The sequence below is a fragment of the Tripterygium wilfordii genome, chromosome 19 (genome assembly GCF_013401445.1).
Source record: "Tripterygium wilfordii isolate XIE 37 chromosome 19, ASM1340144v1, whole genome shotgun sequence".
Lineage (NCBI taxonomy): Eukaryota > Viridiplantae > Streptophyta > Magnoliopsida > Celastrales > Celastraceae > Tripterygium > Tripterygium wilfordii.
In genome coordinates, this window is record NC_052250.1 from 480430 (window position 1) to 616885 (window position 136456).

Below are 136456 nucleotides of genomic sequence, written 5' to 3' on the forward strand. Positions count from 1 at the left end.
GCCGTTTGGTCTCACAAACGCGCCCGCAACCTTTCAAAGCTTAATGAATGATCTTTTTCGGCCCTACCTCCGGCAATTTATCTTGGTTTTTTTTGATGACATTTTGGTATATTCCAAGTCATGGGAGGATCATCTTACCCACTTGCAACATGTTCTACAAATTCTTTCAACTAACAGTTTATTTGCCAAGGAATCGAAGTGTCGATTTGGTGTCTCACAGGTGGAATACTTGGGCCACATCATCACGGAGCATGGAGTATCGGTTGACCCATCAAAAATACAAGCTATACTCGGGTGGCCTACGCCAACAACGGTGAAGGCAGTTCGGGGTTTCCTTGGGCTAGCAGGATATTACCGCAAGTTCATACGTCACTTTGGTATTATGGCGGCTCCTTTAACCAGGTTACTATCCAAAGAGGGGTTTCGCTGGGATGCTGAGGCAGAGAAGGCATTCACTCAACTGAAAGCGGCTCTGACTTCTCCACCAGTCTTACGCCTACCTGATTTTTCTCAAAGGTTTGTAATTGAGTGTGATGCTAGTGGGATTGGAATTGGAGCCATCCTCATTCAGCAAAATCAACCGGTTGCATATTTTAGTGAGGCTCTTAAGGGATCAGCCCTGTCCTTATCCACCTACGAAAAGGAGATGCTGGCAATAGTCAAGGCGATCAAGAAGTGGCGTCCTTATTTACTTGGGAAGCCCTTTACCGTTCGAACGGATCAAAGAAGCTTGAAGTATTTATTGGAGCAGAGGATTACAACCCCAGCACAGACTCGTTGGTTGCCAAAGATAATTGGATATGACTACAAAATTGAATATAAAAAAGGCTTGGAGAACCAAGGTGCTGATTCCTTATCTCGTGTGGTAGAATTCCAATTTTTATCAATTTCTTTGCCACATGCAGATTGGTGGTCACGGTTACAACAAGAGGTCCAGCAGGACTCTTTTTATGAGGAATTTAAGCATAAGAATCCAACTCAATCAGGTTATCAGATGCTTAAACGTGATGGTGTGTGGTTTAAGGGCGAAAGAGTTTACTTGAGTCCCACCTCTGCTTTGATTTCCAAGATTCTGATGGATTGCCACTCCACCCCAACCGGAGGTCACTTTGGATATCATAAAACTCTCGGCCGTGTCAAGCAAAGTTTCTGGTGGCCCAACATGCGCCAGACCGTGAAGGAGTTCTTGCACCAGTGTGATGTTTGCCAACGGAATAAGACTGACTGTATGCGGCCAGCCGGTTTGCTTCAGCCGTTACCGGTACCTCACCAAATATGGACCGAGATTTCCATGGATTTTATTGAAGGCTTACCATCCTCAAACGGGCACACTGTTATCATGGTCGTAGTTGATCGTCTGACCAAATATGCACACTTCATCGCCCTAAAACATCCATTTACCGCTATCACTGTGGCTAAGGCATTTGTTGCCCAGGTGATTCGTTTACATGGAATTCCAACATCTATTGTCAGTGATCGGGATCGAGTATTCATCAGCAATTTTTGGCGAACATTATTCCAGTTGCAGGGCACTCAATTACGTATGAGTTCCAGTTATCATCCCCAGTCGGACGGTCAAACCGAGGTTGTCAACCGCACCTTGGAACAATATCTTCGCTGCTTTGCTGGAGACCAGCCACGAAAATGGATTGAGTGGCTTCCTTGGGCCGAATTCAGCTACAACACTTCCACACATTCTTCAACTAAAATGACCCCTTTCGAAGCTGTGTATGGCATTCCTCCTCCAACCTTATTGTCTTATGTACCAGGTACTTCCCGTGTCCAGGCAGTGGATGAGTACTTGATCGACCGTGATGCCATCTTGCGAGAGCTGCGTCATAATCTGTTGGTAGCACAGGACCGGATGAAAAGCCAAGCAGACCAACATCGCAGAGAGGTTTCATTTTCTGTAGGGGATTATGTTTATTTAAAACTTCAACCTTACCGCCAAACTTCAGTGGCTTTTCGAGGATCCATGAAACTTTGTCCCCGATTCTTCGGACCCTACAAAATCCTGGAAAAGATGGGTTCAGTTGCATATAAATTGGAGCTTCCACCGGGTTCCCAAATTCATAATGTTTTCCATGTCAGCTTGTTGCGGAAACATTTGGGGCCGGTTACTACTAGTACTCCTCACTTGCCCCCTGTCTCGGATACCTCCACCATCCTTCCACAACCAGAAGCAATCTTGGATCGCCGTGTCATTCGCAAGGGTCAATATCGTCCGAAGTCCGAAGTCTTGGTTAAATGGGTTGGGGCCCAAAAGGAGGACGCAACTTGGGAGAATGAGTGGCGTTTCACCAAGTCCTATCCTGATTTCATCCTTGCGGACAAGGATCCTTAAGTGTGGGGGAATGATATGTGCCACGTCCATGCAGAGTATGATATGGGCCACGTCCATGCAAGAGTGCCACGTCCATGCAGAGTATGATATGGGCCACGTCCATGCAAGAGTCAAAGTAATGGAAGCAAGTTATGAAGCGGTTTCATGCAGTTATAGTTCAGTTATTATGCAGTTTATTATTTGGTTATTAATGTAGATAATGTACAGAGTTGGCAGTTCATTTAGTTATTTCTCTTGGTTGTATATATGCAGTAAAACAACTCAATGAAAGGCATGTTGATATTGCCACAAACTTCCTTTTTTTTCTTCTTCTTTTCTTCTCGGATTGCTAATCTTCTATAACCCAAAATTCTTCATAACAAGCTACCTCTAATGGTTTTGTAAAAATTTATTCGAGACACTCGCTTTGAGTTCATTTTAATTTTGTTATGGAACATTACTTATAACCCCTTTTTGTTGTTTTATTTACACACATAAATGTCACATGTAAAAATGATTTATTCCTAAACCCTCCAACATTTCTAAATTATTGATTCAAACATGTACATAACGGCCAATGATCAGATTGACTCGATTATTTAGTTTGAAAATGCTATACATCCATAAATTGTTTGTCCACAACTATCTATAAATGAGGTGGACTATCACATAGGAATGACACGTGGATTATTAAAGAAAAAATAAAAAATGAAAATTTGTTTCCCGCTTCTCTCTCCTCCACATATTTTTCATACATTTTTTATTCTCTCTCCATCATCTCTCTTTTCTCATCCAAGCTCACCACTACTCACATGGTATATTTGTCATTCGCCCACTGTTTGTGACACGGTTGATCCCAAAAGAATCACCAAGAGATGAGGAATAAAACCCAAGAAACCTCGACGAGTTTCGTCCACCATAGTTACCATAATCATACTCGGAAGTCCGCGGTCACCGCAAGAAAAATGGTCCGATCTGGACGATCCGATCACATTTGGAGGAAAATGACACCACCAATAGACTCATCTCGACGAAGAGTATCTAGCCCACCCTTTGGTTGATCGAAATTCTCGTCGGAATCCGACGACCAGTGTAGGACCTGAATGTGTATATTTACTAGACACTATGTCCGAGCAAAATGTTAACTATAACAATTATTACACTGTTTAAAACTCTTATTAAATTGTTTTTTAATCAATAGACCTTTAATTACATTATTTATGAATCTTATTACATCATTCTTTATTAACACATACCTCATTATATCATTTCAAATTCTTATTTAACTGTTGCATTCTTTATTACATCGCTTCATCCTCTTATTACATTGTTTGAGATTCTTATTACATTGTGTTCTCATTGAACCCAAACTAAAATCCACACAAAGATCTTAAAAACCCAAACTGAAATCTCAAATATCCATGCAAATGCATACCAAAATCTCAAGTACCTATGAAAACTCAAACCGAAATCTCTAAACACCCATGAAAACCTAAATCGAAATCTCTAAATACTCATGAAAACCCAAACCGGAATCTCAAAATACCCATAAAAACTCAAATTCATACATATCTCTCCAAATCTAGATCTCAAAATTAAACTTAGGTCGCGCGTTGGTGGTGTAGGTTGGGTTGCCAAGATTTCTTGCTTCATTGTTATCGCCTTCGCCAATCCAACGCTACCAAGATGATAGAGTGAGGAGAGAGAGAGAAGGTAGAGTGGTGGAAAGGGTAGAGAATGAGGGGATAGGTGGAATGGGTGGAGAGAGAATGAAGAGATAATAAAGAGATAGCAAAAGTAATTTTTTTTTTTGAGTACAAGTACAAACACAATATACGACACACCACCAGATCAAGCCTATGAAAGTACAAGTGTCAACAGGCCTCACGCAGGAGGCACAAATCAAGCCCACGCAGGGGCAGACTATCAAGCTCGCGTAGGGGCAGACGAAGCCCACACACCTCCTTGTAAATATTCGGAAGAGGTGAGACTAGAACCCATGACCTCAGTCAGGGACATGCAAAGTCATTGCTACTCAACCAATGACTCATTTGCAAAAGTAATTTTTGAATTTCAAATCTTTATGAAATTGTCATGTCACTTTGTTTATGTGGACTGACACATAGATTATGAAGGTTTATGAGTGTTTTTTTTATGAATGTCTAACGCTATCGTATTTAATTTATGAGCACGACGGGTTTTTTGCGCACCAAAAAATAAAGAAGGTGACTGTGAGTCCCTATTGTATAAAAAAGAAAAACACATGTACATAACGGGCTTAAGTAATTTTCTTTGCTTAAATGATTAATTAAAACCAAAATAAATAAGTAAGTGAAAAGCGAGAGATACGCATGCCGGCGCAACTTAGCAAGATGGCTCAGGGTAATGTCTTGATTGATCACGTATGGTCGACTTCCCACACGGCCACACAAACGCACACGAGCAGAAAGGAAATTCCCAGAAACTCCACAACTTTCCCGGAAATCGGAATTTAGGGTTTCTACCGCTCCTCTCTTGCGCAACATTTCACAAATTTCTGGTAAGATTTGTCGAGAAAATCTTTCATCCTTTATTGTTAGGTCCTTTTCGTTGCTCTCGAAGAACATGATTTTGATTTCAACCCCATCTTCTCTGTAGAGGAAGCGCTTCAGAATCACAAAAACCCTTGAAGAAGGGAGGCTAGTAAGTGAAAGATATAAGAAATGGATGAGACGGAGGGAGGCGATTTTCATCGAAACGAGGCGATCTCGGCGGTGGCCGACGACGGGTTCCTTGGAGAGGAGGACGACGACTATGAGGACCTCTACAACGACGTGAATGTTGGCGAGGGCTTCTTGCAATCCTTATCTCGCAAGAACCAGGCCCCTGACGTGGCCTACCAAGATGATGCCGCTGCTGCCAGTACCAATAACGGGAACAACAATGGCGGCAGCAGAAACGACGTGGAAGAGAGCAAGGATGCTTATCCCCAGGTTGAACCGATTCCAGGTACTTCTCAAGTATCTTTATCAGGTGTTGCTGGTGAAAGTAGTGTTTCTAGGGTTGCTGGTTATGAAAGTCAGGGGTATAAGGGGCCATCTTATTTGGGCCCAGCTGGATCGGGAGGGATTAGGGTTGAATTGGGGCAAGGTTCTAGTAAAGTAAGCGAGGTTGAGAATCAAAGTGCTAATATTAATAATATTATTATTAACACCATTAGCGTTAACAACAGTAGTGTGGCTATGCATCAACAGCAAGAGCCACAACAGGTGCCACCGCATCCTGCTCCTGTGGGGAATATAGGGACTCTAGTCAATGATAATGTGAATAGAAACATGAATGTTGCTGTTGGTGGTGCTGGAAATTCTGCTCATAATGTTGGTGGTGTGGGTGGGGGTGGAGGTGGTGGCACAATCTTATTTGTCGGGGATTTGCATTGGTGGACGACAGATGCGGAGCTTGAGGCAGAGTTGGTGAAGTATGGGTCTGTGAAGGAAGTGAAATTTTTTGATGAGAAGGCAAGTGGGAAATCAAAAGGTTATTGCCAGGTGGAGTTTTATGATCCGGCTGCAGCCACGGCTTGCAAGGAGGGTATGAATGGGCAACTTTTTAATGGGCGGCCCTGTGTGGTGGCTTTTGCTTCACCTTATACTGTTAAGAGGATGGGAGAGGCCCAGGTCAACAGGAATCAGCAGGGGGTTGCGCCTGCTAGAAGGGGGCCTAATGATGCTGGGGGAAAGGGTGGTCCAGGTGCTGGTCCTAGTGCTGGTGGGAATAATATGGCAGGTGGTGGGCCTGGTGGCAATTATCAAGGTGGTGATGGTAATAGAGGGTATGGTAGAGGAAATTGGGGGAGGGGTAATGCACAGGGAATGGGAAGTAGGGGACCTGGTCCAATGAGGAATAGGCCTGGTGGGATGGGTGGTAGAGGTTTAATGGGCAACGGTGGAAATGGGTTTGGCCAAGGCATTGGTGCAGCTTCTCCAATGTTGCACCCTCAGTCAATGATGGGACAGGGTTTTGATCCTGCATTTGGTGGGCCAATGGGGAGAATGGGAAGTTATGGAGGCTTTCCTGGAGCTCCTACACCTCCATTTTCTGGTGTTTTATCTTCATTTCCGCCTGTGGGAGGTATGGGTTTTCCTGGTGTGGCTCCTCATGTGAATCCAGCCTTTTTTGGCAGAGGGATGCCTATGAATGGAATGGGGATGATGCCGTCTGGTGGTGTTGATGGGCCTAATATGGGAATGTGGGCAGATCCTAGTATGGGTGGATGGGGTGGTGAAGAGCATGGTGGTGGAAGAGCAGGTGAGTCTAGTTATGGAGAGGAAGCTGTGTCCGACCATCAATACGGTGAGGTGAGTCATGACAGAGGAGGCTGGCAAAATCCTGGGAAGGACAAAGATAGGGCTTCGGAGAGGGACTGGTCTGGTTCTTCCGATAGAAGGTATCGTGATGATAGAGATACTGGATATGAAAGAGATTTGCCTAGAGAAAAGGATACGGGTGGTCAAGACCACGAATGGTCAGAAAGAAGGCATCGTGATGACAGAGATGTTGTTAAAGAACGAGACAGAGATCGTGAAAGGGATCGAGAACATTCTCGTGATCGTGATCGAGAGCGTGACAGGGATCGTGATCGTGAAAGGGAACGTGATCGATACAAGGATGACAGAGATAGATATGTCGATCATCATAGATACAGAGACCGGGAAGTGGAGCATGATGATGAATGGGACAGGGGAAGGTCATCGAGAACTCACAGCAAGTCACGGTTGTCGCATGATGAGGAACATAGGTCAAGATCTAGGGATGCTGATTATGGGAAGAGGCGAAGGCTTACCTCAGACTGACCATAGCATGTTTCTTATTTTGGAACTCTAATGTGATCAAAGAAGTTGGGAAGTTTTCAAACTTCATTTTCTCATGATCACTTGGGGGCTATCTTCTGAGTGGTGTTCTTTTGGTCGCTGATTCTTGGACAGCTATCTTGAGTTCATGCCCTTCCATTGCATCTTTCATGGGAGCTTGTTTCATCCTCACATGAAAGAAGTGAGTTCTTGAACTTTTATGTTTTGGTGTGACTTTTATTTACCCGTTCTTTTCTATTGGTCAGCATTGTACTTGGAATCCTTTATGAGTATGCCATGCTGCTATGCTTGTTAGTGGTTGTTAGCCAAGTAAGAACCAGCATGCAATGAACTCTATTTGGCATAAAAATACGTCGAATTTGGAATCTATAATGAGTATGCTATACTGTTAAACATGTAGTTAGTGGCTGACTGGCTGTTAAACCAGTTAGGAACTAGCGGACTATGAATGTGTATGTCTCAGTTTCTATATTATCATTTGGAGCTTGTTTGTATTGAGGCGTACCATGCTGTAGTAAAAATATCTGAGGTTCTCTCTCTTTTTTTTTTGCCTCTCTTTGGACCCCAGTTATTGACTGGCACCTAATCACCTACTTCCAATTGTTATGCATGATCCTTGTGAAGTTAAGTGTAAAGAATCTTGGATGTAGAAATATGATTATTTTTTTTCCGTGTTTTGATTAAAAAAAAAGTTATTCTTGCGTTGGTTCACTTTTCCAGAATTTGCCACTGTTCTTTGTGCCCCAAACATTATACTTTTAGCAATTCTTGGAGTCAAATCCTGTATCCTTTTCTGTAATCATTCCTTTAACTTATACTATTCCCTTTCAAATAAATTGTCAAAGGCTTGTAGAGAAAATCTATACCAATAACACTTGAAAAAAAGTATGTAGTGTTTTCTTCCTGGAGCTGTGGCCTGTGGGGCATGCTATAGATGTAGCATCATGATCTTGGGAAGTTAGTTGATAATACTTATGAATTATATTATGATAAGCTTCCTTTCTTCCTTTCCTTTGGGATCTTCTGGTCTGCCCCAGTTGGTTAGTTGAGTGGTCGCATGGGTTGACCAGAATTGCCTAGTGTGTTAAAAGTTTTTATTATCAGTGAATGACTGGTAGATACTGTTGAATATTTTCCTTGAGATATTTTCACCTTGAATTCGTTGTGATGATTTCTTTGTCTTTTCGCTTATGGTTTTTGATTTTTGGGAGAAAATGTTTTTGTAGTTATTGTCAACCTTGCTGAAAATAAACGTTTCAATACTTATTTTTGGAATTGTAGCTTAAAGGACATTTGATCTTTGAGAATGGAAGCTGTTCATCAGAGCTAGAGTTTCCCCTGGGTATGGAAGAGGATGCCAAGCTTCTTTGTTGAAGACACATCGCCAGCATTGATGTAGAAGTTTTACTTTTGGTTTTCAGTTTCTAGCTTTCCTTTCCATTTGATGTTTTATTTAGTTGGAACTTGATTAAATCAATGTTGTGGATGATGCTATGGCTTGGAATTGCTGACGTTGAGCTGTACTAGATTGTTTTAGAACTTACTGTTTGAATGATGTAGTTGGATTTAGCCTAGATGATGTTATAACGTGTCTGTTCTCTTTCTGCCTTTCTGGCTAGTTGTATCATTTCTATTCCTTTTGTTGTTGTTTTTTTGTTTTGAAGTACATCCCCATTTTGACCATGCAGTATCCTGTGAAGAGTATGTAGCTTATTTTTTCGTTGCAATTGTTTTGGCCCTGAGAATTGTACAGATGAGAGTTGTACATATTTTGTATAGAATGATTTACATTTGATTAGATTTTGTGAATGTACAGTTTATTTAATGCCTTATACTACACCTTTTGTAATCAACCTTTTTCTTGGACTGAAGTTTCTGATTTCTGTACGAAGTATTTTGTTAGCTTAGTTTTGCTCATGGACTGCATCCACCTTGGTTTGAGTTGGTAAACTGCTACCATCAATGCGGGATCATCTGCAGACTAAATTTTCTATTATTTGTGACTTGATTTAATTAGAGTTTTGCACAACATTGAAGTTTATTTTTTTAAAGTTGATTTTCATACAGATCAGAGAGAATTCCTTCAATATGTTGGACGTTATTTTGCCTACCTTTCTCGGATTTTTTTTTTCATATGCAAATGCTCTTTGATACTTGTACTTGGTGTGGAACTTTTCTTTGATTTGTAGTGGAAGTGTCTTCTACCAAATGTTTCTGTATACTGACTGGTTCCCGGAACCATTAGTGGAGATGATTCTGGAAAACATTCCTTTTGTGTTTTCATTCGGCTTTCTTGATCCTTTCTCATTGCTTTTACCATATCTTCTTTGTTGGATGCTCTTACAATTTGATCATATATGTGAATGTTGATTTGATTGGCCTAGCTTGTTTGAAGCATTTTACCTTCAAATCGTGTAATATGGATGTGAAAGCAGTCCTCTGATGATACTGGTTTTGGCAGGCTTAACTGAGAAACTAATGACTTGAGCTCTCGCTCTCACTGTGCCATTAGCTGTGCTTATTAGCAACTTTGTGGTGCTTCTGCTTTTATTGTTACCACTTACCAAATACCAATTCTGCTTTTCATCCTTGTAATGGTTTGTGCCTTTGAGTGTATATTTTGTTTGTGGGAGCAATACTCTTATGGTCAGTCACATGCTGAGCTTTGTATTAACTTACCTTGTCATCAGGCATGAAATTTATGTGCACGTAGGCCTAACAGTTTGAGTTTAGGCTAAAGAACAAACTTGTATAGTGTCAGTCGATAAAAAGAGAGTATATTTGTTTTCAATTTGACAATAATCACAGAAGAAAGTTGACATTAACAATCAAATGAATGTACACTAAAACTTGAACCATATAGAACCTAAGACTTCGAAAATGTTTACATGCACACTATACACATTCACATTCCTATCCAATGGCTAAAAAGGGCTATGTCGATTTGGTTCAAGATCACAGTCTAAAGGCCCAGCACAAAGACAGGACTACAGATCCCTGATCCAGCCCATAGTGATGATTTATCTGGGCCGAACCATATTAGCTACAGGCCCAATATGACCAGGCCCGCCCATTTGATGAAACCCGCCAGAACCAGAACCATAAAGATACCCCACCATCCCAACACCACTGCCATTCACATCAACACTCCCCACCCCACCACCGCCGCCGCCGATCTCTTCCTGCGTGTCCCTCTCGCGCACCCCCGCAGCGGTTCTCTCTCCTTCCATTTCCCTAAACCTCTGCAAGTAAACCTTGAGAGGCTCCACGTATTCCTCGAATCCGAGTGTTGTCATGGCCCACAGTAAATCATCTCCGTTGATCGTCTTCCTCTTCTCTCTCTGGCACTTGTCGGAGGCTTCTCCGGTGACGAAGCTTATGAATTCCGACACACACTCCTGTACTGTCTCTTTAGCGTCCTTTGATATCTTCGCGTTCGCTGGGAGTGCCTTCTTCATGATCCTGCTCACGTTTGCGATTGGAAGTAGCCGGTCTTGCTCTCGTGGTGACGATAGATCGCCAGAATTCGCCGTCGGGTTACCTCCTCCGGAGTCGTTGCCGGAGTCTTCCATTGAATTTGGTGCGCGAGAGAGAATTTGGGAGCGAATGAGTTGAGTCCGTAGGATTGATGTGTTTATAACGACTACAGACGGGACACGTGGATGGTTTTGGACCGTTGTTAGTCGATAAGTGTTTGTATTTGAGGGCTTTTTCTAGCCATCCAATTTTTGAAGGCAAGGATGATCTCGGCCGTTGAAAAAAATAATATTTTTGAGTGTTATTTTCTAAATTTTTTTATCAAAATTCATGTAATGCATCTCAAAATATTGAGATTAAGATTTGTTATTGCAATTTTGTGGTTTGATTAAATATTAAGGTACATAAAGATGTATTTATGTATGCAATATTGTGGTTTGATTCTTAGTTAGTTATTTAAAAATGGGTAATGTTAATGAGTGTCCTTAGGCCAATCAGATAAATAAGAAAAAAGGTTATTAAAACCTGGAAAAGATGTATATTTTAAGTTTAAAACTATCTTCTTTTTTTTCGTTATCTAAAAAATATAAAGATAATTTGGTGGATCTTATTGTGTCTTCCCCTTGATTTTTTAAAATTTTTGTTAATCGAGAATGACATAACTTAAGTTTGTCATTTGAACATTCGACATGAGCCGTTAGATCCATGTGCTGGGCGCATGGTCACGAAAGTATCGCTCACAGTGGGAATCGAACTCATGACCTCCTAAATCTATATGGTTTGGTTCTAGAGGGACTCAACACATGGCCACAAAGGTATTATTTACAGTGAGAACTCATGACCTCTTAAGTTCATATAGTTTTGTACCAGAGAGATTCATAAATTAGATTGTCACGCAAGTGGTTAAATTTTTTTTAACCTTTTGAATGCAAATTTGATGAATGTAATTTTGTCCTCTCATGAATGCAACTAATAAGGAAGCTTTCTAGTGTAGGGTCTAGTGGGATAGGTCACTCTTAACTTGCCATGTGCACATTAAATAGCACAAAAAAGAGAATACTTTGACATTGCTATCAAGTTTTAAATCCTATTTTTAACTAAATTGATGTTGTAGATAGTATTTTAAGGTAAAAATTTATGGTCTTTTCTTAGAAAAAAAATTTATGGTCTTTCTTCATTATTATTATTTTGGAGATATTTTTGGAATTTAAAATTGGGTTTGGTCTTAAACTCTTGATAATTGTTAATTTACTAAGTTTGCTTATGTGCCTTCCACTTAATTACATTCGTTTACGTATACCAATAAGACTTTCGGTTGACTATATTTCATGAGTGCTCCACTACTTCAGTGGAGCAAAATTGGCTTTAGACCTTCAAGGAATTTGAGTTGTTAGGAGTTGCAAGAACATACATGGGTCATCATGGGCTGCATAGTTGTCTAATGTAGTTGATTGGGCAATGATAAAAAACAAAAAAAAAAAACCCCTTTGATGGTGGGGTTTTGTTTTCATTATCATTCGCTTGAGGTGGTAAGTTTTTTAGTCAAAACATATCCTGTAAGAACACGCTCCTCTATACTAGTAACAATTTATTTGTTTTGAATCCATTTATATTGAACAACTCGATTTTGTCTTACGCTACTCTACACTAGTAAAACTTTATTCGTTTTGAATCAGTTTATATTGAACCACACGATTTTGTCTTCCTAAACTCAAGACCAACCCATATATTAGTTTAAGCCCAGGAAAAAAAATGCTTGTTACTAGTTTGAAAATGTCTTATTACATAAACTTCACCATCTTCTCATGGGTGATGTGGGACAAAAGAATTAGCCCTATCATCACTTAATAGTTTGCCCTACACCACCAAATTTTACACTACAAGAGACTTGTGATCCTGCCCACCCGAGTTGTGCCTGTTCTAATTGACAATCATGCCTGGTACCACTACTCATGCAACAAATTAAACAAAAAAGAAATTTTTTTTTATAGTTTTTGAAAATCAGCACAAATAAGCAAGTTGAACATGACTAAAAGTCTAAGACAAGAAGATGAACAGGCACTAAGAAACCCAAAAAAATGGTCCAACAGAACTGACCATTGATAAGAAGCTCAAGCTGTTCTTTAGTCTCAGTATACATCACCCTCTGCATTTCTTGAGGCCAGTCTACCCAAAATCATCATTCATTAATCAATCAATGGACCATAACCACATGGGTTATTTGCCAATGATTGAACAGTTGCATATCAAATCATCAGCTAATCCTCACACACTCTCATGCTCAGAAAAGAAACATGAAAAGGAAAACCCAAGTTTCCAGTATGCCATACAAAAGGTCAGTTACATTATACAGAGTAGTATTTCCTACAATACACGTTCATGTGTACAGAAGTAATAAGTTAAAAACATCTAAGACTGCAGTACAGTGGCCTTGCTCGAGTAGCTTCACTTCCTCTTCGAGGGTCTTTAACAAATCCTAATTTTCTTATAGGCAAAATAAACACTACCATTAACTAGACTAGTTATTTTGTGTGTCTAAACAATGCATAGACAACAGCTGAAGTGAGCGAAGATGAGGGCATAGTTAACTAATAATTACTGGACTTTCACCTCGATGGGTGAGGCTTCATTCTCTTGGTCAGCTGCTGCTGCTGCTTCTTCTTCATCCTCATCGTCCACCTCATCAGCTAGTTTCGTAAGTTCTTCCTGGATCATGAGCTTAATGGATGACTTTCTTGGGGTGAGATCGGTATTGAATTGCCCAGCTGAAATATAGCCCAATAACTTTGGATTTAGAGAGAGAAATTTCAATGACAGTTTGAGAGTTCATTTTAATGTTACAAAAACTTTGATTGCAGGGAATACCATTTCTCATAATCTATCCGAGTCGAAGAATGTCATCCAAAAAAAATACTATAATGCAGTAAGATGAATGAATACAAAACATATGGATAAAATTCTTGCTGCACCCAAATGAACGGAACAGATCTTAATAGGTGGGATTGTTGGTTTAGAATACCATATATAACTCAAATTTTCACAAATTCGGAAAGGATCTTAAGAATTTGAATGCATACCAAGTTGCTTCAGAATGTCAGTGAATGTAGCCTGCAAGACAAAATGATACAAATTTTTCAGAAAACTCGTTATGAGCAATAAACTAGGAAGGAACTTTATAGCAGCTCATGAGGAGATTGCAATCAGCTTTGAGGCAGGCTTAAGACCTCAGAAACATACCAAGGGTACTTCATCATTTATCTCTTCTAAGAATAGTCAGAACTCAGAAGCGCTAGACACAAAATCACCATTGAGTCTTACCGTATTGAAGTCCACTACTTTGAGAATACCACATATAGCATCTCTAAGCTGATCATCACTAGGAGGCTTTTTCACTTTTGCTTTCTCCTTCCCTTTTGTAACATTTTTACCTTCAGAAAGCAAGAACAATATTCATTATGTTGCCAATCGAGGATGAAGAACAACACCTTCAGATGACCATTCAGTTCATAACAAGTTCATTGGCAAAAACCAGTAAGAACACTAATTTGAATGAAAGGCAAATTCAGGAAAATTTTGAAGGAATTGTATAATGACAAGCTAAGAAACAATGATCCTGGAAGAAAAAAAACCACAGTTACTCTAATTTTTGGGATAAGAAGATTTGGTCATGAGACGATCACACCAGAAGTGAGGGTGTTGAGATATTGCCACTTTACCAGTTTTCTTCTCCTTTGATGCAGATTTCCTTGGAGTTGATTTCTCCTCTTTCACTACTTTTTCAACCTTCTTCCTTGAGGAAACCTTTGGACTTGCATCACTGTCATCATCAGCCGGAAAGCGTTTTGATGATGACATTTTAGGTGTTCTTTTAGGAGTACTGGTTTTATTTGACACACTGATATTCTTTGTTCTGGACTTTCCAGCAGGTTTCTTCTTTTTGAAGGGAGATTTAGAACTGCTTTTGCTTTTCCCTGTGTCCTCTTCAGATTCATCTTTCTCGTCACTTGCAGAATGCTCAAGCATCTCATCATCCGATTTTTCAGTAACACCATTCCTGTTTTCCTCTTCTCCATGTTCTTCATCATCTTTTTCTTCTACTTCCTCTTCTGAATCATCTTCTTCTGTATCAACAGTACTCTTTTTCTCTGACTTTGATGTATCCTCAGCTTTTCTTGAAGACTGCAAATTCGGAAACAAAATCATCTAAGTAAACACACTGGCACAGGATGATAAAAGTTGATAACACATCCCACAGCACACATATGCACAAATATAAAGGCTTTCTACAGCTAGCATGCTACTAGTGCTGCCCGCCCTCTCTACAAAGGACAAGGAAAACGTTAAACGCAGGACCATCAACCATACCATTGTCATTTCAGAAACCAGTACCCAGACATGTACAAGAGAATGGTAAATAAAATCCTACTGGAAGCGAGTTCCTTAATTCCTTTCCACATACAGATAGGATATACAATTTCTCTTTTGTTTTTTGAATGGACACTAGACAAGAACCATAACCACAGAAACCTCCTAAGAAGAAGCCTTCTTACAAAGAATCCTTTTTGAATTTAACTAGTCAAAACATGATGAGCAAGCATCCAGCCCCAACCCTGAGATACCACATGGTCAACATTCATGATTCCAGCCCACATCAATTCATGTGAGACCCTTCCATGACAATGCAAACCCCAGAAGAAACTCTTTCAACTACATGGATTCAAAACACAAATCATATCATGTACATCTCAAGGGAGGATATAATACCTTTGCTGAACCTTTTGAAGATACACTTCGAGATTTTGGTGAAGTTTTGGTCACCACCCTCTTTCGCTTTTTGCCCTTATTTGACTAAATATTGAAAAAGCACAAACATTGTCAAAAGAATGCCGGAGCAAGAAGCAATTGTCTACACACAAAAACAGGACTATTGGAAAATGCTAGCAAATAAAATAAACAAACCTTCTCCTTTTCCGCAAGAAGCACATCTGTTGTAGCATGAGGGGCCACCAAAAAGTCGATCAACTTTGTAATAATATCTTCCTACATGCCCATATTTAAAATCATTAATGTCATATCCCCTGATATGTTCAGCAAGGTCAATGTGTGCAATTTCATTTCAAGGGGAAAGTTGCACCAATAGGACCTCCTGGGTCCAGAATGAATGTACCAGACACCAAAATTCAACTGATACAGTAATAAATGATTCAATTAAAACTGGATCGGTAAGCTCGTTCCCAGTTCTTGGTGCCAATTAGTAAGTTTGTGTGCTTCAATACAAGTTCAAAGTGGTCAAATCTCTAAACAGTCTATTGGCATAGCATATAGAAGACAACAAACCATCCAAAACAAAAAAAGGTTCTTCCCAATTAGTAGTTGCTAATTTCATGTATAGACAAAATTACAGGACTTGATAAGAAAATATAACCGCATTGGACATAACAAACAAGTGAATAAGTGAGGCTTACAGCAGTATTTAAGCAACCTACCTTCTTTGTAGTAGCCTTGGCAACAGATATATCCAGTATATCACAGAACTCCAACAAGTTCTCTTTATTACATTTGTCGAGCTTTTCCTTCACTCTTGTCTTTTGCTTTTCCTGGAAGAATGGCAGAAGCACCAAGTGGTCAATCAGCTCTTACAATCTACTGCATCATATTCAATTCAACAACTAAAGACTAAGTAATAATCCATTAAATACCAAAACATAGAGACATATATCTTGCAAATACCTTAACATCCAATCTAGATGAAATTCTATTTCTTACATAAGAGATCTTCTGTTACCTCGTTTTCATGCCACACAAAACCAGAAAAACGGGATACATTACTCTTGATCTGGACAGCCTGCAAAAGTAAAGAGTGACAGAAAGAATTTAAAAGCAGCACACTGCAAAAATCTAAACAAAGAGTTTTCATAGTATAAAATTTATAGTCTGATGCAATACAAGTTCAAGTCGTGTGGATAAAATATAAGAGATAAGAACTCAAACTCGGTGCACAAGGCTTGGTGGTGGTGTAAGGGTCCGGAAGGGCAAATTCATGATAGCCAATAAAAAGGAGGAATGACGTGAACTGTAATATATAACCACGGTAGAAAATGCCAACGTCAACAGGATTTAAGATTACCTTCCCTCTCCTTGCAAAGAGAATTGAATGAAGCAATTTGAATGTGTCATCAAGCTTTCTTCTTGACAATTTAAATGCCACTGCACCATAAAAAGTAGTCGGAGTTTATGATTAAGATTTAAGACATTCCATTTGATAAAATCCAAGAAGATTATTGGACCCGTTTGGTAGCTGCCCAAAACAATTTTCGGACCATGAATGTACAAATGTTAACAAATTTTGCGAGATCTTAGAAGCAGAAGCCAGGTCCTATAGGTTCTGTTGCTTTGAAGGTTTTACCTGAAACTCTTAAGAACTGCAATCAATGATAGTTAGACATATCGTACAGAGTGGAGAAATTTCAAATCTAAACAAATAAAGTAAATTGGAATTTGAAAGGCACTTTAGCATGATATCAACATGATGACAGATGCATAGTCATTTGGAAGCACTGTTAACAAGCACTTCAGACTATATGCTAGACCATAGAGGCATCGGTCTTTATCCAAGCTTGGCAGCTTATGTAGGAAACTTTCAGACACATTTTACTGTTATCGGTTCTTACCATCAAGGGGCACATTAAACTGAGATTACCTGTTATCTTGTCAAGATTCTAAATTCTGTTGTTAGTATGGGGAAAAAAATCATTTCCTTATGCTTTCCTGCAACTTCAAACATCATAAATAGATGGAAAACAATTTTCAATTTTGTATCCTCTCTTTTTCATCTTCTCCATTAATCATCATATTAAAGTCTACAATATAAATCATAACTATGTTTCTCCCACTTAACATGAAGGCTGATTGAAAGGTATTAATATCAAACACCAAGTGCCTAAAAACCTAATAAGTGTATCAAAGGTCATAAAAATACAAAGTAATCCAAAAGAACGACATGGATAGGCACTACTCATTGTTAATTACATATTAATATTGACATCAATCCAAGAACTGCACAATTATCAAAATTTCACAATTCAAAACAATATCATGAGGGAGAGTAGACAAAACACAACAGAACAAAACACATCGACGAGTGGAAAATTATTCAGCTTAGGTGCCCATGGCAACACTGGTTATAGAGACAAATTCAAAACATAAAAGCAACAGAAGAAGCACGAAGAAAGGAATAAGAACCAAACCATTAGGTATATCTTTCAGGGGCGTGCCACGACCCTGTAAATTTCAAAATAGACTATGAATAAGAGAAATATCCATGAAACAGAGAGCAAAAATCAAAAGAGCATAAATGATCACCTTTTCAATTTGGAAGTCCTTGACAGCATCTCTCTCTATAGATGCCACCAGCCTTTCGACAGATTTCCGCTCTCGTACAGGCCGATCAGTAGCAGGTGTTCTTTGCTCTGGCTCCTGCTTCTCCTTCACAGCCTTCCTTTTATCTTTCACTTTCTCGACAGCACCCTTCTTTTGACTACTACCCCTTTCTTTTCTACGTTTCTTTGGCCCTTTCTCTTCCTCATTGTTTTCTCTCTTCTCTCCTTGTTCAGCATATGACACATCAACCTCTTCTTTTTCTTCAGCACAGGACCCATCAACCTCTTCTTCTTCAGCACGGGACCCATCAACCTTCTCTTCTGCCTCTTCTTTATCTTCCTTCTTTTCTTCGGTATCCTGGTTTTCTATTGGGCCAGTATCTTGTTCCATTGATTCAGCCTTTGGTTCCTCCTTCTCTTCGATATCCTGATCTTCTTTAGGACCACTATCTTCTTCCATAGATTCTGCCTTTGGTTCCTCCTTCTCTTCTTCTACTTTTTCCACCATGCCATTGCTTTCTTTGCCTTCATTTGCATGTTGGTCTTCATCCATTTTCTCAGTCACCCGTTTCTTATCTTCTTCCATTTCTTTCACACCATCACTTTCCTGTTCTTTCTTAGTCACATCTTCATCCGCCTTATCTGGTAGACAATTTCCATTTGTTGCTAACTCTGGAAGTTCAGTCTTTGAATCTTCCTCACCCATACCTAGACCAAATTCAAGTTAATTCCTTCAGCAAAAGAACTTTGATTGCCGCTAACAAAAGTAACCTGCTGATATTTTAAAAAAAAAACTCCTCAGAAAAAGGGAAGGCGGAAACAAAAAATGGGACGTTAGCTCCGACCATATGGATGGAGCAAATAATTTATTTGCTATGGAGAACGTTAAAGGGAAAAATCCTCTGCGAGCCATGATTGCACTTTTAACAACACAGATTTCTCTGGCCATGTGTCTAAAACTTCACTATACAGATTTCTTTAAATATATGTCTAAAACCCTGTTCCTTCCCAAGATTGAACCCTAGCAGAGTTGATTACTCAGTTCTCGAAACTGTTCTCTTACGGCAAGAGCATTGCATAACCATATATACAATACAAAATTACATTTTGGGGGAAGGCTAAAATAGTTTAACACAAACAATGGACCATTTAACATTTGGTATTCCAGTCAAACTCTATCATGCAAAGACAAGGAAAAACAATTGCCCCATATAAATACTCCTCTCACATATATAAAACTTTATCGCAACACAAAACCAATTCCAGGATGCTCAAACACAACACTCCTGCATCACATGCAACTTAAGAAAAAACTCCTCTGACAATGAAAACCCATTGGAATAACCCATCATGCAAATTAACCGAAAAGACAATGTATAGAATTGGAAAAAACAGTGAACAAATAAAAATTATCACATAAAGGTTCCCAATTTTCCCAATAAAATACAATGCATAAATTTTAGCTCAGCAACAAAACAGGAGATGTACAGGAACTTGAAATAGACTACTAAACCGAGAAAAATTAACTTCAGCGTCATGAATTTGACATTCATATATGATATAACTTGCAAATCATCTATCGAATTTGAAAAGATAAAGTGAAATTGAATTTGAAAACACATTATTACAAGAAGCCTACTTCCCATCAATTTTTTAGCTCTAAAGAAAGTAAGACCACATCCCAAAAAATAAGGTGCAAAATTACAAAGAAGTACTTAAGCACTTAATTCAGTATTCAGTGTTTTCAAGCATTTCCACATAAACCAAAACTGATAACTTATTTTCACAAACAAATCCGCAAAAAGGTTCACTGATATCTCAAACACTAGAAAAAAAATATTAAAATAAAAGCCCAAAAAATGCGCAAAAACTTCCCTTTAAACTTAATTGCAGTATCCAAAACGAAAATTTCTAACAATTATATATTTCTCAAAACAAAATCTCAAAATTTTCCTCGAAGTCCTAACTTTTCTCAGCAGCCAAATAGAGCTAACAAAAGCTGAAATCAACAAGCAGAATACCAAAAGCAGCTAAAAGAGCCCAAATTTAGAGAAAATCTTTAATTCAAAATGCCCTACAAACAGCCAGAAAACAAAAACTACCGAGCACATAATTCCGCATCAATAGCTAATCACCAGCAAACATGCACGAACAATAACAATATTACACAGATTCAAACGTATTTCCAAATGAAACTTACAGAGATTTACAGGATCTTCAACGTCTTCAACTTCGACACTCATCACACACACACTCTCTCTCTCTCCAGGTGGTTTATGAGAAATTGAGAATCATTGATGGCTGAGATCAGTTTAAGGAGGGGATCTGTTAGATCGACGGCTCTGATTCGATATTCTTATCAAGTGGGCCCCATCTATGGAATGAAGTGGGCCCAATTAGGAATTTAAGGATGAACGTGGGTTTATGCGTGTTAAATCACTGCAAATCCATGACACTGTTCCATATGGGCTTGGGCTTTGCCCTTTTGTTGGATCATGGATTATTATGCTTGCGACTTGCGAGAGCACACTTTGGGCTACACGTTGAGCCCAATATGCTGGACTGAGCCGAGATACTGAGATACAGAGATAGATTGGCATTTGGCCCTATTAGGATGGGGCAAATTGGATATAAGCCCAAAATTAATTCTGTCAGGCCCCATATCCATCAAGGAAAAACTTGTCACAGGGATCAAGATTATGCATTGTAAAAAATAGAGATCGTCACATGAAGGTTTTACGTTGAAGAACAGAAGATCAATTGACATTTTTGCATAGAATGTGAAGTGATCTCTCCATAGGAAATATAATATCACTTACTACATTCTAGAACTACATAGCTATTTTCAAATAGTGTTCGTTTGTGACTTGGCTCAATTAACCTGTCGCGTAAATTTATACGTGCGTAGTCCAATCCGAGTTTAGACTTAATGGGCTCAAAAAAAAAAATACAGCATGTGGAATTGTTTTCGGTTTGGGAAAAAACACTACATTCTAGTCTAGTGCATGCTTAGAATAAAATATAAGAAACAGAACAACCCACAGACTTCAGTTGAATCTCATGCTTCAACTTCAAACATTGGACACTTGATTGAGCCCATGGAGAGGTCAATTTCAATAAGGTTTTCTTCTTCAGTGGCCTCATTAAGCTCTCCCAAAAGCTCCATTAGGCCTTGTTGTTGGAACATGGATTCTGGCAAGAAATCTGGCAAGTCTTGCTTGTACTCTTCATCCAAATCATTTCCTGGAATGTTGATTTCAATAAGACCATCTTCTTCTTCTTCTTCTTCTTCTTCTGAAATTTCAAGAAATTGACTCCCATTGTTTGAACCAACCCAGTTGAGCTCAATACATTCACTTGTTAACAACTCATCAGAACTTTCACTATCTGATGGAAAATCTAATGACTCAACTTGGTATTCAATCATGTTGCCATCTCCATCACTTTCCTCGGAAACTTGATTTTCCTCTTCAATTTTCTCTTCAGGAGATGAAGTGGGTCTGCAAATGACATGCTCATTTTGAGCGGGATTTTCAATCAAACGCAATTTTTTCTTTGTGGGTTTGAATAGAAAAACTATTGTTGGAATAATCAAAATAGGGATTGTAAGAAGCAGAGAAGAGAATCCATAATTTGTGGAACAAGTGAGGAGTAATAATAGACAAGGAACAAAGACTGCAACACAGACCGGTGTGAGTTTCACCATTGAGACCATAAAATGTAGCAGATAATTTTCTCGAGAAAAATAATCAACAAAAGAGGACGAGAAAAAGAGATTTAGGGGAATACCCAGTTAAGAGAAGAACAAAAAGTCATAAACTTTTCTCTCTGCACTGATTTTCTTGCAGACTCATCAAAAGAAAATGAATTTACACAAGATAGAAGAAAGTCTCCAAGCTTATCGTGTGAGATTTTCCACCATAATCCCTCACTTTCCCTCTAAACAAACAGCTGGGTCTTCTGTTTTCTCTGATTCTCTTGGAAAACTACAAAAAATTGGAGCTCACAACAACTTTGGTAGTGCTGAATCCATGTGCAGAAACTCTGTGCACACCACATGGCACTGGGAAACCTATGTGGACATAAATGTTCTTTCCATTTTTATAGTTTTCAAGTTCCCCTTTTTCCACAACCAAACAAAAACCATTTACAGTAGCAGCTGTGTAGTCAAAAGGGTCACTTCCATAAAAAATAAAATTTCATTTAAGGCCCTTAAATCAGTTTTTTTTTCTGGGAAAGTTAAATTTCAATTTTTGGACACAATAATTAAAATGAATAGAAGTCAGTAGTAATGATGACCCATTAGTTATTGTCTGCAATTACACTACCAAAGAGTAATAATACTGTTCCATTTTTGCTATGCACGCATCTTCTTCCATGTCTCAATGGAGCCCCATGACTTTAGAGAAATTTTCCTGTCAGATTACCATAAATTTCCCTGTCTTTCTTCACAAACAAACAAAGCAAGAAAACTCAAAAAAGTTGACAGATTTCTTTCAATGTAGGCTTCGGAACCCTTGTCGGTGGGATTTGAATGTGCTATGTTTATTGGACTAATCCTTTACTACTTATTTAATATACTATTTCTGGTAAGGTGGCATGGGATTGGAGCACGTGTTGAGCGCACCGTTACTCTCGAGTTTCACGTGAAAGGGTGTCTCGAGGTGAGAATCACTCCGCTTATACTTTAGTGATGAATTTCGCGATAATCAAATTTTATGGATTTGGATGATTCAAAACTCGATTCTGATTGACAATAATATTATTGTGGTCAGTGGTAACGTGCGAAGGCATGAGACTTTGACCTAACTTATTTTATCGTCTTGTTAAAAATTTAAGCTGTTGTATGTGCAAATATGATAGATCGACAACAAATATCCATATCGGATTTGCGAAGTGCAATTGTCGGTTATTAAAAAAATTCCTATTGATTGCAGAGCCCGGTATCGAGCCAATAATAAAATTGGGCCGAATTGGGCCTGGCTGGTCATGTCCGTCCAAATACACAAGTCCATGAAGTTCTTGGCAGGTTTGGGCCTCATTTTGAAGTGTTGGAGTTGGGCCCAGTTTGATGCCGCCCAAGTCGGTTCATCACCGACTCTTCTCTGTTTTATTATTACCAGAAACATTCAGAGCATATTTAGGTCTTTTTGGTTGAAGATTCGCGTTTATCAATCTGAACAAACAAGGTTGTCTCCGGTTTTTGGTTCCGGTGTATCTGCTGCCACCTGATCCGGGCTGTATTGCCCTGTGGACGGTCTAATCCATGATCATAAGCGTCCTATGGACCCCTCGCCAGTAGACAACACTCCCCCAGCCGTTGAAGAAGATGAATGGGGTATTGTTCTCCATTGTTTTTTCTTTGATAGGAATTCCTGTTTGGTATCCGAGAAATTAATGGGAAAAAATTGAATGGTAAGAATAAAAGTTCATTGTTTGTGTAGTTGTGTCCAATTTGATGTTTTGAAACATGGGCTTTGTTGGTTTTTGTATGATGGGGTTGTTTGGTACATGTTTTTCAATAGGATGCTAGAATGTTAACTTATTAATAGACAGTAATCTTCAAAACAACGAACTGACTACAAAGATTCAAACGTTGTTTTGCTTTGTTTCTATTTTATATATATATTTTTTTAATTTTGGTTTGCAATTCTTATACTATTGACATTTGAGGCGAAATGTGTCACAGAAATATTATTCAATTTGTACAATTCTGTCATTGTAGAGGATTAGGTAATTTCTGGAATTTATACAATACTGTTATTGTTAGTTTTGATTTGTAATAGATTCTGATTTATGAATGTGGTGGTTTTGATTCTTTTGAATCTTGTTATTACATGTTGATTTGAGTTTTGATAGATATTCTTGCTGGGATTTGGGTTTTTTATTTACTCTATCATTCGGTTCAATTTGAGAATTCAGTGTGCTTACTAAAACAATTTGAGGTAAGGGTTTAGGCTCGAGGATGTTAGTTCTTGATTTGTAGTAATATAACAAAAACAAAACACTTTTCCAAGTGAAAAAGGGTTAAAGACTTAAAGCTGTAGCTTTGGTTGAATTTTCCTCTCGAGGAGTTAAACTTTGTTAAAACATTGGTCATGTAGGGATCCTTCTCGACTTCAGAAGGATGTTAGAGTTGCATGCCAGTTGTTGGCTTCTAATTAATATTAGTTTCCATATTGATAAAACTATAACTTTTTATGGGTGAAAGAAATCTCGATATTGGAGTTCCATTAGGTTACTTAAAGGGGAGTATTAGTTTAACGTGGGCGCCTAATAAATGATTTGGACTATGTATGCTATTCTATGCTGTCGCGTTCAGATTTACAATCACATGATAAAATATGTCAACCTGCGGCTGGTTTTGCCAGGGAGGCCTTTTCTTGAAAAATGAGTGGTGTGTCACGAGCAGATGAAATACTTTTGTAGTTGGTTGGGGTTTATAAATGGTATTTCTTTTCTGTAGCACGTCTAGCACCTATTACATGATGATCTTTATCAGCAATCTTGCTCATATGCAATAACCCTCTAAAACTCGAGGACTTATCTCATTATTAGGGCTTCATTTTCTTTTCTGACATTTGCACCCCTGGGCATATTTCATTGTTCTCATCTATATTGCTATAGTTGCATTCTCTGTCTGTTTAGCATACACTTTGTTGTTTTGTCAAATTTGCCCGACTGTTTCTGTTGAATACTATTTTTCAGTGAATAGGCTTCTTTAATGGGCAAAATTTGCTCTTACAATGCACAAAGTCGATATGCTGTATCCTCTAGTATTTCATGCTGCTCACAGCTCACTTCATCTCCTTTGTCTTTTGAAGCAATGAAAAGAATGATTGATGCAAGTATGTAAAGAGGGAATCTTAGAGTATCTTTGTCATTTTTAGGCCTTTTGCTATTCTTTGAGATAATCATTCATTTTTTTGTGCATCAAGTCCTGAAATATGTTTTTGGCTAATTTCCAGCCCGTCCTTATAGTTCATTAAAGTGTTTTTTTTTTTTTTAATATTTTATGTATGTCTTATTATACTTGTGAATAAGGAAGTACTGTTGGTAAAATATCAGTACTTTGTTTTTCTGGCAAATCTTGAAGAAGTGGATTAATGAGGTAGTGAGGTACTGTTATACACTTATACTTGGTTTGAATATCCTGGTTAGCCTGGCTGACTCCAAAATAGTTCCAGCCAGTACTTTAGTCTTGTAAGTTGTAACATTTAGATTACCTTTTCCTTTATAGTATCAGCCCTCCGTATCTCCCCTCTGAGAGCATTTGGTTTATAATGTATGTTTCATGTAATGCCATATGCGACATCCTTGGCAATCCTTTTTGTTAGTTATTTAAGTGTAATTCCAAGTATACTGACTGAATCCTTGGGTGTTGTCAGACACTGATGGATTCGTGATTCCGAGCCTGGGAATTGAAGATCAAGAAAAAGGTAAAACAGATGCTCCAGAAGTAGAAACCTTCAAACCTCCTCCTAAGGTGAGCTGCAAGTGTGTTGTTTTTCTCTGCCGGCATTGAAAGTCTTTCAAAAATCCATTCATGTGACTGACCTCTTCTCTTGAGCAGGATAAGAAAGAAGAGAACATTTACCTGGGTCCACACGGAGCCCCTCCTTCTCAAGCAAAACAGCAAGAGTTGAACACCTTCAGCCGCAAGCAGCGGTTCAAGCAGAAACTGAAGGAAGCAGACAGGAGGGTCGGTGGAACGGGGCGGGAGAATAAGCTAGAGAACCTGAGAGAGCTAGTTGGTGAAGATAAAGTGGGTGTTGGGAAAGTGAGTGCAAATATGTCAAGGGATTCTCCTAGGAATTGGCTTGATCCACACTGCCATGAGTCACAGTTTGAGAAGTGGCACTCACAGTGAGTAGAGTTTATCTGTTAGTTTAAGAATCTATTTGGTGAATTTAGCTCCCATAATTATATACTTTGATTGCTGTGAGACCAACAAAATAAGGTAATGTATTGTTACAATAATTGGTCAGCTAAAGTGAAATTCTTGTGTTTGAATCGAGTATTTATGCCAATATTTTGTCATTTTTCCCTTTTCCTTTGTGGGCGCATTATTCAATCTATATTTGAGAGTTGAGAAGTATGGTCCATTTTTGGGAAATTTCTGTGAGCAAGTTTATGTCCATATGGCTATATGGAAGACCAAATGGTATACTTATATGCTGTCATTTTCGGTTAAAAACAAGTATGGTCTGCTTTTAGATTCAAAAGAGAGACATGTTCAATCAACTCTCAGTGACCAGAATGAAGAGGAACTCCATACTTGGCCAAAAGTTCAAAAAGGTCAACAAAACTTCAAAACAAAGTCAAAGACTTAAAAAGGGACCCTTCTTTCTCCTACTTTGTGCTAACACAATCTTAAATGATTTTTTTTATGTTAAAACCTCATTATTATAAGTTAATGTCATCATAATGCTATAACATAAACCCTAAACTTCTTCAAAATTGATTTATTGCTAATTATGATGGAGATAAAGAGAATAAATTCAGAAGTTATGGTCCTTAATACAGAATCAACAATTACTATTTGAAGATATCCCATAAAAAAACATTTTTTTAAAAAAAGTGTTAAAAATCATATGGGTAATTTAGTAAATAACCCCCCATTTAATTCACAAAAAAAAAAGTTATTTGAAAAAATTACAGTCACAAAACCCACAATTAACTTGAGAATAAATCAGTAAACAACACTAGAAGCCAGAAAACCAAAAGCCAAAAAAAGCCACTGCCTACCATACTTCAGAGAATCTCTGCACACACACACCCCACTCCCATCAACTCTCCACAAAAACCCATCTCTCTCTCTCCACCTCTCTCCGTAAGACCCACCATGGAAATCCAAGAAAAGCTTCTGAAATTCAAGTTTCATTTTCTTTTTGCACTAATTTTGACCATATCTGTCTCTGCTCTGTTCTATTTAGCACCAAACTTTGCTACTATTTTGGCCTACTTTTGTCCTCTGTTTCTCTCCACAACTCTGTTTCTTGGTGCTGTCATCTTCTTGGGGAAGACCAGCTCGCTACCGGCTACCGATGACAAGGCTGGTGAGGGAATCTTGGACTATGTTGCTGCGCAACCTGAACATGCTGTAGACAGTTACAAGTCTGAATAGTTGGTGTTTTTTTTTTTTTTTATCCCCTTTCTTTTGTGGTTTGTAGTCTGAACTTTGAAGCAAATTTGAAATGTGTATTATTGTAATTTTTGTTTTTTTTTATGATGTTATTATAGTTGTTATTATGCATATGATCATGGTCTTAGTTGTGAAATTGATCTTTCTATCCCCCATATTTACATTGTTTAAGAAAAAATATTTTAAAATACAATTTATGCTTGAAACACAGTTTGGTCATTGGTGATCTCCTTTTTAGATCTCTTTATAGTGAATTATTAATAATTAGAAACTACTTGGAATAGTGGCTTGGTTTCATGGAGATAAAAAATTCAAATTGGTGAAATTAATTTTACCTTAGTGTTTGGGTATTTAATAAAAATAATTATTTGAGATCCAATTGATTAAGTAAAATATGTAGTTTACATAAATTAGATGAAAAAATCAATACTCAAACTTGAAAAATTAATTAAAAACATTGCCAATTTAGGGAATATGTTTTTATTTTTGTTTTGGGAATGAAAAAGGTTTTTTAAATTATTTTTTTGCATTGATTGGGTATAAACCAGCACCGACTACTTTTTTTAAAAAAAATTGTTAAAAAATACCCAAAAAAATTATCTTTAGATTATAAGAATTTTAAAATGTTTTGATAGTTGTACACTCGTACTGTGCATCTTGGGTCACACGTTGGCTCAAAGAGGTGCTCACGTGCTTGTGACTATACCGTATGTTCTTGATTGTTTAATCTGGTACGTGCACCGTAAGTGCGGCGGGACCCATTGCTAATATGATGTGATGATGATTAACGACATTGATTGTTCCATCATCTCTTTTGTGGGCCATTTCTTACAGTTGTGTGGCTTGATGACTATTCAGTGCGTGTGGGGGCCACAAAAATCAATCATATTATTCATATGGTTGTAAATTGAAATGTATTAGTTGGATTCATTCACCACTATGGCACTATTGATGGTTTATGGGCCTGTGGGCCAAGATAGGGTTATGCTTCTGGGCCTACAAGGCCTTCTTCACTAGAGTTGCAGCTCAAGCCTCTTGTCTTGTTTAGCAGAAACAAGTGTAGAAGAAGTACGTAAGGTCTACCAAATGATCATGCTTAGAAGTTCATAATCAAGCTTGTTTTTGCATTCTTTATTGATAAACGAATCCATTCACAAACTTGAGGAACTCGATTTTTTTTATAACTGAGAACGACACCATACAAGCTTGTTATTGAACATCCGATATGTGTAAAATGAGTAAGAAATTTCACTCTGCTCGTTCATCAAATCAACTTAAAATTCATGATCAAACTTATACATTTATCTTAACCATCGAACATAAACATATTCTCGTCATCAGAACACATAACAAGCTGTTCATAATCAAAGTATCAAACCTAATGCAAATTATGTGTAGAATATTACGCTTGTTGGAACGAAATTACCTGTTCATAATCAACACATAATACAAATCATATTTTGATTATAGTGCTTGTTGGATCGAAATTAGCATGACAAATGATCGCTTATAACAATACTAGCTGATCCAACACAGTCATCAGGAGCCAACATCTACTATACATATAGGCTTGTGCACCAGGGAAAAGAAATGGCAAAAACATTTAATATTGTGGACATATGTATATATATACATATATAGCGCAGAAAAGGTTACATGGGTGCACTGGCTGCAGTTAAAATAAGTAACATACAAAGTAGGCTCTCAGATTAATCTACATTGTTTTCTCATAAGTTATATCCAATATAGTAAAATGGAAGTTACCGTTCCGTTTGGGGCATTTGAGCGAGAATAATGTCCGAGACTGACAAGGTTCCTGATTGATCAACATCAAGATCCTCAAACTCCTCTAGTAAAACTGAAATATCTGCTTGACTAATCTTCCCCATCTCTTTCAGCTTGTATATAATGAACTCGGCAGCCCTGAAAACGCAAGAACAATTTTTTGTTTAGGTTCGGAACAACTCAACTTTCAATAAGCTTCCAATAGTAAAAGAATATGAAAGAACTACAAAAACGGAGCAATGCTATCACCGACAAGTGCATATGAAAATCGAAGCTTTGACATATATGACACAAATTTGACGCCTAATACTTACCCAACAATGCCATCATCATCAATGTCAGCTGCTTCAAGATCTGTGTTTGTTGTCTTTCGAGTGAGAACCCAATTAACGAGTGCTCTTTGTCTGTTTTCTGTTGCAAGCTCGGCAACGTAAAGATAAAACAGAGCTACGCAGATAGTACTGCCCAATATCCAAAACACTGCAAATACACGGCCACCTTTGGTTGAGAAGCTCTGATCTCCATAACCAAGGGTTGTGACGGTAGAACATACGCAATAGAAGGCATCGACAAAGCTCAGACCTTCAACAAAAACCAAGAAGATGGTCCCAACAATAATGAAGACCAACATAAGTATCGAAGTAAATATCGTCTTGTATTTCACTTTACTGAACTCAATATCCTCCAGCATTTCACTTTGATCTACTTTTTCATGCTTGTACATGGCTTTAAATAGCAATATTTCCTGCTTCTCGACCAAATTATCTGCGGCCTTGCTCAAAAGCATTCCAACTATAGCCATACCAGAGAAGACAAAACCACAGGCTAGTAACTTTGAGAGGACACTGTCTGGGACTAGATCACCATAACCAACGGTGGTCATGGTCACTATGGTGAAATAAACAGCATCAAGAAGTGCATCTGTTTTCATTCCAGTGATTTCGTCCCTCACAAAGTAAAAGCATATAGTGCCAATAACCAAGTACACGGCAGAGCAAAGGGCTGTCAGCTTAAAATTTGGGTGGAATTTACCGAAAATATATTCAGAGCGTGGAATTGGGCCTTTCCCATTATTATCTTGGGGAAGTAAATCTGCTACAGGTGCACTTCTACAACGACGAAATCGTCTTCTTTTGGGCACAACTTTGTTTCCTTTTCTAGGTGTCAAGTCTACTAATGTGGAGAGCAAGGGCTGATTTGCTTCGTTGCTGGCCATTAAGATAAATAAGCAAAAGTGAAGCAATAGTAGGACACCTGCAGATCATATCCCATTAATTTTTCAAATGACATGCATATAAGAGCCATTAACAATTACATAGTAAGCACAAACACCAGTATTAGCATCAATGTTATAGTATACGCTCATATAGAATCATGTGTAGATTATTTGCGAAAGACTTTCTCTTGAGTGAGTCCTCGCAGCAATGAGCTTGAATCGCAGCAATAAACATCAAGCTTATCATAAACAAGACTATCATTGCATACCCTGGTCGTATGGCATCATACAAATAACAGACCTATTTATCAGAGCTACACAAATGTAGATGCAGAAGAAACTCAAAGGGAAAATGAACTGAAAGAGAACATGACCTTTCTAATATTCATATTGAAAAATCAAATTCTCTCAATCCAAATAGCCTGTTTATAATCGAAAAAATAAGTCCAGTTTGATCAAGTTATCCGACATCATTGCTTCCAGCTAGCATCTGAATGTAGTTTTCTGTAAGTCAACAGTCGAAGATGCCAATTCTATTCATGATAGTAACTCATGATTCAACTGGGCCTGAATCCAAACAACCCAAATGACTGGGTTTCCGATAATTTTATGCACAAATCAGATCAGTTACAGTGCAGAGACTTCCTTTCCAAATAACCCCATAAACATGAGCCCATTCACACCATTTATGCAAAAACACACTCAAATTTCCATGAATAAAAAGCAACACAAGTGACTGGAAAAATGAAGGAATAAAATCTCAAGATCTAGTAACACAAAAGAATGAGAATGAAAAAATGCAACAAGATTCAAGCACAGAAGTCTCACAAGCGAAACCCAAACACAAATCCATCAAGATCTGACAATGAAACTTCTTTACAGAGAGTGAGTAAGTGTACACTTACCAGTCACTAGTGGGCTTCTCTGGAAATTTATAAACTGGGTTTTCGTTTTTTTCTTTGAAACTTCACGGAAAATTCGTCAAATCAATCTCTCTTGAAACACCCAATTGAAGTTATCTTCTCCTTCAATCTCTTGGCTTTGAATCTATTGAACCCGGACCGAGAAATTTCACAAACAGCGCCAAAATGGTGAAGATAGTTGGTTTTCTGGTTCTTTTTCCACTTTTGGCAAATACAAACTCTTTTATTTACAAATAATTCCCCTATTAGATCTTGATCTGAAGTATGAACAAGCAGATGAGATTATTATTTTGCGGCGCCTTAATCGCTGTCAATAATGTCACTCCATTGGAGGCTAATAGAGCTCCTTCGTCTACTAAAGCCCAAGCAAAATCTATCTACGAAAGCGTGAAAAAGCTCAGGTGTTGAGGCCAATTGGATATTAGTTACAGGCTTACAGCAATCTAAGGCCCAATTTCTTTTATAGTCATGGGCCATAAATTGCTGAGCCCAACGTGATATATGATACGGCATAGTGGCATACGGGCATAGATATAAAACTGATTGGAATTTCTTTTTCTCGGAAAAGCAAAATTATGGAGGGAAATAGTTCGGGCGCTGAACGCAGTGACTTGCTTCAGAAGATCAAAGGTCGAAATTCAAAACACTTCAGCTTACAAAACACAGTTTCGATTCAAATATGCTCAATGCATTCTCCTTCTCCATTGACCATTCCGTTAGGTGTATGTATGTATAAGGAAGACTGTAAGTGTACATTACTACATTCTATGTGATTTGCAGAGTTTACTCGGTCGATCGTGATGGATCTGAGCCACGGACGATCACCGTCGATCGTCATCGATAGATTCAGAAACTACTGCAGCAATCCCGATGTGAACTGGTTTGATTTTCATTTCCTAAATGGTCCTGAATTATCTGTTGCCTTTTGTTTTATCGAGTATCGCGTTTGTTCATTTAGTAGCTGAAATTCGAGTTTCAAATGATGTTTTTGTTATGGATGCCAAAAAAAATAGAAAAATGGAATACACACATTGAAGTGGTAGTAGAGTGTAGGGCTTTCTGAAATTCATTGAAAAATAATAGTTGATCTATGGTTGCAAATCTATACCAAGTTAATCAAAGATAGAAAGGATCCAGGAAGGGGAATTTTGGTATTATAGGAGCTTATAAACTATATTCTAAGTGTTTCTTTCAAAATTTGAAGTTGAAAAACTGCATTGATAACTTATCTAAGAAACACACTTGGTTGGTAATTGGTGTATGCAGCTTCTGCAATTCTGATTTGCCAAAAGGACAGGAGATTCTGGTGTTGCAAAGAGAGTGCCATGCTCGTAGAATAGGTGAGTTACATATCCTGAGTCAATCAAAGTACTAGAGTTTCATAACTTGACTTGTACAGCAATTTTAATGATCATTGAATATTGATGCTTCCATTTTTTGCATTCTGAATTTGTTGCGATTTTCCATTCTTCCTTCTTTTTCAGATTTCTTGCTACGAGTTCTATTAATTGTCCAGAAACTACTACAAGAAAACAGACATGGTTCAAAGAGAGATATATATTACATGCATCCATCTGTATTTAAAGGTGAATATGGGATCGATTGAGATTTTAATACTTGAATTGTGTTTCTTGTTTTATGATAGGTTGAAGCTTTCGGATTGTTGAGCAAATATCAAATCAAAAGTATACAGAAGCATTATATAGAATAAAAGTTGTCTTGCTAGTACTTTCGAGGGGATGGCTCATGAGTGGTTACTCTTGTCAATCTTTTTGTTCTGTTATCATTGGAGAGTGTGACGTGGCTCTCCTATGTCTATTCTTTTGCATGCCTGAGGGAGAGAGAGCTGCATGTTTTTTTGTTACAATTTACAAGTCTCATATATGATACCCAAAAGAAAATCTGCCAGCATTTTCACTTTTTACATTGAACTCTGCTTTGTTTTTCGTTATGCAGAACAATCTGCTGTTGATCGAGCTGTCAATGATATATGCATTCTTATGCAATGCAGTCGTCATAACCTTAATGTGGTTGGTAAATTCACTATATTTGTTTCCTTATATTTAAGGTCTACTGAAATCCCAATGAAACTTGGAATAACTGGCATGTTCACAGTGGGATAGTGTGGCCATCCTTTTAATGTAAAAATGGCGCATAATAAAAAAATTCAACTAGATCCAAGCACTTGCTTCTATTGTTTTCTTCCCTTTGTAAAACAAGTTAGAGTTTATCGTGGTTTAGATTAATTCCTATGATAACTACACAAAAAAGGTAAATTTTTTCTTTCCCTGGCAATTTCCCCTGACTAAGCTTATTAACATGTCACATGAAAACCCACACATAAATGCAAAGGTAATATGTATAGGGAGTCCCTACATTGACAACTAATAAATGGGAAAATTTGAAAGTTTTACAAATGGAAATTTTCATATCTGTAGTAGTTCTATACAGCTGCTCTGTAATTTGAGTTGAAATTGGTGTAATTTAGATATTTTGCCTCATTTAAGCTTCCTTTTGGCAGGTGTCTGTTGGAAAAGGGTGAGTACTTCTGATTTCCTTCAACCTTTTGAATATGAGAAGATTATTGAATTTATTAGTTTCTAATGTATGCATTTTTCAAGATAGAAGATAAATGTTCTTATATTTGGTGAACAAAATTCATTTTCTCTAATGTCGGTGACAGTCTGTCTAACCAATTATATATAGCTTGTAGTGCATGGTGGTTAACTTTTGCAGTTTTAGATCATGGAGTTGGAAACTAATTTTTTTTCTCTATATAAACACATCTAAGGATTTGTAGTAGATATATTTGATTTATATAGTAACCTTTAATGTCATCTCTAATGCCCTAGTTAATCCACAGCGTAATCTTCTAGGTTTTAGAGATGACACATTAGTGAGGAGAAGTCCTGCCTTTTTCTGGGTCTTGAGTTTAGAAAGATATTTTCCTTGCTTTTGTTATCATATTCATAGAATTATGCACAAAGTTTCTGTTGGAAATGGCAATCAATTAATGGTTAATATTTTGTTGAGTTGAGCTTGGTTTTAGTAGTCTATATTATGTATGCTCAACCACCCCTTTCCTACTATTTTTCTTTTAAATGAGAGTGCATTTGATTTTTCATTTTCTTATTGATCCATTTATATGTCATTTAGGTTGGTGATGGGCTGGTTAAGATTCTTCGAAGATGGAAGGAAATACAATTGCATAAATTGTCCTAGCACAGTAAGATTGGACGACTTTGATAATGAAAATTATGGCATCAGTATCTACAATATGACAATTTATCTGCTTTGGTTGCAGGCCCATCCTGTCCCTGTCTATGTGAAGGAAGTCACGGGTATCCTGCAATAGATCAACTGTAATGAAGTAACATGAGTTATTGATAATCATTGATCCAAAAAATCCTGTTAGGGCATTTCACAAGTTTTATGGATGATGTTGACATTTTATTTTCACAATCATACTATCATAGCATTTGGGATTCATGTAGTTAGTTCCTCGTGTGCATGAGATAAAATGTGTTACTTACCCCTTGACTTTTGCATATAGACATTGTAAGTACTGCCCAGTACATACTGGTTGTAGAGAAGGAATCAGGTAAAGCTTTTCATTTTGCAATACTGATGTTCCATGGTGGGAATGAGTAATTTATATCTTTAAGAAATGCATTCATTCATTTAGCATTATGTTACTGGCTATGCAGTTTTCCAGCGTCTAGCAAATGACCGATTTTGTCACATGAACCGCTGCATTGTTGTCACAGTAATTAGCAAATTTACTCCAGTCTCCATTTCCAAGTCTTCTTTTATTGGTCTTTTTTTTTTCCTTTTTCAACTGTGTCTTTTCCAATTTGCAGGGAAGAGGCTATCCGGACATTCCCACTAGAAGGTAGAAATCCCTCTTTTGATGATAATAGATGCAATGATATGGTCTGAGATAAGATGTTTATGCCAGCCTTATGATTTTGAGTCTTATTTGGCTGTCTTGGTGTGTAAACACAAGCACATCCATCAGGTTTTTGCGAGTGCTCACTGATACGTTGCGTCTACCTATATATTGCTTGGTAGATTGTGATCCATATGGCTTTGACATCCTAACTACTTATCGGTTTGGATCTATGGTAAGAAACTTGATTGAAGATCATTTAATTCTTATAGTTCTTCATGCTACTTAAGCCAGTTAATTGACAGCAGACTAGCTACTATGACAGTAAGACTGCAATTCTATTTTTATCCACCATTTTGACTTCATCCTTTTTCCACTTTGATCTTTGAAAGCAATTGGCCTATGATGCTGAATCTCTACGCATTCCAGAAGTACGCTGGCTTGGACCTTTCCCTTCTGATTCTGAGAAGTATTGTATCCCCCAACACTGTCTTCTTCCTTTGACCATAGAAGGTCGGTCAGATGGTAACGTTGGTGGTTATAAAATTCAAGTGTCTCTCTTATTATATATAACTGGTTTGTGTAAGGCTCTTCCAAAAATTTTGGCAGATAAGAGGAAAATTGAAGCCATGTTATCCCGATGCTACTTGCACCGGGAGGTGCCACAATGGAGGTAGAGTTTTGAGTTATCATACATACTGGGATTTGGCTACTATTCTTGTGAAACCGAGTACATACAAGCCTCTGATTTCTTTTTGGCTACTGAAGGTTGGAGCTGGAGTTGATGTTCCATAGAGGAGTCAAGTACGAGATTGAAGCATTGTCCGTGCACTCTCTTTCATTCTTGTCAGAAGTGTACATACCATCTAAGATTCAAGGTAGAGTTCACATTTAACCCTTCACTCATAAAACAAGAATTGTGCACTCAATCTTTCTGATTATAACGCCATTAAAATTTTACAAAGCTAGTAGGTTTTTGTCGTCGTGCCATTAAAATTTTACAAACCCATTTCAATGTCTATGGAGCTTATTTTTAGTATGTACCATGAGTCAACCAAAATACAACAGTATTACAGAGAGAAGATATCAAAATTGATTCCAATTCCAAAAAAGGAAAAAATTATTCCGATTTGGCCTCCTTTAGACTCTGATTTTTGCTTATTTTATTAATATTTCTTCAATAAGATATTACAGATAGATTGAAGGAATGAAATAAATGTTGACAACGTAAGATGAGTAGGAAAATTGAAATACGAGTGGAATAATCAGTATAATAGGAAAAATTGGATTCCCCTTTATTAGATTTATTTTATCATTAATAATTACCATAAATATTTTGCTTAACTAATACAGTGCTTAGAAAGAGTATCAATAAGTTTATAATGTTTAACAAGAAACTCTTACAAGAGTATTTGATCTCTTCTTCTTCTTCTTCACCCACAACAAGTTTGATGCAATGGATACCTCCGCAGAAATGGTGTGGCTACAATTCTTTCTTTGCTTCTTGAACTGTGTGATAATTATTTTGGTTATCTTCAATTCGAAAATATTATTTATTTATGTTATTTTGTTTTTGACAGAGTTGCGTTATGAAAGTGAACATCCATTGTGATGAATGTAAGACAAAGATGATGGCAGTTCTTCAGAATCTCCAAGGTATATTGAATGATGAATGATTAATGATGATCTCCCCATTAAACTAATTAACTTTAGATTTTATATACTCTTTTTCTTACATAATTCTTTTTATTAAATCAAAATCAAAATTAATGTGTTTTTTTTTTGATAGGAGTATATTCAGTTGTGTTAGAGGGAGATCAAGCAACAGTGAAGATTAAAGGCACAGTAAGTCCAGATTTTATTTTGAGAGTTCTTGAAAGGAGTAGTAAACATGGACAGGTTTCAAATTTTAGGTTAGATGGCCAAGTTGGGGTTAGAGGAAATTATTATAATGGACCAAATGATTATCCCCCATATGAGCCCCCATACCCACCATACTTAAGAGGCCCAGGCCCAGACTATCCATACTACCCACCAGGCCCAGAATATCAATACTACCCACAAGGCCTGTCCCTCCCACCACCACCACCCCTGCCGTATGGTCTACTGCCTCCTCCTCCACCTTATCCTCTGCCGTCGCCACCACGGCATAATTGGTATTCTTATTATTGATTCACTTTCATACATGTTTTCCTCATTTCATTGGTTGTATTGAATTTAATGACTACATTGTTGACAGAGATGCTCCATTATTTGGGGTAGTTAACATTTTCTTCTTGCAATTGTATTAATTGTGGAATTAAATTTGTTTCAGTGTCATGGCGTTGAGCAGTGAGGGTTGGGGAACATTTCAATAAAAAAATATCTTTGAATTTTTCATTAAAATGTTCTCGAATTCTCTCCTCACCAACGTCAACGAAAGTCGCATGAATCCATGTTTGTACGAATTTCTTATTATTTTCTTTATTTGGACAGGAAAATATAGGGTTGCTAATGCAAAGCCTGTGTATCACATAAGTCCCAAATTTAGGTGTTATTTGTGAGACTAATATCTCATATTGGATTGGCATAATCTAATTGAGTGATATATAAGTAAAGTCTTTACATCTCTCACAGTCTAAGAATCAATAGTGATGGCCCGCGGAAAGCAAATCTGTGTGAATACTTGACCTAGATTGAGCAATATATTTATTATTTTTGATGTGATTGGATTTGTATTCCCAACCGATGGTCCTTCTAGATGTATGTCTTAATGTCAGTTGATGTGCAATAGATAAATATAATGTGAATCAATTTTTTCATCCAATAGGAAATTGATTTCACTTTGAATTGTGTATATATATATGTATATATATATATATATATATATAGAGAGAGAGAGAGAGAGGACACATTACTTGAAGAGCATCTGATAGATTTTTTCTCTCTTTGATGTGTCATCCACAAATTGGGTTATGAAAATGAAAGCCCATAACTCTAACCACAGAAGCGTAAAAACCTTTTAATAGATTCTATGGCCACATGTGATGTACAATGACACATATAATAGATTTATTGAGACATTATATAGTCAGTCTCCCCTATATATGTGTGTGTAGGGACTGTAATTTATTTTTATTTTTTTGAGAAAAAAATGCATAAACAAATATTTCAAGTTACCTGGTGCGAGTCCACACCAAATTTTTTTTTTTTTTTTGTGGATTTATCTAAAACATGTAATTTATAGTTCATTGTACGAATTTAATAAATTTATACAGTGCAGATCCAAAGAGAACAGAAATTGAAAAAAAAAAAACAATTCATATAAACAATATTCAGTGGAAGAAGAAAGTATAATTTTCGTGGAAAAATCAATTGGAAGGATAGGAGATGGAATAATAACTAGAAATACTTTTTACTTTATTTTAGAGATTCTCGACCGAATTTGAATGTGGCCTTTCCTGTGGAGTAAAATAACCTTTAATTTGTTTGTTTGTAGTTCTATTTTTGTCCCCAACAACATGTGGATATGGAAGCTTGAGTGATATTCCTTTTCTTTTGTTTTTTGTTTTTTTTAAAATGGGTAAGGGTGAGCAATATAACAACCTTTGGAACATTACTATGTGAATAGCCACCCGCTAAGTGATGTTGTCTAAGGAATGTTTGGCTCGAATGGAACGTTAATAATTTATCCCATATTTGATTGTCATAACTCAATCCAGTGATACATAAGCAAATGTCTAGTTTCTCTTACACAACCAACGAGTTTGTTAAAGAGTCAAGAAAGTCTTGACGTCACATATTAGGTACCCATTGAAAAGTCGGGTCATGGATAATATGGGTTGTGATGAGAGACTCCAATCTCCAACCAACGCGTTTCTGACATAAGAATCAATATCGACGGCTCAGGAAGAAAGCCCTACGAGCCTTTGGCTCAAAGCGACAATTGTAGTATTTAGGCTAAGTTTTCTAATAGGAAAATCTACACTTGAAAAATCTGATATCCATATCACACAAATTATTCATCATTCTATCTAAGTGATGTTCTATATGAAGTGTTTGACTCAAATGGAATGTTAAGACTTTGTCACATATCGGATTGGCATAACCCCATCAATCAAGTGACATTATAACAAAGGTTCAATCCCTTTCAAACAACCAATGCGCTATATGTTGGACTAGAGAGGACAATATTGGGTTGTGATGAGAGGGACTCCAATCTCTAACCAACGCGTTTCTTGGGTTTAAAAACCAATAGCAACAATACAAGTAAAACTAAGTCGTGTAGGTTCAAATGGACAATATTGATTTCTAGTGTTTAGACTGAATTTTCAAATAGGAAAATCCATACTTGGAAAGTCTCATATCCATATCATGCATATTATTCATAGACAATGCTAGAGACCCCCAAAAGTCCTCCAAATCTATGTGGCATTAAAATAGCCATTGATTAAAAACACATATGTAGGGCCCACTTCACATCCAATGGGGGTCATTTGGGAGTCACTTTTTAGGGGTCTCAAGCATTATCCATTATTCATCATTCTTGCTAGTATCTCCAAAATAAAAATAAAATTGATGAAGACTAGCTAGCATATAAAGAACCAGAATATGAAATAAGTTTTCCCTTGATCTGAACCCGTAAAATCATAAGATGCCCTAGCTAGTTGCAACGGTTAGAACTTCAATCGTATAGTTGAAGATATATATATATGCAAGAGAATCATTAGTTTGACCTACTAATTTACTCTACTGATTAAATTATCATGTTTATGTTAAAATGGTTTGTTAAGTGAAATTCGAATTCCCACTAACCATAACTTTGTGGATTTTACCTAAAGAATGTTCCAAGTCAATGGGGGACTTGATCAAGAATATCAATTGCTTTAGAAAACGTTGAAATGTTTGGCATTCATATAAGACAAAAATTAACCGATCAGTTTCTTCTGTCTAAAGTTAAGGCAATTAGGGCTTTTTTAATGTCTAAGTTAGCTCTAACAATCATTTTCATCAAGACAAAATTAAAATTCATAGGATTCATGAGAACCAAATATCTTATACACACATGGGCATGTCTATTTGTTTCTAATGGATTTATATCTAGTTTTTCTCACCAAATGTTTATCATATATATATGTGTGTATATATATATGTGCGTGTGCATTTTCCATTGGGTAATTTTTGATTGGTTGGATTATATGCTAGACATATTTCATTTCAAATCTTAATTAATAATCCACCCATGAGTTGTCTTCATCCAATTCTTATTTTTCATTTTTTTAAACACTCGATAATTAAACTGATTTAAAGTTAAATTTAATCACAAATTCATGTAAGTTTTATGTCCACATATTATTCATGGCAATTAAGCTACTAATAATTTTATAATGAAATGAGAATAATTGTTAATTTTTGATGAATTTTGCAACATCTTCATGTTGATAGACAAAGAACAAAAGAAGTAAATTGTGTAGTTTTTAATCATAGTGAAGTACACCTATGTGCATAAAAAAAGATTGTATATATAATTATTTTACAAAACATTACTATATTTCAAACTATAGTCTTGACTTAATAAGGTGTATCATGTCACTAAGCCATAACTAGCTTTTTTCTTGCTTCAATCCTTAGTTCCTCCTTCATCTTCCTAATGAACTCTTCAAATTTCTTGTTGAGTTCTTCTGCTTCTTCTTCTTCTTGGTCTCCTTCAATATTGTGGGAAAATCCACTATGTGGTACTCTTTTCTCTTCTTCTCCTCCATCTTCATCCACAAGAACCCACTTTGTGGACAAAAACCCACTTTGATCATGATCTCCTTCTTGTTCTTCACCATCCTCAGCAATCATCAACTCTTGGGTTGGAATTCTCACAATCACATCCTCTTGATTCATGTACAAATGATCATGTTCTTGATCATTCACTAGTGCATTTTGATTAGTACTATCCTCCAATGAAATCTCTTGTGATACCTCAATCTCATGAGGTTGTGGGTGAGTAGTTAGATAATCCTTGATGGGTTCATGGGTATGGTTTGATTTAGACTTGGGTTTTGAAAAATTGATCAAGCCAAAGTCTTTTGCCACGAAGACTAGGAGTCCATTGCATAGGAGGAACATGCAATTCTTGTCTATGGAGTGTGTGTACAATTGAAAGGGTAATGTTGAGAGGTAGAACTTCAAGGAATGGAAAATATAAAGCCAAGAAAATTGAGTTAATAACAAAGAGAGAAATGAAATTGAAAGTAGGAATTTTGTCACCTTTTTTAGGCTCTTGTGCTCTTTCTCACCCATCTCCCTCTCTCTCTCTTGGTGGATCCTTGAAGGGAAGTTAATAAGATTGCTGAGAAAGGTTGGTATAAGAAAACCTCACATGAGGATCTCCTTATATAGAGGTGACTTATGATTGCTTAGAAAGGTTGGTATGAGAAAACCTCACATGAGGGTCTACCTATATGGAGGTGATCACTTACTTCTTGATATTTCTTGATGAATTGACAAAAGTAACCTTGACAACGTGTGTGTGGCACATTGAGTTACCTATTATACTTGACAATGTTGGAATTTTGTAGGTGCCCCAATCCATCTAGGTAAAGACTTCTACTTTGGTGGGTTTGTGAATGAGAAATGGCATTCATAAAGAGTTGGGAACAAATAAATAATAAAGATACTCACCTTTTAAATTCACCTTTTGCATGAGTTAATGATTAATTTGGCATTGTTAAGAAAAAAAAAGATGATATATGTAATGCACCAAAAGTAGTACATATAAGCTTATTTGATGCATAAGAAACTTGATTTGTATATAGTAAATATTGAATCAAGTTAAAACCTCATTTTAAAAGTTTGTTGTAACAGTCGACTAGAGTGGGTGGGGCCACAAGCCTTTGCAGTGCAAGCTCGGTGGTGTTGGGTGACTTATCGAGTGACAAACGGGTTAGGTCTCTTATTTCACATCGTTTAGGAGAATATGTGAATTACATTGTATAATAGTTCAAATTTACAAACTAGTTACAAGTGCTTTTTGTGGGCCCAAATTAGTAAGGGCTGATGTTGAGCTTGAGAAGACAAAGCCCTATGAGCCAGTATGGGCTGGCCTAAAGTGGACAAACTATTACCACTACGGAAGAGCGGGTTGTCACATTTGTTCATGAGCAAAGCAAGGGCATGAAGAAACTTGACTTAGCTAGCTCAATTTGACTCGACTCATTTTTACCTCTAATAAATTTTAAAAAAAAATTATGAAAAAATGGTGGACACGAGTGACTAGCATTAACAATCCCTTGGACGTGATCATAAGAGCATTCACCCGTTGTGGAATATTCGATTTGAGTCATAATTATGTATGAAGGACGGGCCCATCAACCACAATCCCGTCAAAGTGTAGCACTAACATAAACCTCTCCCAACAACATTTGGTTCGCGAAATTTAACCCAACTAGCGCTCTACTATAACTCATGTAAATACCTTATTCGAACTCGTACCCCTAATAATGTTAGTCGAGTTAGGATCTCATTATGAACATGTTCTATAGCAATCTTTCCTGAGAGAATGTCTTGAATTCAAGGCAACTCAAATTATTCCATTATTGTGAAGCTGTGAAGGGACCTTCCACTACCACCAATTTCCTCTTTTCCAAAAGGTTTTCACCGACTTCATGATTTGCGTTACCTAATAACCATAAAAATAGAAGAAAAAGAATAAAATTCCCAATTTTTCATACTTCTAAAATATTCTATGATATATTACCAAATTTTTTCGAAAGCATTCGAAATATATATAATCATAAAATTAGTTGTATTATATATATATATATATATATATGTATGTATGTATGTATGTATGTATATTTGGGTTATTTTATAATTTCCAAATTTTGCAAATAAAATTGCTTCTCCCTTAAAACAATAGCATGACATAATTTTTAGACAAGAAAAAAAAAATTACAACTTAATTGGCTATCTACCTTTCCAAGTAAAAAACAATTGCATTCCAAAAACTAATTTCATTCATTTATAGCACCTACTGTACCAACTAACTAATCTTGTGTGTCAAATCTTCATGGCGTCAAAAAGAACTTTTTGTATGTGATTTTTGACATTTTTTTCTTTGAGATTGATTCCACTTTATTTTTTTTTTCTCACTTTTGAAAAAAAAAAGAAAAAGAATATGAGAGTCTTCACCACATATATAAAGTTTATTCAAATTCTTTTTTGAAAAGAAAAGTGAATATTCACCAAAAAAAGAAAAGAAAATAGACCCAAGAAAATTTTTTTTTAAAAAAAGTTTCTGCTGGCTCTACTAGTCAAAGACAAATGGATTGAAGATAATAAAGAGTAAGTTAGTTACAACTACTAATGGTGTCAATTGGAGTGTATTAGTCAAATTAATTATGACTTCACAATCTCCAAAAAATAAAAATAAAGTTTTATAGAACTAATTATACAAAGCATGATATAAGCAATATCATTATTGTATTGCAAAGTTTGTTCGCCGTTATCCTAACTCGTATATATGAATTGAGTCTTTTGAGCCTTCTGTACGAACAGATTATTTGCGACTAATTCTTAATAATATGCAACTGTTCCTCTTAAAAAAAAATTAGACGTAATTAACAATACTCTTGCATATTTTAACACTTTGCACATACAATATATGCTGACATTATATATTTACATTTACTTCTGACATCATAATTAAAGACTTGGTTAATAATTACTTATTTGCTTAATATTTACAACACCCAAAAAGACTCTTTTTTTTTGTTGCTTCATCATATATAACAAAACCCTTAATTAGATATATATAAAGCAAACCAAATTAAGATTTCTTTTTGGTGGAAACATTTTAAAGTTGATCAGGCCAAAGGAATGCTCCCATAGCAAAAGACCTCTTCTCATCAAGAGTACCCTTAAAGCTAAGGCCATACTCTTTGAGAAGCATATCAACCTTCCACTCCTCCATCTTCTCATAATCCACTTTTTTGTACCTTGGATAGTGAAGTGGCATTTGGAACCCATTTGGGTATTCTTCTCTCTTCACCACTTCAATCTTGTTCTCCTCCACCTTCAAGCACTTCAACCCATTAATAGTGCTACTCTTCACACTCTCTTTGTGGTGGTGGTGGTGATTGACATGCCCTTCACTACTAGGGTACCCTAAAGTGGTAAAAGCAGAATTAAGATGCCACTTCAAAGCCATATCTCTCTTAATTTAATTTCTAGCTAGAGATTTCTAAACCTAGCTAAATAGCATAAATTGCACTCATATATATATGGGTGGGGTGTAAGGGCATTATCGGTATATACAAATATTTGCAAATGTGTTTTTTATTTTATTATCTTTGAAATTATCTTGGGGTTTCCTTGTTTTGTGGCAATAAAAGATGTTTGAAAGGTCATTTGGAGGCCAGCTAAGGGTCCATTTTTATTATTTAATTAGTAGTTTTTTAGTTTCTTTTGATGATTAGAATTATATAATTAGGGGGTTTGCCCAAAGATGGAGAGTATCTATTCATTGATGGGATATTTTTGGAAAATGATTCAAAATTAATTGTGGGTTTCAATAATTGATTTATGAGGATAATGCCTCTTTGGAGAGGGTTGGTACTTGGTGATGATTTAAGAAGCGATAATGCTATTCTTAGTGAGATGGGGATAAGGTCCAAAGTTGTGTTCAGTCTAGAAGAAGTCATCAAGAGCTTTAGGTGGTGCTTTTGTTTATTTCTTTTAATCATATTTAATTTGTTTTAATGATGACTAATTAACTGAAGTTAATCTCAAACTTGTGTTTCATTTTAATAAAATTTTAGTGATTGGTCTTGATATAAGTGTTTTTATGTGATAATTATGATGTCGATGCATATTGATTACTTAGGTTGTATTTGATAACAACGATTGTTGCGAATTTATAACCTGTAAAATAAGATCTTATAACCTATGAAATAAGATCTTATAACCTATGAAACATAAAACTTCTCTTCGAGACTTATCTTTCTAAATGTCGTCATCAACGATTTAACAAACTCAAAAGTTAGCGATCCACAAGTTTTCTTCTTCTTTTTTTAGTGTTTGGTTGTGTCAAACCTTATTTTCCAAACGATATTACCAAACACAATGCTAACTAGTAAGAAAACATAAATTTTTTATGCTTCTAAATAAAAGTTTTCATATTTATCCATGCCCATTTTAAACATCATTTTTTGGGTCAAGGTTTCTGCTTGTTCTTTATTTTTCCAAATTAAATGTGGGACATACCAATCTCTTCATCTTTTATTTAATTGTCATTTTATTAGTGATAAATGGGTGAGCTAATCCCAACTACAACATAAAGCCAAATGGATCCTACAAGGCTGATGTAAGGATATGTATGATATAACCCACTTTGGTGGAAATTCTCTTTTTATTTGTTTATTAATTTTGTTCAAACACTGGACTAAAAAAAACCCATATCGCAATAATTAAGTTATGAAGGATTTCTTCAAATAAATTTTGAATAAATATTTGGGAAAAAAAATTTGTTTATGGACATAATTATGGATCCATGAGTGAGGTCATTGATGCCAAGACAACACTAGCCAAGCCAAGAAAAACATAATATAAAAAAATGTCTCATTCTTAGTGAACTCTCCAACGCACCATTAGAGCAATTGCAACAACAAACATTTGTTGGCCCATAGAGCATATATTTTAGCAATCTATTGGCACATGGACAAATTTCACTCTCCAACAATACAATTGTATTGGCTTCAGTTTGTTGGGCCAAGCATGGGAGAAGGGTGCTTGGATTGCTCCCATGCTGGCCTGCTTTTACACAATGTGGCCCACACCAACCATTTTTCCTCCTAAAAATGGGCACAAATGAAGCCATTAGATATAACCCATTGTAGAGAAGACTTTTCCATTTGTGGCCACATCACACATGTACAACTCTCGAGGAGGTTTGTTGTCCCCAACAATGCATGCTCATTGGAAGTGCTCTTAGGCTTTAATGATATGGATCATTTAAACAAATATAAAGATAAATATTTACGTTATCCATTTCATAAGCAACATAAATAATATTTTATTTATGCTTTATTAAAACTATGTAATTAAAGATAATCTACATATTTTGCAAGGCCCAATTTTACTTTTTTAAAAAGAATATCCAATTATTTTTTGCCTCAATATCGGGGTTTTAAATCCGTATCAGATGTTCAAATAACAAGTGTGCATCGTATAGTTCTCGATTATTAAAAAAAAAAATTGCCTCAACATTACACATTAGTTGGACCAATATTGGGTCAATGAATGCTGATTGCTTCTTCTTAAGTCCAATACCGACTTTGATTGGGCCTTTCATAGGCTTATGAAATTTGGGAAAATTCCCATTAAGTTGGGCCTTTATTGGCTTCATTAACTCTTGGGCTTATTTGAAGTCCAATACTAAATGTTAGTTGGGCCTCTATCGGGCCAACTATCTTTGGGCTACATTGTTGGGCACCAAAGCCCATAAGTGATCTCCGCTTTCCATATTCCGCTCTTTCGTAGAACTCAAATACACCGCCTTCCAAACAACCGGAAAGAGCTAAAAAGTAAAAACCCAAAAATGCCGGACAAACTTCCACCATTTCCCAAACAGACCAAGAGGTCTCTATCCCTCTCTAACGCTCACAGTCAAAAACCCTCGGGAGATCCAGAGCCTAAACCCTTGACGTTAACAATAAGCAATGTCGTCTTCATTAATTCCTCGCCGTGTGGTTTCGGCGATTATTTCGAATTCCAGTAAGAAATGTTATAATCGGAGATTTCTTTGCTCCGGCGTGTTATCGAGCCCGCCGAAGGAGCCGATCAGTTCGTCGCAGACAGTTATCTCCGACTCACCTCCCCCTCCCCCTCCAACGGCGCCGGAGGTGGAACCGTCTGCTGCTTCGAGTCCCCTGTGGAGAAGAGCGTGGGACGGTTTCAACAATTCGAGTTACTGGGAGAGCACAGTGTGGACCCTTTTCAAGGCCGGAATTATTACCACTGTTACGGGGGCCACTGTTGCTGCTGGTTATGCAACTTATGGTTGGTTTCTTTGTTCTTGATTTTTTTAATCGATTTAGTGTGTGTCGAAAGCTTATTTGTCCGGTTGGTAGCAGATGTTATGGCTTCTTCGATGGAAAGTTGGTGATTATCATGAATTACTAGACAGATAATGCAATTTTATAAGAAAATGTTTCATTGTAGTGTATTGATTGGTTGAGTTGCTTGAATGTGGAAGTTCTTTTATTTATGAGGTTGTAATTTCAGTCAAAAATGAATTTTACATGTTATGTGTGCTTCTTTGTAGCTTACACATTGGATGAAATAGATGAGAAGACTAAGAGGCTGAGGGAGCCGGCAAATCAAACCCTTGGAAATGATGCTTCTGCCATTGATGTAAGTGTAGCTTAGACAGTTAAACTTTGAATTTGTAACTTTTGTTTGAGAAACAGTGATAAGCATATGGCAGTGGCGCGCAGTGCTATTAGAACTGAAGCTCCTTATGTCTTGTATCTAGAATCAATGTCAGCATTTCGCACTTTTAAAGTTATAACTATCTGCTTCAGGTCTACATCATAGATTAAGAGCTTCGATTTCTAGCAATAGCAGTGTCAGAAATCTGTATTTAGCTATTGACATTATTTTGTTATTGATGTACGTCGGATAAAGTTTCCTTCAATAAAATAATTTAAAGATAAGTAACACCAACTAGCATAATGGAACTTCATGTTAAAACAATTGAAATATTTAGGAACAGTATGCTAAAACATTAGAAATTTTATGGGTTTAGGGCTTTAATTAATCAAGGAAAGGGGACTTTGAGTTGAGAAGAAAAAAAGGCTCAGATCGTGGGCTGTGAAGAGTGAGTATTGCAAACAGTATTTGAGAATGGTAAATTAGGGGATGTGTCAAAGTGCATTAGAGAGCCAAAAAATGCAAAACTAGCAAAAAAAATGCAAACTAAGTACATTCATCTAAAGGAGAAGTCTGAAGAGAACAAAATAGAACAGTGAAAATGGAATTTAATGAAAAGAAATTATGAGCTGCAGCCTGCAAGTTGACAAAAAAAAACATAGTTTTAGAGGTGGAAACTAACATGCTTAGTTTAATTTTTTTTGCGGTTATTTATGCATCCCATTGGATAGTAATATAGTATAATACTTTAACAAGTGCATTATAGAGTGACAAAGATTTCAATATTTTTTGCAGAAATTTCAGAGTTTCCTATCCTCGACTGCAAAGACAGGTGATTCTTAGAAGCAGTTTTCGGTTTATGACACCACTAGAACTTGTGTTGGTTATTGTTTGATGAATACACATTCTTATCTCATCTTAGGGTTTTTCAATATTATGAGATTTTTTCTTTTTAGGGGAAAAGAGTTTTCTTAAAGCACTAAGGTGGTGCAGGAAGAAAAGTTACAGGGAGGCTAAACTAAAAGCATCACAAAAAATTATTCCTTTGAACTATCGAGGACAAAAATACTCCATGTAAAAAGATCTAGTGATGGATGGACTATTCTTGTTACGCATTTATGTCATGAATTGCAATGTAGAAGGTAGTCATGCGTATGTATTTTATTATTGGGGTACTTACAAAATTATCTGCATGTTATGATGCCATCTTTATGTGGTGAATATTTTTACCTTCTGTCAAAAGGCAAGACATATGCATTAGCCATACTTGATGGCCTCTCCTTGGTCATTTTTATTTATTATACTAGGCAAAGGCTCAGATTGAGACTCTCTTTTGGCATTATTAAGTTGTGAATTCGCTTATGTATGATGTCTCACTTGTCTATTTGTTAAATTTTTTTAAACTGCTATTGACTGTAATATTGAATGGTATTGTTGCTTGACTTTAAATGTCAGTTCCTGCTAAAGCAATTGAATTTTACTTGGATCTGAGGAGGGTATTGGAAGAACAAGTTCGAGTAAGTCCTGTGTATATTGATTAGCAATTCTCATCTTGAATTATTTTTTTTGGCTTACTGGGGTTTACTTTCCTTTTGACCCTTTGAAGTCTTTTTTCTTTTTTTTGGACATAGGGCTATACTGAACCGACTTCTGATAAGCTTCTTCCAGATTTGCATCCTGCGGAGCAACATGTTTTTACGCTTGTTCTAGATCTAAACGAGACATTACTTTATAGCGATTGGAAGGTAAGGCTGCAACTGGAAACAACAGTTCTTTAAAAAAAAAATATATTTTGTCTTAATTTTACAATTTTTAAAATGGCCATGTAGGCTAATGTGATCATTCAATTGTCTTTTGAGACCATTATGTTTATTCCGTAAGCAATCAGCCAATCATCAATAGATTCCTCTTACCACACACCCTATTCTGTTTGTTTTTCACCATGCCCCCATGTATTCTTAAATCTTAACGATATTTGCTGCATTTGGTGTGAAGCGTGAAAGAGGCTGGCGGACATTCAAAAGACCCGGAGTTGAGGCATTCTTGGAACATATGGCCAAGTTTTACGAAATTGTCGTGTACTCTGACCAGCTTAACATGGTGGCGCAGTTTTCTGACTTGATGTTTGGTTAAAACTTCCTTGATCCGTCAAGTTGGTAACCTTCTTTTGTTTGACTTGTGCAGTATGTTGATCCTGTTCTTGAAAGGTTGGATAAGAACCACTGTGTACGGTATCGGCTATCAAGGGATGCTACAAAGTATATGGATGGCACACATTACAGGGTATGTTCCATTTCATTGCTTTTATTTCATCAAATAATGTTGTAGATTCCAACTTAGAGGAAAATGCTTTTTAAAACTGGAAGAAATTATTCATTGGAAAGTATAAATATGTAACTGACTTTTCAGCTTATGCTGATATGTACTGGATTTTGCTTTCTTTAGACGACTTGCATCCTCCATTTTTTTTATTGTTATTTATGGTAAACATTTTGAGCTACATCTTTCCCCTGTTTGGGTTTGGGAAGTTATACACATGCTTCTGTAATCAAAGAAAAGTTACCCCGGCTTCTTCTTTCTTACCTGATTCATGCCAGAAGTGTTACCTTACTTTTGGCCATGACTATTTCTTTCACATCACCAGGGTTACATCTGCCACAAGGAACTTGTGTTCCTTTGTTGCTGAAATATTTTATTTGGAATTGTATTGACTAGTTTAATTATTTTGAACATTGAGCTTGGTTTGCCTGGCTCATTGTTGGTGCCTTTAAATAACCATGTTCTGTAACGTGTCAATGCCTGTTGCCCATATCAGGTGCTTTGGGAACATATTCTAGTAAACCTTTGAAATATTTGTCATGCAGTTACATCATATTTTTATGGGGTCATTGTTTATGTTAGTATTGTACAACTTAACTAGATTATAGAAATACTGATCTGCAGTTTTATCATGTTTCCTTAGTCTGCATATTTCCATGTGGATAATGGGTGGATAAATGAAGGGATTCTGATCTCTCTCACTTTACTTGAACTTCTTCTCCAACTTAGAAATTATCTGAGAAAAATGAAAAGACAATAAAAGCACCCTGGCTTTGCAGTGGTGTTGGGGTCCGAGGATGGTTGATACTCACAGTATTACCTGCTCATTGAGAGGCCGTTCCATGGTCCTATGACATCTAGGTTGCCATGGAGCAACTCTGTCAATATTCGCCCGGATGTCAATGATGACATTAGTGAATCGAATCCGGGCTAGTAAACACCTCTTCTCCTCCCCCAAAACCTCCCGACCCACCAAAAAAAGAGAGAAATCAACTTCCACCCCACAACAGAAATTTTTTTTATTTGTATTTGTAGTTTGCACTTGTTCATGTATGCAATTGTCATTGAAGCAATCTCCCCTATGATGGCAAGAAGATTATTTGAGTTTCGCTATTCTTAGGTGAAGTAAGTTTGACTTTTCAACTAAGATTATCTTGAAGTAGGTTGTAAATGAAGGCCTCATTGTAATTTAAGTTGCGTACTAAGCCAGCACAACATTCTAGATTTGAATTCTCAATTTAATATCCCTTTGGTAATGGTCAGCAGTTTGCATATATGGTTTTGAGGTTTAAAGCCCATGAAGGAAATTCTTTTTGCAATCAGTTATTCATGGTCTTTTTTTTCAATTTCTGCCATGTAGTTAATAGTTTGTTGTTCATGGCAGGATCTTTCAAAGCTTAACAGAGATCCAAGAAAGATTATATATGTGAGTGGCCATGCACTGGAAAGTTGCCTTCAGCGAGAAAACTGTGTACCAATAAAGCCTTACAAGCTTGAGGGAGATGATACAGCACTTTTGGATCTTATTCCATTTCTTGAATGTAATTTATCTGTGATTTCTTAAGATTTAAATTCAACATATAGGATAGGATTCAATTCAAAGGAATTTACTTGAATCTTTTTTCTTTTGCGAAGGGTTGTGTTTTGGGGAGTTTGGTTTGGGAGTTTCTGATTTTAATTGAACAGTCGGTAGTATTTCAATTTTCATAGATTATTTTCCTGACAATTTGGTAGCCTTTTCATACTGACTTATGCATTAAATGTCGCTGCTCTCTGATTCTTTTGCAGATGTTGCTCGCAGTAGCCCGCCCGATATCAGAACAGTTTTAGAATCATATCAAGGGAAAGACATTTCGAAAGAGTTCATTGAGCGGTCCAAGGACTACCAGAGGTTTGTAAAACCCCGCACTTGGTTTTGTTCATATTCTTTTTTCACTTAATAAAAGTTGTACATTTAGCAAGTAAAGAATGTAAAATTTTATTTGGTCAAATATTGTATCAGGAGAATGCAAGAACAAAGGCAGCAAGGTCGTCTCTGGCGTCGGTGATGTCGGAATATTGAGACATAGATTTTATTTAAGTTCTGGGAATGATGTAATTTGCGGCAAAAAACGAGCATATCGAGTTGAAGTTGAAGATTTGCTTCATATCTTGCGAGTGGAAATCAGTTTCCAATAAAAAGCAGACGATTGAATAGCGGATCTAGTAGTTTTGAATTGCAATTGCAATTGCAATGGTTTTGAATTTCATTGTAATAGACTCTTATGGGAAATTTTGATTCTAGTAGCGCGAACAAACAAATGATGCATCAGTTGGACGATAAACTCAACGTCATTATTCTTGAACAATCGAACAATTTAGAGTTGGGTCTTCTTTTCTCACTAATACGAAAATAATGGGAAAAATTAGATTCAATTGTCAATTGCCCTTATTGGAAATAGGATTGACTAGGATTCAAGCCATAGCACATGGTTTCATAAAACCGTATGTCATTTGGATCGTTGATTAGGTCTAAATTTATTATCAGAACATTTCGCATTATATTGGTGATAGGTAAAATTAGGCTGAAGCTTATGTTGTATCCAGATATAAATGAGGCTCCTAATCATTCCCTAGAGATGAGTCAAAAGTATACGAGATCGTGAAAACCCAAAAAATACTCCCAAACGGTTAAACTTTCGACCTTAGTGATATAACCGAGTGCTCAGTGATTACTAGTTCGAACACTTAGAGTATCCACAATGGGATGATTTTGGAGTACTTGAGATGATACTTTCTTGATAAGTTAAGTGCTGGATGTTCACAATGGGTATAACGGAGTGTATTTCAAGTGCTTGAAATGTTACTTTTTTGATAAGTATAGCGTTACATGCACACAATAGATGAAAAATGACACTTGAAAATTTAGTTGTGGAAAAATGATACTTGAGAGTTGGAGTATATATATAGTTGATGAATAGTGAAGAGAGATGATGAAAAGGAAGAGAGATGTGATGAAAAGGAAGAGAGAGAAGATTAAAAGGAAGAGAGATGTGATGGAAAGGAAAAGAGAGAAGACGGAAAGGAAGAGAGATGATGAAAAGAAAGAGAGAGGGAGAAAATAGAGAAAATGAATATAGAGTGTTGGAATGTATGGAGTGTTGATGAATAGTATTCATTGTGGGATCCACTCACCCAATTAAATTTGTGCCACATAAGAGAGAGGAGAAGAGATATAATGATTTTGAAGTGCTGGATATTTAGTTTACTACTGGGGATCTCTTGGCAACAGAAAAATCTCTCACAGACGAAAGATCAATCTAACATTAAAGAGGACCCATAATTATCGGTTATTTTACATGTTTGGTCTCCTTGTAGTATCCTTTGTGTAATAAATGGGCAGCAGATACTCTTCCTATTTCTGGTATTTGTACTCCAAAGTCACTCGTCTTTGTGTAGTACATTGCACCAACCAAACTATAATTCACACAGAAGTACCAAAAGTTATCAATATATAGACACATATACATACATGTGTCTTGCCCAGTACCAACCTTTCAGCCCCATCTCCCGCTCCTCAGAATCACAAACAACATGCCAAGATTTCTCTTGTTGGTTTCCCTTGTCTTCTGTCTCATCCTCTGTGTCGCCGCCCATGGAGGTGGCCATGATGATGATGATGAGGCAGCCGGCGGTGGCGATGACCATCCCGATCTTAGAGCAAGACCCTTAGTTTTGGTGAAGATATGGTGTTTGATATTAGTCTTCATAGGGACTTTCGTAGGTGGGGTGTCACCATATTTTCTGAAATGGAATGAGGGGTTTTTGGTGGTTGGAACCCAATTTGCAGGTGGGGTTTTTTTGGGCACTGCTTTGATGCACTTCTTGAGTGATGCAAATGAGACTTTTGAGGATTTGACCCCCAAAGCATATCCATTTGCTTTCATGTTGGCTTGTGCTGGGTACTTGTTGACTATGTTGGCTGATTGTCTGATTGGATATGTGTATGGGAGAGGCATGGGGAAAGAAAATGGTGACTTGGAGCTTCAAGGTACGCAAAATCAAGAATATATATATGAATTCTCACATAAGGGTGGAAAGTAAAGGTCACTATTTAATAGTGTGTATATATATATATATGTTTGTGTCCATTTCCATAAGCTGTTGTGTTGAAGAATTCAAGCTTTATTTGGTGAGAAAATTTGAGGAAAGAAACGAATTTCCCTCTGGTTGGTGGGTCAGAAAATTATGTTGGAACGAAAGTGAAGGGTCATCTGATCTGGATTAAGCTTTATTAAATTAATGCTTTTTCATAATGCTTTGATCTTTTCCCATTCCTCTCTCTTCTTCTTGTGGTTAGGTGCTTAAGCTCTTTCACAATGACCTTTTAATGGTTAGTATTAAATATTAATGCTTATTCTTCATTGGCAGGAGGTTTTCAGCAGGGAGAAGGCAGTAGCAACGACACAACTCAGCGATCGCTCTCTAAGGTAGGTTCTGGTCTAATTTCATCTCACTTGAAAGTGCGTGATAAGCATTTTCTCTTATTCTTGATGATGGTTTGGTAATTATTGATTGAATGTTGTTTCTTTTGCCGCGATAGGGTGATCCCGCGCATTCTTCACTTTCAACTCTAAGTTCGGTTGGGGATAGTATTCTGTTGATCATTGCCTTGTGCTTCCACTCTGTGTTTGAAGGCATTGCAATTGGTGTAGCAGAGACCGAAGCTGATGCTTGGAAAGCTCTATGGACAATCAGTCTGCACAAGATATTTGCAGCAGTTGCAATGGGAATAGCTCTTCTTCGGATGATCCCCAATCGCCCCCTCTTATCGTGTGTAGGATACGCCTTTGCGTTTGCCATTTCAAGTCCTGTTGGCGTCGCCATTGGTATCATAATCGATGCCACGACTCAAGGTGCTGTTGCAGACTGGATCTATGCCATATCCATGGGGATTGCTTGCGGGGTTTTCATTTACGTGTCAATAAACCATCTTCTTTCCAAAGGTTACACACCCCAAAATGCAGTTTCAGTTGACATTCGCCATCACAAGTTCTTGGCTGTAGCGCTGGGTGTTGGAGTGATCGCTGTCGTGATGATCTGGGATACTTGAGCTGCCCCAAAGAGTTTGTTTGCTTCAGACAAAGTAGCTTCAGTTTTTGTTATTAGTTTCCATACAAACAGATTAAGAATCTAAGACAACTATATGCCATGCCAAGGCCTGCAGCATATATGATTAATGCCATTAAATTGATTCAAAGACATTTTCTTTCTTGATCTAAACAGGCCAAATTCAGATGGCAAATTCATCAAGCAGATACCGGAATTCTAACGGTACAACTTGTCGTCGAAAGAATTTCATAATCATCAGACAATTGAATCAGAAATCAAATAAAATTGTTTAAAAACTCAAACTATACTAGAAAACAGATTGATTCTGATTCACAATGTAAAGGCTTAGTTTGGTAAGGCATTTTGAAAATAGCAGATATGCTAGCAGAAATGTTGGAGAATTTTAGTAGCAGAAATGCTGCTCGAATGCTGTGTGGTGTTTGGTTGAACTTTTGCTGATAACATTTTTACTGAGTAGCATATATTAAATGATAAATATTTTATAATATCAATAAATTTATTTATTTATTAATTAATTTATAATAACACATGAAGTGAGGGTATAAATGGAATAAAAAAATTTAGTGGGGACAATATTGACTTTTGACAGTGAAATGCTACTAAAATGCTTCATACAAGTAGCATGTCAAAAGTAGTATAAAATGCTGAGTAAAAATGTCTCGGATTACGTGTCAAAAAAACTCGTTTGGATTGAAAGTAGCATTTATACTAGCAAGTAGTATAAATGCTACTAAAAATTGTCATCCAAACTAGCCCAAAGAGTAATTTTATGGCCAGCTGAATGAGTAGCATCTGCTTCAATTTCTGCACTAGCTTGTAACAAGAGTATTATTATTCATGAATGTATCATCTCCACCAGTTAAACCGGAATCCGAAAACGAGAATCCCAAGGTAATTTATAGTTAGTGCACTAGAGATCCACATGAAGAAGTTTGCCAAGACTAAATGATACAATAACAGGTCCTGCCAAATCCCCAACCGCACATCCTGCAGAAAAATATGCACAAATTAGTTTGAAGCATAATGCAAACAGCCCAAATGGTAATTTCAACACCTCTATATTATGTTTATTATGACACCCAGAAATGGAAGTGATTCGCTTACCAATCCATTGACCGAGTGAAGGGCGAATGAGAACAGCACCAATTCCAGCTCCAATGGAAGCAAAAACTAGTGATGCACCACACCTGATAGTAACACAAGAAACCCTTTTCCCAAGAACTTTAACTTGTTCTGATTTATCAACTTGATCGCTTTCTTTGTCAGATTTGATTATACGAGAGAAGAATCGGTAGATTTCAATACCAACTTGGACTAACCATGCCGCTGCAACTCCGAGAAGATATCCTGTTCAATACATATGAAGGTGGGTGGAAAACAGTTGAGCAAAAAGTTCAACTTTTAAGCAATCAATCAGAATGCCTCGATAAGAATTTGAAGGCTTTGACCTCTGAATGTTGTTTTGCTAACCCTGTATATGTAAACTGAAGTAGGGATTCCTCTCTGTGCCTTGCGCGTGGCTGATTTAGGGACATCTGCATATATTGATCAAATCCATCACATGTTTGGGCATAGAAGCATATCAAATCGGGAATTTATAATCATCAATTCTTCAACAAACATGTAATAACAATTCATCTCAGATATTGATACATTGTGTTTACAGTCAGGGAAGAGCAAAGCCACCCATTTGTCATGCTATATCAAATTAAATACCTTTAAGAAGTTTACATGCCATTCTCTGTGAAACATAATGGACAGCAATTCTTTCCAGAATTCTTCTTGTAGTAACAATGGTTGTCTGAGAAGATGCAAAACATACAAAGTTAGAGTCACAAAATCACAACCAGGAGCCAAATCAGAAAAGGAAAGATTAAACTTACTATCATGGATTCCCATGTATCATCTCTATCTAACTTACATGGACTTAGTATTCACAACAGTTAATGAGATCATTCTGAATTTAGAAAGACTTGTAATAGACACTAAACAAGAGGAATTCTACATGAAGACTTAGATATAACTTTAATGCATCATATAGCAATTAATGTTAACAGCCAACGAGATTGTTGCGGCCCAAGCTACTTAGAATATGCTTGGCTTCCATAAATTTTTACCATGGACAATGTCTACACTATGTAGATGCACTGTATTCATGGTTAGCCAAAAACCTCACACTGGTATGCAGTCTTATCTTAGGGAATTTGATTCACTGTGAGCTAACTATTGTCTAAAATCTAGATAATGTACTGACAAGCATTACCCCATCATGAGAACTAACTCAATAAAAATATGAACAGTAGTATTTTCCAAGAATGTGCAATTAAAACAGTAGTTTCTATAGGTTCAGACAGTGACAACTGACAAGCATACAATTAGATGTGATTAAATTTTGATCGCTTCCCAATGACAGTATTTTTAAAGACTCACATCAGATATACAGGACTGAAATGGGTTGTGAAACATAGAATGATTATAATCAAGCAACAGACCTCACGGATGATTTGCTTCACTGACTTTTTGAAGGGAACAACTAAATCTAGATGGCGCTCTTCTAGGGTGTCCTGGAGGAAGTCATCGTCATCCTCCTCTGTATTTGTGGGCTCAAGAAGAGGTAAATAGTACATCAAAAATGATCTCAAGGATGTAATGGCAAGTGCCCTCACTTCAAAAGCTGAAAACAAAGGTTTCAACACAATATTGTATTCCTTAGTACTGTATTTCAAAGCATCTTGCTGAAAGAGATTGCTTGACGCTCTTCGAATATTAGAAATGTAATCATCAGGGAATCCAACACCAGCATCGCAATAAGCAACTTGGGTCTTGGGATATCTGCATCATAACCATTAAGAGTCAATATACGGATTGTGATAGCCAAAAGCCAAATTCCCATCATTTTTAGAACAGACAGTAGTAGAAACTATTAGTGTTTTCAGAAGACTATCATACGTTTACATGAGATATCACATAAGCGAACACTTTTTTTTTTCCAGAAAACAAATATGAGAACAGTATTGCTATTCAAATAAAAATGATTTTTTTCCCTTCTCCTCCCCATTGCTCTTCTTCTCTAGATGATCATCATCTTACTATGTATAGAAATGGCTTGAAACTAAAAGTTGTATATATACAAGATACATTTGAACAAGTTAAGAAGAAAAGCAATGGTTGCAGCAAAACTACGCTTATTGTAATTGGAGAGAGGCAGGTAAAGGAATAAGAAAGCAATTGGAGAAAGCTAATTCAATGTGTCAGCAGAAGAAAGAAACTAAACCATAAGGAAACAACCCAACCAAGAATTACCATATGTTCAGTAATGGCATCAGAAACATTAGAATTCAAAGCTAAACCAAAACTTTTCAAGTAACAAGAACATAAAATAAAATGAAAACAATACGTTATTAAATTATGTAAAGGAAGGATTGCACAATAATAGATCACCAGTGATCATCAAATATAATTGATTCATAAGAACAAAATGCAAGTTCGCAAAACAATGCAAATAAGTTCAATGATGAAAATATTATTAACATCGAATCCAAAGTATGTGCATCAATATTTAGCACTTTTTAGCTAGACCAGTAGTTCTGATCCCAAAGTCACCTTGACTCACATTTCATCGTTTTTAGGTTTATTATGGATGCACATTCTTAGCCTTAGATAGGATCAGCACCACCAAATAGACCTCAAGAGTTTTTAACTACGAGCTTATGTATCCAATCCAACTGGTTGGATTAGGTATTGTCACGTTTTGGTGTGCACAAAGTAATTTCAAACAAAAACTATAAGCTATCTGCCATTATTAATCTTCCTTTTGTAATATGCTCACTAAGAAATCACACTTCCACCATAGAACATCGATCAGCCAAGTATAAGGGACAAAATACAAGAAATTTCAATAGAGCACTAAAACTAGAAAAACATAAGACCAAACACGTTCCACGGCAACCCAATCAATAGAGACCACTGATAAATTTTCGTACCCTTAACCACACACATATAAGTAAGTATTCAAGAGAGAGAGAATAGAGAACAGTACCCGAAGAGGAACCTAGATGCAAAGGGCGCGCTGGCGCCGATGGATGCGGCGGCAGCGGTGGCTGAGAAGAACCCAGAAGAGTGAACGCTCTGGGTTGAGTAAAAGCTGGGATTTTTCCTCAACAAATCTAAGATTATAGCTATACCCGCCATTGTCTAACAACCCAAACAGACGACAAACGACTTTCTTACACCAAAACCATTCAAATAACTTCGCAGCCTAAGATGAGATTTGAGACAGAAAAGACTGGGCTTTTTTTTAGCAGAGACATAAATGTATAGAGTGTAGCGAACAGGGTGCTTGAGGCCACGGTCCAAGTTTCTTTGTGGGTCAATGGCTCGTAGTCGTACGCACCGAGTTTTGGTTCCAATAAGCTCGAACCCACAAAGCCCGCATAACTCTACTTTAATTTTATAAATAAATAAATAAAATTTCCTTATCCTTGTTGCCAATCACACTCTCAGCCTTTATCAGGTATATCGGGGCGAATCCAAGGTCGGAAGTCCCGCCAATACTTGTTTCTAAAGTGGAAACCCTTCGATCACGAAAGCCTTTGAATCCTCTTCTTCGCGTCTCAAATCACACAAACCGTTAGTTCGATTTGGAGATGGTTAGGGTTTGATTAGGGGTTCAAAGGTGATTTTTGATGTAAAGGGATGGATTTGGGTGATCTTAACAAAGTATGGGAAGTCAGAGCCTTGAAGAGGAAACCAGCAGACGAGGAGGCCAGGAAGATGTTAGAGAAAATAGCCAAACAGGTCCAACCCATTATGCGTAAACACAAATGGAGGGTCAAGCTTCTCTCCGAGTTTTGGTAATTGTTGTTCGTTTCGTTTTAATTTTTTTGTTATTTGGGTGATTGGTGTTTGGCCTCTGAGAAATTACTGCATATAGAGAGGCTGTAGAAGAAAATTGAAAGCTTTTCTTCCTGTTGTTCTGAGACTTGATCAGCATAATAATGGATAATTTTTATCGCTTGCTTCATATTCTTAAAAATGAGAGTTTTTGGTTTTCATTGTTCTGTAAGTGGGTTGATTTGTTATTCATTGTTTATGTGGTTGCTGGAAAATATAGGAGATTGAAGGAGCAAAAACTGAAACTTTCTAGTCATTAGTATGCTTGATTATCTTGTGACCATGTCTATTGGATTTGGATATGATCTTCTGTTTGGTTGCGGAGAATGTCTGTGAAAATACAGTAAATTATGGAAATTTTGATACTGATTTTCAATCTACTGCCTTGTTCAATATTTAAAAGATCGAGCTTTTTTATATGTATTCCCTTTGTCTTTTATTTGGTTGCCATGGAAGTTGTGGTATTTTCTTTTAATGCAATAACGTCATAAGACTTGAAGTTAAAGGGTGATAACTGGGTTCCAGCTGCTATGCAAGTCCTATGGATTTTCTCATGGCGGTTTATTTTTTTATTAAGCTTAGAATCTCACAAATTCAATTTGATTGATGTTGCTTTTCCTATTCTCTTATTCTAATTAAAAAGAATTAATTTTACTAAATGATTAATGCCGTGCTCCTTTTCTTCTAATCTGGATCAATGATGGATGTTTACTAATGGACTTGCAGTCCAAACAATCCATCTCTGCTGGGGCTGAATGTAGGGGGAGGTGTGGAAGTGAAGCTAAGACTTCGGAGGCCTAACAGGGATTGGGATTTCTTTCCTTATGATCAAGTTCTGGACACAATGCTGCATGAGCTTTGCCATAATGTGCATGGACCTCATAATGCTCAGTTCTACAAGCTCTGGGATGAACTCAGAAAGGTCAATTTCTTTTTGGCCATTGTATAGCGTTTTCGTTAAACTTTGCATCAATTTGAACGCTTTGCAAGGTACACTTGTTTTGTATGGAAAGGTACATTGTGAAGGAAGGGTGTATTGAAAAGCCTCTTGTCTAACAGCACTAAATTTTTATTGTTATTCACATTGAAGATCACCTTGTTACAAGTGTAGGCTTCTGTCGTGAAAGGATTTGTTCCCATCCCTGGTGATATTTAATTTGTCAAGAAATCAATATTTTTTTTCACAAGTTTTCATCAATATTGCTTGTTGAGAGGTGAACAGTGAGGGTTGCAAGCTGAGATGGATTTTAACTTAATTCTAACTGCCTGGTTTGAGCTGTAGAATGTACTTATCGTAAACTAATGCACAGAATTGGCTTTGGGTTCTAGTTTCCTGCATCACTATGACCCTGCAGATCCTTTTATCTTAGATAACATAATGCTAATTGTGAATAGGAATGTGAGGAGCTTATTTCCAAGGGAGTGACTGGCACTGGAGAAGGGTTTGATCTTCCAGGGAGGCGTTTGGGTGGGTTTTCTCGTCAACCTCCCCTTTCATCCCTTCATAGAACTGCACTCGCTGCTGCTGAGAATAGAGCCCGTTTGGGTTCATTAATGCCATCCGGACCTAGAAGGCTCGGAGGAGATAGCACCATTAAGGATGTGCTCAGTCCAATACAAGCAGCTGCAATGGCTGCAGAGAGGAGATTACAGGATGATATCTGGTGTGGTTCTCACTCTTCTGAGGTTTCTGAGGAGGTAGAAAGTGTATCTGATATCTCAGAAGATGTCATACATGTGGGGCAACATTCAGGAAGCTCAAGGCAACATAGCATTTCTAGTGCTAACGCTTTGGATGCAACATCTCAAAAAAGAAACCGTGAATCTGATTACAGGTCATGTTCTAAATCTTCTAGTGATTGCATGGGTTCTAATTTCGTGGACCTGTCTGTGGATGCTTCAATATCTGGATCTTCTTTAGATTATGAAACAAATGCTAAAAAAAGAAGCTGTAAATCATTAGGCACTTCAATTTCAAAATCAAATAATCATCTGAAGCCTGGTTTTGTGGATTTATCCAGTGCCTTATCTTCTGGGTCCATTAAAAGTCCTGATGCAACTCAAAATCAAGAGAAAGCTGATATGTGGCAGTGTGCAGCATGCACTCTACTGAATCCTGTAAGTGGCTCGATGTCATAGTATTCCGTTTCTTCATTTATATATGGTTATACCTTCATTTATAGTATCCCATATTCCTATGTGTTCTTTTATTATATACTCAAGGCTCTCAATTGCATGTTTAGACTGAATGGAAATTGATTGGTTTTCGTTTGCTGTACCATATAGCTAAATTTGCTTTGATAAATGTACATTTTGCTTTTCCACTTGTTGGCTTGTCGGAAAATGCGTATGTTCAGTTCCTTTCATTCTGCTTTGTTTATCTTAACAATCCTTGAACTTGAACATGAATACGTCATAGTTTTTAAGCTGTGTTAGTGCATGCATTATACATGTCCGGATGAAGTAGTGAAATGCATCTTTCTCAGACAGCATAGCATGCCTGATTAGTATTTTAAAAATTGAAACTGTGGTAGCCTTTGTAGATCATAGTTAACCTTCTCATAGATCATATCGCGTGGTTTAACTGCATTGTTCATTCCATTCCAATGTTCCGCCTTTCTTCTTTTGTATACTTGAAACAACTTACATGAGAATCTCTATATTCTAATAATGCCGATCCACTACAGGCATTAGCCCCAATATGCGAGCTGTGTGGCACACAGAAGCCCAAAGAGTTCTCTATGAAGTACAAGACATGGTCCTGCAAATTCTGTACCTTGGAAAACAATGTGAAGTTGGATAAATGCTCAGCGTGCGATCAATGGAGATATTCATACGGGGCACCCATTTCAACCCGATCACCCAATGTTGGCACATGAGAGCTACATTTCGGATGTATAAGAATTTTCGGGCTTGCTAACGCTGGTTGCCACCGCCCATCATTTTCCATATATATCTATAAGAACTCGAACTCTGCCAAGCGATGGCATTTTATTGACTGCCAAAACTCTTTGGTATTGTCAGCGTAACTGTATCTTGCATCTAATCAGTATAGTACATGTTCAGTTGGCTATATTGGAAGGCCTGAAAGCATCATATTCCTTCATATATGGATGGACTATTGGACTTAAAGCCACTCTTATGAATTTGAAAGATCATCATATTCCTTCACATGCTGTGAAGGTGCTGTATGTCCTATTAATTTTTTGGGACCAGTCACCTAACCATGCCGTATATTCATTGTAATTAACTGCATTCATAGCAGTCAAAGGAGGTAAAAATAAAGAACTAACGATGCTTTCAGTTGCATTTTTTGGGGTGCAGAAGAAGACAGGAAAATTCCATTTCATACAAGTATAGGCTTCATAGATGATTGTATAAGGTTCAAAATCACTGAATAAAGACACATCTAACATCATCTTGTTCTCTTTTTTGATCCCAATGTAGAGTCTTGTGCATTGAAATTAAATTACTGAACCTAACCAAAGGTTTTGAATTTCAGTGTGTGGATTTGTTTTTATCTAAATTGGAGAGGGCCAATGGGCCTAAAGCCCATTCAAGTGAGTGACAGACCCAGCCCACCAACATACTTTCAAGTTTGAAGAATATTCTTCTCTACTTTTTCTGGTCCATCTCTCTCTGCCAAACTCCTGCAACTTTCAAACTACCCATGAAAATGGCTTCCTTTTTTTCTCTCTCCTCTTCTCACCTCAGTCATTTCTCTTCCTTCTTGTAGTCCATGCTCCCACTGTAACAACACCATGAAACAGAGTCGAGGGCACATGTTTTTAACTCTCTCTTGAACCCGTTATGGTAAGCATCACAAAGCTTTGTTTAATATTGTAGACCCTATCAAGTTCTTCCCTTTTGTGCTCAAGATTGGGTTTTTGGTTTGAAGTTTGATGCCCATTTGGTGTTCTTGATGATTCTCTTCGTTAACTCAGTCAAAGTCATAACTTGGTGTCTCGTGGTGATTCGAAGGTGGGATTTCAGCTGTCTTGACTTGGTTTCTGATCTGTTTTCAGATCTTCAACGGCTTGATGTCTCTGAGTTCTGGTCAGTTTTCTCTGCTAACCCCTTATTGCGTGGAAGAATTATCTGAGTCAGAGCTTGAGAATTTCGTGGTAGCTTCTCGGGTTTAACAAACTAGATGAAGTGCCGCTCAGGGTGGTGGTAGTTGAGCATGTATGAAGATCTTCGATCGTTTCTAGGGTGTTGATATCTGGGGCAACCGGTTAGCTAGGTTTGGTAACTTTTATAGTTTTCTTCTGTTTAACTCATTTGGGGCTTTATGGTTGTGCAAGTAGGGCTTTTGGTATATGGTAGATGCTAAAAGTTTGGATTTTGTGGATTTTTCTCAGTTTTGTATGATTTTGTTCATGTTTTTCCACTGAGGGTAGAGAAGTCATTGATATGTATAGGGTTCATCATCAATCAAGGGCAACAATCTATGGAAAATTTGAGCCTTTGTGGGAAAGATTGTATGTTCTTATTACTTGTTAGGAAACTTATTTGGTGAGAGTTTGAATCTCTTGCCAATTGCCATATCTTATGGGATCTTTAGCTAAGTAATTAACATTGCTAGTAGGCTCTTGGTGCTTTCATCAAAATGCCTGGAAATGATCACTGTTTCGTGGAGTGGGATGAGCAATTTGTGTCTCAGGAGCGTGGGAACCGTGTGGTTCACTATTATTTGAAGGATTCAAATGGAGAATCTATCCTTGCAATTGTGGGTACTGAGAGGAGTGTTAGGCATATGTTTTATGTTGTTGCTGAGGAATTTGTTCGAGTTTATGGTGCTCAAAATTCCATCCATGCCGGTTTCAAGTGGAGATCGAGAAGGGAAGTTGTGGATTGGCTTACATCTATGCTATCAAAGCAGCACCTGCAGGCAGATCTTTCCAGTATGTTTGCCCCTTCAATTTCCAATATTATATGTTACAGATATGAGATATCTGTACTTCCTTTACAGCTTTGCTATATCTAATCTAATGAATATCTGATGGCAAAGAATGTGGTCTATGTATCTAAGTTTAGGATCATCATATATATTTTTGTAATCGTTCTTTCATGTAGATTTCTTGTTTGCTTACCATGTTACAAGCTAGAAAGCATGGATACGGCTGTGAGGTCGCAGTATATGTATCCGATACTTATCGGATACGGATACGTCAAAATACGTTTAACATACGTCTGCAAGACGTATTTTTTATTCACAATTTTTTTTTTTATAAATTGTGCCATCGACTTCTTGCTGCGACTTCGACATCGACATCGACATCGACATCGGCTTCCTCTGGTAAGGCCTCGATTTGAGTCTCTTGCTTCGTTCGACTTCGATTTGACCTCGATTTGCCCCTTCTATCGTTTTGAAACTCTCTTCGACATCGACATTAAGCAAAACCAAAGACGACGATCACAGAGATCGTCGACCATAGAGATCAACAACCACAGAGATCGACAATCACAAAGACGACCAAGGATTGTTGTTCTACAGAGATTGACGACCACAGAACAAGGATGATTTGATATACAATGATTGATCAACCCATTAAAGGTAAGCTTTTGCCTATTTTCGAAAAAAAAGGGAAGAACTTTTAGTAGAGATCAGAAATAGAGTGAGAAAAGAAGAAGCTGGAGGTAGAAGAACAAGTGAAGGGAGAAGAACTTTGATTCTATTTACTTGATCAGAACATACCGTTTTGATAGAAGGAGGAGAATGTAGTATCTTCGGTCTGGAGATCTACGCTCTAGAGCATTGTCTCTCTTTTCACTCATTGTTTTTTATTTTTTTTCACAGTGTGGGGCTGGGCCTTTCTTGGAAGGGTTGAACAGGTCTGACTTGGGCTGAACGCCTGAACCTAATTATGTTTAACAGTATTGTTATATATATACACACACACATATATATATATATTTATTTATTTATTCAACGTGTCCCTAACGTATCCGTATCCTACTTTTTTGAAAAATCACGTATCCGCGTATCCGTATCGTGTCGTATCCGTGTCCCGTGTCCGTATCCGTGCTACATAGGTTACAAGTTAATAAGTTTTATCCACTGAATCAGAGTTTTACTGTGTTAAGAACTACTTGTAGAGTTCAGTCACAAGCATTTAGTCAATCATCGGTGAAAATATTTAGTTGAATCTTGCCGCTCTTGGTCCTTCACAATAAAACCTGTTTCTTGGCTTCAACAAAATGAAGAATTTTTTTCTTACTTTGTATGATTGTGCTTTTCATGTCATTAGTCATTACATGCTAGTGAGCTTTACATGTCATTACATGCTAGTGACTTTTGGTCCTATTATCCTCATTTTTCCGCATAATTATCTTCCATGTGGTGTTTTATTTTATGCATTGCCATTTCCTTTGCTGAATGGTACACTTAGTAAATAATTTTATTAATGCTATATATGAACTGCTGATGAGAAAAAAGTTGGAATTTCGTGATTTAATGTTTTCAATACCTTATTTCAATGACAGAATCGCTGGATGACATGGCTCTAGAATATCCAGAAAGTGCAATGAATGTGGTTAATAGTCAACAGACACGGGTATGAGTTGGCATGGCATACCTCTTTAGTTTTTATCATGCATACATGCCTTTTAGTAGTACTAGTACCTATGATGTTTCTGTAACATGTATAGCAGATCCATCTGTCAAGGAATTCTTTTGCACACAATTCTGACATTGTGTGGTCAGGCATCGCATGGAGATGTGGGAAGAAACTCAGGCATTATTCGGCATTTTGCAGGAATGGGATTACAATAAGGGTAAGCATTCACTAAAAGTTAAGTATAGCGATAGAGAAGATTGGTTATGTAACTTATACAAACAATTAGGGTTCCCTTGCTCAAACTCACTCATTTTCGTTTGTAATCTTGGGTTATATATATGATGATGCAGCTGAAGTAATTGCATTAGCATTTGAATCAACTCTTATTGCCGATTGTTAGAATACTTGTTAAATAGTAACAGATTCACCATTCTGATCATCTCAAGCTTTTGGGATAAGTGGTTTTGAACTTACCTCGCACTCTCCAGCTCATTTGCGTGGGAGATTGTTTTGGTAGTGGTTAAATAATAAAAGATTCACTTCTTATCAGCTTAAGCTTTTCAAATAAGTGGTGTTGAAGACACCACATTTATTGCACCACTAATAACATGCAGTACCTCTTGAAACTGGATTGCTGAATCTATTTTTCAGATCTCTCAACAATTTGCTCTCTCACTTGCTATCTGCCTTATATTGCCCTGATGATTTAATTTCTTTCTTGAATATATAGGTTTCATCCTTCGTCTTTGTCATGGCTAAGGGAGAGAATCACTACATTGCTTATTTGGAAGATATGTATGAAGACAAGAGGGGACAGAGAAAGGTCAAAGTAAGGTGGTTTCACCATAATCAGGAAGTCAAGGGTGTAGTTCCTCTACGAAATCATCACCCAAAAGAAGTATTCATAACACCGCATGCGCAGGTCATTAGTGCAGAGTGTATAGATGGTCCTGCTGTAGTCTTAACCCGTGAACATTATGATAAATGCCTGGCTGTTTTTCCTGAATCTTACCTGGCCAAAGTATACCTATGCTCTAGACGGTTCAGAAACAATAGGGTGAAGCCTTTTGATGTAAGTGAATTGCGTGGCTATTTTGAACAACCAATTTTGTCATGTTTGAATTCAAACACCTTCCGGGAGCCTGACTCCATATCCCATAGCCTAACTGATGAAGAAGATGAAGGGTTAAGCTCAGAAGAGAAAATAAAGCTGGGAGCTAAGAGGACTAGAATTAATAGAGGGTGGCAAACATTTAGGCAAGAGCGACCAGGAGTCAAACTTTCTGGCAGACAGTGTGAGATGATGAATCTTGAACCCAAATGGAAGGACGTAAAATATGGAGACAAGACACTACTTTCCCTCAAGCATGTTGAGTATCAGCCGTGGTATAACCCAGTTTTTAAGGCTGATGACAAGATAGAATTGTTGTGCCAGGATAGTGGCATCCGTGGCTGCTGGTTCAGGTGTACCGTCTTGCATGTATCCCCTAAACAGATAAAAGTTCGATATGATGATGTGCAAGATGAAGATGGTCATGGCAATCTTGAGGTATGCTTAAGCATTTGAAGATATTTTGAAGAATATTCTGACTTCTGTCTTTAACTCTCCGTATAATGGACTTAGCATTAATGGAATTTTGAATTGGTATTCAATTATTCTATCCTCCTGCGGTACTGCGTCTAGAAATATAAAGTATAAACAATGATGAAATTTTGCAGTCAAAACTGTAGTTTAGACAGATGTGTACTCGAGTTTGGTGCATTTTCGTTCAAATAAGTTTTTGTTGTTTTTAGTGTGCATTTATGGGGTCATTATATGATGTTCAGGAATGGATCCCCACTTTCAAAGTTGCCATGCCTGATAAACTTGGCATGAGGTGCACATGCCGCCCAACGGTCCGACCAACTCCTCCTAATGAACAAGTGGACCTTGCAATTAAAATTGGGGTTGCAGTTGATGCATGGTGGAGCGATGGCTGGTGGGAAGGGGTTGTAACCGGAGTTGACAAATCTGTTGATAACAATCTGCGAGTTTATTTTCCTGGTATGCATATGATGCGATTGATTTCTAGTGTTTTCTTTTCCTATTTATTTCATAAATTTCATTGTTTTTCCGCTTGAGTAATATAAGTTATTTCTATGGTTATAGGCGAGAACTCATTTTTGAACATACACAAAAAGGATCTAAGATTTTCCAGAGATTGGGTTGGTGATCGGTGGATTGATATTGAGGAAAAGCCTGACATACTCTCACATATAGATGCTGCCAACCCTGAAATTAAAAATTCCATGTCCTCATCTATAGCTAAGGACATCACCTCTACTGAAGTTTTTACTGATAGTAAACTTGAAATTGTTGAAGAACAAAAGCCTCATTTAGCTGCATCAGCCAGCTCCAGTAGCCTTCCGGAAGACATCGAGGAGAATAAGAAGCCTTCATCATTAGAAGGTGAAATCATGGAGGATGACGGTGATGATGTCAATGCCACTCATGTCAATATGGATGATGTCAAAGGTAATAATGAAGGTGATGCCAGTGGTGATAATAACAATGACAAGGCAGAGATGGGTTTACTTGAAACTTCTGACCAGAGTTGTAAAGCTGTAGAACTAATGGAAATTACCGCGTATGTTGATTAATTAATGCTTGAGGTGTTTAGGTTTTGTAAATAGTCATATGGATGTTACTTGTAGGGAAGCCATTGCGGTTTAGCTTGACGTGTGGGGTTTGTAGGTTGTACAGTCTTGAAGTTGGATTCTTGAGGTTTCGGTTTGACTGTAAGAGAACCTCCATTTAGTTCCCTTCAATATAAGCCCTTCCGAATGATCGGTTATAATGATATAGTTTTATCTCAGCTTTATATTTACTATGGTGACTGTATATGTATTTGTCGATTGTGATTATCCGGTTGTCTTACGATCTCCATATAGCAAGGAATTTGCAGGAAAGATCAGGTAAAAAAGAATATAATGTCTTCATCAAGTGTTATTTGTTGTGTATGTTACATTTTGGCCAACTGTTCACAGGTATGATCTGTGTGTAAAACAGAGTGGAAGACCTCAAAATTGCCGTGCCTTAACACCTTCGTGCTTGGTTTCTTCTTCAATGATACGCTGAAGGAACAGGCGTTCGGTAGGGTAAACCTCATAGTTTAAGCCATTGCTCTCCATTGATGAAATTTGTGTTCAGAAATGGCTTTGCATCTTCATAGCTGAGTGATTTTGACCAAGATACCCTGCCTCCTCTATCTGCTCCTGGTCCTCTACATGCATACTCCCCCAATATAACATACCTGTATGTGCAAATGTGAGGTTATATATATATATATATATACACATACATATATATTAAAGAGTTAGGTATTATATACTTCTGTCGCTTTGGGTCCCTCCAGTCACTCCATCCTTGAGGGTCAATGATATTGTTGAAGTAGCAGTTTGAATATATCATCCTTGAAAAGTTACCCCAAGGTCTTCCCAGCAGGATATTTCCAGTTCCAGTGACCTGACAATTTACAAATGAAAACCCAGTATTCTGGTCCGGCGAAAACCGTTGCTGCGCAGCAATGGCGCCGGAAGATTCAGCTACTGAATGGAGATTACACTCCTGTTAAAGAAAACTACAATATCAGTATATCAGAATAAGAGAAGCTTTTCTAGGGTTATTCCTTCTGTTACCTGATAGAGTGATTTTCCATTGCCAGCTATGAAATCAACATTTCCTTCAATGTGACACTGATAGAAATAGTGTGTTCCAGCTAAATCCAAGAGAGTGTCCTGTGTCCCAAGAACCCTAACTTTGTAAAACATTACTCTGTCACCATAAATCCTCAATGCTGCCGCTTGCATCTCGGATGCTCCAGCTACTGCTTTCACTGTATTCTGCACTCGAGCCCCGGTCGAATTAGTCAGAACCAGAATTATGAATCCTATAGAGTATAGACAATCATCAATTGGAGTATGTGGGTTACCTGGAAAGTGATACCTGTTGCACAGAAATAATCAGATTCTATGGTGACAGATGCTGAGTTAGCAGTTCCTAGTTTATGTCCATTGATGTCTATATCTGATGCTTTATCATGCCAAGTGATTATGGTATCTGCAACTCTGCTTTCCTCCCCAATAAATGATATGTATGGCTTTGATCTTGGTACTAGTACCTTCTCCCTGCAAAATTTCATAAATGTAAAGCACACTGCTAGATTAACATGGCATTGTGTGTGTATACACGTATATACATATATATATATAGAGAAAGAGAGAGAGCGTGGGGGAGAGAGAGATTCCAATAACTGCCTCTAAAACCCACAACGATGTAGGCTGTTTCTTAGGCTCCCATGACCCAAAAATATAGCACAAACTGCAATGCCAAAAACTGATCAGAAACATCAATTAAGAATTTAATACTGACCTGTAAATTCCAGGAAGAACAAAGATTTTGACTCTCTGAGTATTACTTGCAGGCACCATATCTACAGCTCCTTGAACTGTGACAGAATCACCTCCACCATTCTTGTCAACAACAATAACTCTGCATCCATCATCTCTTGTACTAATTCTCTCCCTAGGCAAATCCACCTTCATATCATCCCAAGTAATGAAACTCTTAACATCATATGTAAAACCCACTTGAACACCCACCAAAAGCAATGCAAAAACCACAGAAAGATACTCACAATCCATAGCCAAAACCAATTCAAACCCACAATTCATGACCACATAAGACCTTGTTTTTCTACTTTTAAAGGGTGTTACTGGTTTGGGGGTCTTTGAGTTACAATGTATTGGAGATGAAACGGGTGTGTGAAAGATGTGAAGTGTAATAAATAAAGGGAGCGTTTTATAGTCCTTACAAAACTCAACTTTTGCACTACTAATAACCTCATATTGAAAACATTAAATGAAGTTTTACATGTAGGCTAGCTTTAGAAGAATATGAAGCAAACAAGCGCAAAGAGTGAGTTTCGTTTTAAACTCTTCAATGAACACTAAAATGTAACAAAGTATTGGGTTTTTTTGTTTTAATCATGGAGAAGGTGGGTTAGTTGATGAATACAGTTGATAGCGGTTATGGGTTTCTTTAGCTGAAACTGAAGAAAACTCCAACTCTTTTTTTTTTTTTTTATCAATAAAAGTTGTGTATAACTTATAAAGCAAGTCTCTTTGCATGTTTTGTTGAGGAAATTCTGTGTACTGGCTTGAAAGAGAGAGGCCAAGAGAACTTCTGTATTTAACACAAGTTTGAGAGCATTTAATGTTGAAGAGTTTGTACTGTTGTGTAAGTTTGGTTTGCAATTATGGTTCTTTAGTAACAGAAGTACAAGTACATTATAACTTGTAAGTACCATGGAGATGCCCATTTAGTGGCATTTCAGAGAAGAAAATGAAAGACACATTTTAGTCTTGATGGTTGTGAAATTCTGATTGTAATTTCGTCAACTCTCATATCATTTCTTACTAATTAGATTAAATATGAATTGATGAAAGCATGATCTTAAATAAAAATTAATGGTGAAAACTATTTAATTTTTTCATAAACACATTTAATCGATCTCAAATTTAATTTTTTTCAAAAATTCATATAGCCGACTCTAATTTTTGAGGATAAAAGATTATACTATGATGGTTGTGAACTTGTGATTAGACTCTCTGTTTACCTTCTATTATGGATTTAGATTGTACTTTAGCCCACCTAGTAGATATTATGGGTTGGGCTTTAGTTCAAGCCCAAAACAAAAAGAATGGCCCAAATCCATTCAATTCTTCAACAGACGGGAAAAAAAGAAATTGAAAAGGATAAGAAATAGACTGAAGAAGCAAAAGCAAGACAGTTTTTCAATGGCGATATCTTCAATTTCTGCACTTTCGCCTTCTTCTCTTCTAATATCCAACAGTTCCTCCACATTTTCTTCTAAAACCAGCATATCTTCTTTCTCGTTCTCTCTGTCTTTTCCTTCTGTGAATGGCTTGAAGCACAGTAAGGCCCTACAACCCTCACAGTCATTAACTAGGGTTTTTGCTGCCCCTGAAGCCTTAGAAACCCAGGAAGCCCAAGACCCACCTCCAGAATATGATAATTATGAGGTATTTTTTTCCTATGGCTTAGTGAATACTGTTGTTCTGTTTGGGTGCTGAGAAGTCTGAGGTTGTGAAGAGGAAAAGTTGGAAAATGAGATTGTTTTCTGTGATTTTGGCATACATGTGTGTTAGCTTTAAACTAATTTTCTGTACCTTGTTTCCTTCGTGTCTTTTCCCTACTAATTCGATGTTGGTTGCTGAAAAAATTGTGGGAAAGTATGAAGAAATTGCGAGTAACTGACAGAACTCATTAACCGACGTAAATATGCAGGCTCGATGTTGTTGTTAATCAAAGTTTTGATTTTGCTTCTTAAGTTTTTGAGAAATTGTGCCCTGAAGAGAAAAGTAGGAGAGGAAAACATCTTCTATCTCTGAATGTGCGCGCGTTAGATGCTCAAATAATATTTTTTTGCTTTGTGGATTTTAATTCTAATGGTACATATTTCCCTTACCCTCCTAAGCTAACGCTTTTTTTTTTTTTTTTTTTTTTGCTGAGAAAATGTATATTATTCAAACCCGTTTCCTGAATTAGCTTGGATGCACACATTTTTTGTTTTGGGGTTTTTTTTAATAATATAGAAATGACTTGCTTCAAGATGTTGTAAGATAGTTTGAGAATATGGATTTTGTCATTGTAATAAGTAGAGGCTGCAGGAGCATTGTGCATTCGATGTTGTTTCTTTATACGATGAAATGCTGATTTTGGGTGCTATAGGTTGGTGGTTCTGAGACACCCAGTGCTTCATCGTTCAGTATTGCTGCTGATGCGGACAAGGTATATTACTATTCTTTGATTGTTGAGAACTTGAGGAAACATGAAGAACCTGGCAAAAATATAATCAAAATTTGATTGGTGCAAAATTTTAACAGTTTGTTTGCATGTGGATAATTGATTAATTGCATTTTTTGGGCTCTCAGCTCATTCAGAAGTTTGATTTCCCATGAAGCTTCATTCTTGTAGCTGGGTACCTGTTTGGCACAATGACAGTTGTAGATTGATTAATAACTCAGCTGACCGAAAACCTTCAAAAAATTTCCTCGGTTAATGTGATGTAAATCATGTAATACATTCTGTTGGTATTCAGGGTCATGCTATTCTGTGAAGTAAACTTGTTTGACACGTGCAGTTAGCACTAAAACTTTGTGTCATGTCCAGTTGTCCGGTTCCATGTGACATACATGGTTTCTCAAATTATTTGTGGGGTTCCTCTTTGAGATTGAATGTATTAATTTTCCTGTGCAACAAAATGATCAACCATATTGCTAGGCTATTACTTGAAACTTTCTGTAGTTAGGTGTTTAATTCTTAGGTTTTCTACTTGCCAGGGCTTCATGTTTTAAACTACTGAAAGTAAAGATCCTTTGATTCCCAGCCATCCACTCTCTCCCTTTCTCCTAGTAGAGGTGTAGCTTAACATGCAAATTCTCCCTTGCAAGATTGCAGCCTGCAATCTAATAAGGACCTGCAGGTCCTTAAAAGGAAGAATAGAGGGTAGTTATGTTTTTTTGTCGTTATTAGGGTTTAAGACTAGAATAAAAGAGTTAGTTTGTCTGGGAGGGTTTATCATTGAAAAACAGAACCAATATTTTAGGGTTGGTTTCGGAGGCGCTTCTCTAAGAAGGGTCTGGGTCTTGGACACTCTGTGCTTGGTTTACTGTTATCAATTCCAGTTATTAGTTATTCCATTTTCTTTGCAAGATCTTGATACTTATCACAATCATATCTCTTCTTCTCTTATGAGTTACATTCAATGACTGTTGTTGATTTGAAAAGCTGAGGACAGCTTAAATCTTCTTTTTCTGAATTTAATGGTAAAAAATTTTGACATGGTTCTTCATTGTTGATAATTTAGCCTTTCTATTTAGTATTCTTAAGCTTTCTGATTCTAAAATGGACTCCTTGATTAACAATCTGCACTGTAGTCTGGGAAAAGCATGTCTGTTTTGCAATTTCCATGACATGGATTTTACCCTTGACATTATAGCATGGGCTATCATCAAATGTTGTTCCTTATTTGATTGGGCACTTGTCATGAAAATTCAAGACAGTAAGACACTGGACTCTTATCGCAACTTTTCTAGTCAAAGACAGGTTGGAGTGGCCCTTAAATTTAACAGTTCATGAGCCTCGATAAGCAAAACATTAATCCTTTTGATGTCTAGCTGTAAGACCAATTATTCATTGACTTAGTTATCGTCGCCATTCATCATGGCTGTGGCATGATTGAGTTTAGGTCAATATTGTTCTTTCTGTTCGCAGATGGCACCAAAGCAGAAAATTAGGATCAAACTCAGATCTTACTGGGTACCCTTGATTGAGGACTCTTGCAAGCAAATAATGGATGCTGCGAAAAATACCAATGCAAAGACCATGGGTCCTGTGCCACTCCCAACGAAGAAAAGAATCTATTGTGTTCTAAAATCCCCACATGTGCACAAGGATGCAAGGTTCCATTTTGAGATCCGGACCCATCAGCGTCTCATTGATATTTTATATCCAACTGCTCAAACCATAGATTCTTTGATGCAACTTGACCTTCCAGCTGGGGTTGATGTGGAGGTCAAGCTTTAAAGAAGCAATATCAAATATCAGGTAAAACTCCTTCCCCGTGTTGTGCTGCCAATACGTCGATATTCTTGATGATTTTAGCTAGAAAACCAAAATTCATGTGAAACACTTTAGTTGAAAGATACAAGATGTTTCTTCTCTATTTGATATTTTTCATCTTTGCATCTTCTTTCGTTTCCATAGAATAAACTATGCATCAGTCATTCAATGGACAAGGCTAAATGGCTAATGATAAGGAAAGAAATGAAACTTTGTTTTGTTGCCCGTGAATGATTGCTGGTTATTGATTACTGAAACTCGTAGAAGGAGAGTTATTAGTATGTATCCTCTTTGGTTCCTTACTTCTATTTTCCGGTATTTATACTTCCTCATTTTTGTGATTGGATTGTATCCGTCTAGTATCCTGTCTCTTGCAATGTACTGATTATGATTGTAATCCTTTCTTAAGAATCCCGGATATGGTGTTCATCGCATTAACTGCTGGGCTCATAAACAAAATGGCTGTCTTGGATTATGGTGAAGGAGACCAAACTTAGGCTGGACGCCAACGCCATCTTTAGATACTGCTAGATGTTCATTCCTTTCCTTAACAATGTCTTGTAAACAATGTTCTGTTGATTGCTCTGATCCTTTGATAGAATAATTTCTGGTGCTAACCAAAATCTTGGACACATTTGTGATGTTATTGGGCGCTAGTAAAGTCATGAATGAATATGTTCTCCAGTTGTGCCACCACAGCTGTATATCTTTCTTGTGACTGTATTCTACTTGTGCCTGAAGATGCCAAGTTTCTTTGGAATTTATACTGGTTTAGTTGTAATGTGATTCTCTTACTGTTCTTTCTTTAGAAATTTTGTTACAATAAAATAACACATTCATGATTCATGACTCGTCGCTAAAACAATTCACCCCACATTATGCTGATAACGGGTAAGATTGGATTGAAAGTGGGATAACTCATAGAATCTGAATTTCACAAGGAAATATTCTAAGAAAATATTACCACTAGTTGGTTAGAACTCTTAATTCCGGGCACCGTGGTTAGAACTCTTAACTCCGGGCACTGTAGATCGTAAGTCGGATGAGATAACCAATTAAAGCTATCATTCCCAAGTGGTTGTGGAGGACACCATTCCTAGTGAATTGATGTGTCAGTTCAAATGGATAATGCCGTAGCATATTCCAATTCTTTGACAAGAAATGCTTAATTTCTTAGTATTGTGGACTGCTCTATACCAGAAAGTTCTAACAAAGAGATTCTGTCTATATATATAGATGCATATAGATAGGATGACTAATGCCTAAGAACATAAAAAAAATAATGCTGTAGAGTTTCAAGACAAGAAGAAGACGTCATCGATGACACAAAAAGCAATCAGAAATTTTCATTAGTTGTTCTTGGTGTGTCGTGGAAGGGGGCTGTGACCAATGATTGACGGTCAAAAACTGAAATTGAAGCTTCTGGGTTTCTGCAGTTCATGAACTCTTGGGAGCGACACGGTATCTCAAACGTCACAGCCGCCGGCCACTGTTAAAAAATCATGTACAATTATCCTTTCTCTTCTTCGATCCCCAAATACAACAAAAAATTTATGTGCATGACGATTTTGGTCCTCTCTTACCCTCTTTATAAGCGCTCTCCTCCTCTCTTTTTCCCCGAACTTCTCTCATCTTCACACGCTTCTTCTTCACTGATTTTCTCTCTTCCCTCCAATTCAATGGCCACTTGCATTGTCACTTCAAGGACAGACGTTTCTCAACTTTCTCGCGATCCAAACAGATCACAAGAAGATTCCTGCTACAATTACATGAAGTATTGCAGACAACCCAGTTTCCCTGATCATGTTTCTTGCAAACCCATTAAGAAGAAACAGACAGAGAACATACACACAGCCGGAGTTGAAGATTTTGAGGATGGTGAGGAAAATATATGGGTCAAGATACAGGGAGAAGCAAGGTTAGATCTTGAGAAAGAACCCATTTTGTCGAGCTATTACAATAGTTCCATTTTGTCTCATCAATCACTTGAAGGGGCTTTGGCGAATCATCTATCGATAAAGCTAAGCAATCCTGGCCTTCCTAGTACTACTTTGTTTGATATTTTCTTAGGAGTTCTCGTAGAAAATGCAGATATTATTAAAGCAATTAAGGATGATTTGAAGGCAGTGAAAGAGAGAGACCCCGCTTGCATAAGCTATGTTCATTGTTTCTTGAACTTTAAAGGGTTTCTGGCGTGTCAAGCACATAGAGTAGCCCATAAGTTATGGACACAAGTGATGTGGGGTTTATGACCCGCTAAAAGTATAGCGATTCCAAACCCAAATTATACTCGCAAGTGCACGAATCAATTGTAGTATAGAAGTGGCAAATACGAGTGTCGTACCCACAGGGACTGAATATAAAATATCTGCAATTCCAACTCTTTGTAATTATCAATGGAAACAAAATAAATAAGGATTAACACAAATAAACAAAACTAGGGATCCAATTTCACCAACTCTATTGTATTTAAATTATTTAGCCGACAATTATCATTTCATTCATGCATGTCAAAGATCAAGTCCACTAATTTATGTAATAGTCATGAGCATCTGACTTACCACGCCTATTCTTAATTGCAACCAACCATGGGCATTTGGATTGGCTAAGACAATCAAGAATGCATTAGGATTTATGGTAACTTATGTAGTGATCACAAAGATCCTAGCATATGACATTTATGTCTAGGTAACTTCGGTATTAATTGCAAGAAGCTTGTCTCAAATTGGACATGGGCATTTGCCTCAATTTGCATCATGGTAATCAAACCTAGATGGTAGCTAAGCATCAAGATTTGATTATCAATAAAGAATAGCTAATTAACACTTGACATAACATAAATAAACTAATAATTAATCAAACCAAATTTATTTAGACACAATAGAGTGGATCCATCATCACCCTAGTAAGAAGATTAGTTCCTCATACTAGGTTTACACAACCAACAATTAATCTCACAAAATTCTAGAAAGAATATGTGAGAGAATTGTTGTAAAAGAGAAAATAAAACTCAAGAACTCACTCTCTAATTCTTCTTCTTCTCTTGCCTCTTTCTCTCCTCCTTCAATGTTGTTCTCTTTTCTTCCCCTAGCTCTCTATTTATAGGAAATTAGGAGCTATCCATCCATTGAATGACCAACCATGACAAAATAAGTGGAGTCACCATCATTGCATTTAAGTGGTGTCACATCATTGCATTGAAGTGGAATCTCCATCATTGCATTTAAGTGGAGTCTCCATCATTGCATTTAAGTGGAGTCTCCATCATTGAATGTCCAATTTGTACTATAATGATGGTGATACATGGAATGATGTCAAATGATTTTGACAAATCATGTGGTGGGCTTTCAAATGATAATCAATAATTTGATCAAGATGGTAGTGGACAAAAGCATATGGGCTCTTCATGAAATGAGCTAGCAAATGTTGAACATTGGTTGGTATGAATTGGGCCTGAAAATATAAAAATAAATACAAAGTGAGTGAAAATGATATTTGCATTTTAGTGGTGTAATAATCACTTTAAGCCCTAATTATGTAACAAATGCCTTAATAATTCATTATTAAAAGTGTATATTTTTGGCACTTATCACAACCCCCAACCAGCTTATTGCTAGCCCCTAGCAATTCAAGCGTTCGGAAAATTCATATCACATATATGAAGAATCTAATTATTTCTTTAGTATGAATATATTTAAGAATCCACCAACCACTATCACTTAAACAAATAATTCTGACTAAATCTCATATCACCCATTCAATCTTAGCGTGATGTGTAGTGCGTAGCGAATTAAACATAAATATGTGGCTTTAATTTAATATTAACACAAATACTGCAATATCACAAGAATCATCAGACTCAATGAATAATTAATATCAAGGGATTTTATTTATTGATTTTTTTTATTTTTATATATAATATTTTTATGTGACTTGTGCAATGCTCAGTCTCATTAAGCTTTCTAAATGACCCTTGTAACAAGCGTTCAACCAATGACTCCCAATCCAGTTGGCTCAGGGCATTAGGTGTAAAGACACCCCAACGGGTTTAATAACTCGAGTCAAAAAGGCTTCAAAACTTCGCTTGTCACATGGGTTGATGTCTTGATTTTTCTACCTTTTTACGCGAACACTCACTGCTTACTGAGGCAAGAGGCCCGGTTACTCAGCAGAAAAACTTATAAACACTCCCATTTATTTATAATTGTTTTTTTTCTTTCTTTTTTTCTTTTTTTTTTTTTTTTTTAAATATGAATATATACATGTATCCCAAGATATTAATATTCAAAGAATTCCAAATCAACTCAAGAAAATCACAATGTTCATAATTAATCTTAAATATCATACCCCACAAATATGTAATTCTGTGCAATTGATCCAATTATTAAATAAAATAGGTGAGACAAAACTAAAGTCAGAAAAATCGACAAGTGATTATGGGTTTTCAACTCAAATTGTTATCCACACTTCAGAAATAATCAGACCAATTCAGAAATATGATACAAATATGACTTCCAAATCAAAAATTTTTATTTTATTATTTTTTTTAGCAATCATTAAATAGAATAGATATTTAACAAACAAACGGTTCTAAGACTCAATATTCCCAAAGCACCGCAAACAAACGGAATTTGTCTCAACACCAGGATCCTTGAGACTGGATGCTAGGTTACTATCAACCTAACTAAAGATATGTACCCCGTAGCAAGGGCAAAAGGCTAACAAGGCCTTACAATAAGTTGTCATCCTCTAAGAGTTTCTGGTCGGCTCAATGGAACCCAAGCCAAGGTCAACAGTCCTTTGTATCTCCACTTTGGGGCTTTACAATTATGGACATTTCGTCCAGTCCATGCTTAGGACTCCCAAATACCTTATCGGTGGTTGTTTCCTGGACAAACTACTAATTACTTAGCTGGTTGAGTTGGCATCCCTCCAAGAGATCAACTACAAGTGTTTCAAGCTTGAACCTAAGGTAGCACATCACTTGCCTCCTCTAGCTAAATTTTTTTTTTTTTTTTTTTCAAACCAGTTCCTCCCCCACTTAAAATCTTGCATTGTCCTCAATGGGAAAAGAAGAAAAAAAAATAATAAAAAATAATAATAATAAAAAATGAAAAATACATATGGAAAGCTATGGTTCAGAGAAATACAACCTGACACAAAAAATTTCTGGCCGTTGGATTGCCATGTTTTTACTTTCGTATCATATCCATGAGTGCAGCCAACATGTGCTCCAGCCTGTGTTGTCCATCCTCTAGTGTATGTAGCCCCATCTCTAGCCGGGCTATCGCTGCTCATTTTCACGCTAGAGGAAGACTTCTGTTTTTTTTTTTTTTTTTTTTAAATAATATTACATAAAAATAAATAGATGAAAAAGAAGTATGGGTTGCCTCCCATAAGCGCTGTATTTATTGTCTGGGCAAGACAGAGTGTTCCCAACACTCAATTACCTGTATCTTGGAGAGTAATGCTGGAGACAGTTCTGTCAAGATTAGCTTCCAAATAAGGTTTGAGGCGCTGGCCATTAACCTTGAACTCGTTTCCCGTCTCCAAATTTTTAATGTCAACAGCTCCATGGGAATATACTCGAACAACTTGAAATGGACCATACCATCTTGAACGTAACTTCCCTGGAAAAAGTTTGAGACGAGAGTTAAACAAAAGTACCTTTTGACCAGGAGAAAATTCTTTCATTGCAATGTGTTGATCATGGTATCTTTTTGTCTTTTCCTTGTAAATCCTCGCATTTTCGTATGCCTCGTCACGTAGCTCATCAAGTTCATTGAGCTGCAGTTTCCTCTTCTCACCAGCTGCATCATAATCAAAATTCAACCTTTTTATTGCCCAGAATGCTTTATGCTCGAGCTCCACAGGAAGATGACAAGCCTTGCCAAAAATCAAACGATATGGAGACATGCCAATTGGAGTTTTATATGCAGTGCGATATGCCCAAAGAGCATCATTCAATTTTATACTCCAGTCAGTTCTTTTGATATTCACAGTCTTCTCCAAAATGCGTTTAATTTCTCGGTTAGAAATCTCAGCTTGTCCACTAGTTTGAGGATGATAAGCAGTGGCAATCTTATGTGTGATATTGTACCTGGCAAGTAGTGTAGACACACTCTTGTTCAGAAAATGCTTCCCTTCATCACTGATTATAGCACGTGGAGTGCCATATCTTGGAAATATTACACCCTGAAGTAACCGAATTACCACCTCACTTCTATTGGTTGGGCTTGCAATAGCTTCAACCCATTTGGACACGTAGTCTACTGCCACCAGTATATATTCATTCCCATGAGACTTGGGAAATGGTCCCATGAAATCTATTCCCCAAACATCAAAGATTTCAACCACCAAAATATTGTTGAGTGGCATTTCATTCCTGCGAGAAATGTTGCCAAGTTTCTGACAATTTTCACAGGTAGAGCAGAAAATGTGGGCATCCTTGTGAAGAGTTGGCCAATAGAACCCTGATTGTAAAATCTTTGCAGAAGTTCTCTGAGTACCAAAATGACCACCACAAGCGAATGTATGGCAGAATTGTAAAATACTCTGTTGTTCTTCCTGTGGCACACATCTCCGAATGATTTGATCAGCACAATGTTTGTATAAGTAAGGCTCATCCCAGAAATAATGCTTGGCTGTGGAGAAAAATTTCTTCCGTTGTTGGTGAGTCCAATTTTTGGGAATAACACCTTTTGCAAGGTAATTGGCAATATCAGCATACCAAGGCATCTCAATTTGTACAGAGAAAAGCTGTTCATCAGGAAACGTTTCATTCAATGGAAGCTCCGTCTTCTCACCATCGTTTGCTTGAACAATACGAGAAAGATGATCTGCTACAACATTTTCTGCTCCTTTTTTATCTCTTATCTCTAAATCAAATTCTTGGAGTAATAACACCCAGCGAATCAATCTCGGTTTTGAATCTTTCTTAGACAACAAATATTTGAGAGCCGCATGATCACTATAGACAATCACCTTTGATCCAATCAGGTATGATCGAAATTTCTCCAATGCAAAAACTACAGCCAACAGTTCTTTTTCCGTTGTTGAGTAATTAAGTTGGGCGTCATTGAGAGTACGACTTGCATAGTAAATGACATGTGGTAGCTTGTCAACTCTTTGCCCTAACACGGCTCCAATTGCATAGTCACTGGCATCACACATGAGCTCAAATGGTAAACTCCAATCTGGTGCCATCATGATAGGTGCAGATGTAAGTAATTGCTTCAATTTGCTGAATGCTTGCAAACACTCATCATTAAAATGAAAAGTGGCATCCTTGGAAAGCAAATTGCACAATGGCCTGGAAATCTTCGAAAAATCTTTGATGAACCGGCGATAGAACCCCGCATGTCCGAGAAAAGATCGCACACCTTTTACAGAAATGGGAGGTGGCAATCTAGAAATAACTTCAATTTTTGCTTTGTCAACGGCAATCCCCTTCTCGGAAATAAGATGACCAAGAACAATGCCTTCTTGAACCATAAAATGACATTTCTCCCAATTAAGCACCAGATTAGTCTTCTGGCATCTCTCCAGAACCAAGGCAAGATTGCACAGGCAGGTATCAAAAGATGATCCGAACACAGAGAAATCATCCATAAAGACTTCAATGATGTGGCCCACCATGTCAGAGAATATACTTGTCATGCACCGTTGAAAAGTAGCTGGTGCATTGCAAAGCCCAAATGACATTCTTCTATATGCAAATGTCCCAAAAGGACATGTGAAAGTTGTTTTCTCTTGATCCTCTGGTGCGATCACAATTTGATTATAGCCAGAGTAGCCATCAAGAAAACAATAATGGGAATGGCCCGCCAGTCTTTCTAGCACCTGATCAAGAAATGGTAAAGGAAAGTGATCCTTTCTTGTGGCAGAATTCAGCTTTCGATAATCAATACAAACACGCCACCCTGTCTGCTTTCTTGTTGGGATGAGCTCATTGTTCTCATTAGTAATTACCGTGATTCCAGATTTCTTGGGAACCACTTGAACAGGACTGACCCATTGGCTATCAGAAATAGGATAGATGACTCCTACATCCAACAACTTCAATATTTCAGATCGAACTACCTCCTTCATTGATGGATTGAGGCGTCTTTGTGCTTCACGCGAGGATTTTGAATCTTCTTCCAGTAAAATTCGGTGCATACACATAGTGGGACTTATGCCTTTGATGTCAGCAATGGACCATCCAATGACACTTTTGTATTGTCGTAGCACCCTCAAGAGACTTTCTTCCTCTGAATCAGTAAGGTTAGCAGCGACAATGACAGGTAATGCCTCTTTAGCACCAAGATAAGCATATTTCAAATGATCTGGAAGTTGCTTCAACTCTAGCTTTGGTGGAGATTCAATAGAACGAACCACTTTCGGAAGTAAAGGACCGAGAGCTTCAAATGTACGAATCCACCTATGATTCACTGGTTGTTGTGCCTGCAAATATGCACAAAATTCTGCAACTTCACCATCGTCTTCAAATTGCAGTTCAGGAAACGCAAGACAAGTTGCCAAATGGTCAATAGATTGATGCTCCAAAAATGAATCATAAATTGAGCCATCAAAAGCTTCAATGCTAAAACACTCCCCTGTATCAGAAGGGTGTCTAGTAGCTTCAAATAGATTAAATTCCACCGTTTGTCCTTGTACAGTCATGGACAAACAACCCTTTTGTACATCCACAATAGTTCCTGCAGTGGCCAAGAAAGGCCTCCCCAGAATAATTGGTATGTTTCTGTCTTCCTCCATATCAAGGATAATAAAATCTGCTGGAAGCAGAAATGTATCAACTTTGACAAGAACATCTTCTATGATACCGCGTGGAAATTTTATTGATCGATCTGCCAATTGCAAAGTAATTGAAGTTGGTTGTAATTCCTTTTCGAGACCGAGTTGCACAAAAACTGAATATGGCATCAGATTGATGCTAGCACCCAAGTCTAGAAAAGCTTTCTCGAAAGAGACTTGCCCAACAGTACAAGGGATAGTGAAACTCCCTGGATCCTTTAGCTTTGGTGGTAGCTTCTTGTTTAGAACGGCACTGCATTGTTCAGACAACATAATCTTCTCATATGGTGCCAGTTTCTTCTTTCTGGTGCAGACATCTTTGAGAAATTTTGCATAGGGAGGAATTTGTTGAATAGCGTCAAGAAGCGGAATGTTGATCTCAACTTTTCTGAATATATCCATCATTCGCCGCATCTGGTCAGTCTTCTTCTCATTCACCAACCGGCTAGGGAAAGGCACATGAGACTCATTCATCTGATGCTTTGATAAGTCAGTTGGCTTGGGCTGAATTTCATCATTAGGCTTTTTGGCCTTTTCACCATCATTCTCTAAAAATCCCACAGTTGTTCCGCGTCTGGTGGTAATAGCATTGATTTGTTCCTTGCCTTTTGGATTTACTTCTGGTTGACTCGGCAATCTGCCCAGCTCCCTTTCACTTAGTCGCTCAGCAATTTGACCAACTTGAACTTCAAGTTTCTGAATAGATCCATGTATGTTGCTGAATTGTTGGTCGTACCTGTTGTTTTGCTCCGTCGTTTTCTGAATAAAATTGTTGGTGTTGAGAGCTAGAAGAGCCATTTGCTCCTCCAAAGAAAGCTTCTTTGGTTCAAGAGGGACTTGTTGTGTCATCTTCTGATTGTATTGCTTATGCTGGCCTTGTCCTCCCCAACTGAAATTTGGGTGATTTCTCCATCCTGGATTGTATGTATTTGAAAATGGATTGTTGTTGGGATGGAAGCCACCTTGTCCCACATAATTGGTATGTTCTTGTTCAGAGTTCGAAGACATAGGACATGTTTCCGTGGTGTGGTTAGATTGAGAACAAATGGCACACATCTCAACTTGGGTTGCTTGTTGGGAAGATGAAATTGCTTTCATTAACATGTCAATCTTCTTCTCCATGGCTTGCAACTGAGGTTGGTTTTCTACTCTGGTGTGGACTTCATATACACCTTTTGGAAGTTTTACCCCTTGCTTTACTCTAGATGAAAATTGTTGAGAATTTTCACTTAAAGTTTCAAATAAGTCAAAAGCCTCTTCGCTGCTTTTCTCCATTAATATGCCTCCACAAGCTGAGTCTACGATGCTTGTGTTTGTTGCGTCGAGTCCTTCATAAAAAGCTTGAACTTGATCATCTTGTGACAAGTTGTGATGTGGACATTTTAGCAGTAGCTGTTTAAAGTTATCCCAAGCTTCATAAAATAAGTCCCCATCTTTTTGCTGCCATGTTTGAATTTCCCTTCTTAATTGCTTCGTCTTCTGGGCTGGAAAAAATTTCTTCAAGAATTTTGTTGCCATTTGTTCCCATGTAGTGATCGATCCTGGGGTCAAAGAGTTGAACCACAGTTTTGCATTGTCTTTGAGAGAAAATGGAAACAACATGAGTCGTACTTCTTCTGACGTCAAGCCCTGAACAGATTGTGTCTTACAGAGTTCAAAGAATTCTCTGATATGTAGGTAAGGGTCATCAAATGTTGTGCCTCGGAAATGTGGGACTGCATTGAGTAGAACTGGAGAGAATGTGGCATTGCCTTGGACATTGGGTTGAAATGCTATGCTGGATGGCTGCTCCATATTTTGAGGTATGAATGAATTCTTCATTGGCCTCCGAGCAGGTGCATCGACTGGTGGATTTGCAATTCTAGCAAGAGCATTCTCAGGATTCCCTTCTGCCATATTTCCTCTTACTTCTCTTCTCAGTTGTGCAAGAGTTCGTTCAATCTCTGGATTGAATTTAAGAAGATTTGGATTTTGAGATCGACGTCCTTGCATAAAAGAAAATGTCAGTGATAATAACCCCTTTTTTTATTTTATTTTTTTTTATTTTTTTATTTTTTTTTAACAAAATTAAAAGAGTGGATATACACAAAATAAAAAAATTAATATATAAAAAAAATAAAAATAAATAAATAAATAAAATGGGGCATAGAGGCCAACCATAAATACTAACAGAACTAAAAGGTTATCTTAGGCGGCTCAACCGACCATATAAGCATATCTATATATATATACAGGTGGGGCAGTGTAAAGCCAACCACAAATATAAATAATACTGTATAAATAAATAAATAAATAAATGTTACTGTTAGTGGCAGAAATTTAAATGTTAATAAGTTAGTAAGTGTTAGTGACAGTTATTATAAACAGATATGGGCGGTAGCAGTAGAACCAGCCAATAATATATAGTTAGATGGGGCGGTTAAGCCATCCACAAATATAAAACTGAAAAACCTTCCATTAAGGAGGTGTAATATACTAATATTAATATATACATATATACAAGAGTTAGATAACAATATATTAAATCAGTCCCCGGCAACGGCGCCAAAAACTTGATGTGGGGTTTATGACCCGCTAAAAGTATAGCGATTCCAAACCCAAATTATACTCGCAAGTGCACGAATCAATTGTAGTATAGAAGTGGCAAATACGAGTGTCGTACCCACAGGGACTGAATATAAAATATCTGCAATTCCAACTCTTTGTAATTATCAATGGAAACAAAATAAATAAGGATTAACACAAATAAACAAAACTAGGGATCCAATTTCACCAACTCTATTGTATTTAAATTATTTAGCCGACAATTATCATTTCATTCATGCATGTCAAAGATCAAGTCCACTAATTTATGTAATAGTCATGGGCATCTGACTTACCACGCCTATTCTTAATTGCAACCAACCATGGGCATTTGGATTGGCTAAGACAATCAAGAATGCATTAGGATTTATGGTAACTTATGTAGTGATCACAAAGATCCTAGCATATGACATTTATGTCTAGGTAACTTCGGTATTAATTGCAAGAAGCTTGTCTCAAATTGGACATGGGCATTTGCCTCAATTTGCATCATGGTAATCAAACCTAGATGGTAGCTAAGCATCAAGATTTGATTATCAATAAAGAATAGCTAATTAACACTTGACATAACATAAATAAACTAATAATTAATCAAACCAAATTTATTTAGACACAATAGAGTGGATCCATCATCACCCTAGTAAGAAGATTAGTTCCTCATACTAGGTTTACACAACCAACAATTAATCTCACAAAATTCTAGAAAGAATATGTGAGAGAATTGTTGTAAAAGAGAAAATAAAACTCAAGAACTCACTCTCTAATTCTTCTTCTTCTCTTGCCTCTTTCTCTCCTCCTTCAATGTTGTTCTCTTTTCTTCCCCTAGCTCTCTATTTATAGGAAATTAGGAGCTATCCATCCATTGAATGACCAACCATGACAAAATAAGTGGAGTCACCATCATTGCATTTAAGTGGTGTCACATCATTGCATTGAAGTGGAATCTCCATCATTGCATTTAAGTGGAGTCTCCATCATTGCATTTAAGTGGAGTCTCCATCATTGAATGTCCAATTTGTACTATAATGATGGTGATACATGGAATGATGTCAAATGATTTTGACAAATCATGTGGTGGGCTTTCAAATGATAATCAATAATTTGATCAAGATGGTAGTGGACAAAAGCATATGGGCTCTTCATGAAATGAGCTAGCAAATGTTGAACATTGGTTGGTATGAATTGGGCCTGAAAATATAAAAATAAATACAAAGTGAGTGAAAATGATATTTGCATTTTAGTGGTGTAATAATCACTTTAAGCCCTAATTATGTAACAAATGCCTTAATAATTCATTATTAAAAGTGTATATTTTTGGCACTTATCAACAAGGAAGGCAAATTTTGGCACTTTTGATACAAAACAGGGTATCTGAAGCTTTCTCTGTTGATATCCATCCGGGGGCGAAGATCGGACGGGGGATACTGCTCGACCATGCAACAGGACTTGTGATTGGAGAGACTGCTGTGATTGGAGATAATGTTTCAATTCTGCATAATGTGACTTTAGGAGGTACTGGTAAGATGTCCGGAGATAGACATCCAAAGATTGGGGATGGGGTTTTGATTGGTGCAGGCACTTGTATTTTGGGGAACATTAAGATTGGTGATGGTGCCAAGATTGGTGCTGGTTCAATAGTGCTGAAGGAGGTTCCACCAAGAACTACTGCTGTTGGCAATCCTGCTAGGCTTATTGGAGGAAAAGAAAACCCAGTTAAATTGGATAAAATTCCTAGTCTTACCATGGACCATACTTCACATATTTCGGAGTGGTCAGATTACGTTATCTAGAGAAACCCACGTCAATTTTTATTAATTTTTGTAATCTATGGAGCTTTTTGTTTGTGATGTAAGTGAGAACCGAAGTTCTCCTATTAGCAGACATTAGTTCTCAGCTAAATTGGTATTACATGTAGCCAAGAGCATCTTCTACTATAAGAGATAGCTTTTGCTGTTACGAGCTCATATTTCTGTTTCATTCTTTGTTAGACTTTGAATATGGGTTGCTTTTGGGGTGTGTAAGCTAAGAAAGGTCACCAAACTGCTGCTGAATCAACCTTTAACACACAAGAAATCCATCTGCAAAGCACAACCAGTAGATCTCTAGAGTCTCTGCAAAAGACAAGCTCAAGCTTGACTTGTGCACAATCAAACACAGGACAACTACCAACAACAAGATGACTTTTGACGGATCAAAAAGAACGCACAAAGACCACACAGAACCTTCCAAGTTACTTTCTTAATATCAAATACAAGTACAACAACTGACTTCGTACTGAATACAGAAGAAAAAAACAAAAGACAAAGAGCATTCTAGGATAAAGCACACGTGGCCCTACCAACACCACTTAAATACATATAAGTTAATACAAGGAAAGTCAAATACAACAAGCTTAAGTTGACCAAATTAACACAAGTCATGGAAAACCTCACTACAACTTAACAGGGTGCGAAAACTCAATTGAAGTTTAGTGAATCAAATGGTGCAATCTGGTTTTTGTGCATGGTTTATTTTCTCAGTTTATTCAATTTCATTTGGTTAACAGAAAATTATACCGAATAATCAACCTTAAGCATGACAAGATATTATATTCAACTTTAGCTATCCCTGATGGTCAAATTATATTTTAAAGAGAACCCAGTTCTAGATTTATGTCTGATTTAGAAGCTTTTTTTTTTTTTTTTCTTTTATCATCTTTTATTGATCTCTAGTTGCTGAGTGAACAATGTGGTTTATTTCCATTGTGGCCATTTATTTGGTTACTGTTTTTCTATGGTTTATGTGATTTGTTGCATTTTCGCCAAGATATACAACGACACTCTACTTACTTTTGTACCTTTCTTCCAAAGAGCCACAATTATTGAAGTTTAATTTTTTTGGAACATTTCTTTGCGTTGTACATGGAAACTTTAGTTTCATACTTGTATTATAATATAATACGCAGCCGAGAGCATCTTCTGCTATATGTAAGAAACAACCTCTGCTATTTTCAACTGGAAATTAATTTTTGTTTCTGAATTGTTGTTAATATGTGTCAGTTCGGATATGCAAAAGCCATATTGAACATATTTGCTAGGTCGTATAGACATGCTTTGTGTTTTTGCGATGATATGCAGCCAGAATATCTTCTGTTATATACAAAAACTGGACACTGATATCCATTTTTGTTTAAAAAGATGTGCGCCGGAACATCAGCCTCTTACTCGAGCTGGCATAATGTGTTGCCAAGAGCATCTTCTGCCATGCGTAAGTATAAAGTTACTCTGTTATGAGCTGATTTTGTTTTGTTCTCTTGTTATATATGTAGCCAAGAACATCTTCTGCTGTGTAACAAACTGTTTCCTGTTGCTGAGATAAACAATGGTTGTTTGGATAATCCCATCTGGAAAGATTGTATTAATTGTTGACTTTATCTTGGCTCTTAAAATCTCCTTATCTTTCTTCAGGGGTTTCAAAATTTGTAAATATCATTACTAGATGTTGTTTCATTAGACTGCATATACTGTCAAAAATAAGGCTTCTCTTACACACACATAAACAGGACTAGGAGGATTCTAAGAAGAAGTATTGAAGAGCTGCTTGTGTTTAGCACTCTATTACACCATGCGTTAAAACATTACAGAGAATACAAGGCTATTATGCCTTTACAGAAGGTTCCAGATCCCTTGATTACAACCACACAAACATATTAAATCCTGGTCAATGTTACACAGTAAACTTGACCAAGATCAAACATAAAATAAGTCAAACACACTAGTACAACATACAACTAAAACCATGCACCATATAAAAAACTAGTAAACATGTTACAGGAAGGGTCGTTACACAACCTAACATAATAATAATTTCATAAGACTGCTTAGATAAATGCATTATTCTTACAAGAAGAAACCGAGTCTACGTCATTCAAGACCTATGGAATAGTTGAAGGGTGATAAGGTGTGGGGATTAAGGACAAATCATCTCTTCTTCGAACTGTTGTACCAAAAGCCTCAGTCATGTTGAGATCTTCATGATTCACTCCACTGGGAAGTTTCCAGTCAAAGTAATATAACAACTGCGAGAGTGGGAACTCAACATTCATCAGACCAAACATCATACCTGGACATATCCTCCTTCCGGCACCAAATGGGATGTATTCAAAGTCAGTCCCCTTGTAGTCAATAGGATTATCTATGAATCTTTCAGGATAAAAAACTTCCGCCTCATTCCAATGCTTGGGATCTCTTCCGATCGCCCATGCATTCACTAGTACTCGAGTTTTGGCAGGTATCCCATATCCATTGATCTCACATCTTTCTGAATTTTCTCGTGGAATTAGCAAAGGAGCTGGAGGATGTAACCTTAGGGTCTCTTTGATAACTGACTTTAAATATTTTAGCTCAGGAATGCCTGATTCGTCAGCTTTTCCTCTACTATCAAAGACCTGTCTCACCTCAGCTTGTGCTTTTAGTAGCACTCTTGGATTTCTGATCATTTCTACCATAGCCCAATCAAGGGTAGTAGCTGATGTTTCACTTCCAGCACCGAAAATGTCCTGAAAAATATTTGAAATTTGGGTTAAGTGTAGAAATGCATACCAGAATTCATCAACATCACAATTGTCATGCATACCAGAATTATTGATTTGATATTGTCGATGGTTAACTGAAATTGACGGTCACCCTGCTCATGAAATTTCAAAAGAATATCCACCAGATCTTCATCTTTGTCATACTTTCTGGTTTTTGATATCTCTTTTTCCATGAAGTGTTCATTAATAATGTTCCCAACAATCCTGAGAAGTTGTTCGTGCAACTTCTTAATTTTAGACCTCACCCCACTAATCCGACGAAGCACTTTCATTGAAGGAAACACTTCTTCTATACTGAATCCTGCTGAAAGCTTTGTAGCTTCCTTGATCAGTGATATGAAATCTTCCTGGTCTTTGCACTCCTTACTGAAGGCCACCTTTGAAACTAAGGTGTAGGTTGATGAATAGAATTTCTCTGTCAGATTTACAGGTGATCCTGCTTTTGAGAAAATCCATCTGATGAAATTTGACATCTCCTCTTCTCTAATTGATCGAAATGACTGAACGCGTTTTGTGCTCAGAAGTTCGAGAATGCAAATTTTTCTTACTTGCCTCCAATATTCCCCGTAAGGTGCATGAATGATTCCTGTCAATTCAGTAGATGTGTTTTCTGAAGCGAGTGACCGAGGCCTTGAAGCAAACAGAATGTCCCGAGTCTTCATGACCTCTCTTGCATATTCTGCAGAAGAGACAATAAGTAGAGGAATTTCTCCGAGTCGAAGGTACATCAATGGTCCATGCTTTCTTGCTAACTCTCTAAGTGCACGGTGGGGTGGAGAGCTAACTAACTGGTGCAGGTTTCCTATGAGAGGTAATTTCCATGGCCCTGGAGGCAGATTTGACGTTGATTCATTTATTTTGGATAGTTTTCCTAGTTTGAGTACCATAAACGTAACGGAGAGGAGGCACAGAAGGATTGGGAAGGATAGGATCTGGAGCTCCATTACTAGGAATTTTGATAAAATTATTGCTTATTCTTCTGCAACTTTGCATTTCATTTGGTTATATAATGCTTAGGAGCCATGGAGACTTTCAATGAGATCCCTTGTCTAGTATTTATAAAACTGCAATTATGTGTTCTGTGGGCTAAACTTCATTGATTGGAGTTCCCTCTGACTTTTGGAAAATAATACATATTAGAATGCATTATTACACATCGATTAGTCATATTGAAAACAATAGTATCATAATATATGTAATGATAGACACAGTTGGAGAAGAAAAAATGAATTGGCCCCAAACTTAATGTACGTTTACTGTAAGTGAAGACACTTCTTCTACACGCAAAACATCGCTTTTTTATTATTATTTATCAATCAAGACCCAAACCCATTTGGGGATTGCCAATTTGGATTTAATTAATGTTTTATGTTTGTTTTATCTGTCAGTATTTCATCAAAGATTGCTGAATATTGTATACAAAGATTTGAAGAAAGCAGATTGTATTCATAGATTTGATGAAGGTAATTACTTATTCATCTGCGACTTCGCATTTCATCCACTCATAAATTATTCTGCTGCCATGGAAACGTATATTGGGTTCTGTTATCTTGTATTCATCTCATAGTTGGTGCGATGTCATGCCTACTTTAGATGGGTGGTTTCATTAAAAATTAGAATTTACCATCTTCAAAGCTGCATAAGCACACCAATTAAGTCACTATCAGTTGACGTTGTCAAAGTCCTCTTTCATTGTAATGCCAGTTTTTGCAACAGCTAGATCAATTCTTACTCCTCGCTGTTGACAAATTAAGTCACTGTCAATTGACATAGATGCCGATTCGGATGCTTCAAAATCATCGAATTACCCAATTTGTCAAACTCCTCTTTGATTGTAATGCCAGTTTCTGCAACAGCTAGATCAATACTTACTCCGAGCAGACATTAACAGTGCTTGCTTATTTGGATTTTATAGAAGGCATGATTTTACAATGATTAGTCGTATATCATCTTCAAATCTGCGTAAGAACATATTAAATCACATTCAAATATTCAATTGACTTTCTTGAATGTGATCTTTTACTGAACATGTCATATGCAACATAGGCCTTTGTTCTAGAACAACACCTTATATTTTTGTATTCACTCTCTCTTTTTAGATAATTTGATCTCTAGTTGCTGAATGAACAATGTGGTTTATTTCCATTATGTCCATTTGGTTAATACTTTTCTATGGTTTATGATTTGTTGTATTTTCACCAAGATATACAACAGCACTCTACTTACTTTTGTACCTCTCTTCCAGAGCGCCAAAATTATTTTAGTTTTTTTTTTTTGGAACATTTCTTTGCGTTGAACATGGAAACTTTAGTTTCTTACTTGTATTATCATATAATAAGCAGCCGAGAGCATCTTCTGCTATATCTAAGATCCAACTTCTGCTGTTGTCCTCAGGAAGTTTTGTTTCTATGCTGTTTTGTTTCTGAATTGTTGTTAATATGTGTTAGTTTGGATATGCAAAAGCCATATTGAACATATGTGTCAGCCGAGAGCATCTTCTCTAGTAATCATTAGACTGCATATACGAACACTGCAAACTAATCATAATAATAACTTCATAAGTGATAAGAATGTGTAGATAAATGTATTATTCTTACAAGAAGAAACTGATTCTATGCCTTTCAAGGCTTATGGAATATTTGAAGGGTGATAAGGTGTGGGGATTAAGTACAAATCATCTCTTCTTCTAGCTGTTGTACCAAAAGCCTCGGTCATGTTGAGATCTTCAGGATTCACTCCCTTGGGAACTTTCCAGTCGAAGTAATACAACAACTGCGAAAGTGGGAACTCAACGTTGATCAGACCAAACATCATACCTGGACATATCCTCCTTCCGGCACCAAATGGGATGTATTCGAAGTCAGTCCCCTTGTAGTCAATAGGACTATCTATGAATCTTTCTGGGTAAAAAGTTTCGGCCTCATTCCAATGCTTGGGATCTCTTCCGATCACCCATGCATTAACTAGTACTCGAGTTTTGGCAGGTATCCCATATCCATTGATCTCACATCTTTCTGAATTTTCTCGTGGAATTAGCAAAGGAGCTGGAGGATGTAACCTTAGGGTCTCTTTGATAACTAACTTTAAATATTTTAGCTCAGGAATGCCTGATTCGTCAGCTTTTCCTCTACTATCAAAGACCTGTCTCACCTCAGCTTGTGCTTTTACGAGTACTCTTGGATTTCTGATCATTTCTACCATAGCCCAATCAAGGGTAGTAGCTGATGTTTCACTTCCAGCGCCGAAAATGTCCTGAAAAATATTTGAAATCTGGGTTAAGTGTAGAAATGCATACCGCAATTCATCAACATCATAATTGACATGCATACCACAATTATCAATTTGATATTTTCGATGGTTAACTGGAATTGACAGTCACCCTGCTCTTGAAATTTCAAAAGAATATCTACCAGATCTTCATCTTTGTGACACTTTCTGGTTTTCGATACTGTTTTGTCCTTTAAGTGTTCGTTGATAATGTTTCCAACAATCCTGAGCAGTTGTTCGTTCAACTTCTGAATTTTAGACCTTACCCCACTCATCCGATGAAGCACTTTCATTGAGGGAAACACTTCTTCGATACTGAATACTGCTGATAGCTTTGTAGCTTCCTTGATCAGTGATATGAAATCTTCCTGGTCTTTGCACTCCTTACTGAAGGCCACCTTTGAAACTAACGTGTAGGTTGATGAACACAATTTCTCTGTCAGATTAACAGGTGATCCTGCTTTTGAGAAAATCCATCTGATGAAATTTGACATCTCCTCTTCTCTAATAGATCGAAATGATTGGACACGTTTCGTGCTCAGAAGTTCGAGAATGCAAATTTTTCGTACTTGCCTCCAATATTTCCCGTAAGATGCATTGATGATTCCTGCAAAAAAGTAGATATGTTTTCTGAAGCGAGTGGCTGAGGCCTTGAAGCAAACAGAATGTCCTGAGTCTTCATGACCTCTCTTGCATATTCTGCAGAAGGGACAATCAGTAGAGGAGCTTCTCCAAGTTGCAGGTACATCAATGGTCCATGCTTTCTTGCCAACTCTCTTAGTGCACGGTGGGGTGGAGAGCTAACTAACTGGTGCAGGTTTCCTATGAGAAGTAATTTCCATTGCCCTGGAGGCAGATTTGACGTTGATTTGTTTGTTTTGGATAGTTTTCCTAGTTTGAGTACCATAAACATAAAGGAGAGGGGGCACAGAAGGATTGGGAAGGATAGGATCTGGAGCTCTACGACTAGGAATTTTGATAAGGTTATTGCCTATTCTTCTGCAACTTTGTATTGCATTTGATCATATAATGCTTAGGAGACAAATTAAGTTACTATCAGTTGTCATAGATGCCGATTCTGATGCTTCAAAATCATCGAATTACCCGAGTTATCAAACTCCTCTCTCATTGTAATGCCAGTTTCTGCAACAGCTAGATCAATTCTTACTCCTAGTAGTTGACAAATTAAGTTACTATCAGTTGTCATAGATGCCGATTCTGATGCTTCAAAATCATCGAATTACCCGATTTATCAAACTCCTCGTTCATTGTAATGCCAGTTTCTGCAACAAGCTAGATCAATTCTTACTGCTAGCCAGATATTGACAGTGCTTGCTTATTTGGATTTAACAGAAGGCATGATCTTACATTGATTAGTCATATATAATCTTCAAATCTGCATAAGAACATATCAAATCACATTCAGTTGACTTTGTTGAATGTGATCTTCTATTGAACATGCAATATGCAAATAATGCAACATAGGTCTTCGTTCAAGAACAAGACCTTATGTTTCTGTATTCACTCTCTCTATTTAGATCATTTTGTTTGTGGACTAGAAGTTGCAACAATAGACATTATAATATCAAAAGATGCCTTCAGGAGAGAGACAAGCAAAAGACTTGAGTCAGTAATTCAGTATGTCTTTTTTTGGGCTTTAGGCCTTATTTCACTTGGGCTATTTAGGGCTATTGGGCCATGTAGTTGGGCTTTAAGCTGCAATTTCTTTCAGAGGAGAGAAATGGCACTGCTTAACCCAAATTTTTTTTCTATATTCATTCAGAATATGACAGGCTTGACACAGATGTACATATATGTTTTTTTTTATAATTACAATACTTTCTATTTGCATTGCAGTGGGGTACCTGAGCGAACTCTAAAAAAGAGGCTCTCTTAAAAAAAATATTAAATATCATATGTTATTCAATAGTCTTGGGGTTACTATAACATTAGTATTTTTTTTTTTCAAAAATATGTTGTCTCGGGGATTCCGGGGCCCAGGATGGCGGCCCATTTCGCCCAACCCCAGGTATGCCCGTGTCTATTTGTATTTTGTAATGGGTGTGTTATGCATGTAAAGACAACAGCTTATCAATGTACAGTTTCCAGGTTGTCATAGTGAATGTATTATGTCTTTATCTGTCTGCTGTTGTGATATTGTCAAGGATTATTATTATCTTGTTTGCTGCAACATTTTCAAAGATCCCATTTATTTTTTAAGAAACTTGTTCATATAAGATAATCTTACTATGTAATTTAATCTAGATGGTGATTTAAATAAGCAATATTTGGCCCGGTACCATTGGAGACTGAGGTATCTTGGTTTGAAACTTACTGTATCTAAGGTCATGGTGTCAAGTATGGCAAAGATAATGACTTGTTTTTGGCTCTGCATAATTTTGCAGGTTGGCTCGTTTTGTCGAAGCTAATTACTTCTGCACTTTCGTGATGGAGTTTCAATTCCCTTTCTTTCCTGTTCTTTTATGCTTCATTTCCTTCATGTTTATGGTGCTGAAAGTTATACAGAGATTCAAGTCAACTTCAAAGCTACCGCCAGGGCTATGGAAGCTGCCTCTTATAGGAAATCTGCACCAACTGGTTGGCTCTCCATTGACACACCGTGTATTACGAGACTTGGCGAAGAAGCATGGACCATTGATGTACCTATACCTTGGAGAAGTACCCACCCTTGTTGTTTCCTCAGCAGAGTACGCGAAAGAGGTAATGAAGACTCATGACATTATCTTTGCTTCTAGGCCTTCGTTACTTGCCACAGAAATCATGTCTTACAACACTACAGACATTGTTTACGCACCTTATGGTGATTATTGGAGGAAAATCCGAAAGATTTGCGTGCTTGAACTTTTGAGCGTGAAACGGGTCCAATCTTTTAGACCGATAAGAGAAGAACACATTTCCAAATTTGTCGAATGGGTTTTCTCAAAATCAGGATCAACTATCAACTTGACTGAAAAATTGTACTCGACAACGTATACCTTGATAGCAAAGTTGGCTTTCAGTGAGGAATCAGGAGACCATGAAGAGTTCATATCAGTAACCAAGGAAGTCATAAAGCTAACAACAGGGTTCAATATCCCAGACGTGTTTCCTTCCTTGAAATGGCTTCATCAGATCGATACAACGAGGTCTAAACTTATTGAGTCGCATGAAAAGAACGACAGGATGCTTGACAACATCATCAATGAACACATTAAGGGAAAAGTGACGACAAAAAAGACCAGAAAATGTGAAGATTTGGTTGATGTTCTTCTGAAATTTCACGAGCAGGGTGACCTTGATCAAAGTCCATTAACTATTGACAATATCAAAGCAGTAATACTGGTACGTACTACAAGAGCTCCTCTGACTCTGTGTACTTTAATTTTACCTGCTAATTGATGCTTGCTAACCTTTCCGGGGCTTATTTGACGTAGTTTTACAAATCTTTCTCAGGACATCTTTGTTGCTGGAGGTGAATCGTCAGCTGTAACAATTGATTGGACTATGGCAGAATTGATAAAGAACCCAAGAGTAATGGAAAAGGCACAAGCTGAGGTGAGAAAAGTCTTTGATAGTAAAACTACCGTTGATGAATCTGGACTTGCTGAACTAGAATATCTGAAGTTAGTCATTAAAGAAACTCTAAGATTACACCCTCCAGCTCCCTTATTGATTCCAAGAGAAAACACAGAGAGTTCTGTGATTGACGGATACGAGATACCTGTCAGGACCAAAGTGATTGTTAATGGATGGGCTATTGGAAGAGATCCCAAGTATTGGACTGACCCAGAAACATTTTACCCAGAAAGGTTCTTGGAAAATTCAGTCGACTTCAAGGGGACTAATTTTGAGTACGTACCATTTGGTGCTGGAAGGAGAATATGTCCTGGTATAACTTTTGGTCTCGCGAATATTGAGCTTCCGCTTTCACAGTTGTTGTACTATTTCGATTGGAAACTCCCGAATGGAATGAATGGCGAGGATATCAGCATGATGGAGTCATTTGGCTTAACGGTTAGAAGAAGAGAGGATCTGTACTTGATTCCCACTCCTTATCATCCTTGATTAACTTGTTTGATTTCTAGGCCTTAAAAGTGAACCAAGTCAGTTTCTGATCTTGCTTTGTGGTTGAGGCAGACGTACTCTGCATAATATGTGGTCTATATGTAATTATTACAGTTGTTTTTTTTTTCCCCTTACAGGCGAGTGTTCTAATAAGAAATCTCTTCTTTACTGCTTTAGAATGTCATTTTGAAGATAATTGTTTTACTTTTTTAATAGGTGAAAATGTAGTCCAATGTTAGAGTTGCAAAGATGCAAATGTGGAATCTAGAGATAGACTTGAATTTATTGAATCGTATTCCTATATGATTGACTTGAGACAAGGCATGAAGCTTTCACAAACTTACAAACCAAATGAGATGTCCATACACCAAATTCTTTGTAGGTACAATCTTGCAAAGGTTCAAATATGTCCATAATTCATAATCGAGGAGGAATTGAGATCCGGTTTTCAAGAATGAGCTTGGAGCTCTAGGAAACCATGAAAAATCCTATATTCACCAACTTTCCACTAAGGAATCATTGAGATGATTGAAACAAGCCTTACGGCTATGAATTGGGGATATTATGAAGCTACTCAACCAATCATTGAAGTGAAATTGAATAAAATGAAGAAAAAGTCATTTTTGAAGCTAGTCAGAGGTGAAATGAGATCGATCGGGAATATTTGAGATTGATCGGACTATGTTGAATCAAAGCTGGAGTTGAAGACAGCGGTGAACTTGAATCATCAGGAAATTATTTAGATCGATTGGGGTGTGATGCAAGAACAAATTTAGTAATTTTGAAGACAAAGAGGAGAGATGGAAAATACTAGGAGGAGAAGAGGCCACATCACCTATATTCTTTGTTTGACATTCTCTTATTCAAGACTTGAGCTTTATTGAGGATTTCTTTGATGCAACCAACAAGACTTAGTAAAAAAAGATTTTATTTGATTCGTGGAGCTAAAATGGAGGGGACAAGATTGCATAGTACAAGACATCCAATGGCTTAGAATTAAAGGCTCAAATTTGAAGGTTCATATGGATCCAATGGCTGCTATGCAAAGAAACAAAGTTCTCAACTTTGAAGACATCCTCCAACGGTTGGGATATGGGTGGCTAGGATTAGTTTGTTCAAAAACATCAAGGGCCAAGATGAAGTCATGAATGGAAGGTCAAGATTGAAAGATTGAAGATTGATCCAAGGGTGGAGAATGTGTAGAGACAAATTGAAGATTGTTCCAAGGGTCCGTGCTATTGCTACTTCAATCTACATCATCAAGTGAAAGATCTTCTCCATTCAAGCCTCTACACTCAAAGACTTCTCACTACTCTTACTTTTGTAAAAGGGAAGTTCCTACATATTTTAGGCTTTGCTTACTTACAATCAAAACCTCTCTTACTCTTAAAATCATATCCTATCCTTGAGAGTGTTGTATGTTGGGGGTTTAATTTATTTTAGTGAATGAAAGGGGACATATTGTACTAACTTGATGCTAGTGGTATTACACCAAGTGGTTGTTTTGTCCCTTTTTGTTTACATCTTTTCATTTGTTTGAACAGTTACGCCTATAGTTATAGACGGTTACCTGTTCATGTGTTAGTTTTAATTGGTTTTTTCATCAATAGTCACATTATTCATGTAGAGTCAATTGTGAAAGGTTGTGTACTTTGGAGAGAGACGCTATATATGGTTCACAAGGGATTTAAAGAGGAGATTGCTTTCTTTTAATATAAGAATTTGTCGTATCCTACTAGACAATCACCATTGAAACTGCTAAGCAATCTTAAGAGCAGGGTGCAAATTTGTGGGGCTCTGAAAACCACACCTTAGTGGAGTTGGAAAAATAATAGATTGGTGAATCTAGATAGTAGACGTAGAAAAAGAGTCTCCGAACCACTATAAATCACTGTGTTGATTTTGCTTGCTTACTTCATTTACTTGATTGTTGCTTATTTGCTGAAATTTTTGAAACCCCAATTTACCCATGCAAGTTCCCATAGCTAAATTTTGAATTTTGATCTAAAATTTTATAAAGTGTTCATTAGAGTGTTGTGACATTGCATATACAATTTTGTTGCATTTTGACATCATTTGTTAGGCGAAATTGGTGTTGCAAAATCTGTGCACAGTGTGTTGTTGCAAAATATGTTTTTGTGATTCTTGATCAATTGATATTTTATCATTCATTATATGGTATCACATTTTACATTTGAATGGAATTGATTAGGATAATCATTAGAAGTCCAATTTGTGTGCTACTTGTTAGTTGTGACATTGATTTGTTGAAAATTGTAAAATGGGGTTCCAATTGAAAATTGGTGGCACAATTCACCCCCCTCTTGTGTTAAACACGATCCCTCAATACATGCCAATTATATTATCCTCTTGTGTTAAACACGATCCCTCAATAGATGCCAATTATATTATCTGTTTTACGGTTTCTGTTTTGAGGTTCTGAATCCCTTGGATACATCGTATTACCCTCAAGGGTTTATTCCACATGGGCCTAGCAACTGAGCCTTGATCCGAGTAACTCAAGCCCATGAAAATGCCTAATTGACATGTAAGGAGAGACTTTGCACATATAAACCACTCGGCAGACATACATATGTCCGATGTGGTATATTGTTTCTTAACACATGCCTTATTTGTCTTCATGTAGTAGGTAATAAAATTCTCAAATTTGACTCTGTATTATCTCTATGAAATCGGGGAGGCCATCTAGATGAATATGATAAGTGACTATGATCTCTTCATTAATGTTGAAAATTTGTGTGGCTTAAGCTTTGATCCATTTCAAAACCTCCTTATGTCAAACCCCTTATTTGGCTCCATATAGAAAAAGAAACCTCTTTATTTTTCTTCCTTCAATAGCGACTGTAAAAGTCCCACATCGTTTGATGTGGGAAATGCCTTATAGTTTATAAGGACAAGCCCCTCCATTACTCCCAACAAGGCCTTTTCCTAGGTTTGAGTGGGTTGGGCCTAAGGAAAAACAAAGCCGTGCGGGCCCGATGTATCCACGGGAATCGGACAACCCAAAGCGGACAATATTATTGGTGTGGATTTACAACAGCGACCTTTACTTGCACCGCATAAGGACTCTCACTTCAAATATGACTATTCTTCCTTCTTAAAAATCAAACTCCTTCATTGGAAAGTTTTGTTCCAATAAAAACACTCTTAAAAATCTTACTAAATAAAATTCATCTAGTTTGAATTAATATTCCAAAAAGGATAAAAAGTCATAATATATGGTTTTATTGTCTAAAATACTCTCATCTTCATCCTCAAACATGGCTTATACCTGCTGCACATGATTCATCTCTGACATTCGCCGGAAGCTTCGTCTTCACCCCTCATGGATTATTCGAGAGTTCTATGATATTTTTTAGTGATTTGTCATCTCGATTTTTGTTGTATTCGAACTAGATCTACTCATACTCACCACAAGACTTTTCCTTCGAGATGTCATTACATCATTATTTTTGATAGTTTTTGTGGTGATTTTCATGGTCTTTTGTTTCTGATTTGGGATATGCAGATTGCAGGTGATTTGTTATCTGTTTCGATTAATTTGATATCTGTCATAATGTTATCTGTCTTGCTAAATATTATTTGCCTTGTTAAAATGTTACTCGTGTTTAATGAAATGTTATCTGTTTGAAGTTTCAAAACAGATAAGATATCATAATAGATCCGAAACAAATATAATATCTGCAGATTTCGATATGATTTTAGATGAAAAAAAGAGTTCGAAAAATCAATAAAACCTCAAAGGTGATGCGCCTTGATCCGTGGAGTTGATTGGGGGTATTGATGGTTGCTGACGTTGGGTGTATTGGCCAAATCTAACTCTTTTTCAAATGGTGGCCGTTATTTCATGAAGCTTTTTTGGAGACTCAAGTGATTTTCTACTGCCAGTGATGACTGGGCTTTGATTAGGCTGACCAAGAGCTTCATTTCGATAGTTTGTTCGTCGAAAACGATGGTTGGAGGACCAACTTCTGATATGGTGACACAAGGAGGAAGAAGAAGAAGAAAGGAGGAAGGAGGGAGGGTATTCTGATAAGTTAATAGGCTTTGTCGTTTTTTCTAAATTTTTTTTAGGTTATCTTTATTGGAATACAACTTTTAATTTTTGTCCTTATGGGTAAAAACCCCATTATTAAGTAACATATTGTACACAAATTCAAGAAGTTTGACCCTAATCCTTGAGTCATGACTTTTGGACATAGTGGGGTAGCATCAATTGTATTAAGAACACACATGTTTAGTCCTATTAACATCAGCTCTTGGCAAAAAGACAATTGAAGTGCGTAACTATAGTTGGTATGGATTCTTAATTATGTAGGCCATGGTCTAAGACTTCAAAGATGCCATGAAACTAGATAACAAAACTTCATGTCTATATATTCGATCAACTTTTGCAAATCAGTCACTACTCACATCTAGCTCCAAATTCATCAACCCTTTCTTCATGGATCTGCAACTCTCGTCCTTCCTGATCCTTTCGAGCATCATTTTATTTATTTTAATGGTGCTGAAGATGGTTATGAAACCTAAATCACATTCAAATCTGCCTCCGGGGCCGTGGAAGCTACCTTTCATTGGAAACTTACATCAATCAGTACTGAAGCTACCACATCGAGCGCTACGAGACTTGGCCAAAAAGCATGGACCATTGATGCACCTTCATGTTGGGGAGGTACCAACATTGGTTGTTTCTTCGGCAGAGTACGCAAAAGAGGTAATGAAAACTCAGGACCTTATTTTTGCTTCGAGGCCTCCTCTAAACGCTGTGAAAGTCATTACTTATGATTACACTGACATAGCCTTTGCACCCTATGGTGATTATTGGAGGCAACTAAGGAAAATTTGCACACTAGAGCTTTTGAGCTCGAAACGTGTCCAGTCATTTAGGCTAATAAGAGAGCAAAATATGTCGAATTTCATCGAATGGATTGATTCAAACTCAGGCTCATCGATCAATCTGACAGAAAAATTGTACTCAACAACATATACCTTACTTTCAGAGATGATATTTGGTAGGACATATGGTGGACAAGAAGAATTCATATCATATGCTATGAAAACCCTAAAGTTAGCAGGAGGATTCAATATCTTGGATATGTTTCCTTCTATGAAATTGCTTCATCAAATTACTGGAGAAAACTCAAAACTTGAGAAGTTACATGAACAAAGTGAAGAGATTGTTGGAAACATTATCAACCAACACATTAAGGATTCGAAAACCAGAAAACTCGATGCAGAGGAAGATCTACTCGATGTTCTCTTGAAATTTCATGAGGAGGGTGACTTTCCATTAACCATCAACAATATCAAATCAGTAATTAAGGTAAGCTTTTTTACATTAAATGAATGCAACTTGATTACAAACTATTTGGTTATTTAACAAAATTTTGTGTTTCTTTAGGACATGTTTGGTGCTGGAAGTGAAACATCAGCGACGGTCGTTGATTGGGCTATTGCAGAAATGATGAAAAATCCAAGAGTAATGAAGAAGGCACAAGCCGAGGTGAGACAGGTTTTCGATAGTAGAGGAATTGTCGATGAAAAGGGCATTCCTGATCTAAACTATTTGAAGTTAGTCATCAAAGAAACTCTAAGAGTACACCCTCCAGCTCCCTTATTGCTTCCAAGAGAAAACTTAGAGAGTGTTGTGATTGATGGATACGAGATACCTGTTAAGACCAAAGTGATTGTTAATGGATGGGCTATTGGAAGAGATCCCAAGTATTGGACTGACCCGGAAACCTTTTACCCAGAAAGATTCTTGGAAAATTCAGTCGATTTCAAGGGGACTAATTTTGAGTACATACCATTTGGTGCTGGAAGGAGAATGTGTCCTGGTATAACTTTGGGTCTAGCGAATACTGAGCTTCAGCTTTCACAGTTGTTGTACTACTTTGATTGGAAACTCCCAAATGGAATGAATGGCGAAGATATCAGCATGATGGAGTCATTTGGCTTAACGGTTAGAAGAAGAGAGGATATGTACTTAATTCCTACTCCCTATCATCCTTGATTAACTGGTTTAATTTCTAAGCCTTAAATAAGAACCAAGTTAGTTTTTGATCTGTCTTTGTGGTTGCGGCAGACGTACTCTGAATAATTTGTGGTGCATATGTAATGATTATAGCTGTTTTTTTACCTTGCAGGAGAGTGATCTAATAAGAAATCACTTATTTACCACTTTAGAATGCCATTTTGAAGATAATGTTTTACTTTTTTTATAGGCAAACATGTGACTTAATGGTAGAGTTGTAGAGGTGCAATCTAGAGATAACATGTTCAATTCCTAAAAACAATCTCTCCATATATCATGTGGGGGTAAGATCTACGTACATTTTGTCAACCCTTGACCCCCCGCTCACTGTGAGATTCTTGTGCACAAGTTTTGTTTTTTTTGGCCATGACCGGTTACACACAATATTGAAACACCATAAGCTCCATGTTGTTAAGAATTGCTCCAACTTTGCTTCTCCAGGTTAGTCCATCCAGGAACTCTTGGGGTCGGGGCGGTCATGGAAATCTCACAAACACCAAATACACACATCACAAGACTTTAACTAAGCAACCCTTTGCTTAAATGAAACCAACACAATTGACATTACAAATTTATAACATAAGATGTGTAATTGTGAATCCATGATATTGACGTTGAAGAAAGTAAACAAAGAGAAAACTACATTTTTTTTCGAGGAAAAAAATATATATATAACAACAACGATATGATATTGATGTTGAATAAACAAAGAAAGAGAACAAATTGAAACAGAAAGTAAACAAAAGGCATCAAGACTAAAGGATTACGCAAAATATTTGCGGTCCATAAGGATCCCCGATAAACCTTACCGAAAAAGCATTCTCATCGACATACATGATTGTTTCTAAGGCAGCATTTAGTAGGGATTATGGTGAGTTGCAGCAAAAATTCACGTCACTCATGAAGGAAATTGTACAATTGTCATCAGGATTCGACGTGTCAGCGGTGTTTCCTTCCATGACATTTCTTCGCCTGATTAGTCCGGCGAACGCCAAAATTGTGAGGATACATCAACAGATGGATGGGATTCTTGGATACATTATCAATGAACAACTAAAGCTCAAGGCGACATCAATGACTAGTAACCGCGAAGAAGATCAAGATTTCGTAAATGTTCTTTTGAAGTTTCATGAGAGGGGTGACCTTGATGTTTCATTGAATATCGAAAATATCAAAGCAATAATCTTGGTAAGCACTTGGATTAACCGATTTATGAGATCAAAGCCACTCAAAATTCATTTCGGAGCGAAATACCTCCTGTATAAGTTTAAGTTATTTCTTTCAAGACATTATTTTCTTAAGTTCGATTCCCAATGAGAATAATATCCTTGTAACCACGCGTTGGGCTTTGACCTGACCTATCCTCACGTCAGGTGAGAAACTTCTATGCGTGCGGGCTTGAATGCCCAACTTTAGGCGCATATCGAATGTCCAAAGAGCAAACTTGTACAATGTGATGTCTTCTCGATAACCAAAAATGTTTACTTAATCGGACCAAACTTCATGGAGTTTAGTTGCATATTAGTCTTACATCATTGTTATTAGTTACTAACATTTTTTTTTGGGTTCTTAATTAGAACATTTTTTTCTACTGGAAGTGAAACATCAGGCATGACGGTTGACTGGTCTATGGTAGAAATGCTGAGAAACCCAAGAGTAATGAAAAAGGCACAAGCAGAGGTGAGACGGGTTTTTGATAGCAGAGGAAGTGTTGATGAGGCATGCATTGTAGAACTGAAATATTTGAAGCTGGTCGTTAAAGAAACACTAAGATTACACCCTCCAGCGCCATTACTAATTCCAAGAGAAAATGAGGACAAGTGTGAAATCAACGGATATGAAATACCTAGCAAAACTAGAGTGATGGTGAATGCATGGGCTATTGGCCGGAAGAGATCCCAAGTATTGGACTGAACCCGAAAGATATTACCCGGAAAGGTTTCTCAATAGCCCGATAGACTTCAAGGGGGCCAATTTCGAATACATCCCATTTGGTGCTGGAAGAAGGATATGTCCTGGCATGACGTTTGGTCTTGCTAATGTTGAGCTTTCGCTCTCACAGTTGTTGTACTATTTTGACTGGAAACTTCCCAATGAAATGAACCCTGAAGATCTCACCATGACCGAAGAGTTCGGTATAACAATTAGAAGAAGAGATGATCTCTACATAATCCCAATTCCTTATCACCCTTCACCTAGTCACTAAACCTTCAAAGCCAATGTTTGACCTTAATTTCTTTCATGAGGATTCATAAGTAGTTTGTATCAGTTCATATATGGTTTGTTGTGTCAAGTTTAGCAGTATTGTGTGTATCCTCCATTGAAACTAGTGTTAAACATTGCAGTTTTTGTCTGAGCTGGTGATACAAACAAGGATTCCATACATCCTAAAATAAATATGATAACGTGAATCATTTAACAAAATAGGACGAAAGAAATGACGAATCCCCATATTCTCGCACCCGTCTTGGTGCTTCTTAGATGAGGAAGATGTAGAATTGTAGATGCAAAGACGGAAAAAATAGGACGAAATGGAAGATAGTGATATAAATATTTTTCTTTAGTAGAAGTATGGTGACGCCTTTGAGTTGATTGATTTAGTGGGGGAAATTAAATATTGGATACGTTAGGCATTGGACAGCTGACGGATAAAACCAATAGAAATCAACAGCGGACAAAGGACGACTAGAAAAACTGAGATCAAGTCGAAACGATCCCAAATTTTCTCGGCCCATGTGGGGTCCACACTACACCCTTGGACTTATCCGCTCCAGCCACCTATGCACTGCTTAATCTAGCCCGTGTAGTCAACTGAACTAGCGAAGAATCTCTACGGATAAAATGTTTCCGGTTCAGTCCAATACTCGGGATCTCTCCCAATAGCCCAAGCATATGACATAGAACATAAATGTAAAATTATGAAAATACCCCTAAAAATAGAAAATGACCCATTAGAGGCACTAAATGATGGAATTTTAAGAAACTAGGGTAGGGCTAGTCTATGACTACTGGTGGTTCAGTTCAGAACGTCGTTTCGCTATGGTCAAATTTAATTCATTGAATTCTAACAAAGTTGAATAAAATTCCAGCCAACCAAACGAAGGCACAAAAATGATTTTTACTAGCTGATACATTTGGTAAATAACTCCAACTTTCATACCAGTCCTATATCAATATTAATGAAGTAGGTAACTACGTTATGTAGTGTATGGAATCTTAATTATGTAGGCCATCGTTTAATACTTCAAAGATACCTTGAAACTAGATGACAAAACTTCATGGTCTACATATTCAACTTTTGCAAATCAGTCACTACCCACATCTTCCTCCAAATCCATCAACACTTCCTTCATGGATCTCCAACTCTCTTCCTTCCCGATCCTTTCGATCATCATTTTATTTATTCTAATGGTGCTGAAGATGGTTATGAGACCTAAATCAAGTTCAAATCTGCCTCCGGGGCCGTGGAAGCTACCTTTTATTGGAAAGTTACGTCAGTTAGTACTAAATCTACCACATGGGGCGCTACGAGACTTGGCCAAAAAGCATGGACCCTTGATGCACCTTCAATTTGGGGAGGTACCAACATTGGTTGTGTTGGAATATAACATGCAATAAACCAATTAATATTTATATTGCATGAACAGTGAACAAGCTACATAAATAAAACAGTAACCTTAATCAGAAACAGTAACATCAACATATATGAACTCAATAATTGATGCTTAAATTAAAATACCAAAAACCGTAAACAGTTGATAGGAATAGTGCGAGCGAGGTACGCCTTTCACGAATCTCCTTAAAGAGAAATGTCCAGCCACTGGTGCCAAGCTCTCCGGACAGACTCTTCCCAAGATACAACGCTCCGCAAACCACTAGTAAGCAGCACTTCAATACTAATGGACTTAGACGAACCAATTTAGAATTGCACTCTCAAACAGATTGAAGATAAAGAAAACGAGACTTAGAAGAGCAGCAGAATGACAGAAGAAGAAGATTTTTTTTCTCTTATGAAGCTGCTGCCAAGGCTCTCCTTATATAGGAGGCTAAGCAACAAAAACCCAGAAAAATCAGTGAGAAATCACTGATTTTCGGGCTGGCAATTTGACCAAGCAAGGTTGCAACCACCAGCCCATATCTTGGGCTGTTGCAACTGCTCTGGTTGACTAGGTAAGATGCCAGTCATGGGCTGGGCTTGAACAGTCCATATTCAATGCATTTGGGCCTCTCTTATGGGCTTATAACAAAGTGCAAAAATGTAAGAAATTATTGGGCTAAGACACGCACGCTTGCGCTCGCTCGCCTGACCGACCGGCGGGCGCGCGCGTGTGTTTTAGTCCAAGTTCATAATGTGGAGCCTCTCACTCCTACAAAAGCTTGGGTGCCTGATGTGTCAAATATATACATACATTTGTGCATCCTTTACACATAAGTTCATTGCATTTTGAGTTGATTAAGAGTTAATATTGCCTAAGAAAGCTATATTTGCATATTGTAGGTGTCAAGGCAAGAAAGGGAGGAAAAGAGTGCAAAATGAAGATTTGGAGCCCAGTACTGATTTCCGATCGATCGGCCATATTCCCGATCGATCGGACCTGCCAAAACACCTAAAAATATCATCGAGACAGATTGTATTTCCGATCGATCGGACTATTCCCGATCGATCGGAGTACTATTCACAGCACTGCGCAGTTTCGCGGAAAAGACCCGAATTCACGTGTTTCTAAGCCAAAACGACCCCAACTTGTTTTGGAAACGACATAAGAGTTTGGAGAAGTATAAAAGGACATAAGATAGGGTTTTGGAGGAGAGCTTGGAGGCTGGGGAGCTGGATTTCGTGCTACTTCCATTGGAGAGCTTGGAGGCTACCTTGGAGCTTGGAGAAGAAGAGGATCTACAAGGGGGTTTCCTCTCTCCTTTTCTATCCTAGTTTCTATGGTTGATTTCCTTTGTTTAATGATGTATTTTGCTTCCATGAGTGGCTAGATTTCCTACTAGGGTCTTAATGTAACCAAACCTTGAAGATTCAATAAACTTGATTTCCTTATTTCTTGATTTCTCTTTCTCTCTTGATTGTCTATGGGTGTGATTAATGCTTTTGAGTGTTTGGCCATCATTCAATTGATTTGCTGCCTAGATTGAGACCGGAAGGAGATATCTAGGGTTTGCCTCAAGCCATAGATGACATAGGGTGCATGAACCATAGGAATATAGGTTTGTGACTTATGCAATTGCTAAATGATTTCCATAGTTCGTAATGAGTTTTTGATATATTAATCCAATTGTTAGGAATAACAGGGATTTATATTGAAAATAAGTTTGATGTATCTAGGAATAGAACATTGAATAGGTTGAGAAATCGATTGTCATTATTGAGAGATGAATTAGGGATTTTAAGGAATCAAGGGAATTGAATTGGATAGGTGAGGTGAAGTTAAGTACCCTAGTGCTTTCCATCCTTGATTTCATATTTGTGTTTGATTTGTCTTTGTTCTTTTGCTTTAGTTTGGTTTAAAAACAAAATCAATCTCGAATCCGTTTCCCCAATTTGCATAATTGTAACTTGTTTGACATTGATTTCTATTGCCAACACATCCCTAGTGGAAACGATAATTTACTCACATCTTTATTACTTGTGCGATTTGTGCGCTTGCAATTAAATCCATATCAAGTTTTTGGCGCCGTTGCCGGGGATTGAGGCAATTGTTTTTTTTGTGTCAAATTAGGTTTTAAATTGTGTTAATTGGTTTTTTTTTTATTTTTCTGCAGAAATTCTTTCTCTTGTATGAGCTTGGGAACACGTTCTTCTAATCCAGAATTAATTGCTATTGATTTGGAGATTGAAAGAACTCTTCACAATCTTAGACGAGAGCTTATTAATAATCAAATGGAAGGCATTGGAGACAATCAAGGGAGGGGGAATGTTGGTGATCTTGGTGGAGCTTTAAATGTGAATGTTGGAAATGGTAATGGTGGAGGTGCTAATGGAAGAAATGGTGGTGATGAAGTTGAAGGCCCTCCTAGGCAATTTGACCCTCGCTCTCTTGAGGAATGTGCTAGGCCTACTTGGGACACAAATCCTTCAAGCATCCGCTATCCTTCTATCAATGCTACTAATTTTGAGATCAAGCCGGCTATCATCAACATTATCTCAAATTCGGTTGTTTTCTATGGTCTTCCTAATGAAGAGCCCAATGTCCATCTTCGCTCTTTCTTGCATATGTGCACTACTTTTGGGATTAACGGAGCTTCTAAAGATGCTATCTTGTTGAGGTTATTCCCATTTTCTTTGAGGGACAAGGCTAAAGGATGGTTAATGTCCTTGCCTCCCAATTCTATCACCACTTGGGATGAGATGGCGGAGCAATTCTTGACAAAATTCTTTCCTCCGGGCAAGGCGGTGCAAATTAGGGCGGATATCATGTCCTTTGCCCAAAAGGATTTTGAATCATTTTATGAGGCTTGGGAGCGCTTTAAAGGAATTATTCGAAGTTGCCCAAATCATGGTCTTCCGGAATGGGTGGTGTACCAAGCTTTCTATAATGGGTTGTGCATGCATACTAAGGAGATTATCGATGCGGCTGCGGGAGGTTCTTTTATGACCAAAAATCAAGAGGAGGCTAGGGAATTACTTGATAAAGTAGCCAAGACCACTAACTCTTGGTCCTCGGTGAGGGGGAATCCAAAGCAAGGAGGAAGTTTTAGAGATGATGAAGTTATGTCTACCTTGACTATTATGGCAAGGAAGATTGATGCATTGACACTAAATCAAGCTCAAGGAGTACATGCTATGCAAAGCACACCTTCTCATATGTCTTGTGCTTATTGTTGTGGACGCCATCCTACAAGGGAGTGTCTTATTGCTTCTTCATCTAATCCTAGTGAGCAAGTGAATGCCATTAGTGGAGGTAATTTCAATCAACCCCGCAATGATCCTTATTACAACTTCTACAATCCGGGATTTAGGAATCACCCCAACTTCTCTTGGAGCAATACTCAAAATGTGCAAAATCCTCAACATCTAGTGCAGCCCCAAGAGAAGAAGAGGGATATTGATGAGATGTTCTCAAAGCTTGCGGAAGGTCTTGATATGCTTACAACGCATACCTCCCAATTTATGACAAGGACAGAGCAATACATGAGTAAAACCGATGCCACTCTACAAGCTCAAGCAACTTTGATGCAAAACTATGGAACTTCCATCCTGAATCTTGAGGTACAATTGGGGCAAATAGCTAACAATTTGTCATCTAGAGAAAGAGGTACCTTGGCAAGCCAACCGGAATTGAATCCAAGAGGGAAGGATAAAGAGCAATGCATGGCAATCACTCTCCGGACTGGTAAGGTAGCTCAAAATGCTGCTGATCTTGATGCCGAAAAGGCAAAAATTTTGCAGGAAAAGGGGGAGTGCAGCAGAACCAGGGAAAAAGAAGCTGAAAAGTGTTCAAGGGCTATTTCCGATCGATCGGACCCCATCCCGATCGATCGGCCAGCTACAGTACATGATGAAAAATGCAGAAATGAGAAAGATATGCAGAATCGGTTTGCTGTGGAATTGGATTGGCCCGATAGTTCTCTTCCTGCACCTCCAGTCAAACCTTATGTGCCTCCAATTCCATTTCCTCAAAGATTGAAGAGCACTAAGAAGAATGATGATCAATTCTCTAAATTTTTGGAGGTATTCAAGAAGCTTCAAGTGAACATCCCCTTTGCCGAAGCTTTAGAGCAAATTCCTTGCTATGCCAAATTCATGAAGGAGATCTTATCCAAGAAGCGGAGGTTGAAGGAGCATGAAAAGATACAGTTAACCGAAGAGTGTAGTGCCATTGTGCAACGGAAGCTCCCAATTAAGCAAGATGATCCGGGAAGTTTCACAATTCCGTGCACCATTGGAAGCACCTTGATTGAAAGATCCTTATGTGATCTTGGAGCTAGCATCAATTTGATGCCATTGTCGGTTGCTAAGCAAATTGGGATGAAGGAGATTAGTCCAACCACAGTGTCTTTGCAAATGGCGGATAGATCTATCAAGTATCCTATTGGCATGGTAGAGGATGTCTTAGTGAAGGTGGGTGATCTTATGTTTCCGGTTGATTTTCTTATCTTGGATATGGAGGCCAACCCCACTACTCCTATAATCTTGGGAAGACCATTCTTGAGCACCGGGAGAGCTTTGATAGATGTTGAAAAAGGGAAGCTTACCTTGAGAGGTGCGGGAGGTGACCAAATCACTTTTAAAGTGTTTGGAACTAGGAGGCAAGAGGAGATTTCTCAACAATGCCTCCAAGTAGAGCATATTGACATGATCATCCCCGACACTCTTGAGAAGGAAGTTCCATATATTCCGGTGGAAGTTCTTTTAGGCAAAAATTCCAAGGTTGAGCATGAAGTTCCTAAGACAGCCTCCCAAGCTGCGATTGAAGTTCAAAAGCCTCAAATTGAAGATCCCAAGGAGAAGAAAAAGAAGAGCAAGAAAAAGAAGAAGAGGAAGACCAAGAAAATGAAGAAAAATGTCTATCCTAAGGAAATAGTGGTGATGAAAGCTTATTCTCCTTGCATGGAACCTAAGCAATCCAATGTTAATCCTAGGAAGCCATCAAGGGGAGTCTACACCACAACTCTCAAGGATCCCGGTTGAATCCAAAAGAGAAGTCGGGCTGAAGACTTTAAACCAAGCGCTTTCGGGAGGCAACCCAGGTTTTATTGTTCTATCCCTATTTTTTTTTTTTAGTTTTATTTTCACCTATTCCATGCATTAAGGACATTGCATATTTTAAGTGTGGGGGTGGGAATTTAGGTTTCTAGTTTTTGTTAAATAAAAAAAAATTTTGACTTCAAATGCCTTATGTCATGTCACTCTTGAGTGTATTTGGATGAATTTTGTGATCCTTGAAGCATTGATGGATCTTGCTATGGACATTCTTTCCAATTGAGTTTTCCTATCTTGAAAATTGTTTTGTCCATTGTGCCTTTCTGAATATGGAACACATGATTGTGGGGTATGAAATATGACTTGACTTTGGCATTTGTGGTTGTTTAAGATCAATTTGATTCTAAATAGCACTACTTGAGCAATACAAAATGAAAAAAAAAAATAGAAAAAAATTCGTTTTTGAATAAATGGTTTCTTTCATAAGTTTTCTGCTGAGTAACCGGGCCTCTTGCCTAGCAAGCAATGAGTTTCGCGTAAAAATGTAGGAAATGAATGTTAGAGTACCTTGGTGACTAGTTTAACCTCGTAGCCTTTTTGACTCGGGTAATTAGATCCGTTGGGGTGTCTTAACACCTAGTGCCCTAAGCCAACTGGATTGGGAGTCATTGGTCGAAAGCTCGTTACATGGGTCATTTAGAAAGCTTAAGGAGGTTGAGCATTGCACAAGTCACCTTTGAGAAGAAAAAGAAAAAAAAAATGTGAATAAGAATGAAGTTTGAATAAATGCTCATTGTATTCGCTTTTTGATTCTTATTGTTCTTGGAAGACTTCATGGCCGTTGTTTATGTCACTTTGAAGCCAAATATCAAGTGGAATCCATTATGTGCATCATTTCTTGAATTTATAAGCAAAGTGGATGAGATAATATTCTTGAAGGAATGCTTTTATTGGTTTGAATGCCCTAATGTTTGGTTTGTTAGTATGGATAGGGTTGCAATTGTGAGTTCATTTTATACTCTTGTTGATGGCATGAATTTTGGCATTGAAGTTGTTTAGTGTTTGTGGGTATCATTCTAGTAAACCCTCAGGAGACACAACTCCTCCTACTAGGGGCACCTAGGGGTTTAAAGGCTTGTGGCACATGCTAAGTGTCATCGTGAGCCCTACGAAAGTGGCATAGATTAGTTGCTTATTTGGAGTAGGTCTTTGTTGTTTTATTTTTCATTTGAGCTTAACAGAAAATACTCTTTCCCTCTATTCATTCTCAACTTGCTCGAGGACGAGCAAAGGTTAAGTGTGGGGGTGTTTGATGTGTCAAATATATACATACATTTGTGCATCCTTTACACATAAGTTCATTGCATTTTGAGTTGATTAAGAGTTAATATTGCCTAAGAAAGCTATATTTGCATATTGTAGGTGTCAAGGCAAGAAAGGGAGGAAAAGAGTGCAAAATGAAGATTTGGAGCCCAGTACTGATTTCCGATCGATCGGCCATATTCCCGATCGATCGGACCTGCCAAAACACCTAAAAATATCATCGAGACAGATTGTATTTCCGATCGATCGGACTATTCCCGATCGATCGGAGTACTATTCACAGCACTGCGCAGTTTCGCGGAAAAGACCCGAATTCACGTGTTTCTAAGCCAAAACGACCCCAACTTGTTTTGGAAACGACATAAGAGTTTGGAGAAGTATAAAAGGACATAAGATAGGGTTTTGGAGGAGAGCTTGGAGGCTGGGGAGCTGGATTTCGTGCTACTTCCATTGGAGAGCTTGGAGGCTACCTTGGAGCTTGGAGAAGAAGAGGATCTACAAGGGGGTTTCCTCTCTCCTTTTCTATCCTAGTTTCTATGGTTGATTTCCTTTGTTTAATGATGTATTTTGCTTCCATGAGTGGCTAGATTTCCTACTAGGGTCTTAATGTAACCAAACCTTGAAGATTCAATAAACTTGATTTCCTTATTTCTTGATTTCTCTTTCTCTCTTGATTGTCTATGGGTGTGATTAATGCTTTTGAGTGTTTGGCCATCATTCAATTGATTTGCTGCCTAGATTGAGACCGGAAGGAGATATCTAGGGTTTGCCTCAAGCCATAGATGACATAGGGTGCATGAACCATAGGAATATAGGTTTGTGACTTATGCAATTGCTAAATGATTTCCATAGTTCGTAATGAGTTTTTGATATATTAATCCAATTGTTAGGAATAACAGGGATTTATATTGAAAATACGTTTGATGTATCTAGGAATAGAACATTGAATAGGTTGAGAAATCGATTGTCATTATTGAGAGATGAATTAGGGATTTTAAGGAATCAAGGGAATTGAATTGGATAGGTGAGGTGAAGTTAAGTACCCTAGTGCTTTCATATTTGTGTTTGATTTGTCTTTGTTCTTTTGCTTTAGTTTGGTTTAAAAACAAAATCAATCTCGAATCCGTTTCCCCAATTTGCATAATTGTAACTTGTTTGACATTGATTTCTATTGCCAACACATCCCTAGTGGAAACGATAATTTACTCACATCTTTATTACTTGTGCGATTTGTGCGCTTGCAATTAAATCCATATCAGTGCCCTTGGGCCCAAAGTTTTACTACAACACTTGGACTTATAAACAACACATCCACATGGTATTTTTCCAATGTGGGATTCCCATACACACACTTATTGCACTATGTCCACCATGCTCATCATGGTCACTTTGGAGTCTTTTTACATTCAACCAATAAATGATTTGGTCACACTAATTACTCCAGTTTATTGTCCTTATAACAAGGATCAATTGCCCATAAATTTCATTCAATAATTATTATTGAGCTTTCATTTAATAATGGTCAAAATATAGTTGACCATCATTTTCCAACAGGTTGTTTCCTCGGCAGAGTATGCAAAAGAGGTAATGCAAACTCATGACATTACTTTTGCTTCGAGGCCTCGTCTAAATGCTCTGAAAATACTAGGAGGAGAAGAGGCCACATCACCTATATTCTTTGTTTGGTATTCTCTTATTTAAGACTTGAGCTTCATTGAGGATTCCTTTGATGCAACCAAACAAGACTTAGTAAAAAAAAGATTTTTATTTGATTCTTGGAGCTAAAATGGAGGGGACAAGATTGCATAGTACAAGACATCCAATGGCTTAGAATTAAAGGCTCAAATTTGAAGGTTCATATGGATCCAATGGCTGCTCTGCAAAGAAGCAAAGTTCTCAACTTTGAAGACATCCTCCAACGGTTGGGATATGGGTGGCTAGGATTAGTTTGTTCAAAAACATCAAGGGCCAAGATGAAGTCATGAATGGAAGACCAAGATTGAAAGATTGAGAATTGATCCAAGGGTGGAGAATGTGTAGAGACAAATTGAAAATTAGGGTTCTATCTCATTCTAGTGTTCTACACATGGAGAGCAAATTGAAAAATATCTTTGAGAGAAATTCTTGCTATCGAATTCATCAATCATGAAGCTTACTTGCTATTGCTATTTCAATCTTTATCATCAAGTGAAAGATCTTTTCCATTCAAGTCTCTACACTGAAGGACTTCTCACTACTCTTGCTTTTGTAAAAAAGGAAGTTCCTACATATTTTAGGCTTTGCCTACTTACAATCAAAACCTCTCTTGCTCTTAAAATCATATCCTATCCTTGAGAGTGTTGTATGTTGGGGGTTTAATTTATTTTAGTGAATGAAAGGGACATAGTGTACTAACTTGATGCTAGTGTTATCACACCAAGTGGTTGTTTTGTCCCTTTTTGTTTACATCTTTTGATTTGTTTGAACAGTTACGCCTATAGTTATAGACGGTTACCTGTTCATGTGTTAGTTTTAATTGATTTTTTCATGAACAGTCACATTTGTTCATGTAGAGTCATTTGTGAAAGGTTGTGTACTTTGGAGAGAGACACTGTATGTATATGGTTCACAAGGGATTTAAAGAGGATATTGCTTTCTTTTAATATAAGAATCTGTTGTATCCTACTAGAAAATCACCATTGAAATTGCTAAGCAATCTTAAGAGCAGGGTGTAAATTTGTGGGGCTTTTAAAACCACACTTTAGTAGAGTTGGAAAAATAATAGGTTGGTGAATCTAAGTAGTAGACGTAGGAGAAGGGTCTCCGAACCATTATAAATCACTGTGTTGATTTTGCTTGCTTACTTCATCTACTTGCTTGTTGCTTATTTGTTGAAATTTCTGAGACTCCAATCTACCCATGCAAGTTCCCATAGCTAAATTTTGAATTTTGATATGAAATTTTATATAGTGTTCATTAGAGTGTCGTGACATTGCATATAAAATTTTATTGTATTTGACAACATTTGCTAGGTGAAATTGGTGTTGCAAAATCTGTACATAGTGTGTTATTGCAAAATCTGTTTTTGTGATTCTTGATCAATTGATATTTTATCATTCATTATATTGTATCACATTTTGCATTTGAATGAAATTGATTAGGATAATCATTAGATGTCCAATTTGTGTGCTACTTGTTATTTGTGACATTGATTTGTTGAAAATTATAAAAAGGAATTTCAATTGAAAATTGACGACACAATTCACCCCCTTTTATGTTAAGCACGATCCCTCAATACATGCCAACTATATTATCTGTTTTGGGATTCCGAATCCCTTGGATACATTGTATTATCCTTACGGGTTTGTTCCTCATGGGCCTGGCAACTGAGTCTTGGCCCAAGTAACATAAGCCCATGAAAATGCCTAATTGACATGTAAGGACATATAAGGAGAGACTTTGCACATATAAACCACTCGGCAGACATACATATGTCCGATGTGGTATATTGTTTCTTTAACACGTGCCTTATTTTTCTTCATGTAGTAGGTAATAAAATTGACTCTGTATCATCTCCATGAAATCGGGGAGGCCATCTAGATGAATATGCTAAGTGACTATATGATCTCTTGAATAATGTTGAAAATTTGATTGGCTTAAGCTCTGATCAATTTCAAATCTCCTTATGCCAAACACCTAATTTGGCTTCATGTCGAAAAAGACACCTCTTTATTTTTCTTCCTTCAATACCCGACCTTTACTTTCACCACATATTCATAAGGACTACAATCCTTGATTTTATTTTCCACAGTATATCTCTTCAAATATGACAAGTCTTCCTTCTTAAAAATCAAATATGACAAGTCTTCCTTCTTAAAAATCAAACTGCCTGAGCAAAAGTTGGAGAAAAATCTCCCGAGAATAAATTTCCATAATAGGTTAGTCAATATAAATTTAATGTGAAAAATTAATTTAAATGCATGAGGATTTAGATTTGTCATTATGTTAATCGAAAATCATTTTAATGCAAAATTGGAATTGCACCCGATTAGGATTCCTAGTTAACGAATTATTAACATAATGCAGACGTCAAATTCAAGTAGTTCGACCCTAATCCTTGAGTCATGACTTTCGGACATAGCAGCGTACCATCACTTGTATTGAGACTACACATGTTTAGTCCAATGAACATCAGCTCTGATTGGACCTCTATTTTGAGGTTCTAATGTCCTTTAATTAGGATGTTCTAGCACTTAGTTAATGTATTTGATTGCATTTTAGCTTAATTTTACACTTACAAATGTTTCCCCTTGGTTTTGTAGGAATCGGACCTTGTTCGGGCAAGTTGGAGCACTTTTTGGGCACTTTTTGCTGTGAGGTGTCGGGACACTTCCCAAGGTGTCCGGACACCTGTCCGGACACCCGTCCGGACGCTTTCTTCACAAATTGAGGCAGAGGCTTCAAAGTTGATGGACGCATGAAGTGTCCGGACACCCGTCCGGACACCTACGGCGAATCTGCAATTTTCTGCACCGAAATTTCAAGGGCACTTAGGGTAAATCATGTATGTAACCAATGGGAAACGATTTTATAAGGGTAGTTAGGTATTTTCTATTGTAAAAAGAGAAGAAAACCCTAAAATTGGGTCTTCCTTCACACAATTCATCTCCTCCAACTTCTTGCCTCCATTGTTTTTCTCTCTCTTTCTCTCTCTAGGATTTTACTTAGTTCTTGTGATCTTGTTTGTAAACATTGGTTTTCATCTATAAAATTGATGTTTATTCTCATTATAATGAGTGGCTAAGTTCTCTTTCTAGTTTCTAGTCCCGAACGGTGGGTGCAAGGTTTCGATTACTCAAGGTATGCTCAAAGAATCGTAGCTTCGATTTCTCTCTTTTAATTTCGTGATAGTTGTGTGATTGGATCTATGGGAATGACATATTTGATTGTATTCTTGGATTGTATAGTCTAGGGATTGCATCTAATGTGTTCGATTGAGAATTGTTAAACCCATTGCATGATTTCCTTAATTAATTGAGTTTTTCATTGCATAGCTATTAATTATGTGTATTGATGATGGGGTTTTGGGTTAATTTAGGAATGTGCATGGGAGAGTTATGGTTAATTGATCTTTGAGTGTGAAACTAGGGTGTTAGCCAAGCCGAGCCCCAAGGGGGAACATTAATCCATAATATTAGGTGCTTATCCCTTTGCGTTCATCGTAGATTAAGAGACCCGATGGCCTACATGCATGAATTGAAGTCTTATATCCCAATTCTCTTTGCATATGCATGATTGATAGTATCACACAATGCATTGTGTATGGTTGTGTGTGTTTGCAATGATACCTTGAGTATGAGAACCGAGTAGCCACCGGGACGGACTAGAGACTAGGTTTTTTTAATTAATTGTTTTAAATCCACTTTGTGCTCACTTTGATTACAAAATCGCTTATGCTACCGAGTCATTCGGCCCATTTCTTTTACTTGCTTTTATTTGATATTCATTGTGTTTATTAGTGTTAGCTAGTCATTTGCATATCATTCACTTCAAATTTGCATTGCTTCCTCGTGGATCGATACCGGACTCACCGGTTTATTACTTGACGATACCCTACACTTGGGGTAAGTACACACACACACTTAGGTGTCGGTCAAGTTTTTGGCGCCGTTGCCGGGGAAGCGAGTGTCAAAGATGGTGTCGGTCGCTTGTAGATGCTAGCTTTATGCTATTAAACGCCATCAAATAAGGAAGGAGCACGGTCACGCTTCAAGGGTAACTTCGTTCCTCCCTTTTACTTGCTTTCTAGTGTAGTTGATTTAGTGTAGTTGCTGAAAAAGAGCGGAAAAAAAAAAAAAAAAAAAAATTTGTGAGGAGAACTTGGCGGATGGGGCTAACTTAGATTCCTGTGGGCGATGGATGCCACCTTGTTTGCTGCTTGGTAGTGATACGTTGTTTGAGAGAGCTTTGCGCATTTTTCTTTCTATCACTACTTGCTACATCTTGGTGTGTTATTGTTCCTACGGTTGATCGTTGTTCTATTCCTATATTTGCTCTTGTTCTTGGTTGTTCATTAATTGAAAAAAAAAATTTAAAAAAAAAAAAAAAATCTTGTGTTGCTTGACGTGGTTGATCGCTACTTTCGTGTGCTACTTGCTATTGTTCCTTGCCATCATGTCTCATCTTAGAGATAGTGTTAGTGGGCATGGGTCTAATAGAGATGGGAGAGGTGGTGACATAAATGCGAGTGATGCAGGGAGTGTACGTGGGGGTGATATCAATCTCGATGTATTGCGTCGTCTTTTGCAACGTGTGAACATTGATGAATTGATGAATCCGGCACAAGGGCAAGATGCCCAAAATGTGCCAAATGCCCAAAATGTGCCAAATGCCCAAAATGTGCCAAATGCCCAAAATTTACCAAATGTTCAAGTTGAGCATGCTTTGCAAAATGCACCTCAACCACTTCAACAAGACGACATGGCACAAATCGCCCCACAAAATGTCTACCAACCTCCCAATATGCCTCCCGCATATCATATACCTCCCCCATACAATTATGTGCATCCCATGTATTATCCAATGCCACAAGTGCCACAATATGCTCCCTTCGGACAAAATTTACATGCACCTCCTCCTGTGGAGTACATTCATGCCCAAGAGCATCGCACTTTGAGGGAGCTTACGCATCCCGCAAGGCAAACTCAACCTTCTTGCATCATCATGCCACCGAACCAACAAAATGTGAGCCTTAAACCATCCATGTTCCAAATGATTCCCAAATTCCATGGAATGGAATCGGAACGACCATATTCCCACGTGCGTGATTTTGAATCGGTGTGTACTACTTTTGGTGATGTCACATGCTCACAAGAAATTTTGAGACTCAAACTTTTTCCATTCTCTTTGAAGGATCATGCAAAACAATGGTTTGAGAACTTGCGCCCCCAATCCATTGCGACTTGGGCGGCAATGCAAGAAGAATTTCTCAACAAATATTTTCCTTCCCACCGTACCATCTCTTACCAAACACAAATCATGAATTTTCATTGCAAAGAACATGAAACCTTCTTCCAAGCTTGGGAGCGGTTTAAAGATTTGTTGTTTATGTGCCCTCACCATGGATTTCAAAAATTTCAAATTGTGAATTTTTTCCACAAATCTTTGACTCCATCTTTGAAGAAATTGGTCTCCACTATGACTCAAGGTGATTTTTTGAATAGGGATGCCAATGAAGCATTCACTTTCTTTGATGGGTTGGCGGAGGAATCCCGATCTTGGGAAGCTCCTCCACTAACCCGACATGATGTTGTGCCAAACTCTAGTGGCAAGTTTGTTTTGAATGAAAATGATGATGTGCATGCTAAACTTGCTTTGTTGTCCAAGAAATTGGAGTCCTTAGAGTCACTAAAGGCCCCTATAAATGTGGTTGGTGTTGATGGACAAGTTGCTTGTACTTTGTGTGAAAGTAGGGAACATAGGACGGATGAGTGTAATGCTCTACCGGCTTGTAAGGAAGTCCTATTTGGGCAAGGTTACAATGGGAACAATTCTCAAAACTTTAGAAAGCCTTACCCTAACAATAACCAAGGCAACAATTCTTACAATGAGAATTACCCTTGGAGGAATCATCCAAATTTTGGGTGGAGGAATGATGGGAATGATCAATCTCCATCACTCCCCAATCCACCCCAACAACAATTGCCTCCTCCAAGTGTTGCACAACCAACTCAACAACCTTATATTCCACCTCCTAAGAGGTCTCTTGAAGACACTCTTACCATTTTCATGCAAGCCCAAATAGGGGAGAATCAAAAGGCCAACAAATTTCAAGAACAAACCAATAGGGCCATTGAGGATATTAAGAGTCAAATCACTAAGGTTACGCAAGCTCTCACAACCTATGAAAAGGGAAAATTTCCGGCTCAACCTTACCCCAATCCTTCAAAGCAAGCCAATTTGATAAATTCACCTAGTGGGAGTAGGGAGGTTAGTGGACATGAGCAAGTGCAATCCATTCTTACTTTAAGGGGTGGACGAGTTGTGGATAGACCTATACCCTTTGAGAATAGTGACAAAAATGATGTGGTGCAAGACTTTGGTGATGGTGTGAAAGAGGAAGAGGAAGAGAAAAGTGAAACTGAGAAAATTTTGTTTGGTGAAAAAAGAGTTAAGCAACAAAGAGACCGCGAGGATAAAGTAGAGCCTACCAAGGAGAGTGAGTACATCCCCAAGATACCCTTTCCCCAAAGGCTAAGAAATACCACCAATGAGGCATTGCATAAGGAGATGTTTGAGCTATTTAAACAAGTTAAGATCAATATACCTCTCTTAGATGCCATTAAGCAAATACCCTCTTATGCCAAGTTTCTTAAGGATTTGTGTACGGTGAAGAGGAAATTAAATGTTAAGGAGAAAACTTTTCTAGCAGAGCAAGCAAGCTCTATTATTCAAACCAACACCCTCCCTAAGTACAAAGACCCCGGTTGCCCTACTATCTCATGTGTCATAGGGAACCATAGGGTAGAGCAAGCATTGTTAGACTTGGGGGCAAGTGTGAATCTCCTTCCGTACACAATCTATCAAAAATTGGGGTTAAGAGAATTGAAACCCACTAGGATTACCCTACAATTAGCCGATAGATCCGTTAGGGTTCCTAGAGGTATTGTTGAAGATGTGTTAGTACAAGTGGACAATTTTTACTATCCCGTGGATTTCATTGTGTTAGATACTCAACCTCCCACTAGCTTTAGCACTTCCATTCCGGTCATTTTAGGTCGCCCATTCCTAGCAACTTCCAATGCCTTAATCAATTGTAGGAGTGGGGTGCTACAACTTTCTTTTGGGAATATGACCATGGAAATGAATATCTTTAGTGTGACAAAGGTTATGGGTGAGTGTGAGGATATAAGGGATGTCGATTTTATCCATGCCCATGTTGAAGATAATTTGGAGTTAACCCTTGCAAAGGATTCGGTTGAAGGTGTGCTAGCATTGGGTGCGAAACTTAGTCAACCTTTGTGTGAGAAAGATGACATTGAGGAATTAGAGCCTCATACACTTAGAGTTGAATCATCCCAAGTGTATCCACCAAGACCGGAAAGAAAACCTTTAGTAAGTGGAGTGAAAAAGTCTCCAAAACGCCACTTTGTTCCAAAAGTCCTTGAAAAAGTTAGGAGGGTGTGGCGGCCCAAATCTCGGGTACAATTTTTTTCCCGAAGATTTGAGGACCAATGAGAATGGACCTTTAGATGTTCGTCATGTTCCTCAACATGGAAGTAGTGATTTTGAGGACACTAGTGGAGGAAAAGTGTTTAAGGTGAATGACCAATGTTTGCTACCATTCATGGAGAACTTTGATGCTTTGGTTGTTCCCCGGGATCTAAAGGATCCCACCCCCACCTAGTTGTGGGAGACTCCACCCTTGTATCATAGTATGGTTGTGATTAGTTTTGGTTTAATTTCAATTTTTGTGTGTGTTTTGTATGCTCACAATCTATTTCACAATTTCCGCACCTTGTGCACTCATTGAAGTTGGGGGGTGAGAATTGTGCAATGGTTGTGTGTTATGTTGTGATTTTCTTACCCTTAATTTTGGTGTGTTTTTGTATGTTCACAATGCATTTCACAATTTGTTCTTGCCTTGTTTTCCATTCTTGACATTGGGGACAATGTCTCATTTAAGTTGGGGGGTGAGGGAATTGTGAATCCATTGTGAAACTTGCTTTATTTTGGTGTGCTTTTGTGAATATCAAAAATTTGAAAAAAAAAAAAAAAAAAGTCTTGTTGTGTCATGCTTGGATAGTGTGGTTGGTATTAACTTTTTCAGGACATGCTTCGTTTCTCATGATTCCAACCACTTTTGAAGAGTATGGTATGACTTCCTACCCTTTATCTTATTGTGTTGCGCTTTGTTGTTCATACATGCTAGATGGACTTTAGGAGGGGAAGGGTAGAGGCCTTTGGAATTCACTACCAATTTGAATGTTAATTTCTTATTCTTGTTCAAACGTGCAAGTGTAGAGTAGGTTTCTTGATTTCTTTTGTAAAGTTGATACATGCAATTGAGTGGAATAATTGTAATCAATCTTTCTTGGGATGATTGGGACCTAGTTGGATATAAACTTGTGTAGTTAAGCAGACATCTTGGCATTGAAGCATTTGTAGGACTGCGTTTTTGGATCCTTTTGTCTGAAAAATTACTTTTTTACCCTTCTCATTCCTTTGAGCCATTCTTCGTTGATACACATTGGGTTTCGGGTGATGTTTTTCATTGATATTCATTTGACATCTTATGAGCGTGTTCTTCAGTAGCTTTGCATCCATTACATTTGATTGCTGAGAAGTGTGATTTTTGTATTTTGCCGCTTGCCTGTGAACTTAGGATTGAATGATTCATTAGGTTGAGAGATTTGAGCCTAGCCTATTCATTTGTGAGTGATTATAAGCCTAAATTTCTTTAAGCCTTTTTAGTTCACTTACAAGCCTTGTGTGAACCACTTCCTTAAATATTTCCCACCTTTGGTTGCAAGGTTGAGTAGGAGCTTGAAAAATAAATCAGTAGTGATATTATCCCTCCTTATTACGAAAAAAAATTATGAGGGTTGTTGTAAAAAAAAAAAAAAAAAAAAAAAAAAAAAAAAAGAGGTGTATGCAATAAAGTTAATCCTTTGTGTGTAAAGGATGAGAAGTGTTTGAAATTGTGGTACAATGGAAGGGGTGACAACAATGAGAGTTTAGCTCACATGTTTGAACTTAACCTTGCAACTTGTTACCTAGATCCAAATTCTTCCTACCTTGTCCCATGACCACATTACAACCCATTTAACCTTTTGATGAATTTGATCCAAGGTAAGCAAGTAAGTTGGTGAATGCATTAATTGCTCTTGTAGGTGATTTCTTTCTCAAAGCTATGCCCATCCAAATTATCTTTTATAAGCACATACATTTAATTCAATTGTGTAAGTCATTCACTTAGCACAATGCTTTTATGTTTTTGTATACATTTGGGATTGGGAATTTATGAACACCAAAAGGGTCCATAACAAGGTTTTGCTTGTGTGAATATGTTGAGTTGTCTAGTTTGATTGCACATATATTTTTCATAGTATAAAATGTTCTTGGTCATTTTTAAGGGGATTGAGATTGATTTTCCAAAGATTTTGCATGTTTTTGACCAAGCAGGGGAATTAGGGGATTAGCTCTATTTCTTGCATGCGAGAATTTAAGAATCATTATGGTACTTTCAAAGTAATAGTGGATCCCTTGGCAAGTGTTTGTGGGTATCGCTCTGATAAGCCCTCACGAGACTACAACTCGTCCACTGGGGTGACCTAGGGGTTTAAAGGCTTGTTGCATGCGCTAAATGCAACCGTGATGCCTACGTCAGTGAGTTAGGATTTTATTTAGTAGATTTTAGTTTTAGGTAGTGGTTTCATTGCTAGGGACTAGCAACGTCTAAGTTGGGGGGTGTGATTGGACCTCTATTTTGAGGTTCTAATGTCCTTTAATTAGGATGTTCTAGCACTTAGTTAATGTATTTGATTGCATTTTAGCTTAATTTTACACTTACAAATGTTTCCCCTTGGTTTTGTAGGAATCGGACCTTGTTCGGGCAAGTTGGAGCACTTTTTGGGCACTTTTTGCTGTGAGGTGTCGGGACACTTCCCAAGGTGTCCGGACACCTGTCCGGACACCCGTCCGGACGCTTTCTTCACAAATTGAGGCAGAGGCTTCAAAGTTGATGGACGCATGAAGTGTCCGGACACCCGTCCGGACACCTACGGCGAATCTGCAATTTTCTGCACCGAAATTTCAAGGGCACTTAGGGTAAATCATGTATGTAACCAATGGGAAACGATTTTATAAGGGTAGTTAGGTATTTTCTATTGTAAAAAGAGAAGAAAACCCTAAAATTGGGTCTTCCTTCACACAATTCATCTCCTCCAACTTCTTGCCTCCATTGTTTTTCTCTCTCTTTCTCTCTCTAGGATTTTACTTAGTTCTTGTGATCTTGTTTGTAAACATTGGTTTTCATCTATAAAATTGATGTTTATTCTCATTATAATGAGTGGCTAAGTTCTCTTTCTAGTTTCTAGTCCCGAACGGTGGGTGCAAGGTTTCGATTACTCAAGGTATGCTCAAAGAATCGTAGCTTCGATTTCTCTCTTTTAATTTCGTGATAGTTGTGTGATTGGATCTATGGGAATGACATATTTGATTGTATTCTTGGATTGTATAGTCTAGGGATTGCATCTAATGTGTTCGATTGAGAATTGTTAAACCCATTGCATGATTTCCTTAATTAATTGAGTTTTTCATTGCATAGCTATTAATTATGTGTATTGATGATGGGGTTTTGGGTTAATTTAGGAATGTGCATGGGAGAGTTATGGTTAATTGATCTTTGAGTGTGAAACTAGGGTGTTAGCCAAGCCGAGCCCCAAGGGGGAACATTAATCCATAATATTAGGTGCTTATCCCTTTGCGTTCATCGTAGATTAAGAGACCCGATGGCCTACATGCATGAATTGAAGTCTTATATCCCAATTCTCTTTGCATATGCATGATTGATAGTATCACACAATGCATTGTGTATGGTTGTGTGTGTTTGCAATGATACCTTGAGTATGAGAACCGAGTAGCCACCGGGACGGACTAGAGACTAGGTTTTTTTAATTAATTGTTTTAAATCCACTTTGTGCTCACTTTGATTACAAAATCGCTTATGCTACCGAGTCATTCGGCCCATTTCTTTTACTTGCTTTTATTTGATATTCATTGTGTTTATTAGTGTTAGCTAGTCATTTGCATATCATTCACTTCAAATTTGCATTGCTTCCTCGTGGATCGATACCGGACTCACCGGTTTATTACTTGACGATACCCTACACTTGGGGTAAGTACACACACACACTTAGGTGTCGGTCAAGCTCCTCCTCCAAGGTCATTCAAAAAGACAGTTGAAGTACGTAACTATAGTTGGTATGGATTCTTAATTATGGAGGCCATGGCCATGAAACTAGATGACAAAACTTCATGTCTATATATTCAAATTTTGCAAATCAATCACTACTCACATCTAGGTCCAAATTCATCAACACTTTCTTCATGGATCTCCAACTCTCGTCCTTCCCGATCCTTTCGAGCATCATTTTATTTATTTTAATGGTGTTGAAGATAGTTATGAAACCTAAATCACATTCAAATCTGCCTCCGGGGCCGTGGAAGCTACCTTTCATTGGAAACTTACATCAATTAGTACTGAAGCTACCACATCGAGCGCTACGAGACTTGGCGAAAAAGCATGGACCATTGATGCACCTTCATGTTGGGGAGGTACCAACATTGGTTGTTACTTCGGCAGAGTACGCAAAAGAGGTAATGAAAACTCATGACCTTATTTTTGCTTCGAGGCCTCGTCTAAACGCTGTGAAAGTCTTTACTTATGATTACACTGACATAGCCTTTGCACCCTATGGTGATTATTGGAGGCAACTAAGGAAAATTTGCACACTAGAGCTTTTGAGCTCGAAACGTGTACAGTCATTTAGGCTAATAAGAGAGCAACAAATGTCGAATTTCATCGAATTGATTGATTCAAACTCAGGCTCATCGATCAATCTGACGGAAAAATTGTTCTCAACAACATATACCTTACTTTCAGAGATCGTATTTGGTAGGACATATGGTGGACAAGAAGAATTCATATCATATACTACGAAAGCCCTAAAGTTAGCAGGAGGATTCAATATGTTGGATGTGTTTCCTTCTATGAAATTGCTTCATCAAATTATTGGTGAAAACTCAAACCTTGAGAAGATACTTAAACAAAGTGAGGGGATTGTTGGAAACATTATCAACCAACACATTAAGGATTCAAAAACCAGAAAACTCGATGCAGAGGAAGATCTAGTTGATGTTCTCTTGAAATTTCATGAGGAGGGTGACTTTCCATTAACTATCGACAATATCAAATCAGTAATTAAGGTAAGCTTTTTTACATTAAATGAATCAACTTGCAAACTATTTTATTATTAAACAAAGTTTTGTGTTTCTTTAGGACATGTTTGGTGCTGGAAGTGAAACATCAGCGACGGTTGTTGATTGGGCTATTGCAGAAATGATGAAAAATCCAAGAATAATGAAGAAGGCACAAGCCGAGGTGAGACAGGTTTTCGATAGCAGAGGAAGTGTCGATGAAAAGGGCATTCCTGAGCTAAACTATTTGAAGTTAGTCGTCAAAGAAACTTTAAGACTACACCCTCCAGCTCCCTTAATGATTCCAAGAGAAAACTCAGAGAGTGTTGTGATTGATGGATACGAGATACCTGTTAGGACCAGAGTGATTGTTAATGGATGGGCTATTGGAAGAGATCCCAAGTATTGGACTGACCCGGAAACATTTTACCCTGAAAGATTCTTGGAAAGTTCAGTCGACTTCAAGGGGAGTAATTTTGAGTACATACCATTTGGTGCTGGAAGGAGAATATGTCCTGGTATAACTTTGGGTCTAGCGAATACTGAGCTTCAGCTTTCACAGTTGTTGTACTATTTCGATTGGAAACTCCCGAATGGAATGAATGGCGAAGATATCAGCATGATCGAGTCATTTGGCTTAGTGGTTAGAAGAAGAGAGGATCTGCACTTAATTCCTACTCGTTATCATCCTTGATTAACTTGTTTAATTTCCAAGTTAGTTTTTGATCTGTCTTTGTGGTTGCGGCAGACGTACTTTGAATAATATGTGGTGCATATGTAATGATTACAGGAGAGTGTTCTAATAAGAAATCTCTTATTTACTACTTTAGAATGTCATTTGAAGATAATTTTTTCACTTTTTTATAGGCGAACATGTAACTTAATGGTAGAGTTGTAGAGGTGCAATCTAGAGGTTACATGTTCAATTCCTAGAAACAATCTCTCCACATATTATGTGGGGGTAAAGTTTACGTACATTTTGTCAATCCTTGACACCCTGCTCACTGCGAGATTCTTGTATATGAGTGTTGTTTTTTTTTGCCATGACCAGTTACACACAATATTGAGTTTACGTATATTTTGTCAATCCTTGACACCCTGCTCACTGCGAGATTCTTGTATATGAGTGTTGTTTTTTTTGGCCATGACCGGTTACACACAATATTGAAACACCATAAGCTCCATCTTGTTAAGAATTGCTCCAACTTTGCTTCTCCAGGTTAGTCCATCCAGCAACTCTCGGGGTCGGGCCGGTCATGAAAATCTCACAAACACCAAATACACACATCACAAGACACTTTAACTAAGCAACCCTTTGCTTAAATGAAACCGACACAATTGACATTACAAATTTATAACATAAGATGTGTAATTGTGAATCCATGATATTGACGTTGAAGAAAGTAAACAAAGAGAAAACTACATTTTTTTCGAGGGAAAAAAATAAAAGTATAACAACAAAGATATGATATTGATGTTGAAGAAACAAACAAAGAGAACAAAATGAAACAGAAAGTAAACATGTTGTAAATCCACACCCTCATACACACCAATAATATTGTCCATTAATTGGGTTGTCCGGTTAACTGCTCTATTGTCGAAATGTTGAGAAACCCAAGAGTAATGGAAAAGGCTCAAGTTGAGGTGAGATGGGTTTTCGACAAACAACAAAGGACATATTGATGAGGAAGACAAAGTAAAATAATTGAAATTAGTCATTAAAGAAACTCTAAGCTCCTTTTGGTAAGCCGGATAAGTTAGAGGATTGGACAATGTTGGAATAAAATAGTTGAATCTTATGTTTGATGCAATCTAAAAATGGTTTATAATTAGTCCCTAACATTATCCTCTTATCCCATCTTAACATAAAAATAGTTCAACTTTTTTTGCATGGTGAATGTATAGACTATTGGAAGAGACTCCATGTTCAAGGGAGCGAATTTTGAATACATCTCATTTGGTGCTGGAAGGAGGATTTGTCCGGGGATGATGTTTGGTCTTGCAAATGTTGAGCTACCACTTTTACAGTTGTACTATTTTGACTGGAAATTTTCCAATGAAATGAATGCTGAAGATCTCAAAATGACCAAAGAGTTTGGTATAACGCTGAATAGAAGAGATGATCTCCACCCTTCATCTATTCACTAGGCCCAAGTTTGGGAGAAGGGTTCATAGTGGTCAATAGAAATTTACATATTTTTGTATTAGAACCCTTCCGCAACCTCCCCTCTCTAGCCACCATGAACCCTCTTCGGAAGCTTTAGCATAAACCTTAAAAAGGAATGCTTTTTTCTTAATTTCTTTCAGGGGAATTCATGTAGAGTTAGTATCAATATCTATGGTCTGTTTTTCCAATTGAGGAGTATTGTTGTGGATTCCAAACTAATGGAAACTTTGAGCTGATTCTCTTTTTCTGTTGTATTTTGTTAGTTACTTCTATTCATGCTTACGTTAGAAAAATATTTATTACGTACCCGGGGTTATTTTTCAAAAAAGCCCTAGTAAATATCAGCTTTGAAGATGCATATATAAGCACATATTAAATCACATTCAATTCAGATTGTGAAATGTCAACATGTCAATGCTATTGGGCTTTTGGCCTTATTTCACTAGGGCTATTGAGCCCTGTAGTTGGGCTTAAGCTGCAAGATTTCATATATATATATATATATATATATATATATATATATATATATATATATATATATATATATATATGTTTTATTTTTTTATAATAATTATCAGCATATTTATTTGAAATGTGTGTATTCACTCATTTCCTAACAGAGGCTATGGGTTTTGTCGTTGAAGATATAGCAAACCTACTAGAGGGAGTTGATTGCACAGTGATACACACAAGGCGTGACATTAATAAATTAGCAGATGTTGTTGCCTCTCCAGATATAGATAAATTGATGGTGAAGGTTCCACATAGACTCTATCATATTTACCTTGTTGAATGTATTTGTGCTCCCGATTAATTTTCGAAAATTATATCATCTTCAAAAACAAGGTATGTCATGTATAAACAACATACATATTGTTTATTCTGGAAATAACCTCCAATCATCTATTGAGATGTGGCAGCATGGGGCCCACCATTGGCAACGATCAACCAATTTTCAATGGACATGTGATAAAGGCAAAGAGATTTTAGATTAATGTTTGTTTATTTTGCGAGTAAATTCGGTGCTAGATGAGTTGAAATACAGGAGGTAGTTGCTCGAAAGTAGGGATGTCTGAAGAGCCTCGTCTGGAAGGCTACAAATAAGAATTCATTGTCATAATTGTTTTAATTTTGATTTAAAATAATTTGTTAAACATAAACCGAGATTTCAGCTAGATAAACGCAAGAGAGGTTTAGGAGAAATAAGAGTATGAAGTCTATATGTTTCTAAAATGTCTCAGACATGACTCCAGAGACTGCACGTCAACCAGAGAATAGATCCACGTTCGTCTTGCTTTTTGAAGAAGAAGAAATCCTCTCACGTTAACGAAGACACGAGCATTACTAATATGGTGACTGTTAGCCATTTTTCCTCAACAAGCACAATGCCTGCAATCCAAGAAAGTAGAGCAAGATGTAGGTTCCCAACACTCCCACATCCACCCTGATAAAAGAGCATGACCTGAAAGTCTCACCATGATTCCCATTACCATGAAGGAGTTGCGGTTATAAAGCACTTTGACCCAGCAACTCAAGTAACAAGTAATAAGGATGTTCCCCATGATCTCTCACATGTTTGAACATCCCAAAATCGTGGCAGGAAAACAGGAGTTGAAGATCACCATGAAGACTATAAAAGAAAAAAATAGAGAGACTTACACTCACTCCGCATCAAACACAGACTCTGTATCTACAACACCTTACTGTTTTCTTAGACAATGACTCCGATCACTTATCTTTACAATTAATATGACTCGGGCCAACTAGTTCTTATATATATCATACTTCAATTAGATGTATACTGGAAAACACATGGATCTTAATTGCGAAATCGTCACAAATCACTTGTCGTAGGCAAACATTGGGAATCCCATGTGTGGCCTTGGTAGGAATCGAATCCACAAAGCTATAGAAAGGGAAGACTATGTACTACAAACAAACACAGCAGAAACAAGTGAGGAGTTTATCCGATTCTCAAAATTAAATTCAATCAGGACAGAGTTGATTAATCAATATATAATGGAACAAGACAGATTTTGCACAGGACCAAACAACCTTCGGGTTTTTACTTGTGCATACAAGCGGCTAGGATTTCTTTGAACTACTAGTCTAGGTAGCCCATATAGTGGTAGTCCATGGAAGTCCAGGTCTCTTAAACAAAATTTAAGCGTTTTAAATCTCAAAATACATGTTAGAGTTTTTTAAAAAATTACATATTCGGAATCAACGCATAAAACTCTTTCTAACAAGATTCATTGTTGATGAGTTTTATCGGGTGAATCTTAATTCAATTGTCTTTTTCAATGGAATTTCAAAAACAATATATTCAGAACTAAAACAATGAATTCTAGACTCTGCTCTAGAAAATAACGGAATTTATATTAAAACAATAAATTTTGGACAATAAATTATGGGATAAAAGAGTGGAATAAATGTATTATATTGATTAAATCAATGAAATAAACCTGTTGGGCTCCCTTGGGCTACCAAATTACTTGGCTACATGTCATTTTTCTTCTTTGAGTCTTGAAATCAGCTTTTAATGCTTCAGTAGTGTTAGGTAGCCCATATAGTGATAGCCCATGGGAGCCCAAATATTTTAAATGAAATTTTAAAACGTTTTAACTCTCAAAATACATGTTAGATTTTAAAAACAATTACATATTCAGAATTAGCGCATAAAACTCTTTCTAAAAAGATTTATTGTCGATGAGTTTTATTGAGTAAATCTTAATTCCATTGTTTTTTCAATGGAATTTTCAAAAATAATGAATTATAGACTGTGCTTTAAAAAACAATAGAGTCTATGTTAAAATAATAAATTTTGGACAATGAATTATGGGATAAAATAGTGAAAATAAAACTATTCCATTAATTAAATCAATGAAATAAACCTAGTGGGCTCCCATGGGCTACCAAACTGACGTGTTACATGTCATTTTTGTTAATGCTTTGATCACCTCATGCAATTTGGACAATGAAGACATATAATTCGACTTTAAAATTTGGAAACTTTTGAACCATCGAAATCAGCTTCCTATAATTAAGCTCTTGGACAATGTCTTGATGTAGCTCCACATAACCAACAACTTCCTTATATATATTTTCCGCTTCGTGGTGTCAATTCCCGTGGATACATCGGATTACCCTTACGGATTTATTTCTTGTGGGCCCATCAACTAAGCCTTGACTCAAGTCACTTAAACCCATGAAAACGCTAAATTGACATATAAGGAGGGACTTTGCACATAGAAACCACCCGGCAAACATACATATGTCCGATGTGGTATATTGTCTTAACACGTGCCTTATTCGTCTTCATGTAGTAGGATAAAATTCTTAAATTTGACTTTGTATCATCCCCATGAAATCGGATAGGTCATCTAGATCAATATGATAAGTGACTATGATCTCTTCGTTAATGTTGAAAATTTGACTGGCTTAAGCTTTGATCAATTTCAAAATCTCCTTATGCCAAACACCTAATTTGGCTCCATGTCGAAAAAGACACCTCTTTATTTTTCTTCCTTCAATACCCGACCTTTACTTGCACCACATATTCATAATTAGGACTATCATCCTTGATTTTATTTTCCACAGTATATCTCTTCAAATATGACAAGTCTTCCTTCTTAAAAATCAAATTGCCTACGCAAGAGTTGGAGAAAAATCTCACGAGAAAAAATTCCCATAATAGGTTAGTCAATATAAATTTAGCGTGAAAAATTAATTTAAATGCATGAGGATTTAGATTTATCATTATGTTAATCGAAAATAATTTTAACGAAAAATATGAACAAAAATGTTTGGAATCCCAGTATAAAACATATTAGTTATCCTAGTAGTAGATCTTGTCCCTTGATTGATGTAAGTATTAGGGCCTACAAAACCTGGTGATTGAATAAGAGAATGATACATCCACTACTAGGATGACTAAGATGTTTTTTACTATGATCCCTATCACTTCTGAAATAGGAATTGCACCCGATTAGGATTCCTAGTTAACGAATTATTAGCATATTGCACACGTCAAATTCAAGTAGTTCGACCCTAATCCTTGAGTCATCACTTTTGGACATAGTGGGGGTACCATTACTTGTATTGAGACCACACATGTTTAGTCCTATTAACATTAGCTCCTCCAAGGTCATTAAAAAACACAATTGAAGTACGTAACTATAGACTATAGTTGGTATGAATTCTTAATTATGTAGGTCATGGTCTAAGACTTCAAAGATGCCATGAAACTAGATGACAAAACTTCATGTCTATATATTCAACTTTTGCAAATCAGTCACTACTCACATCTAGCTCCAAATTCATCAACACTTTCTTCATGGATCTGCAACTCTCGTCCTTACCGATCCTTTCGAGCATCATTTTATTTATTTTAATGGTGCTGAAGATGGTTATGAAACCTAAATCACATTCAAATCTGCCTCCGGGGCCGTGGAAGCTACCTTTTATTGGAAACTTACATCAATTAGTACTGAAGCTACCACATCGAGCGCTACGAGACTTGGCGAAAAAGCATGGACCATTGATGCACCTTCAGGTTGGGGAGGTACCAACATTGGTTGTTTCTTCGGCAGAGTACGCAAAAGAGGTAATGAAAACTCAGGACCTTATTTTTGCTTCGAGGCCTCCTCTAAACGCTCTGAAAGTCGTGACTTCTAATTACACTAACATTGTGATGCAGCAAGTATGAACATAGCTAGCATGAGACTTGATTAGTATGAAGCCATGATTGAAGTGACAAGAGATTCTCACCGTGTCAACACCATGATGGAGACAACTTTTCATAATTTGTGGGATATCATGATGAAGACAACTTTCAACACATGATGGAGACAACTTTTCATAATTTGTGGGATACCATGATGAAGACAACTTTCCATAATTTGTGGACTATGTAATCATTCTCTTATTTCTTTCCTATTTAGAATTAAATTCCTTGTTTTGAGATTTCCTATAAGTAAGCTTAGTACGAAGCTTGTAAGATCATCGATAATTCCAATAATATTCTGAGTTGTTTCTATTCAATTCTTTGGAGAATTGTAGTGTTTCTATTTCTCTTTGAAAAGAGCGTATAAGCTAGAACGACATCTAGCTAATCGTTGCGTCAATTGGTATCGGAGCCTACCTCTGTATCAGGCGGAGCTTTACCTTGGAAAATAACAAATATGGCGGATGGAAGAATTGGGCAACAAGAACAAAACCCAGAGAGGTTCGCGACTCAAGAGTCGGTTAATGCTCTTGACGGACGACTACAAAATTTGGAAACCATGATTGCTGGCTTGACTCAACTCCTTGGTGGCCAGAACAATAACCCCCAACAACAAAGACCTGGTAATCCACAGCAACAAAGACCAGTTGGGGCCAACCCCCGTGAAAACTACAGGCAGTATAGAGATCCATTCTTACCTGACGAAGAATCCAGTGATGATGATGAATTGCCGGTGGCAGCGAGAGACAACGACAGGCCAAGACAAAATGACTACCGTATGAAGATCGAAATTCCACCATTTGATGGTCTTTTCTTGATTGAAGACTTCCTTGATTGGCTGGCAGAAGTGGAGAAGTTTTTTGATTATTGGAGTACGGATGAGCATGACAAAGTGAAGCTGATAGCCTATCGACTTAAAGGAGGAGCACTTGCATGGTGGGATCAGTTACAAAGAACACGAATCCGGCAAGGGAGGAACAAAGTTAGAACGTGGCGACGAATGAGACAACTCCTAATCGGGCACTTTCTTCCCCCAGATTATGAGCAGACTCTATTCAGTCAATATCAACATTGTCGACAAAACCACCGCACGGTACATGAATATGTTACTGAGTTTCACAAACTTGGAGCTCGTATTGATATCCGTGAGACGGAATGCCAAAAGATTTCGAGATTTATAGATGGACTCCGTGCAAATATACAAGAAGAAGTGTTTAAGCAGTCTCATAGTACTCTGTCCGGTGCCATTCAACTTGCTCTGAAAATTGAAGCTCAACTTAACAAGAAAAGCAGCCGCGGTACAGGTCCTTCACAAATGTCTATGCCACCCCAGAAA

The 136456-nt window shown here is 37.3% G+C and overlaps 23 protein-coding genes, 1 non-coding gene and 2 pseudogenes across 34 annotated transcripts in view; 15 read left to right on the top strand and 11 right to left on the bottom strand.

Annotated features, from left to right (window-relative positions):
- The first annotated feature begins 4702 nt into the window (after positions 1-4702).
- LOC119986246 (uncharacterized PE-PGRS family protein PE_PGRS46-like) lies at positions 4703-8777 on the top strand. Its single transcript, XM_038830820.1, has 3 exons — positions 4703-4862; positions 4961-7354; positions 8455-8777. The coding sequence occupies exon 2, from the start codon at positions 5026-5028 to the stop codon at positions 7153-7155; it is 2130 nt and encodes a 709-aa protein (XP_038686748.1). The 5' UTR covers positions 4703-4862; positions 4961-5025; the 3' UTR covers positions 7156-7354; positions 8455-8777.
- A 1159-nt stretch (positions 8778-9936) lies between these two features.
- LOC119986248 (nuclear transcription factor Y subunit B-3-like) lies at positions 9937-10993 on the bottom strand. Its single transcript, XM_038830823.1, has one exon. The coding sequence runs from the start codon at positions 10743-10745 to the stop codon at positions 10194-10196; it is 552 nt and encodes a 183-aa protein (XP_038686751.1). The 5' UTR covers positions 10746-10993; the 3' UTR covers positions 9937-10193.
- Positions 10994-12941: 1948 nt separating this feature from the next.
- Positions 12942-20348, bottom strand: LOC119986247 (protein DEK-like). Of its 2 annotated transcripts, none has more exons than XM_038830821.1 (12): positions 20230-20348; positions 18013-18737; positions 17898-17931; positions 16778-16857; positions 16436-16495; positions 16137-16247; positions 15610-15690; positions 15415-15498; positions 14367-14829; positions 13969-14078; positions 13728-13758; positions 12942-13415 (listed from the first exon to the last, which is right to left on the bottom strand). In XM_038830821.1, exons 1-12 carry the CDS (start codon positions 20270-20272, stop codon positions 13246-13248), a joined length of 1992 nt encoding a protein of 663 aa, XP_038686749.1. In that variant the 5' UTR covers positions 20273-20348; the 3' UTR covers positions 12942-13245. The 2 variants fall into 2 exon arrangements, with proteins under 2 accessions (XP_038686749.1, XP_038686750.1); XM_038830822.1 differs by having other exon boundaries at positions 13969-14073; positions 14362-14829.
- A 2808-nt stretch (positions 20349-23156) lies between these two features.
- Positions 23157-26082, top strand: LOC119985235. Its single transcript, XM_038829466.1, has 3 exons — positions 23157-23367; positions 25418-25515; positions 25603-26082. Exons 1-3 carry the CDS (start codon positions 23313-23315, stop codon positions 25897-25899), a joined length of 450 nt encoding a protein of 149 aa, XP_038685394.1. The 5' UTR covers positions 23157-23312; the 3' UTR covers positions 25900-26082.
- A 2579-nt stretch (positions 26083-28661) lies between these two features.
- On the bottom strand, positions 28662-31389 carry LOC119985001 (two-pore potassium channel 1-like). 2 transcript variants are annotated; one of them, XM_038829146.1, is made up of 3 exons: positions 31081-31389; positions 29274-30213; positions 28662-29097 (listed from the first exon to the last, which is right to left on the bottom strand). In XM_038829146.1, exons 2-3 carry the CDS (start codon positions 30173-30175, stop codon positions 28935-28937), a joined length of 1065 nt encoding a protein of 354 aa, XP_038685074.1. In that variant the 5' UTR covers positions 30176-30213; positions 31081-31389; the 3' UTR covers positions 28662-28934. The 2 variants fall into 2 exon arrangements, with proteins under 2 accessions (XP_038685074.1, XP_038685073.1); XM_038829145.1 differs by lacking the exon at positions 31081-31389 and adding an exon at positions 31004-31065.
- A 273-nt stretch (positions 31390-31662) lies between these two features.
- Positions 31663-37022, top strand: LOC119985363 (meiotic recombination protein SPO11-1). Of its 2 annotated transcripts, none has more exons than XM_038829644.1 (17): positions 31663-31728; positions 31879-31978; positions 32365-32438; positions 32583-32684; positions 33055-33128; positions 33620-33636; positions 34255-34324; positions 34403-34439; positions 34652-34699; positions 34806-34864; positions 34959-34990; positions 35105-35222; positions 35380-35500; positions 35597-35660; positions 35756-35865; positions 36568-36643; positions 36777-37022. In XM_038829644.1, exons 1-16 carry the CDS (start codon positions 31674-31676, stop codon positions 36597-36599), a joined length of 1113 nt encoding a protein of 370 aa, XP_038685572.1. In that variant the 5' UTR covers positions 31663-31673; the 3' UTR covers positions 36600-36643; positions 36777-37022. The 2 variants fall into 2 exon arrangements, with proteins under 2 accessions (XP_038685572.1, XP_038685573.1); XM_038829645.1 differs by having other exon boundaries at positions 35117-35222.
- LOC119986097 (leucine-rich repeat extensin-like protein 5) lies at positions 36616-37344 on the top strand. Its single transcript, XM_038830649.1, has 3 exons — positions 36616-36643; positions 36777-37143; positions 37302-37344. The coding sequence occupies exons 1-3, from the start codon at positions 36616-36618 to the stop codon at positions 37342-37344; spliced, it is 438 nt and encodes a 145-aa protein (XP_038686577.1).
- A 3124-nt stretch (positions 37345-40468) lies between these two features.
- LOC119985993 lies at positions 40469-41376 on the bottom strand. Its single transcript, XM_038830503.1, has one exon. It carries the CDS (start codon positions 41255-41257, stop codon positions 40559-40561), a length of 699 nt encoding a protein of 232 aa, XP_038686431.1. The 5' UTR covers positions 41258-41376; the 3' UTR covers positions 40469-40558.
- A 2196-nt stretch (positions 41377-43572) lies between these two features.
- Positions 43573-44195, bottom strand: LOC119986287. Its single transcript, XM_038830865.1, has one exon. It carries the CDS (start codon positions 44163-44165, stop codon positions 43812-43814), a length of 354 nt encoding a protein of 117 aa, XP_038686793.1. The 5' UTR covers positions 44166-44195; the 3' UTR covers positions 43573-43811.
- Positions 44196-46596: 2401 nt separating this feature from the next.
- LOC119985126 (mitochondrial import inner membrane translocase subunit TIM50-like) lies at positions 46597-52078 on the top strand. Its single transcript, XM_038829305.1, has 10 exons — positions 46597-47014; positions 47280-47368; positions 48182-48218; positions 48842-48903; positions 49018-49131; positions 49382-49486; positions 49571-49669; positions 51090-51246; positions 51494-51596; positions 51708-52078. Exons 1-10 carry the CDS (start codon positions 46675-46677, stop codon positions 51751-51753), a joined length of 1152 nt encoding a protein of 383 aa, XP_038685233.1. The 5' UTR covers positions 46597-46674; the 3' UTR covers positions 51754-52078.
- Positions 52079-52975: 897 nt separating this feature from the next.
- On the top strand, positions 52976-54955 carry LOC119985239 (zinc transporter 2-like). Of its 2 annotated transcripts, none has more exons than XM_038829471.1 (3): positions 52976-53735; positions 54119-54174; positions 54288-54955. In XM_038829471.1, exons 1-3 carry the CDS (start codon positions 53279-53281, stop codon positions 54795-54797), a joined length of 1023 nt encoding a protein of 340 aa, XP_038685399.1. In that variant the 5' UTR covers positions 52976-53278; the 3' UTR covers positions 54798-54955. The 2 variants fall into 2 exon arrangements, with proteins under 2 accessions (XP_038685399.1, XP_038685398.1); XM_038829470.1 differs by having other exon boundaries at positions 52978-53735; positions 54116-54174.
- A 672-nt stretch (positions 54956-55627) lies between these two features.
- On the bottom strand, positions 55628-59101 carry LOC119985715. Its single transcript, XM_038830063.1, has 6 exons — positions 58857-59101; positions 57310-57649; positions 56534-56618; positions 56266-56352; positions 55922-56164; positions 55628-55804 (listed from the first exon to the last, which is right to left on the bottom strand). The coding sequence occupies exons 1-6, from the start codon at positions 59006-59008 to the stop codon at positions 55728-55730; spliced, it is 984 nt and encodes a 327-aa protein (XP_038685991.1). The 5' UTR covers positions 59009-59101; the 3' UTR covers positions 55628-55727.
- A 195-nt stretch (positions 59102-59296) lies between these two features.
- LOC119985713 (DNA-dependent metalloprotease WSS1) lies at positions 59297-62868 on the top strand. Of its 2 annotated transcripts, XM_038830061.1 has the most exons (5): positions 59302-59670; positions 60437-60632; positions 61106-61545; positions 61732-61828; positions 62398-62868. In XM_038830061.1, exons 1-5 carry the CDS (start codon positions 59513-59515, stop codon positions 62587-62589), a joined length of 1083 nt encoding a protein of 360 aa, XP_038685989.1. In that variant the 5' UTR covers positions 59302-59512; the 3' UTR covers positions 62590-62868. The 2 variants fall into 2 exon arrangements, with proteins under 2 accessions (XP_038685988.1, XP_038685989.1); XM_038830060.1 differs by having other exon boundaries at positions 59297-59670; positions 61106-61828.
- A 464-nt stretch (positions 62869-63332) lies between these two features.
- On the top strand, positions 63333-69112 carry LOC119985712. Of its 4 annotated transcripts, none has more exons than XM_038830057.1 (7): positions 63333-63523; positions 63655-64614; positions 66197-66267; positions 66362-66487; positions 67001-67819; positions 68098-68314; positions 68420-69112. In XM_038830057.1, the coding sequence occupies exons 2-7, from the start codon at positions 64320-64322 to the stop codon at positions 68908-68910; spliced, it is 2019 nt and encodes a 672-aa protein (XP_038685985.1). In that variant the 5' UTR covers positions 63333-63523; positions 63655-64319; the 3' UTR covers positions 68911-69112. The 4 variants fall into 4 exon arrangements, with proteins under 4 accessions (XP_038685985.1, XP_038685986.1, XP_038685984.1 ...); XM_038830058.1 differs by having other exon boundaries at positions 63736-64614; XM_038830056.1 differs by having other exon boundaries at positions 63333-64614.
- Positions 69113-69252: 140 nt separating this feature from the next.
- On the bottom strand, positions 69253-70983 carry LOC119986098 (pectinesterase QRT1-like). The gene is made up of 5 exons (XM_038830650.1): positions 70682-70983; positions 70242-70437; positions 69949-70152; positions 69642-69877; positions 69253-69563 (listed from the first exon to the last, which is right to left on the bottom strand). The coding sequence occupies exons 1-5, from the start codon at positions 70981-70983 to the stop codon at positions 69416-69418; spliced, it is 1086 nt and encodes a 361-aa protein (XP_038686578.1). The 3' UTR covers positions 69253-69415.
- Positions 70984-72077: 1094 nt separating this feature from the next.
- Positions 72078-75737, top strand: LOC119985716 (30S ribosomal protein S10, chloroplastic-like). 2 transcript variants are annotated; one of them, XM_038830064.1, is made up of 4 exons: positions 72078-72354; positions 73064-73123; positions 74609-74941; positions 75366-75737. In XM_038830064.1, exons 1-3 carry the CDS (start codon positions 72109-72111, stop codon positions 74918-74920), a joined length of 618 nt encoding a protein of 205 aa, XP_038685992.1. In that variant the 5' UTR covers positions 72078-72108; the 3' UTR covers positions 74921-74941; positions 75366-75737. The 2 variants fall into 2 exon arrangements, with proteins under 2 accessions (XP_038685992.1, XP_038685993.1); XM_038830065.1 differs by lacking the exon at positions 75366-75737 and adding an exon at positions 75101-75207.
- Positions 75738-76321: 584 nt separating this feature from the next.
- Positions 76322-88299, top strand: LOC119985714 (serine acetyltransferase 1, chloroplastic-like). The gene is made up of 2 exons (XM_038830062.1): positions 76322-77190; positions 87667-88299. The coding sequence occupies exons 1-2, from the start codon at positions 76459-76461 to the stop codon at positions 88123-88125; spliced, it is 1191 nt and encodes a 396-aa protein (XP_038685990.1). The 5' UTR covers positions 76322-76458; the 3' UTR covers positions 88126-88299.
- A 1625-nt stretch (positions 88300-89924) lies between these two features.
- Positions 89925-91950, bottom strand: LOC119985339 (cytochrome P450 71D9-like). The gene is made up of 2 exons (XM_038829613.1): positions 90950-91950; positions 89925-90872 (listed from the first exon to the last, which is right to left on the bottom strand). Exons 1-2 carry the CDS (start codon positions 91850-91852, stop codon positions 90249-90251), a joined length of 1527 nt encoding a protein of 508 aa, XP_038685541.1. The 5' UTR covers positions 91853-91950; the 3' UTR covers positions 89925-90248.
- A 1586-nt stretch (positions 91951-93536) lies between these two features.
- On the bottom strand, positions 93537-95130 carry LOC119986100 (annotated as a pseudogene).
- A 1425-nt stretch (positions 95131-96555) lies between these two features.
- LOC119986044 (cytochrome P450 71D9-like) lies at positions 96556-98462 on the top strand. Its single transcript, XM_038830576.1, has 2 exons — positions 96556-97517; positions 97629-98462. Exons 1-2 carry the CDS (start codon positions 96624-96626, stop codon positions 98238-98240), a joined length of 1506 nt encoding a protein of 501 aa, XP_038686504.1. The 5' UTR covers positions 96556-96623; the 3' UTR covers positions 98241-98462.
- Positions 98463-102594: 4132 nt separating this feature from the next.
- Positions 102595-106588, top strand: LOC119985392 (cytochrome P450 71D9-like). Of its 2 annotated transcripts, none has more exons than XM_038829693.1 (3): positions 102595-103584; positions 103663-104090; positions 106303-106588. In XM_038829693.1, the coding sequence occupies exons 1-3, from the start codon at positions 102607-102609 to the stop codon at positions 106499-106501; spliced, it is 1605 nt and encodes a 534-aa protein (XP_038685621.1). In that variant the 5' UTR covers positions 102595-102606; the 3' UTR covers positions 106502-106588. The 2 variants fall into 2 exon arrangements, with proteins under 2 accessions (XP_038685621.1, XP_038685619.1); XM_038829691.1 differs by lacking the exon at positions 106303-106588 and having other exon boundaries at positions 102782-102975; positions 103278-103584; positions 103663-104425.
- Positions 106589-107647: 1059 nt separating this feature from the next.
- On the top strand, positions 107648-116640 carry LOC119986326 (cytochrome P450 71D11-like). Its single transcript, XM_038830912.1, has 2 exons — positions 107648-107886; positions 115823-116640. The coding sequence occupies exons 1-2, from the start codon at positions 107704-107706 to the stop codon at positions 115967-115969; spliced, it is 330 nt and encodes a 109-aa protein (XP_038686840.1). The 5' UTR covers positions 107648-107703; the 3' UTR covers positions 115970-116640.
- On the bottom strand, positions 110700-110805 carry LOC119986353. Its single transcript, XR_005465242.1, has one exon. It is a non-coding gene; the product is annotated as a small nucleolar RNA R71 (small nucleolar RNA).
- A 4634-nt stretch (positions 116641-121274) lies between the features above and the next one.
- On the bottom strand, positions 121275-121374 carry LOC119986338 (annotated as a pseudogene).
- A 5947-nt stretch (positions 121375-127321) lies between these two features.
- Positions 127322-129051, top strand: LOC119986153 (cytochrome P450 71D9-like). Its single transcript, XM_038830703.1, has 2 exons — positions 127322-128236; positions 128310-129051. Exons 1-2 carry the CDS (start codon positions 127358-127360, stop codon positions 128919-128921), a joined length of 1491 nt encoding a protein of 496 aa, XP_038686631.1. The 5' UTR covers positions 127322-127357; the 3' UTR covers positions 128922-129051.
- A 5644-nt stretch (positions 129052-134695) lies between these two features.
- Positions 134696-136456, top strand: part of LOC119985334 (cytochrome P450 71D11-like) — a 7056-nt gene continuing 5295 nt past the window's right edge. Inside the window, exon 1 of the mRNA XM_038829605.1 lies at positions 134696-135081. Coding sequence (XP_038685533.1) covers positions 134731-135081 — 351 coding nt within the window. The 5' untranslated portion in view covers positions 134696-134730. The remainder of the gene's footprint in view (positions 135082-136456) is intronic.

Excerpts from the sequence above, each read along its gene's own strand:
- LOC119986246 (XM_038830820.1), top strand. The coding sequence starts at position 5,026 with ATGGATGAGACGGAGGGAGGCGATTTTCATCGAAACGAGGCGATCTCG.
- LOC119986248 (XM_038830823.1), bottom strand. The coding sequence starts at position 10,745 with ATGGAAGACTCCGGCAACGACTCCGGAGGAGGTAACCCGACGGCGAAT.
- LOC119986247 (XM_038830821.1), bottom strand. The coding sequence starts at position 20,272 with ATGAGTGTCGAAGTTGAAGACGTTGAAGATCCTGTAAATCTCT. Across the intron at positions 15,691-16,136 it reads CCAAGGCTACTACAAAGAAG|GAAGATATTATTACAAAGTT; the intron begins GTAGGTTGCTTA and ends ATGGGCATGTAG. Across the intron at positions 14,830-15,414 it reads CTTCAAAAGGTTCAGCAAAG|TCTTCAAGAAAAGCTGAGGA; the intron begins GTATTATATCCT and ends CCGAATTTGCAG.
- LOC119985235 (XM_038829466.1), top strand. The coding sequence starts at position 23,313 with ATGGACCCCTCGCCAGTAGACAACACTCCCCCAGCCGTTGAAGAAGAT. Across the intron at positions 23,368-25,417 it reads CGTTGAAGAAGATGAATGGG|ACACTGATGGATTCGTGATT; the intron begins GTATTGTTCTCC and ends GGGTGTTGTCAG. Across the intron at positions 25,516-25,602 it reads CCTTCAAACCTCCTCCTAAG|GATAAGAAAGAAGAGAACAT; the intron begins GTGAGCTGCAAG and ends TCTCTTGAGCAG.
- LOC119985001 (XM_038829145.1), bottom strand. The coding sequence starts at position 31,028 with ATGGATTTGTGTTTGGGTTTCGCTT. Across the intron at positions 30,214-31,003 it reads TTTGTGTTTGGGTTTCGCTT|GTGTCCTACTATTGCTTCAC; the intron begins GTGAGACTTCTG and ends TATGATCTGCAG. Across the intron at positions 29,098-29,273 it reads GATGATGATGGCATTGTTGG|GGCTGCCGAGTTCATTATAT; the intron begins GTAAGTATTAGG and ends TTGCGTTTTCAG.
- LOC119985363 (XM_038829644.1), top strand. The coding sequence starts at position 31,674 with ATGGAGGGAAATAGTTCGGGCGCTGAACGCAGTGACTTGCTTCAGAAG. Across the intron at positions 31,729-31,878 it reads CTTGCTTCAGAAGATCAAAG|AGTTTACTCGGTCGATCGTG; the intron begins GTCGAAATTCAA and ends TGTGATTTGCAG. Across the intron at positions 34,991-35,104 it reads CCGGACATTCCCACTAGAAG|CACATCCATCAGGTTTTTGC; the intron begins GTAGAAATCCCT and ends TGTAAACACAAG.
- LOC119986097 (XM_038830649.1), top strand. The coding sequence starts at position 36,616 with ATGATGGCAGTTCTTCAGAATCTCCAAG. Across the intron at positions 36,644-36,776 it reads AGTTCTTCAGAATCTCCAAG|GAGTATATTCAGTTGTGTTA; the intron begins GTATATTGAATG and ends TTTTTTTGATAG. Across the intron at positions 37,144-37,301 it reads TCGCCACCACGGCATAATTG|TGTCATGGCGTTGAGCAGTG; the intron begins GTATTCTTATTA and ends AATTTGTTTCAG.
- LOC119985993 (XM_038830503.1), bottom strand. The coding sequence starts at position 41,257 with ATGGGTGAGAAAGAGCACAAGAGCCTAAAAAAGGTGACAAAATTCCTA.
- LOC119986287 (XM_038830865.1), bottom strand. The coding sequence starts at position 44,165 with ATGGCTTTGAAGTGGCATCTTAATTCTGCTTTTACCACTTTAGGGTAC.
- LOC119985126 (XM_038829305.1), top strand. The coding sequence starts at position 46,675 with ATGTCGTCTTCATTAATTCCTCGCCGTGTGGTTTCGGCGATTATTTCG. Across the intron at positions 48,219-48,841 it reads ATCCTCGACTGCAAAGACAG|TTCCTGCTAAAGCAATTGAA; the intron begins GTGATTCTTAGA and ends TTTAAATGTCAG. Across the intron at positions 48,904-49,017 it reads TATTGGAAGAACAAGTTCGA|GGCTATACTGAACCGACTTC; the intron begins GTAAGTCCTGTG and ends TTTTGGACATAG.
- LOC119985239 (XM_038829470.1), top strand. The coding sequence starts at position 53,279 with ATGCCAAGATTTCTCTTGTTGGTTTCCCTTGTCTTCTGTCTCATCCTC. Across the intron at positions 53,736-54,115 it reads TGGTGACTTGGAGCTTCAAG|GAGGTTTTCAGCAGGGAGAA; the intron begins GTACGCAAAATC and ends CTTCATTGGCAG. Across the intron at positions 54,175-54,287 it reads CTCAGCGATCGCTCTCTAAG|GGTGATCCCGCGCATTCTTC; the intron begins GTAGGTTCTGGT and ends TTGCCGCGATAG.
- LOC119985715 (XM_038830063.1), bottom strand. The coding sequence starts at position 59,008 with ATGGCGGGTATAGCTATAATCTTAGATTTGTTGAGGAAAAATCCCAGC. Across the intron at positions 57,650-58,856 it reads GCATCTAGGTTCCTCTTCGG|ATATCCCAAGACCCAAGTTG; the intron begins GTACTGTTCTCT and ends GTTATGATGCAG. Across the intron at positions 56,353-56,533 it reads GGCATGTAAACTTCTTAAAG|ATGTCCCTAAATCAGCCACG; the intron begins GTATTTAATTTG and ends CAATATATGCAG.
- LOC119985713 (XM_038830060.1), top strand. The coding sequence starts at position 59,513 with ATGGATTTGGGTGATCTTAACAAAGTATGGGAAGTCAGAGCCTTGAAG. Across the intron at positions 59,671-60,436 it reads AAGCTTCTCTCCGAGTTTTG|TCCAAACAATCCATCTCTGC; the intron begins GTAATTGTTGTT and ends ATGGACTTGCAG. Across the intron at positions 60,633-61,105 it reads TCTGGGATGAACTCAGAAAG|GAATGTGAGGAGCTTATTTC; the intron begins GTCAATTTCTTT and ends AATTGTGAATAG.
- LOC119985712 (XM_038830056.1), top strand. The coding sequence starts at position 64,320 with ATGCCTGGAAATGATCACTGTTTCGTGGAGTGGGATGAGCAATTTGTG. Across the intron at positions 67,820-68,097 it reads ATGGTCATGGCAATCTTGAG|GAATGGATCCCCACTTTCAA; the intron begins GTATGCTTAAGC and ends TATGATGTTCAG. Across the intron at positions 68,315-68,419 it reads TCTGCGAGTTTATTTTCCTG|GCGAGAACTCATTTTTGAAC; the intron begins GTATGCATATGA and ends CTATGGTTATAG.
- LOC119986098 (XM_038830650.1), bottom strand. The coding sequence starts at position 70,983 with ATGAATTGTGGGTTTGAATTGGTTTTGGCTATGGATTGTGAGTATCTT. Across the intron at positions 70,438-70,681 it reads GTTCTTCCTGGAATTTACAG|GGAGAAGGTACTAGTACCAA; the intron begins GTCAGTATTAAA and ends GAAATTTTGCAG. Across the intron at positions 69,564-69,641 it reads AGGGACCCAAAGCGACAGAA|GTATGTTATATTGGGGGAGT; the intron begins GTATATAATACC and ends TTGCACATACAG.
- LOC119985716 (XM_038830064.1), top strand. The coding sequence starts at position 72,109 with ATGGCGATATCTTCAATTTCTGCACTTTCGCCTTCTTCTCTTCTAATA. Across the intron at positions 72,355-73,063 it reads CAGAATATGATAATTATGAG|GTTGGTGGTTCTGAGACACC; the intron begins GTATTTTTTTCC and ends TGGGTGCTATAG. Across the intron at positions 73,124-74,608 it reads TTGCTGCTGATGCGGACAAG|ATGGCACCAAAGCAGAAAAT; the intron begins GTATATTACTAT and ends TTCTGTTCGCAG.
- LOC119985714 (XM_038830062.1), top strand. The coding sequence starts at position 76,459 with ATGTACAATTATCCTTTCTCTTCTTCGATCCCCAAATACAACAAAAAA. Across the intron at positions 77,191-87,666 it reads CCCATAAGTTATGGACACAA|GGAAGGCAAATTTTGGCACT; the intron begins GTGATGTGGGGT and ends ACTTATCAACAA.
- LOC119985339 (XM_038829613.1), bottom strand. The coding sequence starts at position 91,852 with ATGGAGCTCCAGATCCTATCCTTCCCAATCCTTCTGTGCCTCCTCTCC. Across the intron at positions 90,873-90,949 it reads ATATCAAATCAATAATTCTG|GACATTTTCGGTGCTGGAAG; the intron begins GTATGCATGACA and ends AATATTTTTCAG.
- LOC119986044 (XM_038830576.1), top strand. The coding sequence starts at position 96,624 with ATGGAGTTTCAATTCCCTTTCTTTCCTGTTCTTTTATGCTTCATTTCC. Across the intron at positions 97,518-97,628 it reads ATATCAAAGCAGTAATACTG|GACATCTTTGTTGCTGGAGG; the intron begins GTACGTACTACA and ends AATCTTTCTCAG.
- LOC119985392 (XM_038829693.1), top strand. The coding sequence starts at position 102,607 with ATGAAACTAGATAACAAAACTTCATGTCTATATATTCGATCAACTTTT. Across the intron at positions 103,585-103,662 it reads ATATCAAATCAGTAATTAAG|GACATGTTTGGTGCTGGAAG; the intron begins GTAAGCTTTTTT and ends GTGTTTCTTTAG. Across the intron at positions 104,091-106,302 it reads TTTGGTGCTGGAAGGAGAAT|GATATGTCCTGGCATGACGT; the intron begins GTGTCCTGGTAT and ends TGCTGGAAGAAG.
- LOC119986326 (XM_038830912.1), top strand. The coding sequence starts at position 107,704 with ATGGTGCTGAAGATGGTTATGAGACCTAAATCAAGTTCAAATCTGCCT. Across the intron at positions 107,887-115,822 it reads TTGGGGAGGTACCAACATTG|GTTGTTTCCTCGGCAGAGTA; the intron begins GTTGTGTTGGAA and ends ATTTTCCAACAG.
- LOC119986153 (XM_038830703.1), top strand. The coding sequence starts at position 127,358 with ATGGATCTCCAACTCTCGTCCTTCCCGATCCTTTCGAGCATCATTTTA. Across the intron at positions 128,237-128,309 it reads ATATCAAATCAGTAATTAAG|GACATGTTTGGTGCTGGAAG; the intron begins GTAAGCTTTTTT and ends GTGTTTCTTTAG.